General features: G+C 48.1%; 1 protein-coding gene across 2 annotated transcripts; it reads right to left on the bottom strand.

Annotated features, from left to right (window-relative positions):
- Positions 1–73743: 73743 nt before the first annotated feature.
- LOC147093044 (NACHT, LRR and PYD domains-containing protein 3-like) lies at positions 73744–138126 on the bottom strand. Of its 2 annotated transcripts, XM_085976370.1 has the most exons (9): positions 138042–138126; positions 133734–133900; positions 127296–127467; positions 127126–127191; positions 94137–94409; positions 92606–94073; positions 74313–74399; positions 74004–74171; positions 73744–73831 (listed from the first exon to the last, which is right to left on the bottom strand). In XM_085976370.1, exons 1-9 carry the CDS (start codon positions 138103–138105, stop codon positions 73744–73746), a joined length of 2553 nt encoding a protein of 850 aa, XP_085832496.1. In that variant the 5' UTR covers positions 138106–138126. The 2 variants fall into 2 exon arrangements, with proteins under 2 accessions (XP_085832496.1, XP_085832495.1); XM_085976369.1 differs by having other exon boundaries at positions 92606–94409; positions 138042–138120.
- Positions 138127–144179: the final 6053 nt, after the last annotated feature.

The raw sequence follows: 144179 nt of genomic DNA, 5'->3' as shown, positions 1-144179 counted from the left end.
ATGCACTGCAGCAACTTGCCAAGGCTTCTCCGGCAGCACCTCCCAAACCCGTGACCTCTACCACTGAGAAGGACAAGGGCAGCAAGTGCATGGGAACACCGTCCCCTCCAAGTCATACCCCATCCTAACATTACAAAGGAGCGAGGAGCCAACCATACAACAGTCAGTATCAATGTCACCATCGCCTGCAAGTTCCGCCTTCTTGAACCCTTGCATTCCATTTCATGAAGGTACTCCCACATTCCTGTTAGGTAGGGCTTTCTAGGACTTTGACCCAGCGGCGATGGAGGAAATGTACAATATTTCCAAAAAACGATATGCCTGTGGTGGAGGGAGTGAATGTTTCCACATGTATGCTGATGACACACCGTTCTACCTCACCATCACCTCTCGTGACCCCTCCACTGCCTCTGTGATGCCAAACCGCTTGTCTGACCTGCAGTCATGGATGAACCTTCAATTAAACATTGGCCAGACTGAATCCATTTACGTTGGTCCCAGCCAATAATTTCATTTTCTCACCACCGATTCAATTTACCTCCAAGGCCAATGTCTCAGGCTGAACCAGTGTGTTAGCAAACTCGGCTCCCCAGCTCAGCTTCTGACCCCGTATTGTCTCCATCTCAAAGACTGATTAACATCTGCCAGCTCGGCCCCTTTGATCGCCAGAACGCTCCATGCTTTTGCCACCTCCAGAGTTGACTATCCAATATTATCATGTCCGGCCTCCCATCTCCCACCCTCCATAAACTTAATTTTACACAAAACTCTGCTGCCCAGAACCTGACTCGCACCAAGTCACCCTTTGCTCGTTCAACTACATTGGCTCTCGCTCCATCAACGTCGCCATTTATAAACTTACATCTTCATGTTCAAATTGCTCCATTGCCTCGCACCTCCCCTTTCTCTGTTGTGTCGTACCGATCACAGAACGGACACAATCCGCTTTCCGGTCCGTAGACTATAAATCAGGTACCATGCCTTTAAGAAGGATCACACCTTAAAGAAACTCGATCTGCAACATAGTTAAGCCCAGAGCGGCGGAGGAGCAGTCGAAGCTGTGCACTGATGAAAGAGAGTTGTACTTTGTGTAGTCTCTTACTCCATTTTGTGCTCAGCATGCAGCCTCAACAATTAAACCTTTTCTGTTGAACCTCTCCGAGTTCAGTATTTTTTGCTAGGAGTACGTAGACTACTACATTGGTGACCCTGACGCTCAGGACGACTCCTGAGCTTAACCATGGCTGACACAAACGCAGTTTCTGTGAAGCTGCCGGAGTTCTGGGAGAACCTGGCCACCGCCTGGTTCCTTGAAGCCGAATGGCAATTGCGACTCTGCGGCATCACCGTCAACGCAACGATGTACGACTACCTCCTCGCCTCCCTGGGCAGCTCCACAATCACGAAAGTTTGGACAACACTACAAAACCCTCCGGAGGAAGGAAAGTATGCACATCTCAATGCCGTGCTCATTAAAAAATTCACAGCCTCCCAATTTGTGCGCAACTGCCACCTCCTCGACCTCCCGGGCCTCGGTGACTCCAAACCATCAGACTTGCTCTCACACATGCTTGCTCTGACTGATGAGAAACCACCCGGCTCCCTCTTCCGCATGCACTTTATCCACCAACTACCTCAAAGCATCCGCCCGGCGATCCTGGCATCCAGCCTCACGGACCTCGAGGCCCTGGCCGACAAAGTCAATAAGCTCCTGTCCGCCAGCTCCAACCATGCCGTCACCCCCGACCTGGCCTCCGCAGCGTCGACGAGCACTCCACCCTCTATCGCGCGGCCACACAGCTCGGCCACGAGGCCCCCCAGGCACACAAGCCCTCCGACCCAGGGCTACTGCTACTTCCATACCCGGTTCGGCGCACGGGCATGCTGCTGCAGCCATCCCTGCATGTTTCCAACCACCCCCACACCAGCCTACACGATGCCCATGGGGCAAGCAGGCGCGCTGCTGTACGTTACGGACAGCGCCTCCGGACGCCGTTTCCTATGTGACACGGGCGCGCAGCACAGCATCATCCCCACGTCCGCCCTCAAGAATCAGCGAGGTGGACGCGGCCCTGCGCTGGCTGCTGCCAATGGCACTGACATCCGGACGTACATCACCCGCACCGTCACCATCGACCTCGCAGGCCGCCGCTACCACTGCGAGTTTTCACCACCAATCTGCTCTCCCCACTCCACGGTGCGGATTTCCTGTGCGCCCACGGCCTGTTGGTCGACATACCTCGGCGATGCCTCGTGGACATGTACACCATGTCACCTGTCCCGGGCGCCATGACCCTCCCCAACCCGCCGAAATGGCGTGGCAGTGCCGCGCCCGCTCAACGGATGACTACTCAGCACTCCTGGCTGAGTTCCCAGCCCTCACCAACCCGACCTTCTCCGCGAAGGTTGCTAAGCATGGGGTTGAACACTTCATCCCCACCACAGGCCCACCGGTGTATGCCCACGCCCGCAGGCTGGACCCGGCCAAGCTGGAGATCGCGCGGGCCGAGTTCGCCACAATGGAACAGCTCGGCATCATCCGCCGCTCCAACAGCCCCTGGGCCTCCCCACTCCACATCGTCACCAAACCCGATGGAGGATGGTGCTCCTGCAGGGACTACCGTCACCTAAACAACGCCATCACGCCGGATCGGTACACCATACCGCACATTCAAGACTTCTCGGCTAGACTGACCGGCCGCTCAGTCTTCTCCAAAGTCGACCTGGTGCGCGGTTACCATCAGGTGCCAATCCACCCCACAGACGTTCCAAAGACGGCTATAATCACCCCTTTTGGGCTATTCGAGTTCCTCCGAATGCCCTTCGGCCTCAGAAACGTGGCCCAGGCCTTCCAGCGGCTCATGGACTCGTTCCTCCGGGACATGAACTTCCTCTTTGTCTACCTGGATGACATCCTGGTAGCTAGTTCCTCCAAGCAGGAAAATATCGAGCACCTCCGCACCCTGTTCCAGTGGCTCAGTGAGCACAGGCTCATCATCAGCTCAGCCAAGTGCCAATTCGGCTTCAGCAGGATCGAATTCCTCGGCCACCACATCACACAGGACGGAGTCATTCCCCTGCCCGCCAAGGTGCAAGGCGTCCAGCAGTTCCCCCAGCCTACCACCATCAAAGGCCTCCAGCAGTTCTTGGGGATGATCAACTTTTACATCCGCTTCATTCCCAGAGCGGCCTCCCTCATGCGGCCCCTATACGAAGCCCTCCGGGGTAAGAAAGACAGAATGGCGATCGAGTGATCGGCGGCCATGTTGACTGCTTTCGACTCGACCAAAAAGGCGCTCGCCGACACCACCATGCTCGCTCACCCACAGCCCAACGCCAGGGTGGCCCTCACCATGGATGCCACCGACCACGCGGTCGGCGCCGTGTAAGAACACTGGGGCGACGATGCCTGGCAACTGCTGGCCTTCTTCAGCCGCCAACTGCGCCCCCTGGAGGCCAAATACTGCGCCTTTGACCGCGAGCTCCTCGCACTGTACCTGGCAGTCCGCCATTTTAGGTTTCTTCTGGAGGGCCACCCCTTCAACGCGTTTGTCGACCACAAACCCCTGTCTTTTGCGATGGTGAAATCTGCGAGCCCGTGTTCAGCCAGGCAACAACGCCAGCTCGCCGCGGTGTCCGAATTCACCGCGGACATCTGGCAAGTCTCCGGTCGAGACAACATGGTGGCCAACTGCCTATCCCGCCCCGCCATCCACGGCGCCCACCTGGCAGTGGACTATGCTCAACTGGCAGCGGAGCAATGCACTGACCCCGATCTGCTCTCCATGCCCACAACCCTCCCAGGGCTGCGACTGACCGACGTCGCCTGTGGCCCATCCGCCATCACAGTCAAATGTGACACCTCCTTGGCGCAACCCCGCCCCATAGTCCCGGCGCCCTGGTTAAAACGGGTGTTCGACATCGTCCACGGCCTCTCACACCCCGGCACCCGTGCGTCCATTAGACTGGTGGCCAACCAATTTGTCTGGCGTGGTCTGCGCAAAGATGTGCGCGTCTGGTACAGATCCTGCATAGCTTGCCAGCGTGCCAAAATCAACCAACACGTCAAAGCCCCACTCGAGGAGGTCACCGTGCCAGAAAGAAGGTTCGACCACGTCCACATCGACCTCGTCGGCCCCCTGCCGCCATCACAAGGTCACACGCACCTGCTGACAATCGTGGACCATACCACCCGCTGGCCCGAAGCCATTCCACTGACGTCCAACACCACGGCCGACATCGCGAGGGCGTTCATCGGTGCCTGGGTCGCTCGGTTCGGCATCCCCTCCGACATGACGTCGGATAGAGGCCAGCAGTTCACCTCTGATCTGTGGGCCGCCATCGCCCGAAACCTCGGGGTGGCCGTTCACCACACCACAGCTTACCACCCGCAAGCCAACGGACTGTGTGAGTGATTCCACAGGTCCATGAAGGCGTCCCTCCGCGCCAGCCTCGAGGACAAGGCTTGGATCGATCGCCTCCCGTGGGTGCTACTCGGCCTACGCTGCACGGTCAAGGAAGACCTGCAAGCCTCGGCGGCGGAACTCGTGTACGGCCAGCCGCTGCGTGTACCCGGATGGTTCCTGCCCACCGCCACGACCCCCTGGTTGGCTGACCAGCAACGCCGTGCTTTCGCCAACCGAGCACAACAGTTCGCTCTGGTACCCACCGGCCAGCACGGCGAACCAGCAACCTGCGTACCACCTAGCCTGCAAATGGCCAAATTTGTTTTTGTGCACCATGACGCCCACCGAGGACCTCTACGGCCCCCATACGACGGACCCTACAAGTTACTCCAGACGGGGAACAAGCTCTTCCTCCTCGAAGTGGGCGGCAGAACTGACAAGGTGTCGGTTGACCGGCTCAAGCTGGCGCACCTAGAGCCCGATGAACCCGTTCAAGTGGGCCAACCCCCACCGCGGGGCAGACCGCCTAAGAGCCCGTCGCGTCCGACCGCCCCGCTCCCGACACCAACCCCCAAGAGCCGTTCCGGCCGTGCGATCAAGCCACCATGCCGATTCGTACACTCCCTACTAGCAGATTCTGGGGGGAGCTGTGTGGTGTACCGATCACAGAATGGACACAATCCGCTTTCCGGTCCGTAGACTATAAATCAGGCATCATGCCTTTAAGAAGGTTCACACCTTTAAGAAACTCGATCTGCAACATAGTTAAGCCAAGAGCCGGGGAGGAGCAGTCGAAGCTGTGCACTGATGAAAGAGAGTTGTACTTTGTGTAGTCTCTTACTCCATTTTGTGTTCAGCATGCAGTCTCAACAATTAAACCTTTTCTGTTGAACCTCTCCGAGTTCAGTATTTTTTGCTAGGAGTACGTAGACTCCTACACTGTAACATTATCCAGCCTTTCAGTCCTCTGAGATGTCTGCATTGCTCCAAATCTAGCCGCTTGTGCAGCCCCCACTTTCTTCTCCCCACTATTGGCGGCTGTGCCTTCAGCTGTTTAGGCCCTAAACTCTGGAAATCCCTCCCTTAACCTTTCCACATATCTCTTCTTCTTTAAAGAGCTCCATAAAACCTAAGCCTTTGACCAAACGTTTGGTTAGCCGTCCTAATATCTCCTTCTTTGGCTCGGTATCCTGTTTTGTCTGATTCCGCTAACGTGAAGCGCCTTGGGCAATTTTACTAAGTTAAATGCATGATATAAATGAAGGTTATTGTTGTTGTAATGAGCAGTCCGTCCTGGCCACTCCTCTTTTCCACATGTAGCTACATGGCGCAATTACAATCATCAGTGGGATTGGGCTGCAGTGATCAATCTATTGTAATGATCAGTCCATCCTGGTCAGTCCCATCACCAACATGCTTACATCTAAACTGCTTATAATGCCGCCTATCTTTGTGTCATCGTCAAACTTGGATGTGTGTCTCTCAAACCCATCATCTAAGTCGTTAAGTAAAACAGTGATTAGTTGAGGCCCCAAAATAGATCCCTCAGGAACATCACTAGTCATATCCTGCCAATTAAAGTGCCTGCCCATTATTCAAACACATTCTCCTGTCGCTCAACCAATTTCCTAACCCGGACAATAATTTGCCTTCTGTTCCACGAGTTTCAACTTCAGCTAACAGTCCCTTATAAGGGACTTTCTCAAATGTATTTTGTTCCATGTCTACTAGCTTATAATGATTTCTTAACTGGGACTCCCAAAGTTCTTTGCTCCACAACAGTTAATGGCTTCCCATTATATAGAAAGTACTCCGAACTGGATGGTGTCACAGTTGCGCACAGTGAAGTCGATTTTGATGTAATTTTGCCAGCTTACTTTATCGGTCTCTTTCCATTTGGTAACATCCTGTTTTAATTTGCACTACTACAGTGCCTTCGAACTTAGTGCGATCTTCAAACTAGGATCTACAGCGCTCTATTGCTCCATCCAAGTCAATAGTAAACATGGTGAAACATTGAGGATCCAATACTGATATCTGGGGAACAGCACTTCTCACATCTGACGCCGCTGCTAAAGAATGTGTCATTTGTGGGAGGGAGAATATTCCTCAAGTGAAGCCTGTGGGAGGCAGTCAGCCTGGGTGCGTTAGAGAAATGCGCTGTAGGGATTACTGGACACGAAAATTGATTTTGTAGGGGGTGTAATGATGCACGGCAGCCAATGCATGTCCTGTTGTGAACTTTCGTTGATAAGAGCCCGGGTAGCTCAGTCAGTAGAGCATCTGGCTTTTAATCTGCGGGTCCCGGATTCAAGTCCCTGTTCGGGTGCTGCTTTTAAATCGCGATTCTCCTTCCACATTCGTGCTCTGATCCTTTAACATTGAGTATATTAACAGCAGTCGGCCATTTAATCCCTCGAGCCTTTCTGCCATTCAATGAAATCAGTTACCGAACTCCGTTTGCATCCCTTTGCTCCAGATCCCCAATACCTCTGGCTAAAAAAAATCTCTCAATCTCAGGTTTAACCTTAAAAACTGTGACCCAGCATTAACTGCAATTTGCGGAAATGAGTTGCGAATTTCGACCACCCATTGCATATAAAGAAGTCTTTTCTAACTTCACTCTTGAACGGCTTGGATTTAATATATAGTCTGTGTCCCCTAGACACGCCATTCATCGGAAATAGCTTCTCTCTATCTACCCTATAGGTTCCCCTTAATATCGTGATTACTTCAATCAAATCATCCCTGCAACTTCTAAATTACAGGGAACACAACTGTAGATAATATAATCTCCCCTCGTAATTTATTGCTGGGACTCTATTTATCATTCTGGACTCTATACGCTTCACTCTTTTAGCCTAATATTAACTTCATAAGCTGTGATGCACAGGGTGTTGCGGTCTATCCAGTGTTTTGTGTAGCTGTAGCAAAACCTCTTCCCCTTATATTGTAGTCCTATAGATATAAATATCACCATTCAATTAGCCTTTTTGATTCATTTATGCACCTGTCCATGACAATTTAATAATACCTTAGATCTCTTTGGACATACACTTGTTCCAGCTTTTCACCATTTAAAATGTTTTCTGATCTCTTCTTTTTAGATGCGAAGTGGATGACCTCACACTTGATTATATTTAAATCAGTTTGCCACAGTTTTGCCCATTCACTTAATCTACTAATATCTGTTCTAATTTCATGCTTCCATCTACGCTACCTACAATGCCGCCTATCTTTGTGTCATCGTCAAACTTGGATGTGTGTCTCTCAATCCCATCAACTAAGTCATAAATAAAAACGGTGAATAGTTGAGGCCGCAAAATAGATCCCGCAGGGACACCACTAGTCATATCCTGCCAATTGCCAATTAACGCACCGGCCCATTATCCGTACACTGTATCTCCTTTCACTCAACCAATTTCCTAACCAGGACAATAACTTACCTTCACTTCCACCAGCTTCAGCTTTAGCTAACAGCCCCTTATGAGGGATTTCATCAAATGTCTTTTTGCTCCATGTCTACTAGCCGATAATGATTTGTGAACTGGGACTCACAAACCTCTTTGCTCCTCAACAGGTAATAGCGTCCCATTATTTAAATAATACTCCGAACGATCTCACTTCGTTCCAAAGTGGATTGTGTCACAGTTGCGCACAATGAACCTCATTTAACTTAGTCTGTCTCTGTCCCTTTGGTTACGTCCCGTTGCCATTCGCACTACTACAGTGCCTCCTAAGTTAGTGCGACCTTCAAACCTGGATCTACAGCGCTCTATTGCTCCATCAAAGTCAATAATAAATATGGTGAAAAGTTTAGGATACAATGCAGATATCTGGGGGACCGCACTTCTCACATTTGATGCCACCACTAAAAGAGCGTGTCATTTGTGGGGGGGAGAATATATCTGAAATGAAGCCAGTTTGAGGCAGTCAGCCTGGGTTTGTGGGAGTAATGCGCTGTACAGGCTGGATTACTGGACAAGGAAATTGAACTTGTAGAGGGTGCAATGAAGCATGGCAGCCAAAGAAAGTCCTTTTGTGAGCCCGGATTGTTCAGTCGGTAATACTTCAGACTTTTAATCTGAGTGTCCAGAGTTCAAGTTCCTGTTCCGGCGCTGCTTTTAAATCGCGATTCTCATCTCCACATTCGTGTTCTGAACCTTTAACATTGAGAATATTAGCAGGAGTCGGCCATTCAACCCCACGAACCTTTCTGCGATTCAATGAGATCTGTGACCGAACTCTGTTTGCTCCAGATTCCTTAATAGTTTTGGTTCACAAAAATCTATCATAGATGCATACCAGAATGAGGTCATTCGGCCGATCGGATTCGTGCCGGCTCTCTGTAGAGCAATCCAGTTAATCCCATTCCCCCGCTCTATCCCCGTAGCCCTGCAAGTTTATTTCCCTCAACTGCCTATCCAATCTCCCCTTGAAAACATTGCGGCCTGTATTTTCCGATGTACACATGCGTAGGGACATCGCAAGTGCCGGTTTCAGGCATGTGACGCACATGCACTGAAAACCGGCATTTCCGATCTGTCAAGAATCCGCTTGATAGATCCTTCGCCTGCCCTGGAGATGAGCCTCTGCCGGTGGAGAATTCAGCTTTCTGCAGAACCTCCGCCCGCTGAAACCCCCTAAAAATCTTACGCCGGCTTTCACCAGCATAAGAGTTTTAAAAAACTAAAATAAGATGCATTTTTCACTCAATTATAATTTTAAAATACTTTTAAAAAAAGTAAGTTTATTTTTAGCCCCTAAAAAACTTTAATTTTTGTTAAAATATTTAATTAAATGTAATTTTAACTAATTTTACAAATGTGATCTTTAAAAATTTATTTTTGTTTTGTTGTGTTTTTGGAATGATTTCCATTCATACTTTTGACAGGTCTAAGCTGTCAAATGTATGAAGGGAGATTCCCTTCTCCCTTTGTTTCCCCATGGCCCACGTGATCCGAGGGATGCTTGAGAACCACATACGCCCCTGGGATATGTGGGCCCTGCACATTTCGTCGTGGAGAGGCCCAGGAGCAGAAATGGCCGTACCTCTGGAGCCCTCAGTAAAGTCGTAGATATTTTCCAGATCATAGACCTCCGTACGCACGAATCCTCCGATCGAAAAATACGGGCCTGAGTGTCTGTGCTTCCACCATTTCCGTCGGTAGCAAATTCCAGGTCATCACCACTCGCTCCATAAAAATGTTTTTCCTGTATCTTTTGGCCAAATCCTTGAATCTGTTTCACCTAGTCCTTCTACCATCAACTAGTGAGAACAGCCTTTCCCCGTTGAGCCGATCCAAGCCCGTCATAACCTTGTACACCCCTATCAAATCACCCCTCAAACTCCTTTGCTCTAATGAAAACAAATCCAGCTTCTTCAACCTGTCCTTGTAGCTAAGATTATAAAGGTTCAGCATAACTCAATACCTCTATTTATGAAGCCCAAGATCCCATATGCTTTGTTAACCACTCTCCCAATATGTCCTGCCACCTTCAGGGACCTATGCACATTAACTCCAAGGTCCCTCTCTCCCTGCTCACTCTTTAAAACTGTGCCATTAAGTGTATATTGCCTCTCCCTCTTCCTTCTGACAAAATGCATTACCTCACACTTCTCTTTATTAAATTCAATCTGCCACTTGTCTGCCCATTCTTCAAGCCTTTCTATGTCCTGTTACAGTCGATTTATATCACCATCACTGCTTGCCACACCCCCAAGTTTAGTGTCATTGTCAAATTTAGAAATTGTATGCTGTATTCCAATATCCAGTACATTTATGCATGTCAAAAAAGCAGTGGCCCCAGCACTGACCCTTGGGAAACACCAGAGTCTACCATCCTCCAGTCTGAAAACCAGCTATTTACCACAACTCGCTGTTTTCTGTCCTTAAGCCAATTCCTTATCTAAGATGCCACTGACCCAACTTTTCCTTGAGCCTCAATTTTGTTAACCAGCCTTCTATGTGATACTTTGTCAAACGCCTTCCGAAAATCCATGTAAACAACACCCACTGCATTCCCTTCATCAATCTTCTCTGTTACTTCATCAAAAAAATCAATTAGTTTAGTCAAACACGATATGCCTGACACAAATCCGTGTTGGCTCTCCTTAATTAGCTTAAACCTCTCCAAATGACCGTTAATTTTTTCCTTGTTTATTGTTTCTAAAACATTACCCGCCACTGATATTAAACTGAACGGCCTTTAGTTACTAGGATTGTCCTTACATCCTTTCTTGAACAAAGGTGTAACTTTTGCCACTTTCCAATCCTCAGGCAGCTCCCCTGCATCGAGGGAAGATTGAAAAATTATGGCAAGCCCTTCCCTATCTCATCCCCCAGATCCCTTAGCAACCTAATGCAAGCCATCTGGATCAGGTGACTTGTCCACTCTAAGCGTACCCAGACTTTCTAGTACATCCTGTCTTTCCATTTTCACTCCTTCCATTGCTTCAAACTTTTCCACTTCTACCGATATTTTGTCAGCATCCACCTCCTTAGTAAACACCGATGCGAAGTACTCATTTAGTATTCTAGCCTTGCCCTGCGCCTCTAAGCATATAACATCTTCTTTGTCTCTAATAAGCTCCACCCTGCCTCTTACTACCCGCTTACGCTTTACATACCGGTAGAAGATTTTAGGGCTCCCTTTTATGTTAACCTCCATTCTACTCTCATATTCTCTCTTTGCCAATCTTATTTTCTTCTTCACATCCCCTCTCAATTTATAGGAACAGGCATAGGCCTTTTAACGCCTCGAGCCTATCTATTCAATGAGATCTGTCTCCTAACTCCGTTTGCATCGCTTTTCTCCAGATCCCGTAATACCTTTGCTTAACAAAAATCTATCAGTCTCAGGTTTAACATTAACAATTGACCCAGCCTCAACTGCTGTTTGCAGATGTAAGTTACAAACTTCTACAACCCATTGCACGTAGAAGTGTTTCCTAACTTCACTCCTGAAAGGCTTTAATCTAACATTTAGGCTAGGTCACCTAGTCCTTGACTTGTGAATCATTGGAAATACCTTCTCTCTATCTACCCTGTCAGTTCCCCTAAATATCGTGACTACTTCAATCAAATCACCCCTTAAGCTTCTAAATTCTAGAAAATACAATCCTTGTTTGTTTAATGTCTCCTCATAATTTAACCCTTGCCCTCTATGTATCATTCTGGCAAATCTACGCTTCACTTTTTAAGGCTAACACTTCCTTCTTAAGGTTTGATGCGCAGAAATGAACACAGTGCTCCAGATGTGGTCTAACCAGTGTGCTGTGTAGCTGTAGCATAACTTCTCTCCATTACATTGTAGTCCTATATATATAAATCCCACCATTCAATTAGCCTTTTTGGTCTTTTCTGTACCTGTCCATAACAATTTAATAATATAAGCACATAGACCCTTAAGTCTATTTGAGCCTCCACTGGTTCCAGCTAGTCACCATTTAGAAGGTATTCTGAGCTCTCCATTTCAGGTCCACTTCACACTTGCTAATATTTAAGTCAACTTGACACAGTTTTGCCCATTCACTTAATCTATTAATATCTGTTCTAATGTCATGCTTCCTTCTAAATTTCGCCTATTGTGTCATCGTCCAACTTGGATATGTGGCTCTCAATCCTATAAACTAAACTATAAAAAAAACGGTGAATAATTGAGGCCCCAAAATAGGTCTGCCCTGGTAAACTTGACTGGATCTCCATTTGACTGAATCTAAAAGTGACCAAATGTACCGATATGCTTTGAGGGCAAGAGACTGCTTGGCTAAAAACATTTGCTAAACTTATAATGTGCTGGTACTTTTCCTTCAGAAGATAAGATCTTGAAAATTCTGTGAGAATCTCAACAACCCTGCAGATGTGAAAAACAATGACTGTCTCCAGCCCTTGGAATCTGGCCTTGGTGAACTGAGCATCAAAATAGACAGAGAGAGAGAGAGTGAGAGAGAGAGAGCGAGGAAAACAACATTCCCCACAGTTTGGGACATGAATGCTGGGGGCCAGTTGATAAGTTTTGGGTTATAAATAATATTGGACATTGACATCTGGGGCTATAGTCGATGGTGACCCGGTCAGTTGCCAGTTACAGTTAGTCACATATCTGTCATCGTTGAATTGACCTCTCATCTGGTGAATAGTATGGATGTGGTTTTACTTATAATCACCTGAGTTTAAAGTAAATGATTTTAGATGCTTGCTTGTGATAAGTGCATGAATTGAGTACAGTTTGTATTCTGGGAATTACTTGTAACGTCTTGTTGATTTTTAAGGAATGAAGTTTCACTGATTCATTGGGCTTTATGTTCTCCGTTCCCCGAGTCTGAACTCTATAAACTGTCAGACAATCAGAAAGTCTTACTGATATATTGGCGCCCGAACTTGAACTCGTTCGGAACAAACAATGACAAAAAAACAATGGATGAGTTAGTCAGGAAATATGTGAAAGCGAAGTTACCCATCAGGGAGGGGTGGGTATGGGTCATTATTGATGATGCTGACTCAATGGCTGAGGCTGAACAGTGGACCCAAGGGTCCACCTGCCGGCCAGGGATGGCAAAGACTACCTGGTTAATGGCATACCAGAGGCAGTTTAAGAATGATGTGTGTAAAATGGCTCAGATGCATAAGGAGATGGAAGAGATGGCAAAGGATGTAAGGAAGCAGTTGTAAACCGGCTTCGAACGGAATTAGAGGATGAAAGAGAAAGTAAGAAAAGTCTTCGGGGACAGCTGAAAAGGTAAAGGAGAGTTGGTGTAATAAAGGGCAGTACCTTGAGAGCCAGTGTACAAATAATCAAAATCAGTGTGATGTTTGGTCAGAGGAGGCGGCCAACCAGAGATATCGGGCAGAACAGGCAGAGAACGCTAATGAGGATCTGATGGCTGCGTTCAGGGTTACTCAGAGACAGGCTCTGGAGGACCGGAGTGCTGCCGGGGATCACACTGAATGTAAGGAATTGATTAGGGAGCTGGGGGAAAAGTTGAAGGTCCAGAGGGGTATTGTGTGTGCCATGACTCCTGTGATTGGAGGAGATCCGCAGGATAGCAAAGGGGTTTATAAACATCACCCGGATGGGGGCCCAGAAGCTGGAAGTAGCCCACGGGAGGGAGTCAGACCCCCACATACGGCCCCGATATGTCAAAAACGATCCCAGGCACTGGCCGTGGGGACGGGTGAAGGAGCGTTGGGGGCACTAGAGAGGGAATTTTGTGGTCCCGTATAATACTGAGGAGTGAAGGAAAATGTCCCGTGATATGATCAAGCTGGCAATGGGAGGGGACCCCCAAGGGCATTATCTGGAGGTAGAACAGAGGGCCGCTTTAAGTGACCTGGTTGAGGATGAAAAGAAGCGCTTGCTGCTATTTACCCTGAGCTCCAGTGTCTTTGATGGACTTCCAACAGAGAATAAGAGGGGAGAGGGTACTTACGGTGTGCTAATGTTGAGGGTTGCCCAGGTGTTGGGACAGGGTAAAGGGGATCCTTTTAAGGCCGTGACGGACCTGGATCAAGGCCCTTACGAAGACCCGACAGCATTTGCTGAGAGGCTATGGCTGAACTATAATGCCGCCATGGGAGGGGCGGTAAGGAGAGCAGACCTCGACGGAGAAGCGTGGAACCATTGGTTGTGGACACTGATCTCCCACAGTCTGCACTATTTACAAGGCGAAATGGCTGACTTTGACCCAGAAAATATCACCAATACTGAGGTCAGGGTGCTGCGGGAAATGACCCTGCATTTCGAAGCATGACAGGTAGATAAAAAGAACTCCGGGGTAATGAGCAAATCAAAAGGCAAGGTCAGTGAAATGAAGGTGGGCACCTCGGAAGTGGCAACAAGAGGGGAGTAAGGCATAGAAATGCCCTGCCTGAGGGGTCATGGGACATTATGGACGGAACTGTAAAAGATCATCTAAGAAAGAATTGGTTCAGGCTGCCCCACGAGAGGCAGAATCTCAGCCCAGCGCCCCCAGTTATGAGGATTTCATTAGATGTGTAACTAAGCAGATGAACGAGCTTGAACCATCTTAAGGAAAGGCCCAGGTGGCCCATGGGGAGGATCGTGGGGAGACCGGAGCATGACGGGGCCACGCCCAGCCCGAGTACCTGTGTCCACTCAGGTACGTTGATGGGGGAAGACTGTGTGTAGACATCCTGATTGAGGGCGAGAGGGGACTGTTGGGTAAATAATGGAGCTTCAGGCAGGGTAGATCCACTCTCCCTCCCCGATGTCGTCTCCATGGTCAAGAGGAGCCGTTTATGTGTTAGGAGGTTTCACGGGTAACTCAGCAGCTGGGGCGGTCTCCAAACCTTTAATCTTCACAGTCGGACCCCTACAAACAAAGTGGACATGATTACTAATGCAATAGGATCAGACAGGAATGGGAGTACTGGACTCTGTCTGGATGTTGGCTCACAATGTGACAGTGGATATGGATAATAACTGTTTGTGGGGCGGAGTGGACTGTGGTGAAGAAGTAATCGTCATACCCCCGAGAAATGGAGAAGCTCGGGTGGTTATACCTGCGGGAACCGACGACTTAGAAAAACTAACGGCCAGAGTGCCCGAGAGGTATCAAACCCCAGTGCACAATGTCAAGCGAGCTTGTGCTGCCCACAAACATGATTGTGGAAGGGTGACAGGAGAAGTGGTGCACGTGGGGGGTGAGCCAATGTCCCGGCCCCAGAAACAGTGTACATTCCCCAAGGAAGCAGAGAGAGACCTAGGAAAACTGTTGCGTCCTTAGTAGAACACGTGGTCCTGAGACCGATTGTGACGCATGTTAACTCTTCTTTTTGGCCAGTAAAGAAGCCAGACAGTTCCTGGCGGATGACTGTAGATCACAAGTCTTGAATGGAACATCCCTGCTTGTGATCCCACAGGAGCAGCTGTGATGGAATTCATCGGCAACAACCCCAGCTCTGCCCCTGTGTCCCCAGTACTGGACATATCAAATCAATTCTGGTCAATTCCCTCACAACTGGAGGACCAGTATAAGATTGCCTTTACCTTTAAAGGTCAGCAATATGCGTGGACTTGTTTTCCACAGGGATTCCACAATAGCCCGTCTATTTTCCAACAGTGTATGGCTAACAACCAATCAGAATTCAGTCAGCCAGGCCAGCTTGTGCAGGATGTAGATGATGTACTGCTGGTCTCAGATAGCGAAGAGGAACATGAGGAACTACTGCAGGAATTGTTAGAATTGCTTGCAGCCATAGAAGGCAGAGATAGGGCAAGGAGAGGTTCAGTTTCTTGTACTGACTATTCTGCCAGGGGAGCGTGTGATAGATAAAGCTCAGTGCCAAACTGCCCAGGAACTGTACGGCCCGGGTTCAGTAGCTGCCCTCAGATCATTCCTGAGTCTCACGGGGGACTGTAGAGAATGTATTGAGAATTAGGCAGCAACAGCAGCTCCTTTGCTGAGAGTAATCAGAAAATGAGTGGAATGAGATGGGATGAACACTGTGAGGAAGCTTATGTAAAGTTGAAAATGGTCCTACAAACAGCCCCAGCATTGGGGGCCGGAGACACTAAGAATGACTTCTTTTTGGAAGTAGCGGCAACAGAAGCCAGTTTGAGTGCTGTTTTAATACAGGTAGTGAATGGGAGTCTGAGACCGGTCCGAGTGCTGTTTTAATACAGGAAGTGAATGGGAGTCTGAGACCAGTCTGAGTGCTGTTTTAATACAGGTAGTGAATGGGAGTCTGAGACCAGTCTGAGTGCTGTTTTAATACAGGTGGTGAATGGGGGTCTGAGACCTGTCTGAGTGCTGTTATAATACAGGTGGTGAATGGGAGTCTGAGACCAGTCTGAGTGGGGTTTTAATACAGAAAGTGAATGGGAGTCTGAGACCAGTCTGAGTGCTGTTTTAATACAGGTAGTGAATGGGAGTCTGAGGCCAGTCTGCGTGCTGTTTTAATACAGGTAGTGAATGGGAGTCTGAGACGAGTCTGAGTGCTGTTTAATACAGGGAGTAAATGGGAGTCTGAGACCAGTCTGAGTGTTGTTTTAATACAGGTAGTGAATGGGGGTCTGAGTCCGGTCTGTGTGCTGTTTTAATACACGTAGTGAATGGGAGTCTGAGACCAATCTGAGTGCTGTGTTAATACAGGTAGTGAATGGGAGTCTGAGACCGGTCTCAGTGCTGTTTTAATACAGGAAGTGAATGGGAGTCTGAGACCAGTCTGAGAGCTGTATTAATACAGGAAGTGAATGGGAGTCTGAGACCAGTCTGAGTGCTGTTTTAATACAGGCAGTGAATGGGAGTCTGAGACCGGTCTGAGTGCTGTTTCAATACAGGAAGTGAATGGGAGTCTGAGACCAGTCTGAGCGCTGTTTTAATACAGGAAGTGAATGGGAGCCTGAGACCAGTCTGAGTGCTGTTTTAATACTGCTAGTGAATGGGAGTCTGTGAACGGTCTGAGCGCTGTTTTAATACAGGAAGTGAATGGGAGTCTGAGACCAGTCTGAATGCTGTTTTAATACAGGCAGTGAATGGGAGTCTGAGACCGGTCTGAGTGCTGTTTTTATACAGGCAGTGAATGGGAGTCTGAGACCAGTCTGAGTGCTGTTTTAATACAGGAAGTGAATGTGAGTCTGAGACCAGTCTGAGTGCTGTTTTAATACAGATAGTGAATGGGAGTCTGAGACCAGTCTGAGTGCTGTTTTAATACAGGCAGTGAATGGGAGTCTGAGACCGGTCTGAGTGCTGTTTGAATACAGGAAGTGAATGGGAGTCTGAGACCAGTCTGAGTGCTGTTTTAATACAGGGCGTGAATGGTAGTCTGAGACCAGTCTGAGTGTTGTTTTAATACAGGTAGTGAATGGGGGTCTGAGACCGGTCTGAGTATTGTTTTAATACAGGAAGTGAATGGGAGTCTGAGTCCGGTCTGAGTGCTGTTTTAATACAGGTAGTGAATGGGAGTCTGAGACCTGTCTGAGAGCTGTTTTAATACACATAGTGAACGGGAGTCTGAGACCTGTCTGAGTTCTGTTTTAATACAGGAAGTGAATGGGAGTCTGAGACCAGTCAGAGTGCTGTTTTGATACAGGCAGTGAATGGGAGTCTGAGACCAGTCTGAGTGCTGTTTTAATACAGGAAGTGGATGGGAGTCTGAGACCAGTCTGAGTGCTGTTTTAATACAGGTAGTGAATGGGAGTCTGAGACCAGTCTGAGTGCTGTCTTCATACAGGTAGTGAACGGGAGTCTGAAGCCAGTCTGAGTGCTGTTTTAATACAGGAAGTGGATGGGAGTCTGAGACCAGTCTGAGTGCTGTTTTAATACAGGCAGTGAATGGGAGTCTGAGACCAGTCTGAGTACTGTTTTAATACAGGAAGTGAATGGGAGTCTGAGACCGGTCTGAGTGTTGTTTTAATCCAGGAAGTGAATGGGAGTCTGAGACCAGTCTGAGTGCTGTTTTAACATAGGCAGTGAATGGGAATCTGAGACCGGACTGAGTGCTGTTTTAATACAGGAAGTGAATGGGAGTCTGAGACCAGTCTGAGTGCTGTTTTAATATAGGCGGTGAATGGGAGTCTGAGACCAGTCTGAGTGCTCTTTTAATGCAGGAAGTGAATGGGAGTGTGAGACCAGTCTGAGTGCTGTTTTAAAACAAGTCGTGAATATGAGTCTGAGGCCAGTCTGAGTGCTGTTTTAATACAGATAGTGAATGGGAGTCTGAGACCAGTCTGAGTGCTGTTTTAATACAGGCAGTGAATGGGCGTCTGAGACCAGTCTGAGTGCATCTTTAAGACAGAATGTGAATGTGAGACTGAGACCAGTCTGAGTGCTGTTTTAATACAGATAGTGGATGGAAGTCTGAGACCAGTCTGAGTGCTGTTTTAATACAGGCAGTGAATGGGAGTCTGAGACCGGTCTGAGTGCTGTTTTAATACAGGAAGTGAATGGGAGTCTGAGACCAGTCTGAGTGCTGTTTTAATACAGGGCGTGAATGGTAGTCTGAGACCAGTCTGAGTGTTGTTTTAATACAGGTAGTGAATGGGGGTCTGAGACCAGTCTGAGTGTTGTTTTAATACAGGAAGTGAATGGGAGTCTGAGTCCGGTCTGAGTGCTGTTTTAATACAGGAAGTGAAAGGGAGTCTGAGACCTGTCTGAGAGCTGTTTTAATACACATAGTGAATGGGAGTCTGAGACTGGTCTGAGTGCTGTTTTAATGCAGGTAGTGAATGGGAGTCTGAGACCAGTCTGAGTGCTGTTTTAATACACGTAGTGAATGGGAGTCTGAGACCTGTCTGAGTGCTGTTTTAATACAGGAAGTGAATGGGAGTCTGAGACCAGTCTGAGTGCTGTTTTGATACAGGCAGTGAATGTGAGTCTGAGACCAGTCTGAGTGCTGTTTTAATACAGGAATTGAATGGGAGTCAGAAGCCAGTCTGAGTGCTGTTTTAATACAGGAAGTGGATGGGAGTCTGAGACCAGTCTGAGTGCTGTTTTAATACAGGTTGTGAATGGGAGTCTGAGACCAGTCTGAGTGCTGTCTTCATACAGGTAGTGAATGGGAGTCTAAAGCCAGTCTGAGTGCTGTTTTAATACAGGAAGTGGATGGGAGTCTGAGACCAGTCTGAGTGCTGTTTTAATACAGGCAGTGAATGGGAGTCTGAGACCAGTCTGAGTGCTGTTTTAATACAGGCAGTGAATGGGAGTCTGAGACCGGTCTGAGTGCTGTTTTAATACAGGAAGTGAATGGGAGTCTGAGACCGGTCTGAGTGTTGTTTTAATCCAGGAAGTGAATGGGAGTCTGAGACCAGTCTGAGTGCTGTTTTAATATAGGCAGTGAATGGGAATCTGAGACCGGACTGAGTGCTGTTTTAATACAGGAAGTGAATGGGAGTGTGAGACCAGTCTGAGTGCTGTTTTAAAACAAGTCGTGAATATGAGTCTGAGGCCAGTCTGAGTGCTGTTTTAATACAGGTAGTGAATGGGAGTCTGAGACCAGTCTGAGTGCTGTTTTAATACAGGTAATGAATGGGAGTCTGAGACCAGTCTGAGTGCTGTTTTAATACAGGAAGTGAATGGGAGTCTGAGACCAGTCTGAGTGCTGTTTTAATACAGGTAATGAATGGGAATCTGAGACCAGTCTGAGTGCTGTTTTAATACAGGAAGTGAATGGGAGTCTGAGTTCAGTCTGAGTTCTGTTTTAATACAGGTAATGAATGGGAGACTGAGACCAGTCTGAGTGTTGTTTTAATACAGGACGTGAATGGGAGTCTGAGACCAGTCTGAGTGCTGTTTTAATACAGGAATTGAATGGGAGTCTGAGACCTGTGTGAGTGCTGCTTTAATACAGAAAGTGAATGGGACTCTGAGACCAATCTGAGTGCTGTTTTAATACAGAAAGTGAATGGGACTCTGAGACCAATCTGAGTGCTGTTTTAACACAGGAAGTGAATGGGAGCCTGAGACCGGTCTGAGTGCTGTTTTAATACAAGCAGTGAATGGGAGTCTGAGACCAGTCTGAGTGCTGTTTTAATACAGGCAGTGAATGGGAGTCTGAGACCGGTCTGAGTGCTGTTTTCATACAGGAAGTGAATGGGAGTCTGAGACCGGTCTGAGTGCTGTTATAAAACAGGTAGTGAATGGGAGTCTGAGTCCAGTCTGAGTGCTGTTTTAATACAGGAAGTGAAAGGGAGTCTGAGACCAGTCTGAGTGCTGTTTTAATACAGGAATTGAATGGGAGTCTGAGACCGGTCTGAGTGCTGTTATAAAACAGGTAGTGAATGGGAGTCTGAGACCAGTCTGAGTGCTGTTTTAATACAGGAAGTGAATGGGAGTCTGAGACCAGTATGAGTGCTGTTTTAATACAGGTAATGAATGGGAATCTGAGACCAGTCTGTGTGCTGTTTTAATACAGGAAGTGAATGGGAGTCTGAGACCAGTCTGAGTGCTGTTTTAATACAGGTAATGAATGGGAGTCTGAGACCAGTCTGAGTGCTTCTTTAAGACAGATAGTGAATGGGAGTCTGAGACCAGTCTGAGTCCTGTTTTAATACTGGTAGTGAATGGGAGTCTGTGAACGGTCTGAGCGCTGTTTTAATACAGGAAGTGAATGGGAGTCTGAGACCAGTCTGAGTGCTGTTTTAACACAGGAAGTGAATGGGAGTCTGAGACCAGTCTGAGTGCTGTTTTAATACAGGTAGTGAATGGGAGTCTGAGAGCAGTCTGAGTGCTGTTTTAATACAGGAAGTGAATGGGAATCTGAGTGCTGTATTAATACAGGAAGTGAATGGGAGTCTGAGACCGGTCTGAGTGCTGTTTTAATACAGGAAGTGAATGGGAGTCTGAGACCAGTCTGAGTGCTGTTTTAATACAGGTAATGAATGGGAGTTTGAGACCAGTCTGAGTGCTTCTTTAAGACAGATAGTGAAAGGGAGTCTGAGACCAGTCTGAGTCCTGTTTTAATACTGGTAGTGAATGGGAGTCTGTGAACGGTCTGAGTGCTGTTTTAATACAGGAAGTGAATGGGAGTCTGAGACCAGTCTGAGTGCTGTTTTAACACAGGAAGTGAATGGGAGTCTGAGACCTGTCTGAGAGCTGTTTTAATACACATAGTGAATGGGAGTCTGAGACTGGTCTGAGTGCTGTTTTAATGCAGGTAGTGAATGGGAGTGTGAGACCAGTCTGAGTGCTGTTTTAATACACGTAGTGAATGGGAGTCTGAGACCTGTCTGAGTGCTGTTTTAATACAGGAAGTGAATGGGAGTCTGAGACCAGTCTGAGTGCTGTTTTGATACAGGCAGTGAATGGGAGTCTGAGACCAGTCTGAGTGCTGTTTTAATACAGTAAGTGAATGGGAGTCTGAGACCAGTCTGAGTGCTTCTTTAAGACAGATGGTGAATGGGAGTCTGAGACCAGTCTGAGTCCTGTTTTAATACTGGTAGTGAATGGGAGTCTGTGAACGGTCTGAGCGCTGTTTTAATACAGGAAGTGAATGGGAGTCTGAGACCAGTCTGAGTGCTGTTTTAACACAGGAAGTGAATGGGACTCTGAGACCAGTCTGAGTGCTGTTTTAATACAGGTAGTGAATGGGAGTCTGAGACCAGTCTAAGTGCTGTTTTAATACAGGAAGTGAATGGGAGTCTGAGTGCTGTATTAATACAGGAAGTGAATGGGAGTCTGAGACCGGTCTGAGTGCTGTTTTAATACAGGTAATGAATGGGAGTCTGAGACCAGTCTGAGTGCTGTTTTAATACAGGAAGTGAATGGGAGTCTGAGACCAGTCTGAGTGCTGTTTTAATACAGGTAGTGAATGGGAGTCTGAGACCGGTCTGAGTGCTGTTTTAATACAGGAAGTGAATGGGAGTCTGAGACCGGTCTGAGTGCTGTTTTAATACAGGAAGTGAATGGGACTCTGAGACCAATCTGAGTGCTGTTTTAATACAGAAAGTGAATGGGAGTCTGAGTCCGGTCTGAGTGCTGTTTTAATACAGGAAGTGAAAGGGAGTCTGAGACCTGTCTGAGAGCTGTTTTAATACACATAGTGAATGGGAGTCTGAGACTGGTCTGAGTGCTGTTTTAATGCAGGTAGTGAATGGGAGTCTGAGACCAGTCTGAGTGCTGTTTTAATACACGTAGTGAATGGGAGTCTGAGACCTGTCTGAGTGCTGTTTTAATACAGGAAGTGAATGGGAGTCTGAGACCAGTCTGAGTGCTGTTTTGATACAGGCAGTGAATGTGAGTCTGAGACCAGTCTGAGTGCTGTTTTAATACAGGAATTGAATGGGAGTCAGAAGCCAGTCTGAGTGCTGTTTTAATACAGGAAGTGGATGGGAGTCTGAGACCAGTCTGAGTGCTGTTTTAATACAGGTTGTGAATGGGAGTCTGAGACCAGTCTGAGTGCTGTCTTCATACAGGTAGTGAATGGGAGTCTAAAGCCAGTCTGAGTGCTGTTTTAATACAGGAAGTGGATGGGAGTCTGAGACCAGTCTGAGTGCTGTTTTAATACAGGCAGTGAATGGGAGTCTGAGACCAGTCTGAGTGCTGTTTTAATACAGGCAGTGAATGGGAGTCTGAGACCGGTCTGAGTGCTGTTTTAATACAGGAAGTGAATGGGAGTCTGAGACCGGTCTGAGTGTTGTTTTAATCCAGGAAGTGAATGGGAGTCTGAGACCAGTCTGAGTGCTGTTTTAATATAGGCAGTGAATGGGAATCTGAGACCGGACTGAGTGCTGTTTTAATACAGGAAGTGAATGGGAGTGTGAGACCAGTCTGAGTGCTGTTTTAAAACAAGTCGTGAATATGAGTCTGAGGCCAGTCTGAGTGCTGTTTTAATACAGGTAGTGAATGGGAGTCTGAGACCAGTCTGAGTGCTGTTTTAATACAGGTAATGAATGGGAGTCTGAGACCAGTCTGAGTGCTGTTTTAATACAGGAAGTGAATGGGAGTCTGAGACCAGTCTGAGTGCTGTTTTAATACAGGTAATGAATGGGAATCTGAGACCAGTCTGAGTGCTGTTTTAATACAGGAAGTGAATGGGAGTCTGAGTTCAGTCTGAGTTCTGTTTTAATACAGGTAATGAATGGGAGACTGAGACCAGTCTGAGTGTTGTTTTAATACAGGAAGTGAATGGGAGTCTGAGACCAGTCTGAGTGCTGTTTTAATACAGGAATTGAATGGGAGTCTGAGACCTGTGTGAGTGCTGCTTTAATACAGAAAGTGAATGGGACTCTGAGACCAATCTGAGTGCTGTTTTAATACAGAAAGTGAATGGGACTCTGAGACCAATCTGAGTGCTGTTTTAACACAGGAAGTGAATGGGAGCCTGAGACCGGTCTGAGTGCTGTTTTAATACAAGCAGTGAATGGGAGTCTGAGACCAGTCTGAGTGCTGTTTTAATACAGGCAGTGAATGGGAGTCTGAGACCGGTCTGAGTGCTGTTTTCATACAGGAAGTGAATGGGAGTCTGAGACCGGTCTGAGTGCTGTTATAAAACAGGTAGTGAATGGGAGTCTGAGTCCAGTCTGAGTGCTGTTTTAATACAGGAAGTGAAAGGGAGTCTGAGACCAGTCTGAGTGCTGTTTTAATACAGGAATTGAATGGGAGTCTGAGACCGGTCTGAGTGCTGTTATAAAACAGGTAGTGAATGGGAGTCTGAGACCAGTCTGAGTGCTGTTTTAATACAGGAAGTGAATGGGAGTCTGAGACCAGTATGAGTGCTGTTTTAATACAGGTAATGAATGGGAATCTGAGACCAGTCTGTGTGCTGTTTTAATACAGGAAGTGAATGGGAGTCTGAGACCAGTCTGAGTGCTGTTTTAATACAGGTAATGAATGGGAGTCTGAGACCAGTCTGAGTGCTTCTTTAAGACAGATAGTGAATGGGAGTCTGAGACCAGTCTGAGTCCTGTTTTAATACTGGTAGTGAATGGGAGTCTGTGAACGGTCTGAGCGCTGTTTTAATACAGGAAGTGAATGGGAGTCTGAGACCAGTCTGAGTGCTGTTTTAACACAGGAAGTGAATGGGAGTCTGAGACCAGTCTGAGTGCTGTTTTAATACAGGTAGTGAATGGGAGTCTGAGAGCAGTCTGAGTGCTGTTTTAATACAGGAAGTGAATGGGAATCTGAGTGCTGTATTAATACAGGAAGTGAATGGGAGTCTGAGACCGGTCTGAGTGCTGTTTTAATACAGGAAGTGAATGGGAGTCTGAGACCAGTCTGAGTGCTGTTTTAATACAGGTAATGAATGGGAGTTTGAGACCAGTCTGAGTGCTTCTTTAAGACAGATAGTGAAAGGGAGTCTGAGACCAGTCTGAGTCCTGTTTTAATACTGGTAGTGAATGGGAGTCTGTGAACGGTCTGAGTGCTGTTTTAATACAGGAAGTGAATGGGAGTCTGAGACCAGTCTGAGTGCTGTTTTAACACAGGAAGTGAATGGGAGTCTGAGACCTGTCTGAGAGCTGTTTTAATACACATAGTGAATGGGAGTCTGAGACTGGTCTGAGTGCTGTTTTAATGCAGGTAGTGAATGGGAGTGTGAGACCAGTCTGAGTGCTGTTTTAATACACGTAGTGAATGGGAGTCTGAGACCTGTCTGAGTGCTGTTTTAATACAGGAAGTGAATGGGAGTCTGAGACCAGTCTGAGTGCTGTTTTGATACAGGCAGTGAATGGGAGTCTGAGACCAGTCTGAGTGCTGTTTTAATACAGTAAGTGAATGGGAGTCTGAGACCAGTCTGAGTGCTTCTTTAAGACAGATGGTGAATGGGAGTCTGAGACCAGTCTGAGTCCTGTTTTAATACTGGTAGTGAATGGGAGTCTGTGAACGGTCTGAGCGCTGTTTTAATACAGGAAGTGAATGGGAGTCTGAGACCAGTCTGAGTGCTGTTTTAACACAGGAAGTGAATGGGACTCTGAGACCAGTCTGAGTGCTGTTTTAATACAGGTAGTGAATGGGAGTCTGAGACCAGTCTAAGTGCTGTTTTAATACAGGAAGTGAATGGGAGTCTGAGTGCTGTATTAATACAGGAAGTGAATGGGAGTCTGAGACCGGTCTGAGTGCTGTTTTAATACAGGTAATGAATGGGAGTCTGAGACCAGTCTGAGTGCTGTTTTAATACAGGAAGTGAATGGGAGTCTGAGACCAGTCTGAGTGCTGTTTTAATACAGGTAGTGAATGGGAGTCTGAGACCGGTCTGAGTGCTGTTTTAATACAGGAAGTGAATGGGAGTCTGAGACCGGTCTGAGTGCTGTTTTAATACAGGAAGTGAATGGGACTCTGAGACCAATCTGAGTGCTGTTTTAATACAGAAAGTGAATGGGACTCTGAGACCAATCTGAGTGCTGTTTTAACACAGGAAGTGAATGGGAGCCTGAGACCGGTCTGAGTGCTGTTTTAATACAAGCAGTGAATGGGAGTCTGAGACCAGTCTGAGTGCTGGTTTAATACAGGTAGTGAATGGGAGTCTGAGACCGGTCTGAGTGCTGTTTTAATACAGGAAGTTAATTGAAGTCTGAGACCGGTATGAGTGCTGTTATAAAACAGGTAGTGAATGGGAGTCTGTATCCAGTCTGAGTGCTGTTTTAATATAGGAAGTGAAAGGGAGTCTGAGACCAGTCTGAGTGCTGTTTTAATACAGGAATTGAATGGGAGTCTGAGACCGGTCTGAGTGCTGTTATAAAACAGGTAGTGAATGGGAGTCTGAGACCAGTCTGAGTGCTGTTTTAATACAGGAAGTGAATGGGAGTCTGAGACCAGTCTGAGTGCTGTTTTAATACAGGTAATGAATGGGAATCTGAGACCGGTCTGTGTGCTGTTTTAATACAGGAAGTGAATGGGAGTCTGAGACCAGTCTGAGTGCTGTTTTAATACAGGTAATGAATGGGAGTCTGTGAACGGTCTGAGCGCTGTTTTAATACAGGAAGTGAATGGGAGTCTGAGTGCTGTATTAATACAGGAAGTGAATGGGAGTCTGAGACCGGTCTGAGTGCTGTTTTAATACAGGAAGTGAATGGGAGTCTGAGACCAGTCTGAGTGCTGTTTTAATACAGGTAATGAATGGGAGTCTGAGACCAGTCTGAGTGCTTCTTTAAGCCAGATAGTGAATGGGAGTCTGAGACCAGTCTGAGTCCTGTTTTAATACTGGTAGTGAATGGGAGTCTGTGAACGGTATGAGTGCTGTTTTAATACAGGAAGTGAATGGGAGTCTGAGACCAGTCTGAGTGCTGTTTAACACAGGAAGTGAATGGGAGTCTGAGACCTGTCTGAGAGCTGTTTTAATACACATAGTGAATGGGAGTCCGAGACTGGTCTGAGTGCTGTTTTAATGCAGGTGGTGAATGGGAGTCTGAGACCAGTCTGAGTGCTGTATTAATACACGTAGTGAATGGGAGTCTGAGACCTGTCTGAGTGCTGTTTTAATACAGGAAGTGAATGGGAGTCTGAGACCAGTCTGAGTGCTGTTTTGATATATTCAGTGAATGGGAGTCTGAGACCAGTCTGAGTGCTGTTTTAATACAGGAATTGAATGGGAGTCAGAAGCCAGTCTGAGTGCTGTTTTAATACAGGAAGTGGATGGGAGTGTGAGACCAGTCTGAGTGCTGTTTTAATACAGGCAGTGAATGGGAGTCTGAGACCAGTCTGAGTGCTGTTTTAATACAGGCAGTGAATGGGAGTCTGAGACCGGTCTGAGTGCTGTTTTAATACAGGAAGTGAATGGGAGTCTGAGACCGGTCTGAGTGTTGTTTTAATCCAGGAAGTGAATGGGAGTCTGAGACCAGTCTGAGTGCTCTTTTAATATAGGCAGTGAATGGGAATCTGAGACCGTACTGAGTGCTGTTTTAATACAGGAAGTGAATGGGAGTGTGAGACCAGTCTGAGTGCTGTTTTAAAACAAGTCGTGAATATGAGTCTGAGGCCAGTCTGAGTGCTGTTTTAATACAGGTAGTGAATGGGAGTCTGAGACCAGTCTGAGTGCTGTTTTAATACAGGTAATGAATGGGAGTCTGAGACCAGTCTGAGTGCTGTTTTAATACAGGAAGTGAATGGGAGTCTGAGACCAGTCTGAGTGCTGTTTTAATACAGGTAATGAATGGGAATCTGAGACCAGTCTGAGTGCTGTTTTAATACAGGAAGTGAATGGGAGTCTGAGACCAGTCTGAGTGCTGTTTTAATACAGGTAATGAATGGGAGACTGAGACCAGTCTGAGTGTTGTTTTAATACAGGAAGTGAATGGGAGTCTGAGACCAGTCTGAGTGCTGTTTTAATACAGGAAGTGAATGGGAGTCTGAGACCAGTCTGAGTGCTGTTTTAATACAGGAAGTGAAAGGGAGTCTGAGACCAGTCTGAGTGCTGTTTTAATACAGGAATTGAATGGGAGTCTGAGACCGGTCTGAGTGCTGTTATAAAACAGGTAGTGAATGGGAGTCTGAGACCAGTCTGAGTGCTGTTTTAATACAGGAAGTGAATGGGAGTCTGAGACCAGTATGAGTGCTGTTTTAATACAGGTAATGAATGGGAATCTGAGACCAGTCTGAGTGCTGTTTTAATACAGGAAGTGAATGGGAGTCTGAGACCAGTCTGAGTGCTGTTTTAATACAGGTAATGAATGGGAGACTGAGACCAGTCTGAGTGTTGTTTTAATACAGGAAGTGAATGGGAGTCTGAGACCAGTCTGAGTGCTGTTTTAATACAGGAATTGAATGGGAGTCTGAGACCGGTGTGAGTGCTGCTTTAATACAGAAAGTGAATGGGACTCTGAGACCAATCTGAGTGCTGTTTTAATACAGAAAGTGAATGGGACTCTGAGACCAATCTGAGTGCTGTTTTAACACAGGAAGTGAATGGGAGCCTGAGACCGGTCTGAGTGCTGTTTTAATACAAGCAGTGAATGGGAGTCTGAGACCAGTCTGAGTACTGTTTTAATACAGGTAGTGAATGGGAGTCTGAGAGCGGTCTGAGTGCTGTTTTAATACAGGAATTGAATGGGAGTCTGAGACCGGTTTGAGTGCTGTTTTAATACCGAAATTGAATGGGACTCTGAGACCAATCTGAGTGCTGTTTTAATACAGAAAGTGAATGGGACTCTGAGACCAATCTGAGTGCTGTTTTAACACAGGGAGTGAATGGGAGTCTGAGACCAGTCTGAGTGTTGTTTTAATACAGGAAGTGAATGGGAGTCTGAGACCAGTCTGAGTGCTGTTTTAATAGAGGAATTGAATGGGAGTCTGAGACCAGTCTGAGTGTTGTTTTAATACAGGCAGTGAATGGGAGTCTGAGACCACTCTGAGTGCGGTTTAATACAGGAAGTGAATGGGAGTCTGAGACCAGTCTGAGTGCTGTTTTAATACAGGAAGTGAAAGGGAGTCTGAGACCAGTCTGAGTGCTGTTTTAATACAGGAATTGAATGGGAGTCTGAGACCGGTCTGAGTGCTGTTATAAAACAGCTAGTGAATGGGAGTCTGAGACCAGTCTGAGTGCTGTTTTAATACAGGAAGTGAATGGGAGTCTGAGACCAGTATGAGTGCTGTTTTAATACAGGTAATGAATGGGAATCTGAGACCAGTCTGTGTGCTGTTTTAATACAGGAAGTGAATGGGAGTCTGAGACCAGTCTGAGTGCTGTTTTAATACAGGTAATGAATGGGAGTCTGAGACCAGTCTGAGTGCTTCTTTAAGACAGATAGTGAATGGGAGTCTGAGACCAGTCTGAGTCCTGTTTTAATACTGGTAGTGAATGGGAGTCTGTGAACGGTCTGAGCGCTGTTTTAATACAGGAAGTGAATGGGAGTCTGAGACCAGTCTGAGTGCTGTTTTAACACAGGAAGTGAATGGGAGTCTGAGACCAGTCTGAGTGCTGTTTTAATACAGGTAGTGAATGGGAGTCTGAGAGCAGTCTGAGTGCTGTTTTAATACAGGAAGTGAATGGGAGTCTGAGTGCTGTATTAATACAGGAAGTGAATGGGAGTCTGAGACCGGTCTGAGTGCTGTTTTAATACAGGAAGTGAATGGGAGTCTGAGACCAGTCTGAGTGCTGTTATAATACAGGTAATGAATGGGAGTTTGAGACCAGTCTGAGTGCTTCTTTAAGACAGATAGTGAATGGGAGTCTGAGACCAGTCTGAGTCCTGTTTTAATACTGGTAGTGAATGGGAGTCTGTGAACGGTCTGAGTGCTGTTTTAATACAGGAAGTGAATGGGAGTCTGAGACCAGTCTGAGTGCTGTTTTAACACAGGAAGTGAATGGGAGTCTGAGACCTGTCTGAGAGCTGTTTTAATACACATAGTGAATGGGAGTCTGAGACTGGTCTGAGTGCTGTTTTAATGCAGGTAGTGAATGGGAGTGTGAGACCAGTCTGAGTGCTGTTTTAATACACGTAGTGAATGGGAGTCTGAGACCTGTCTGAGTGCTGTTTTAATACAGGAAGTGAATGGGAGTCTGAGACCAGTCTGAGTGCTGTTTTGATACAGGCAGTGAATGGGAGTCTGAGACCAGTCTGAGTGCTGTTTTAATACAGGAAGTGAATGGGAGTCTGAGACCAGTCTGAGTGCTTCTTTAAGACAGATGGTGAATGGGAGTCTGAGACCAGTCTGAGTCCTGTTTTAATACTGGTAGTGAATGGGAGTCTGTGAACGGTCTGAGCGCTGTTTTAATACAGGAAGTGAATGGGAGTCTGAGACCAGTCTGAGTGATGTTTTAACACAGGAAGTGAATGGGAGTCTGAGACCAGTCTGAGTGCTGTTTTAATACAGGTAGTGAATGGGAGTCTGAGACCAGTCTGAGTGCTGTTTTAATACAGGAAGTGAATGGGAGTCTGAGTGCTGTATTAATACAGGAAGTGAATGGGAGTCTGAGACCGGTCTGAGTGCTGTTTTAATACAGGTAATGAATGGGAGTCTGAGACCAGTCTGAGTGCTGTTTTAATACAGGAAGTGAATGGGAGTCTGAGACCAGTCTGAGTGCTGTTTTAATACAGGTAGTGAATGGGAGTCTGAGACCGGTCTGAGTGCTGTTTTAATACAGGAAGTGAATGGGACTCTGAGACCAATCTGAGTGCTGTTTTAATACAGAAAGTGAATGGGACTCTGAGACCAATCTGAGTGCTGTTTTAACACAGGAAGTGAATGGGAGCCTGAGACCGGTCTGAGTGCTGTTTTAATACAAGCAGTGAATGGGAGTCTGAGACCAGTCTGAGTGCTGTTTTAATACAGGTAGTGAATGGGAGTCTGAGACCGGTCTGAGTGCTGTTTTAATACAGGAAGTGAATGGGAGTCTGAGACCGGTCTGAGTGCTGTTATAAAACAGATAGTGAATGGGAGTCTGAGACCAGTCTGAGTGCTGTTTTAATACAGGAAGTGAATGGGAGTCTGAGACCAGTCTGAGTGCTGTTTTAATACAGGTAATGAATGGGAATCTGAGACCAGTCTGTGTGCTGTTTTAATACAGGAAGTGAATGGGAGTCTGAGACCAGTCTGAGTGCTGTTTTAATACAGGTAATGAATGGGAGACTGAGACCAGTCTGAGTGCTTCTTTAAGACAGATAGTGAATGGGAGTCTGAGACCAGTCTGAGTCCTGTTTTAATACTGGTAGTGAATGGGAGTCTGTGAACGGTCTGAGCGCTGTTTTAATACAGGAAGTGAATGGGAGTCTGAGTGCTGTATTAATACAGGAAGTGAATGGGAGTCTGAGACCGGTCTGAGTGCTGTTTTAATACAGGAAGTGAATGGGAGTCTGAGACCAGTCTGTGTGCTGTTTTAATACAGGAAGTGAATGGGAGTCTGAGACCAGTCTGAGTGCTGTTTAACACAGGAAGTGAATGGGAGTCTGAGACCTGTCTGAGAGCTGTTTTAATACACATAGTGAATGGGAGTCCGAGACTGGTCTGAGTGCTGTTTTAATGCAGGTGGTGAATGGGAGTCTGAGACCAGTCTGAGTGCTGTTTTAATACACGTAGTGAATGGGAGTCTGAGACCTGTCTGAGTGCTGTTTTAATACAGGAAGTGAATGGGAGTCTGAGACCAGTCTGAGTGCTGTTTTGATATATTCAGTGAATGGGAGTCTGAGACCAGTCTGAGTGCTGTTTTAATACAGGAATTGAATGGGAGTCAGAAGCCAGTCTGAGTGCTGTTTTAATACAGGAAGTGGATGGGAGTGTGAGACCAGTCTGAGTGCTGTTTTAATACAGGCAGTGAATGGGAGTCTGAGACCAGTCTGAGTGCTGTTTTAATACAGGCAGTGAATGGGAGTCTGAGACCGGTCTGAGTGCTGTTTTAATACAGGAAGTGAATGGGAGTCTGAGACCGGTCTGAGTGTTGTTTTAATCCAGGAAGTGAATGGGAGTCTGAGACCAGTCTGAGTGCTCTTTTAATATAGACAGTGAATGGGAATCTGAGACCGGACTGAATGCTGTTTTAATACAGGAAGTGAATGGGAGTGTGAGACCAGTCTGAGTGCTGTTTTAAAACAAGTCGTGAATATGAGTCTGAGGCCAGTCTGAGTGCTGTTTTAATACAGGTAGTGAATGGGAGTCTGAGACCAGTCTGAGTGCTGTTTTAATACAGGTAATGAATGGGAGTCTGAGACCAGTCTGAGTGCTGTTTTAATACAGGAAGTGAATGGGAGTCTGAGACCAGTCTGAGTGCTATTTTAATACAGGTAATGACTGGGAATCTGAGACCAGTCTGAGTGCTGTTTTAATACAGGAAGTGAATGGGAGTCTGAGACCAGTCTGAGTGCTGTTTTAATACAGGTAATGAATGGGAGACTGAGACCAGTCTGAGTGTTGTTTTAATACAGGAAGTGAATGGGAGTCTGAGACCAGTCTGAGTGCTGTTTTAATACAGGAATTGAATGGGAGTCTGAGACCGGTGTGAGTGCTGCTTTAATACAGAAAGTGAATGGGACTCTGAGACCAATCTGAGTGCTGTTTTAATACAGAAAGTGAATGGGACTCTGAGACCAATCTGAGTGCTGTTTTAACACAGGAAGTGAATGGGAGCCTGAGACCGGTCTGAGTGCTGTTTTAATACAAGCAGTGAATGGGAGTCTGAGACCAGTCTGAGTACTGTTTTAATACAGGTAGTGAATGGGAGTCTGAGAGCGGTCTGAGTGCTGTTTTAATACAGGAATTGAATGGGAGTCTGAGACCGGTCTGAGTGCTGTTTTAATACCGAAATTGAATGGGACTCTGAGACCAATCTGAGTGCTGTTTTAATACAGAAAGTGAATGGGACTCTGAGACCAATCTGAGTGCTGTTTTAACACAGGAAGTGAATGAGAGTCTGAGACCAGTCTGAGTGTTGTTTTAATACAGGTAATGAATGGGAATCTGAGACCAGTCTGAGTGCTGTTTTAATACAGGAAGTGAATGGGAGTCTGAGACCCTTCTGAGTGCTCTTTTAATACAGGTAATGAATGGGAGTCTGAGACCAGTCTGAGTGTTGTTTTAATACAGGAAGTGAATGGGAGTCTGAGACCACTCTGAGTGCTGTTTTAATACAGGAAGTGAATGGGAGTCTGAGACCAGTCTGAGTGCAGTTTTAATAGAGGAAGTGAATGGGAGTCTGAGACCAGTCTGAGTGCTGTATTAATACAGGAAGTGAATTGGTGTCTGAGACCAGTCTGAGCGCTGTTTTAATACAGGAAGTGAATGGGAGTCTGAGACCAGTCTGAGTGCTGCTTTAATACAGGTAGTTAATGGGAGTCTGAGACCGGTCTGAGTGCTGTTTTAATACAGGTAGTGAATGGGAGTCTGAGACCAGTCTGAGTGTTTTAATACAGGTAGTTGTGGTAAACCACTTTTATCGTTCACTATCGTTACACTATGGTTATCACTGTTTATATCGTTACACTATGGTTATCACTGTCTACACTGTTGTATCACTACACAAGGTCACCTCTTGCCACGCTGTTATACCTGGGCTGACCACAGCTGACTCCGCCCATGGCTCCGCCTGCTTGCCCAGCGATAAATGTGATCGACTGGCTGGTATTCCTCCTTGTTGGATCCGATCACCCACGAGGGTGGGCTCTGTTATTTAGCCAATAAAAACCTATAGTTACTAACTTAACTCGTTGCTTTTCATGAACTGAATTGACAGGTATATCAATTTTATTGGCTAAATTTTGCAATGTCTACAACGGAGCAGCCAAACGACCAGTCAGACGTGCAGCCTCAGCCAAACGGCCATCTACAACAGCCCCAGCAGCCGGCCTGGCTATGAGCCCTCTGGCCGCTGTACCTGGATCTAAACCCACAGGCTGCGAATTCAGCCCTCGACTTCGAACACTGGCTGAGCTGCTTCGAAGCCTACCTGGGAGAATCCGGCGTGCCTCCGGCATCCAAACTAAGAGTTCTGACTGCTCAGGTGAGCCCAAAAGTATTTGCACTCATCCGGGACATTGCCACATACGAGGACGTTCTCATCCTGCTAAAAGAACAGTATCGGAGCCCTGTAAACTCAATGTACGCCAGGCATCTCCTAAGATCCCGCTCGCAACAGCCAGGAGAGTTGGTTGATGATTTCTTACGGGCGCTGCAAATACTCAGCAGGGACTGTGACTTTAAAGCCGTAACAGCTGCAGAACATACAGATGGAAACATCCGAGATGCCTTCGTAAAGGCCTTCGGTCAGACTACTCACGGCAAAGATTGCTGGAATCAAAGGATATCGACTTGAAAACAGCTGCTATCCTCGCTCGCTCCTTGGTAGTGGCCCATCGGGACCTCGAGGCGTACTCCAGGTACTGTGCTGCGCAACCCTGGGACTCGGGCCCAACCCCGGCTGCAATACCCCTCGCACCGCCGCCTCTGGGACCTACCACAGCGTTGGTGTCCGGAACCGATCGGGACTGCCACCCCCGGTACCGGCTGTGACATTGGAGCCCCGCGATCGGGCCGCCGGCTGCTTCTTCTGTGGCCAGGCGAAACACCTGAGGGCGCGCTGCCCTGCAAGAAACGCGACCTGCTTCGACTGCCACAAGAAAGGTCACTTCGCGAAGGCCTGCAGGGGGAAAGCCACAGACGCCAGCAGTGCCTCATGCGAGTTGTGGGGGCGGCCATCTTTCATCAAGGCTACAGATGCCAGTATCCTCGTGTGAGTCGTGGGGGGGGCCATCTTTCATCAAGGCCACCGACGCCGGCAGTGCCTCATGTGAGTTGTGGGGGCGGCCATCTTCTCCGCCATTTTATTCAACGTCGTGGGCGCCGCCATTTTGTTCACCACACTCGACCGCCACCTTGTTTCCAGACCTGACCACCGCCTCATCCGCAGACTACAGCAGCTCGCTCAGCCATACACTAGCCTCCGTCACACTTGACCAATCTCGCCCGCATCACCTGTCCAAGTCCATGATGGACATCAAAGTAAACGGCCACGCCATGACCTGCCTGTTCGACAGCGGAAGCACGGAGAGTTTCATCCATCCAGACACGGTGAGCCACTACTCCCTCACTGTCCGGCCAATGCGCAACCGGATCTCGATGGCGTCGAGGTCCCATTCTAAAGACATCAGCGGCTACTGTGTTGTGACCCTGTCGGTTAGGGGCACGGAGTATAAAAATTTTAAACTTCTCGTCCTGCCCCAGCTCTGCGCTGCCGTCCTACTAGGGCTGGATTTCCAATCCCACCTTCAAAGTGTCACTTTGGCATACGGTGGACCCCTCCCCCCACTCACAGTCTACAACCAGCAGCTTTTAAACCATCCACCGCGTACCACCTGTGGCCTATCCACCCTCAAGGTCCCGCCACCCTCCCTGTTCGCTAACCTCACCCGCGACTGTAAACCCGTTGCTACCAAGAGCAGGCGGTACAGCGCCGGGGACAGAGCTTTTATTAGCTCCGAGGTGCAGCGACTCCTGAAGGAGGGCATTATCGAGAGAAGCAACAGCCCCTGGCGTGCCCAGGTCATAGTCGTTAAGACCGGCGATAAACACCGCCTGGTCATCGACTACAGCCAAACCATAAACCAATACACCCAGCTGGACGCATACCCCCTTCCCCGTATATCAGATATGGTCAATCAGATTGCACAGTACCGGGTATTCTCTACCATCGACCTTAAGTCGGCCTATCACCAGCACCCTATCCGCCCTGAGGACCGCCAGTATACCGCCTTCGAGGCGAATGGCCGCCTCTACCACTTCCTTAGGGTTCCCTTCGGCGTCACCAACAGGGTTTCGGTCTTCCAAAGGGAGATGGACCGGATGGTTGACCAGAACGGGCTGCATGCCACGTTCCCTTATCTAGATAACGTCACCATCTGCGGCCGCGACCGGCAGGACCATGATGTTAATCTGGAGAGATTCCTCCGTACGGCCCAACGGCTGAACCTCACCTACAATAAGGAGAAATGTGTGTTTAAGACCTCGCGCCTTGCCATCCTCGGCTGCGTAGTAGAGAATGGAGTCATTGGCCCCGACCCCGAAAGAATGCGCCCCCTCATGGAGCTTCCCCTCCCCCACTGTCCAAAGGCGCTGAAGAGAATCCTGGGGCTCTTCGCCTACTATGCCCAATGGGTGCCCAATTATGCGGACAAAGCCAGACCCCTCATGAAGTCCACCTCCTTCCCCCTGACGGCAGAAGCATGCGCAGCTTTATCCCTCATAAAGGGAGACATTGCTAAGGCCACAATGCACGCGGTGGATGAGTCTATCCCTTTCCAAGTGGAGAGCGATGCATCCGACTTCGCCCTAGCTGCAACCCTTAACCAGGCGGGGAGACCTGTGGCCTTCTTCTCAAGGACCCTCCAGGGCCCTGAGATCCGACACTCTTCGGTCGAGAAGGAGGCCCAGGCGATCGTGGAGGCAGTACGACGCTGGAGGCATTACCTGGCAGGCAAACGATTTACCCTCCTCACCGACCAGCGCTCGGTCGCTTTTATGTTTAATAACAAGCTGAGGGGCAAAATCAAGAATGACAAGATCTTGAGGTGGAGAATCGAGCTCTCCACCTACGATTATGATACCTTGTACCGGCCTGGTAAACTGAACGAACCCCCAGATGCTCTATCACGAAGTACATGCGCCAACGCGCAAATTGATCGACTGCAGACCCTCCACAACGACCTCTGCCACCCCGGGGTCACCAGACTTTACCACTTCATTAAGGCCCGCAACCTGCCCTACTCCATCAAGGAGGTCAGGACCATGACCAGGAACTGCCAAACCTGTGCCAAATGCAAACCGCATTTCTTTAGGCCGGCCAGAGCAAGCCTGATCCAGGCCACCCGCTCCTTCGAACGCTTGAGCATCGATTTAAAGGGGCCCCTCCCGTCCTCTGACCGTAATGTGTACTTCCTCAACATTATTGATGAGTACTCCCGTTTCCCCTTTGCCTTCCCCTGCCCAGACATGACCAGTACCATGGTCATCAAATGCCTGAACGACCTCTTCACCTTGCTCGGGTTCCCGAACTATATACATAGCAACCGGGGCTCATCCTTCAGGAGCGAGGAACTTCGCCAGTTCCTACTAGCGAGAGGTATTGCTGCAAGCTGGACCACCAGCTACAACCACCGAGGGAACGGCCAGGTGGAAAGAGAGAACACGACTGTCTGGAAGGCCGTTCTCTTAGCCTTAAAGTCTAAGGGCCTCCCAACCTCTCGCTGGCAGGAAGTCCTCCCGCCAGCGCTGCATTCCATCCGGTCACTGCTTTGCACTGCCATTAACGCCACCCCCCATGAACGAATGTTTGTTTTCCCCAGGAAGTCGACTACGGGAACCTCGCTACCAACATGGCTGACTTCTCCGGGGCCCATCTTGCTACAAAAGCACGTGAGGGCCCATAAAACGGACCCCCTGGTCGAGAGGGTGGACCTCCTGCACGCCAACCCCCAGTACGCCTATGTGGCATATCCAGACGGGAGGGAGGACAAAGTCTCCTTACGAGACCTCGCACCCTCGGGCACCCCTGAGACACCACCTTTACCCCCCCACCACCCCCTCAAATCCAGCCCAGGTAGACGGCATGCCGGAACCCCACGAGCCTTCGCCGACCACGCAGACACCAGCATTAACATCGGATACTGCACCACCGCCGCCGCTGCTGCGCCGATCAGAAAGGCTTACGAGGCCTCCGGACAGACTGACATACCCGAACTGGTAGTACACTTCACCCCGCCGGACTCAAATTTAAACAAGGGGTGAATGTGGTAAACCACTTTTATCGTTCACTATCGTTACACTATGGTTATCACTGTTTATATCGTTACACTATGGTTATCACTGTTTACACTGTTGTATCACTACACAAGGTCACGTCTTGCCACGCTCTTATACCTGGGCTGACCACAGCTGACTCCGCCCATGGCTCCGCCTGCCTGCCCAGGTATAAAGGCGGTCGACTAGCTGGTATTCCTCCTTGTTGGATCCGATCACCCACGAGGGTGGGCTCTGTTATTTAGCCAATATAAACCTATAGTTACTAACTTAACTCGTCGCTTTTCATGAACGGAATTGATAGGTATATCAGTAGTGAATTGGAGTCTGTGACCAGTCTGAGTGCTGTTTTAATACCGGAAGTGAATGGGAGTCTGAGACCAGTCTGAGTGCTGTTTTAATACAGGCAGTGAATGGGAGCCTGAGACCAGTCTGTGTGCTGTTTTAAAGCAGGAAGTAAATGGGAGTCTGAGACCGGTCTGAGTGCTGTTTTAATAGAGGAAGTGAATGGGAGTCTGAGACCAGTCTGAGTGCTGTATTAATACAGGAAGTGAATGGGAGTCTGAGACCAGTCTGAGTGCTGTTTTAATAAGGAAGTGAATGGGAGTCTGAGACCAGTCTGAGTGCTGTTTTAAAACAGGAAGTGAACGGGGTTCTGAGACCAGTCTGAGCGCTGTTTTAATACAGTTAATGAATGGGAGTCTGAGACCGGTCTGAGTGCTGTTTTAAAAGGGGAATTGAATGGGGTTCTGAGACCAGTCTGAGTGCTGTTTTAATACAGGCAGTGAATGGGAGTCTGAGACCGGTCTGAGTGCAGTTTTAATACAGGAAGTGAATGGGAGTCTGAGACCAGTCTGAGTGCTGGTTTAATACAGGAAGTGAATGGGAGTCGGAGACCAGTCTGAATGCTGTTTTAATACAGGAAGTGAATGGGAGCCTGTGATCAGTCTGAGTGCTGTTTTAATACAGGAAGTGAATGGGAGTCTGAGACCAGTCTTGTAGTGTATGTACCTTTTAAGAGGAGAACTACTTTTTACAGCGCCTGTATACTTTAGTACCGGCAGTGGCCACACCTGTATATAAACCCTGAGTAGGGATCTGTACTGTTAGTTTTTAGAATACCCTCATCCATTGAACACCTGTTGATTGTTCATCTGCAGTCTCTGTCTATTTTTTGAAGAACACCATACCATAAGATTCACGGATTTAACAGTGGCGATGAGGCCGATTCGAACCTACCTGCAACTCTGCATTTCCTCCCACGGATTCGTTGCTGGAGGACAGTGGAAGAAAGTCGAAGCCAGAAGCACCGGCGTCGACCACGAGCAACCGCCCAGTGATCCAGCAGAGAGTGAGCATCGCAGGGGAGGCTGTTGAGAGCTGGGCTTGGTTCTCCACTCACGACGATCCAGCGCAACAGGGTGGCAACAGGTACGGCGCAGACCCTTCCCGGACAGTGGCGGCTGGAGCCGACCGACAGCACAGAAAAGGCCGAGCAGTGCCAACGGGGTAAGAGAGAGGGTAAAGCGCACAGGGTACAGCCGGGGGTTGAATACCGAGCGGCGTCGAAGGAAAACATAAAATAGAGAGAGGGTAAAGCACAGCCTGGGTTCAGGACCGAGCGGCAGCAACGAGAGAGGTGTGCATGAAAATGCGCAGAGCGCAGCCAGTGCTCAAGGGCTGAGCAGCGTCCACGGGGCAAGAAAGGAAGCGTGGGAGACGCCATTTTTGAAGCCGCAGCGGAGAAGAAGGGCGAGCGTGGGAAGAAAGGGGAGCGTGGGAAGAAAGTGAAGCGTGGGAGACGCCATTTTGAGCCAGCGGAGAAGAAGGGAGAGCGCGGAAGACACCATTTTAGCCAGTTTAACCACACCCAGGGATGCCGAAGAATGGCAGTGTCACAGCGTTCGACAATGAAGTCGAAGATTGGGCAACATATGTGGAACGCATTGAAGTGTACTGCAAGGCGAATGAAGTGCCAGATGCCAGGAAAGCACTGGTATTGTTGAATTCCATGGGTGCAAAAATGTATGGCTTACTGCAAAACCTAGTAACCCCAGAGAAGCCAGTGGATAACGATTTTGAAAGCATAGTGGCAATCCTACAAGACCACTTAAACCCCACACCGCTGCTGATAGCAGAAAGATTTATGTTTCACAAAAGGAACCAGCATAAAGACGAAAGTAATGTTGAGTATTTAACGGAACTGCGCAAGCTATCGAAACACTGCCAGTTTGGATTGGGACTAGCAGATACGTTAAGGGACAAGTTTGTGTGTGGGCTTCAAAGTGAAGGAACCCAGAAACGGCTTCTATCAGAAAAGGATCTTAGGCTGGACAAGACTTTCAGCATGGCAGTATCACACGAAGCAGCCGCACGGGGCGCTGCAGAGATACAATGGAGACCGCAAGATATATGGCACCAATGAAATGTCATATGGAGCAGTGAAGTGTTATCGCTGCGGCAGAACAACACACGACCAGAAGGATTGTTGGTTCAAGGACCAAGTGTGCAGAAAGTGTGGAAAAGCAGGACACATAGCCAGAGTCTGCAGGTCGGGAAAGAGAACCAGCAGCAAGAAATCTCCACAGGAGAAGTACAAAAAGGTACATAAGGTGACGGAGAGTAGTTCAGACGAACAGAAAAGTGATAGACTCCGGAAGCAAGGAGCTGGGTTGTCTGAAACTACATAATGTAATCAAATTGGAGGATCACCAAACTATCTGGGTCACACTCAAGATAGACGGAGTCCAAGTGAAAATGGAATTGGACACAGGATCAGCCCTAACAGTCATAAACTGAAGGGACTACAAGCGGCTATTCTCACAGATACCCTTGAGAGATACAGAGATTGTCTTGAAGACGGACACGGGGCAAAAAGTCTACTCCAAAGGAAAAATAAGGGTGAACGTGATATACAATGGCAAGGAAACACCAAAAATTGACCTATTTGTATTGCCAGATGGAGGACCACCACTACGAGGACGTGAATGGATCTGGAAGATAGTTAGATTGGCATTCCATACAGGCACTGATGGTTGAGGCCAAAAAGGATGACGACGTCACACCTGGACGACTGTCAAAAATGCTAACTGCCGCACAAGAAGTATTCCAGGAGGGACTCGGAACACTAAAAGGCATATCAGCGACGTTCAAAATAGAGGAAAATGCAAGCCCAAAGTTTTTTAAGGCCAGCCGTCGAAGCAGGGCTGGAAGGTTTGGAATGTTCAGGAGTACTGTCCAAAGTGGACTGGAGCGAGTGGGCTACATCCATCGTTCCTGTAATGAAGAGGTCGTTGAGTAATACGCCTGGGGAACCAAAGAAGGTTTGCATCTGTGAGGACTTTAAGGTAACAGTGAACCCAGTCCTTCACACAGTACAATATCCGCTTCCGCAGATTGAAGATATTTTCGCCTCGCTATCTGGAGGAAAATGCTTCACTAAGATTGATGTGGCCCAGGCGTACCTGCAAATGGAGGTAGAAGAAGCCTCGAAACAATACCTCACGATCAACACTCACAAAGGTCTCTACCTATACAACCGGCTGGTGTTCGGGGTAGCATCAGCTCCGGCTATTTGGCAAAGGGCAATGGATCAAGTTCTGCAAGGGATTCCAGGGACCCAGTGTTATTTGGACGACATCCTGGTCACGGGCGAAAATGAAAGTGATCACCTTGCCAACCTGGAGCAGGTGCTCACTAGATTGAAGAAATATGGACGACGAGCTAATCGCCGCAAATGCGAGTTTTTCCAGAAGCAGATCTCGTATTTTGGACATGTTACTGTTGAAGAGGGGTTACATAAGTCCCCTGAAAAGATTGAGGCAGTAGTCAAGGCTCCAGCACCGGAAAATGTGTCACAACTGAGGTCATTCCTCGGGCTGGTGAGCTACTACCATAAGTTCTTACCAACTTTGTTTACAATATTACACCCACTGAACACCCTATTGCAAACGGGGGTACCATGGAAGTGGAATGACGAATGTGAACGAGCTTTCCAGAAGAGCAAAGAATTGATCACATCAAAAGAGGTGTTGGCTCATTTCAACCCAGCACTATCAATTCGGTTGGCGTGTGATGCATCACCCTATGGCATTGGAGCGGTGCTGTCGCGCAAATTCCCAGACAGGTTGGAGAGGCCAGTAGCCTTTGCGTCTCGGTCACTAACCTCAGCCGAGCGCAACTACGCCCAGATTGACAGGGAGGCCCTCAGCCTAGTATGGGGAATGAAAAAGTTCAACCACTTTCTGCACGGGCAGAAGTTCACCTTGCTGACTGACCACCAACCACTTGTCTCCATCTTTAATCCAAAGAAGGGCGTTCCGGTGATGACTGCACAACGGCTACAAAGGTGGTCCCTTTTTCTAGGGGCGAACCAATATGAAATAGAGTATAAAGGCAAGAAACAGCATGGAAACGCTGATGGGCTATCACAACTGCCACTGCCTACTGTGGAGGAAGTACCAGCAGTGGACCCTGTCGAAATATTTTATTCAACTATAATTGAACGCTTGCCAGTAACTAACGTGGATATAGAGAAGGAGACCCGAAATGATCCAACACTGTCTCGGGTATATGACCTGACAGTGAAGGGATGGCCAACACATGGCGACTCACTGTCAGCATTCTCATCCAGAAGAGAACAGCTGTCAGTATGCCAGGGGACATTGATGTGTGGATCCCGAGTGGTAATTCCACCCAAGTTAAGGGAGAGAGTGCACAATGAGCTTCACGAAGGCCATCTGGGAGGGGTGAAAATGAAAAACCTTGCTAGGGCTTATGTGTGGTGGCCGGGGATGGATCAACAAATCGAGGACCTAACAAAGAGCTGCTCAGGATGGCAGAAGGTCCAAAATGCTCCACCACACGCCCCTCTCCACCCATGGGAGTGGCCCTCCTCTCCATGGCAACGGGTGCATATTGATTTTGCTGGTCCATTCATGGACTCAATGTTGTTAATAGCAGTGGATGCGCACTCTAAATGGCCTGAGTTGATCAAAATGTCCTCCACCACTACGGAGAAAACGATTGCAGTCCTACGGACCATATTTGCCAGGAACGTCTTGCCAGAGCAGATTTGCTCTGATGACGGACCACAGTTTGTGTCCGAAGAGTTTCGGATGTTTATGAGAAGGAATGGGGTAAGGCATTACACATCCGCGCCGTATCATCCAGCCACAAATGGATTGGCTGAGAGGTTCGTACAAACCCTTAAAAAGGCAGTAAGGGCCATGTGCGATGACGACATTCCACTGCAGCATCAGGTGGACAATTTCCTGTTAGCCTACAGAAATGCGACACATGCAGTTACCAACCAGACCCCGGCCATGATGTTCTTTAACGGAAGGTTGAGATCTCATCTGGATTTGCTCAGACCAAATGTACAAAGAAATGTTGAGAATAAGCAATTCCAGCACATCAATGAGAAGCCGACAAGGAGCTTCAATGTAGGACAACCAGTCCTGGCCCGCGAGTACCGAACAGAGAAATGGCAACCAGGAACGATATGCACACGGCAGGGGCCACTAATGTACACAGTGGATGTTGGGGAGAACATTGAGAGACGCCATGTCGACCAGATCCTGGCGTCACAGGAACGAGTCAACCCCATGTCTCGCGTACCTGGTGATGAACCCGACATACCGGAAGCATCTACCCCAGAAACAGTAGCATTGGCAGCTGATGAACCAACCGACGACAGGGGGTCAGAATCGCCTCCGCACCAAGAGCAAGACACTCGGGAAAGGCGCTATCCAGAAAGGATCAGGAAGCCGCCCCAAAGACTGAATCTATAAATGGACTATTTCAGTTAATATGTATGTAAAAAGTGTTAACTGTTAATTGAATATTATGGTACTGTTAATCTAAAAGGGGAGGAATTGTAGTGTATGTACCTTTTTAAGAGAACTACTTTTACAGCTCCTGTATACTGTATATATAGGCAGTGAACACACCTGTATATAAACCCTGAGAAGGGATTGTACTGTTAGATTTTAGAATACCCTCATCCAGTAAACACCTTGTGGTGGTACCACTGGTTGTCCCTTACATTGAGACACATAATTCCCTTTAACTTACCTTACTGTATGTTTAACTTACCTTTTGGGGCCGTTGCGCTTTTAAGACGTGCCCTAGCGTGCTTATGTCACGTCACGTACGACGTGACGTGCATGCGGTGGCCACCGGCCCAACTCGGCCTTCCAGGACGGCTGTCGGCACAGCCCAGCCTAGCCTCTTCGGCCGCATCGGCCAGCCGGCGGGAGCGAAGTGATCCTCCGCTCCCGCGGCAAGCGTCAGCACAGCCCAGCCTCGACCTCGGTCTCAATGGCCAGCCTCCATACCGGGAAGAGGCACCGACGCAACGGCGCAGGTCACATGACTGCCTAAGCGCACGCGAGCGCTCTCCACAGGACTGCGAACTGAGGCCTCGTGGAGTCCCCGCTGGGACAAGACCTACACCACGGTGCTCCTAGAGTCAGCCATCTTACCTGATGTAATTAGTCTGTTCCTGTAAGTAAATAACTTATTTATAGTTCGTCGAAGTCAAACTCTCTTATTTAGTGGCTATCTACACGAACCGCTACAACCTGTTGATTGTTCATCTGCAGCCTCCTATTTATTGAAGAACACCATACCTTAAGATTCATGGATTTAACAAGTCTGAGTGCTGTTTTAATACAGGTAGTGAATGGGAGTCTGAGACCAGTCTGAGTGCTGTTATAATACAGGGAGTGAATGGGAGTCTGAGACCAGTCTGAGTGCTGTTATAATACAGGCAGTGAATGGGAGTCTGAGACCAGTATGACTGCTGTTTTAATACAGGCAGTGAATGGGAGTCTGAGACCAGTCTGAGCGCTGTTTTAATACAGTTAATGAATGGGAGTCTGAGACCGGTCTGAGTGCTGTTTTAAAAGGGGAATTGAATGGGGTTCTGAGACCAGTCTGAGTGCTGTTTTAATACAGGCAGTGAATGGGAGTCTGAGACCGGTCTGAGTGCAGTTTTAATACAGGAAGTGAATGGGAGTCTGAGACCAGTCTGAGTGCTGGTTTAATACAGGAAGTGAATGGGAGTCGGAGACCAGTCTGAATGCTGTTTTAATACAGGAAGTGAATGGGAGCCTGTGATCAGTCTGAGTGCTGTTTTAATACAGGAAGTGAATGGGAGTCTGAGACCAGTCTTGTAGTGTATGTACCTTTTAAGAGGAGAACTACTTTTTACAGCGCCTGTATACTTTAGTACCGGCAGTGGCCACACCTGTATATAAACCCTGAGTAGGGATCTGTACTGTTAGTTTTTAGAATACCCTCATCCATTGAACACCAGTTGATTGTTCATCTGCAGTCTCTGTCTATTTTTTGAAGAACACCATACCATAAGATTCACGGATTTAACAGTGGCGATGAGGCCGATTCGAACCTACCTGCAACTCTGCATTTCCTCCCACGGATTCGTTGCTGGAGGACAGTGGAAGAAAGTCGAAGCCAGAAGCACCGGCGTCGACCACGAGCAACCGCCCAGTGATCCAGCAGAGAGTGAGCATCGCAGGGGAGGCTGTTGAGAGCTGGGCTTGGTTCTCCACTCACGACGATCCAGCGCAACAGGGTGGCAACAGGTACGGCGCAGACCCTTCCCGGACAGTGGCGGCTGGAGCCGACCGACAGCACAGAAAAGGCCGAGCAGTGCCAACGGGGTAAGAGAGAGGGTAAAGCACACAGGGTACAGCCGGGGGTTGAATACCGAGCGGCGTCGACGGAAAACAAAAAAGAGAGAGAGGGTAAAGCACAGCCTGGGTTCAGGACCGAGCGGCAGCAACGAGAGAGGTGTGCATGAAAATGCGCAGAGCGCAGCCAGTGCTCAAGGGCTGAGCAGCGTCCGCGGGGCAAGAAAGGAAGCGTGGGAGACGCCATTTTTGAAGCCGCAGCGGAGAAGAAGGGCGAGCGTGGGAAGAAAGGGGAGCGTGGGAAGAAAGTGAAGCGTGGGAGACGCCATTTTGAGCCAGCGGAGAAGAAGGGAGAGCGCGGAAGACACCATTTTAGCCAGTTTAACCACACCCAGGGATGCCGAAGAATGGCAGTGTCACAGCGTTCGACAATGAAGTCGAAGATTGGGCAACATATGTGGAACGCATTGAAGTGTACTGCAAGGCGAATGAAGTGCCAGATGCCAGGAAAGCACTGGTATTGTTGAATTCCATGGGTGCAAAAATGTATGGCTTACTGCAAAACCTAGTAACCCCAGAGAAGCCAGTGGATAACGATTTTGAAAGCATAGTGGCAATCCTACAAGACCACTTAAACCCCACACCGCTGCTGATAGCAGAAAGATTTAAGTTTCACAAAAGGAACCAGCATAAAGACGAAAGTAATGTTGAGTATTTAACGGAACTGCGCAAGCTATCGAAACACTGCCAGTTTGGATTGGGACTAGCAGATACGTTAAGGGACAAGTTTGTGTGTGGGCTTCAAAGTGAAGGAACCCAGAAACGGCTTCTATCAGAAAAGGATCTTAGGCTGGACAAGACTTTCAGCATGGCAGTATCACACGAAGCAGCCGCACGGGGCGCTGCAGAGATACAATGGAGACCGCAAGATATATGGCACCAATGAAATGTCATATGGAGCAGTGAAGTGTTATCGCTGCGGCAGAACAACACACGACCAGAAGGATTGTTGGTTCAAGGACCAAGTGTGCAGAAAGTGTGGAAAAGCAGGACACATAGCCAGAGTCTGCAGGTCGGGAAAGAGAACCAGCAGCAAGAAATCTCCACAGGAGAAGTACAAAAAGGTACATAAGGTGACGGAGAGTAGTTCAGACGAACAGAAAAGTGATAGACTCCGGAAGCAAGGAGCTGGGTTGTCTGAAACTACATAATGTAATCAAATTGGAGGATCACCAAACTATCTGGGTCACACTCAAGATAGACGGAGTCCAAGTGAAAATGGAATTGGACACAGGATCAGCCCTAACAGTCATAAACTGAAGGGACTACAAGCGGCTATTCTCACAGATACCCTTGAGAGATACAGAGATTGTCTTGAAGACGGACACGGGGCAAAAAGTCTACTCCAAAGGAAAAATAAGGGTGAACGTGATATACAATGGCAAGGAAACACCAAAAATTGACCTATTTGTATTGCCAGATGGAGGACCACCACTACGAGGACGTGAATGGATCTGGAAGATAGTTAGATTGGCATTCCATACAGGCACTGATGGTTGAGGCCAAAAAGGATGACGACGTCACACCTGGACGACTGTCAAAAATGCTAACTGCCGCACAAGAAGTATTCCAGGAGGGACTCGGAACACTAAAAGGCATATCAGCGACGTTCAAAATAGAGGAAAATGCAAGCCCAAAGTTTTTTAAGGCCAGCCGTCGAAGCAGGGCTGGAAGGTTTGGAATGTTCAGGAGTACTGTCCAAAGTGGACTGGAGCGAGTGGGCTACATCCATCGTTCCTGTAATGAAGAGGTCGTTGAGTAATACGCCTGGGGAACCAAAGAAGGTTTGCATCTGTGAGGACTTTAAGGTAACAGTGAACCCAGTCCTTCACACAGTACAATATCCGCTTCCGCAGATTGAAGATATTTTCGCCTCGCTATCTGGAGGAAAATGCTTCACTAAGATTGATGTGGCCCAGGCGTACCTGCAAATGGAGGTAGAAGAAGCCTCGAAACAATACCTCACGATCAACACTCACAAAGGTCTCTACCTATACAACCGGCTGGTGTTCGGGGTAGCATCAGCTCCGGCTATTTGGCAAAGGGCAATGGATCAAGTTCTGCAAGGGATTCCAGGGACCCAGTGTTATTTGGACGACATCCTGGTCACGGGCGAAAATGAAAGTGATCACCTTGCCAACCTGGAGCAGGTGCTCACTAGATTGAAGAAATATGGACGACGAGCTAATCGCCGCAAATGCGAGTTTTTCCAGAAGCAGATCTCGTATTTTGGACATGTTACTGTTGAAGAGGGGTTACATAAGTCCCCTGAAAAGATTGAGGCAGTAGTCAAGGCTCCAGCACCGGAAAATGTGTCACAACTGAGGTCATTCCTCGGGCTGGTGAGCTACTACCATAAGTTCTTACCAACTTTGTTTACAATATTACACCCACTGAACACCCTATTGCAAACGGGGGTACCATGGAAGTGGAATGACGAATGTGAACGAGCTTTCCAGAAGAGCAAAGAATTGATCACATCAAAAGAGGTGTTGGCTCATTTCAACCCAGCACTATCAATTCGGTTGGCGTGTGATGCATCACCCTATGGCATTGGAGCGGTGCTGTCGCGCAAATTCCCAGACAGGTTGGAGAGGCCAGTAGCCTTTGCGTCTCGGTCACTAACCTCAGCCGAGCGCAACTACGCCCAGATTGACAGGGAGGCCCTCAGCCTAGTATGGGGAATGAAAAAGTTCAACCACTTTCTGCACGGGCAGAAGTTCACCTTGCTGACTGACCACCAACCACTTGTCTCCATCTTTAATCCAAAGAAGGGCGTTCCGGTGATGACTGCACAACGGCTACAAAGGTGGTCCCTTTTTCTAGGGGCGAACCAATATGAAATAGAGTATAAAGGCAAGAAACAGCATGGAAACGCTGATGGGCTATCACAACTGCCACTGCCTACTGTGGAGGAAGTACCAGCAGTGGACCCTGTCGAAATATTTTATTCAACTATAATTGAACGCTTGCCAGTAACTAACGTGGATATAGAGAAGGAGACCCGAAATGATCCAACACTGTCTCGGGTATATGACCTGACAGTGAAGGGATGGCCAACACATGGCGACTCACTGTCAGCATTCTCATCCAGAAGAGAACAGCTGTCAGTATGCCAGGGGACATTGATGTGTGGATCCCGAGTGGTAATTCCACCCAAGTTAAGGGAGAGAGTGCACAATGAGCTTCACGAAGGCCATCTGGGAGGGGTGAAAATAAAAACCTTGCTAGGGCTTATGTGTGGTGGCCGGGGATGGATCAACAAATCGAGGACCTAACAAAGAGCTGCTCAGGATGGCAGAAGGTCCAAAATGCTCCACCACACGCCCCTCTCCACCCATGGGAGTGGCCCTCCTCTCCATGGCAACGGGTGCATATTGATTTTGCTGGTCCATTCATGGACTCAATGTTGTTAATAGCAGTGGATGCGCACTCTAAATGGCCTGAGTTGATCAAAATGTCCTCCACCACTACGGAGAAAACGATTGCAGTCCTACGGACCATATTTGCCAGGAACGTCTTGCCAGAGCAGATTTGCTCTGATGACGGACCACAGTTTGTGTCCGAAGAGTTTCGGATGTTTATGAGAAGGAATGGGGTAAGGCATTACACATCCGCGCCGTATCATCCAGCCACAAATGGATTGGCTGAGAGGTTCGTACAAACCCTTAAAAAGGCAGTAAGGGCCATGTGCGATGACGACATTCCACTGCAGCATCAGGTGGACAATTTCCTGTTAGCCTACAGAAATGCGACACATGCAGTTACCAACCAGACCCCGGCCATGATGTTCTTTAACGGAAGGTTGAGATCTCATCTGGATTTGCTCAGACCAAATGTACAAAGAAATGTTGAGAATAAGCAATTCCAGCACATCAATGAGAAGCCGACAAGGAGCTTCAATGTAGGACAACCAGTCCTGGCCCGCGACTACCGAACAGAGAAATGGCAACCAGGAACGATATGCACACGGCAGGGGCCACTAATGTACACAGTGGATGTTGGGGAGAACATTGAGAGACGCCATGTCGACCAGATCCTGGCGTCACAGGAACGAGTCAACCCCATGTCTCGCGTACCTGGTGATGAACCCGACATACCGGAAGCATCTACCCCAGAAACAGTAGCATCGGCAGCTGATGAACCAACCGACGACAGGGGGTCAGAATCGCCTCCGCACCAAGAGCAAGACACTCGGGAAAGGCGCTATCCAGAAAGGATCAGGAAGCCGCCCCAAAGACTGAATCTATAAATGGACTATTTCAGTTAATATGTATGTAAAAAGTGTTAACTGTTAATTGAATATTATGGTACTGTTAATCTAAAAGGGGAGGAATTGTAGTGTATGTACCTTTTTAAGAGAACTACTTTTACAGCTCCTGTATACTGTATATATAGGCAGTGAACACACCTGTATATAAACCCTGAGAAGGGATTGTACTGTTAGATTTTAGAATACCCTCATCCAGTAAACACCTTGTGGTGGTACCACTGGTTGTCCCTTACATTGAGACACATAATTCCCTTTAACTTACCTTACTGTATGTTTAACTTACCTTTTGGGGCCGTTGCGCTTTTAACTTACCTGCTGGGGCCATTGCCCCTTTAAGACGTGCCCTAGCGTGCTTATGTCACGTCACGTACGACGTGACGTGCATGCGGTGGCCACCGGCCCAACTCGGCCTTCCAGGACGGCTGTCGGCACAGCCCAGCCTAGCCTCTTCGGCCGCATCGGCCAGCCGGCGGGAGCGAAGTGATCCTCCGCTCCCGCGGCAAGCGCCAGCACAGCCCAGCCTCGACCTCGGTCTCAATGGCCAGCCTCCATACCGGGAAGAGGCACCGACGCAACGGCGCAGGTCACATGACTGCCTAAGCGCACGCGAGCGCTCTCCACAGGACTGCGAACTGAGGCCTCGTGGAGTCCCCGCTGGGACAAGACCTACACCACGGTGCTCCTAGAGTCAGCCATCTTACCTGATGTAATTAGTCTGTTCCTGTAAGTAAATAACTTATTTATAGTTCGTCGAAGTCAAACTCTCTTATTTAGTGGCTATCTACACGAACCGCTACAACCTGTTGATTGTTCATCTGCAGCCTCCTATTTATTGAAGAACACCATACCTTAAGATTCATGGATTTAACAAGTCTGAGTGCTGTTTTAATACAGGTAGTGAATGGGAGTCTGAGACCAGTCTGAGTGCTGTTATAATACAGGGAGTGAATGGGAGTCTGAGACCAGTCTGAGTGCTGTTATAATACAGGCAGTGAATGGGAGTCTGAGACCAGTATGACTGCTGTTTTAATACAGGCAGTGAATGGGAGTCTGAGACCAGTCTGAGTGCTGTTTTAATACAGGAAGTGAATGGGAGTCTCAGACCAGTCTGAGTGCTGTTTTAATATTTTAATACAGGTAGTGACTGGGAGTGAGAGACCAGTTGTTTATGTCTCCAAAGTGCTGCCTCAGTTGGAGACAGGATAATGTGCCTGTGAGCGGCACTTGCTGGCCACATTCTGGGCAGTGAAGCATTTTTTCCTATTCTCGGGGACCCAGCCCATCATTCACCTTACCCATCACACGCGAACCTTCCTCCTGTTAGATGGCCGAATTAAGAAGGAACAGTGTCAAGCACTCGGGTAGCTACAAAGACCCTGCAGTTCGAAGGGATGAACCTGAAAGTGAAACCGGTAAACAATCCGAAATTAGCACCCAGCCTTATATATATTGGGGAAACTCACACTTGTACAGCCGAGAGGGTGTGGGAAACAGAAGACGGATTCAAACCTGGTAACCACGCTGAAGGGAGAGACATATATGTGGATGGGTCTAGTTTTGTGGAAAAGGGGGAACATAAAGCAGGATGTGGAATTTACGACCAACTGAAAGGAATGGAAGTGGCGATTAAGTTGCCCACCACTCTTAGTGCTCAGCAGGCAGAGTTAGCAGCCGTAACTTATGTGGTAACGCATCCCACCGATTTCTCCCCACCCTATACGACCTACTCTGACACTCTGATTACATGTAAGTCTTGCACAGAATATTTGGCGATTTGGGCTAGAAGAGGTTTTAAATCAGCAGTTGGCAAGCCACTGGTTACCGCAGCAATACTGGCAACCATAGTGGAAGTCATAAGAAAGGGAGGCGAGGAATACTATATCCATAAGGTCAAAGCCCACTCTAATGCAGAACCCAGATGGGAGGGAAATGTGAAAGCAGCCGAGCTTGCTAAGGTGGGAGTGGAGCGAGTTGTCCCATGGGACCCATATCAATCGGGAGTGGTGGCAGCCATCACTCCAGCTGCTACTATTCTGCTTCCCCCTGATATCAAAACAATTTAGCTGACAGATGTAATGCTAAAAGTTGTCCTCAAGGAAATAGAAGCATGTCAGATTGTAAAAGGGCCTTATGGGGCCAAAGATGTAAATATCTGGGAAGCTATGTTGTTCAAAGAAGGTAAGTGGACCTTGCCCGGGGGATAAAGGGAGGAACTCGTGCAGCTAGCTCACGTGGGACCGGGGGCTGTACACACCTTACCCGAAACAACCTGGAAGCCGGTCGAGGAGGTAGGGTGGTGGCCTCATCGGAGGAAAGACATAGAAGATTAGTGTAAAACCAGTTTAGTGTGTGCAGCTAACAAACCTGACCAACATGAATGAAAGGCTCCCCTCGGAGACCCCCGTCGACCAGAGGGACGGGGGCAGTCGGTCCAGATAGATTTTATCGGACCCCTGCCCACCATTAAGAAGGATAATAAACAATTTTACCAAGTGGGTCGAAGCTTGCCCATGCAAGTGGGCCACAGCATTGTGGACGGCCAAGACCCTAGTTAGGGAGGTATTTTCTCGATTGGTCGAGTCAGACCAAGGGAGTCAATTTACAGGTCAAGTGATGCAAGCCACCCTGAAATTGTTTGAAATTGAAGGGAATTGACACGTAACCCACAACCTGCAGTCATCAGGGATTGTGGAAAGAATGAACTACGCATTGAAGTTGGCCCTGTGAAAGGAATTAAATGAACAGCACACTAAGTGGGATGAGGTACTTCCCCTAATCCTTATGGAGAAAAGTAGTAACAAATCCAAAGGAGCAGGTCACTCCCCTCATTAATTGATAACAGGGGGACCCATGCGAACTCCTACACAACTGTTGACCCCCACTCTGACTGATAAACCAAAGAAATAATTCACTCGGGACAAATTCCTGAGTGACCTGTGGGGACAATTGAAAGAACTAAACTTGAGAGTCGCCCACAACATTGGGAATAGACACCAACGCAACAGATTACACCTGAGCTTGAATAAAGGAGACTATGAAGGTATGAGAGTGGAATTGAGTAGAGTGGATTGGGAAAATAGATTAAAGGGTAAGACGATACATGATCTGTGGTGTACATTTAAGGAGCTTTTTTACAACTTCCAAAAAATATATATTCCACTGAGAAGAAAAGGGTGTAAAAGAAAAGACAGCCATCCGTGGCTAAGTAAAGAAATTAAGGATATTATTCGACTAAAAACAAGGGCATATAAGGTAGCCAAATCTAGCGGGAGGATAGAGGATTGGGAAAACTTTAAAAGACAGCAAAAAATAACAAAAAGATTGATTAAGAAAGGGAAGATAGATTATGAAAGTAAATTAGCAAAAAATATAAAAACAGATAGTAAGAGTTTTTATAGTTGTATAAAAAGAAAAAGGGTGGCTAAAGTAAATGTTGATCCCTTAGAGGGTGAGACCGGGAAATTAATGGTGGGAAATATGGAGATGGCAAAAACACAATGAATATTTTGTATCAGTCTTTACAGTAGAGGAAACTAAGAATATCCCAACACTGGACAAACAGGGGGCTAGAGGGGGGGAGGTGCTAAACACGATCAAAATCACTAAGGAAGTGGTACTCGGTAAAATAATGGGACTCAAGGCGGATAAATCACCTGGACCTGATGGCTTACATCCTAAGGTCTTGAGGGAAGTGGTGGTAGTGATTGTGGATGCATTGGTAATAATTTTCCAAAACTCCTTGGACTCAGCAAAGGTCCTGGCAGACTGGAAAACTGCTAAAGCAACACCTTTATTTAAAAAGGGCAGTAGACAGAAGGCTGGAAACTATAGATCGGTTAGCTTAACATCTGTGGTAGGTAAAATTTTGGAGTCCATTATTAAGGAGACAGTAACAGGACATTTGGTAAATCATAATTTAATAGGACAAAGTCAGCATGGTTTTATGATGGGGAAGTCATGTTTGACAAATTTGCTGGAGTTCTTTGAGGAAGTAACATATAGGGTGCATAAAGGGGAACCAGTGGACGTAGTGTATTTAGACTTCCAAAAGGCATTTGACAAGGAGCCACACAAAAGATTATTGCTTAAGATAAAAAATCACGGGTTGGGGGTAATATTCTGGCATGGATAGAGGATTGGCTATCTAACAGAAGGCAGAGAGTTGGGATAAATGATTCATTTTCAGACCGGCAATCAGTAACTAGTGGTGTTCCGCAGGGGTCAGTGTTGGGTCCCCAACTCTTTACAATCTATATTAACGATTTGGAGGAGGGGACCGAGTATAAGATTTCAAAGTTTGCAGATGATACTAAGATGGGAGGGAAAGTAGTGAGTGAGGAGGACATAAAAAACCTGCAAGGGGACATAGACAGGCTAAGTAAGTGGGCAGAGATTTGGCAGATGAAATACAATACTGGAAAGTGTGAGGTTATGCACTTTGGCAGGAAAAATCGTAGAGCAAGTTATTATCTTAATGGCAAGAAACTGGAAGGTACTGAAGTACAAAGGGATCCGTGGGTCCTGGTGCACGAAACTCAAAAGGTTAGTATGCAGGTGCAGCAAGTGATTTAAAAAGCCAATGAAATGTTGGCTTTCATTGCTAGGGGGATAGAATATAAAAATAGGAAGGTATTGCTTCAGTTGTACAAGGTATTGATGAGACCGCACCTGGAATACTGCATACTGTTTTGGTGTCCATACTTAAGAAAAGACATACTTGCTCTCGAGTCAGTACAAAGAAGGTTCACTTGGTTAATCCCGGGGATGAGGGGATGGACATATGAGGAGAGGTTGAGTAGTTTGGGACTCTACTCATTGGAGTTCAGAAGAATGAGAGGCGATTTTATTGAAACATATAAGATTGTGAAGGGGTTGGATTGGGTGGATGCGGGGAGGATGTTCCCGATGATGGGTGATACTACAACTAGGGGGCATAGTCTTAGAATAAAGGGCTGCTCTTTCAAAACTGAAATGAGGAAAAACTACTTCACTCAGAGGGTGGTAGGTCTAAGGAATATGCTGCCCCAAAAAGATGTAGAAGCCACATCATTACATAAATTTAAAACAGAAATAGAGAATTTCCTAGAAGTAAAGGGAATTAAGGGTTACGGGGAGCGGGCAGGAATTTGGACATGAGTCTAGGTTCGGATCGGACATGGCCCTGTGGGTAGCGGAGCGGGCCCAGGGGCCGTGTAGCCTGATCCTGCTCCTTTTTCGTGTGTCTAATTCTGTTAGATTCAGGAGATGGTTCTGTGATAGTAGATTGGCGGTTAGGATCAGATCAACCAATAAAGTTATTGAATGCCAGAGCAGGCTCGAGGGACCGATTGGCCTACTCCTGCTACTATTTTTTATGTTCTTATGTTCTTAAAACCCAGGAGTGGGAAGTAGAGGGCCAGGTAATGGTACGAAACTATGCGAGGGTGGGCGTTCTCGAAACCTTCTACAAGGGACCGTATAACATTGTTGACAAAGTTTGTCCTCTGCTATACGTTGTTCATTACCGAAGAAAATCAAACGGTTTATCATTAAACAGATGAAGAGTTTTCAGCCCACAAGCAGGTGAAGACCGCAAGCCACGATTATGAGCATGGTGAGACTGACTCAGCCGCTCCAATGATGGAGAAGGCGTGCCTGATGTGGCAGCCCCACCTGAGGCACCTCCGCATGACAAGGTGGCTGCCCAGGTATGGTGATTGTGATCTGAGACAACGACCTCGGAAACGGTAAAGGTGGTCCAGTGAATAGTCAGTGCAGAGCCTAAAACGGCAATGTTGGGAAGAAGGGAGGCAGGACAGGGAGTAACTCTGTGCCTTGTTCGCCTCTTCCACAGGCCAGAACAAGGCAGGGAAATGTGGAGGATATTTTAGTTGCTGTGTGACATAGCGCTCCATCTCGAAAGGGCAGCAGGAACTCATGGGGAAGCATCCAGCGATTCAATTATGACAGTCAGAATACCATTGTCCATAACTCCGCCCCAAGGTATCGCTCGGGACGCTACCCTCCAATCTAACAAGGGTACATGCGACACAATTAGTTCAGGAATTTTATGGGTAACCACATTCATAGTTCAAGAAGGGAGGGGGATATGCATAAAGTGTAAGAGTGTGACTGTGAATCAGCCGTGTGTAGGGTTAATTTAGGCACAGGTGGGTGACAATACTAGTTACCACCAGATAGGAGATCCTTGGGGATATATTGGGAGCGCAACTCAATCGGAAGACAATGGGGAAACCATGTTGTGTTGGCCACGGTGGTGGCAGGAGCATGAGGGTATGTATGGATGCGTAAATCATCGACCAGGCCCACTGAAGAATTGGGACAATTTTGGGTTCGAATTCCTGGTTTGCAGCCTTTCTCCTGCGTTTGTGTACAGTGCAGAAAATTACCCCCTTATCAATGGATGCTGGATGATAAGGAGGGAGGGATATCCCAAGAAATGTATGTTAATTATCATGTATCGGAATACGAAAACGGAACCATAGATGCCACAGAATTAAAAGTGAAAGTCTGTCCTAAACTCCCCCTCCCACCACCCGCAAATAAAACACAATCACGGGAAGAAGAAGAAAAAACCCGGATTGTCTCTCCCAACCACACTTCGGGGCCGACAAATGGTCCTCCCAACTCGGATATTGTACCATGATGTGCATCACGAGGTGGCACCTGTGATATTAAATCTGACCGAGGTGCGAATACTGGACCGGTGCAAACCAGAACAGCACGGTTATATAGGAGAATGTTGCGGGAATTAATAAATGGATTTTGGAAAAGAGTCAGCTCAACTTTGGCGGTATCGGACTTAGGCCCATTATATCGCAAGGGATCAGGAGATTGTAATGGATTTAACAATAACATTGGCGAAAATACTGAGATCACTGAACGAAACAACGTCGGTTTCGGTATTAAAGGGGACCATATCAGAACACGACGGGGTCTGATAAATGATGCAGCCACTGTTTTTAATACCGGAACCTCCCTTGTTAATAGTCTTGATTTGGTTAGTTTTGATCAATATGTAAAGGCAGTTAGGAATCGTCTAAAGGAAATTCTGAATAAACTGAATGGTCTGGAACAAGAGGAATTATGATATAGTCATCTGAAGGACATGGTTAATTATTTAGAATCCCATGCTAAAAAGATAAAACAAATTTTAAAGGAGAATCTGAATGCCTCTAGTGAGGCCGCACCGAATGATGTTTATGTAATGTATGGATCCTGGTTAGTGGAACAAGCCCTTGATAACCTGCAGAGCATTGCTGAGGGGAACTCCCATTGTGGGCAACTGATCGACACCTGAGGGCAATGTCCACTTATCAATGTACCATGAATATGTGCAAAGTCCGGTGTTGGTTCAGGTGTATCCGGTGAAATATGAATGTCATTTGCAAGAACAGAGCGACATCAGCTCATTAGAGATGGTATTGTATTATCCCACCCTGCACGAAAAGGCGACCCAAAATCCCCTATTCCACGTGGAGAATGAGGATTACGCCAGGGAGACCGCTCAGTAAGGGATGCCGAACCCCCGCAGCATTTGACCCGGGTGGATGGGACCACATGGGTGGCCCCAGATTTGACCGAGTGCGCTCAAGCTCGGGATGCATTTGCCTGCACTTATGACGTGGTAGAGCACGCAGCACCTGTGTGCAGATTCGATTGGGATGGGATGGAGTGGAACTGCACCGTGAAAGTAGTTGCAGGAAAGCATTTCCCCGTAAAATCTGGGTACCGAGGGAAAGGTGAGTATTGTGTCACCACCATACACCGGAATACCAGGATGATAACTATTGTGTAAGAGAGAACTGGTTTTATACTGTAGTACCGGCAGTGACCACACCTGTATATAAAGCCATAGCAGACTTCTGTACTTTCAGTTTAAGCTTACCATCTGTTCAGTAAATACCTGTTATTATTGTTCTCATGCAGTCCGTGTATTACTGATACGCGGACACTACTCTGGCGACGAGCAGGTTCATACTCGCCTGCAGTATTGCATCACCTCACGGGGATCTTTCCCTGCAAAGAAGCTTCTTGGAGGTCGAAGTCAGAGCAACGGGCGTCGACCGCGGGCAACCGCCCAGGGATCCATCAGAGTTCGGAGAATTGCAGGGGAGGCTCTGGAGAGCTGGGCTTGGCTCCCCAGTCAAGGTGTTCCAGCAAATTGTGCTGGTAGCAGGTAGTGCGCTGACCCTTGCGGACTGCGGCGGGCTCGAGCTCGATCAAGCGGCTCTGCAAAGGGGCCGTGCAGCATCGTCGGGAGGAAAAGAGAGAGAGAGGGTGGAGCGCACAGGGCACGGTCCGTGTTCAAGAACCAGGCAGCGTAGAGAAAATAAAACGAGGGGAAGGAAAAGTGAGACGCGCTGAAGCCGCGGGTCGCTGCCATTACCCTGTAGAACGCTAGGAGCAGCGTGGCAGCAAGAGGAAGAAGGAAAAGCGTGGGAGGCGCCATTTTTTTCCATTGGGGAAGAAGGAAAAGCGCGGGAGGCGCCACTTTAAACCACCCAAGATGCCAAAGAGTGGCAGTATCACTGCTTTCGACAACGAGGTAGAAGACTGGACCACGTATGTGAAAAGAATTGAAGTGTACTGCAAGGCAAATGAGGTGGCCGATGGAAAGAAGGCATCGGTATTATTAAATTTGATGGGCCCGAGAACATACGGCCTATTGCAGAATTTAATTACCCCAGCTAAACCAATGGAGAAAAGTTTTGAAGAGATAGTTAATATCTTACAGGAACACCTAAACCCTACACCGCTGCTGATAGCAGAAAGATTCAAGCTCCATAAAAGAAACCAGCACAAAGATGAGAGCAATGCTGACTATCTTACGGAACTACGCAAGTTATCGAAGAACTGCCAGTTCGGAGCAAGACTGGCAGACACCTTAAGGGATAAGTTTGTCTGCGGGCTCCAGAGTGAAGGAACGCAGAAACGACTACTTTCGGAAAAGGACCTGATGCTAGAACAGGCTTTCAGCGTGGTAGTATCCTACGAAGCAGCAGCACGGGGAGCTGTGGAAATACAACAGAAACCACAAGAATACAGCGCTAACGAAATGGCATATGGAGCAGAAAAGAACGATCGCTGCGGCAGAACAACCCATGATCAGAAGGACTGCTGGTTTAAGGACAAAGTATGCAGGCAATGTGGGAAAATGGAACACATAGCAAGAGTCTGCAGGTCGGGAAAGAAAACCAACACTAAAAGAACAACTAAGGAAAAGTACAAGAAAGTAAAAAAAAATGACAGACAGTAGTTCAGGAGAGTGATAATGACTCCGGGAGCAGGAGACTAAGTTGTCTAAAGTTACACAACGTGATGGCAAAGGAGGATCACCGAACCATTTGGGTCACCCTCATGATAGCAGGGTCCCAAGTAAAGATGGAATTGGACACAGGAGCAGCCCTAACTGTCATGAATCGACGAGACTATGAGCGGCTATTCTCACACATAACCTTGAAGGACACGTCCATTGTATTGAAGACATACACGGGGCTAAAAGTCTACCACAGAGGAAAAATAAGGGTGCCAGTTAAATACAACGGCAAGGAAACACAGAAATTGTATATATATACTACAAGATGGAGGACCACCATTATTGGGACGTGAATGGATCCGAAAAATACAATTGGATTGGCATTCCATTCAGGCGCTAACTGTGACTGACAAAAAGGATGACAACGTCACACCTGGACGACTGTCAAAAATTCTAACTGACGCGAATGAGATGTTCCAACAAGGACTTGGGACTCTAAAAGGAGTAACAGCAACGATAAAAATCGAAGATAACGCAAAGCCAAAAATTTTTAAGGCCAGACCGGTACCGTACGCAATCCGCCCAGCCGTTGAAGCAGAGCTGGAGAGTCTGGAGCGTTCAGGTGTGCTGTCCAAGGTGGACTGGAGTGAGTGGGCCACACCCATCGTTCCTGTAATGAAGAAATCATTGAGCAGCACGCCTGGGGAGCCGAAGAAGGTTTGCATCTGTGGGGTCTTCAAGGTAACTGTGATCCCAGTCCTGCACACAGTACAATATCCATGCCACGGATAGAAGATATTTTCGTCTCGCTATCTGGTGGGAAACGCTTTACAAAGATTGATCTGGCCCAAGAGTATCTACAAATGGAGGTGGAAGAAGCATCTAGGAAATACCTTACGATAAACACTCACAAAGGTCTTTACCAGTACAACCGATTGGTATTCGGGGTAGCATCGGCCCCGGCTATTTGGCAGAGGGCGATGGAACAAGTCCTGCAAGGGATCCCGGGGACCCAGTATTATTTGGACGACATCCTGGTTACGGGCGAAAATGACAGTGAACACCTTGCCAACGTGGAGCAGGTGCCCACTAGATTACAAGAATATGGGCTACGAGCCAACCGCCCCAAATGCCAGTTCTTCAGGAGACAAATCTCGTATTGTGGCCACATGATTGATGAGGAAGGGTTGCATAAGTCCCCAGACAAGATTGAGGCAGTAGTCAAGGCTCCAGCACCGGAAAATGTGTCGCAACTGAGGTCGTTCCTCGGGTTGGTGAACTACTATCATAAGTTCTTGCCGAATTTATCTACAATTCTGCACCCACTGAACGCCCTGCTGCAAACTGGAGTAACATGGAAATGGAGTGATGAGTGTAAGCGTGCCTTTCAGTAATGTAAATGCCTAATCACTTCAAAAGAAGTATTGGCCCACTACAATCCAACACTATCGATTCGGTTGGCATGTGATGCGTCTCCCTACGGCATTGGAGCGGTGCTGTCACACAAATTCCTTGACCGTTCAGAGAGGCCAAAAGCCTTTGTGTCATGCTCGTTAAATTCAGCCGAGCGTAACTACGCCCAGATTGACAGGGAGGCCCTCAGCCTGGTGTGGGGGCTGAAGAAGTTCAATCACTATCTGCACGGGTAGAAATTCACCCTACTGACTGATCATCAGGCTCTGGTCTCCATTTTTAACCCAAAGAAGGGCGTTCCGGTGATGACGGCGCAACAGCTGCAAAGATGGTCACTTTTTTTAGGGGCACATCAGTACGACATAGAGTACAAGGGTACGAAACAGCATGGAAACGCTGATGGGCTGTCGCACCTACCATTGCCTATGGTGGATGGAGCACCTGCAGTGGACCCTGTTGATAAATTCCATTCGACCACAGCCGAATGTCTACCTGTTACAAACTCAAGTATAGAGAAGGAAACCCAAAATGACCCGACACACTCTATGATTTGACGGTGAAGGGATGGCCAGCACATGGCGACTCACTGTTGCCAACATTCTCGCCAAGGAGAGAACAGCTGTCAGTGTGCCGGGGGACCTTGATGTGTGGATCCCGAGTGGTAATTCCACCCAAGTTGAGAGATAGTGTGCTCAATGAGCTTCACGAGGGTCATCTGGGAGGGGTAAAAATGAAGAGCCTAGCCAGGGCGTTTGTGTGGTGGCCGGGAATCGATAAAGAAATCGAGGATATGACCAAGAGATGCACAGGATGCCTGAAGGCCCAAAACGCTCCACCACAGGCCCCGCTACACCCATGGGAGTGGCCCTCATCTCCATGGCAACGGGTACACATTGATTTTGCTGGTCCATTTATGGACTCAATGTTTTTAATCGCCATGGATGCCCATTCGAAATGGCCAGAGGTCATCAAAATGTCCTCCACTACCACGGAGAAAACTATTGCAGTCCTACGGACCATCTTCACCAGGAATGGCTTGCCAGAACAGATTTGCTCCGACAATGGACCACAGTTTGTATCCGAGGATTTCCGGAGGTTTCTGAGGAATAATGGGGTGAAACATTACACATCTGCCCCATATCATCCAGCCACAAATGGATTGGGTGAGAGGTTTGTTCAGACCTTTAAAAAGGCAATAAAGGCGATGTATGACAACAACATACCACAACAACACAAGGTGGATAACTTCCTGTTTACTTACCGGAATGCGACACATGCCGTCACCAACCAAGCTCCAGCCATAATGTTCCTCAACCGAAGGCTAAGATGTCGCCTGGATTTGCTCAAACCAAACATAAGACGGGATGTTGAGGATAAGCAATTCCAGCACATCAATGAGAAGCCAATCAGGAGCTTCAAGATAGGGCAACCAGTCTTGGCCCACGACTACGGAACAGAAAAATGGCAGCCAGGAACGATATGCACACAGAAGGGACCACTAATGTACACAGTGGACGTTGGAGAGAGCATCGTGAGACGCCATGCTGACCAGATTCTAGAGTCACAGGAACAAGCCAAACCCATACCACGAGCATGTGCACCTGGTAATGAACCCGAAGTACAGTTTGCGTCTACCTCAGAATCGGTGGTATTGGAAGCTGCCGAACCAACCAATGACAATGAGCCAGAATCGACTCCGCCGCAAGAACAGGATACTCGAGAAAGGCGCTATCCAGTCAGGATCAGGGAGCCTCCTCAAAGACTGAACTTATAAATGATTATTTCAGTTGATGTATATAGTACAGAGAAAATTGTAATTGTAATTAGTTATTATTTAATTGTTAAATGAATGTTATGTACTGTTTATCTAAAAGGGGAGGAATTGTTGTGTATGTACCTTTAAGAGAGAACGGATTTTATACTGTAGTACCAGCAGTGACCACACCTGTATATAAAGCCATAGCAGACTTCTGTACTTTCAGTTTAAGCTTACCCTCTGTTCAGTAAATACCTGTAATTATTGTCCTCCTGCAGTCCGTGTATTATTGATACGCGGACACTACAACAACAACCTGACTTGTCCCATTGCTGCGGGAACTTTTTGCTTTACCCCAGTCCAACCTGTAAGACTTGGGGCGCGGGGTTTATTAAGCATTTATTCGCATAGGCAAGTAGATATCGCTGTAGAAGATAAATTAACAGTTCATTTACACCAGTACGTGAATCGAAACGGCCGTGATATTTCACCTCTAACAGAACACCTGGTAGAGTTAATGCAACGAGTTAGTCAGTCACAAAGGTACTTGTAAACCCTGACCCAGAAAAAACGGAACCTATGCAAATAAGTATCTAAGTTTGGGGACGGTTCTTCCTGGTGGGATATCTGAATGAGTATTGAGGATCATCCCTGGATAATAATTATCTCCCATGTTCTGGTCGTTGTTCAGTTCATGATTGTGTTATATTTACTAACGATAACTTGTCGAGTCAACAGAAGGTGCAAGCAGCAAGCACTGGTCAAGCTATTACAGAACATGCCGAAGGAAGAACACAGCATCTACACATTGTAAGTGCCTGTGACCTTTGACTCAGAGGCACAGTTACTTGAGAGTGGACACTGTACAACACATTATTTGAGGGTGGACACTGTACAACATACTATTTGAGGGTGGACACTGTACAACACACTATTTGAGAATGGACACTGCAACACACTATTTGAGGGTGGACACTGGACAACACACTATATGAGTGTGGACACTGTACACCACACTATGTGAGGGTGGACACTGTGTAATACACTATTTGTGGGTGGACACTGTACAACACACTATTTGTGGGTGGACACTGTACAACACACTATTTGAGGGTGGACACTGTGGAACACACTATTTGAGGGTGGACACTGTGGAACACACTATTTGAGGGTGGACACTGTGGAACACACGATTTGAGGGTGGACACTGGAACACACTATTTGAGGGTGGACACTGTAGAACACACTATTTGAGGGTGGACACTGGAATACACTATTTGAGGGTGGACACTGTACACCACACTATTTGAGGGTGGACAATGTGGAACACACTATGAGGGTGGACACTGTACAACACACTATTTGAGGGTGGACACTGTGGAACACACTATTTGAGGGTGGACACTGGAACACACTATTTGAGGGTGGACACTGGAACACACTATTTGAGGGTGGACACTAGAACACACTATTTGAGGGTGGACACTGTGGAATACACTATTTGAGGGTGGACACTGTACACCACACCATTTGAGGGTGGATACTGTGGAACACACTATTTGAGGGTGGACACTGTACAACACACTATTTGACGATGGACACTGTAGAACACACTATTTGAGGGTGGTCACTGTGGAACACAATATTTGCTGTAACAATTGATCACATTTTTCCATCATGCTTCACGAGGACAAGACTGGTTGCTGTGAGAACATTGCAAAATAATCTGTTTGACTTGCAAACGGCAAAAGCTGCCAATTGCCTTTCAAAAGATATGGAAAACAAACTAATTGAGGTTCTGTGGTAACACGCTATTGACTGTGAGATCAGTGCAATAACGAAGCTTCTTCAGATGATGGAATGTACCTAGCAGTGAGACCCACAGTTGCTCAACTAACTAGTGATACGAGTGTCTGAGATACAATTAATGGCCATTATGCCATATAGTTAGAAACATGAATGATGTGGGCGAGTTGCCAAGTTTTGGGGTATAACTGTTCGACACTGACATTCGTGGCTATAGTTGAAATTACCTGGCCAGTTGCCAGTTACAGTTAGTCATAAATCTCGTCATCAATGAATTGATCTCTCATCTGCTGAATAGTATGTATGTGGTTTTGTTATAATCATCTGACCTTAAAGTCGATGAATTTAGGTGCTTGCTTATGATATGTACATGAATTGAGTGCAGTTTGTATTCTGGGAATTATTTGTAACCTCTTGATTATTAAGTAAAAGAAGTTTCACAGATTCATTGTGTTTTGTGTTGTCTGTTCCACGGGGCAGAACTCTATAAATTGTCAGATAATCAGGTCGTCGAACAGGACTGGCCTCGGCCTTCACTAGAGGAGACTGACCGACATCTTTTCCAGAGGGGACAGACGAAGATATTCTCCAGAGATGACTGACCTAGAGCTTCACCAGAGGGGATTGAATGAAGCCTCCTCCAGATGGGACTGACCGAGACATCCTCCAGAGGTTGTGTCCAATGGGGCGCACCTGAGTTCTCTCTGCTTATTACCTGGGGTTGAATTTCCTCTCTGGGCCCTGTTTTGTTGCCTCGTGTTAACAAGTTCCTGTTCGATTCTGGCCCTTGCCTTTTAAAGAGATTAAAGCCTGTGATTAAAATAGCCCGGCCTGCAATCTAACAGAAATATGTTAACTCGGTGCGTGATGAACAGGGGCTGAGAAGGAAGTTAAAGGCCGAAACGCAAACATTGTGGATGGAGATTGCAAAAAAATTCTGGTGTTTTGGAGCGATGCGACAAATTTGAGGGGGCATGGAGGCTATTTGAGGCGTTTTGATGTTGCATTATTTGATGATAGAATGCTCGGTGGGACCGTAAGCTGTGAGGAGAATACAAAGAGTCTGCAAAGGGATATAAATAGACTAAGTGAGTGGGCAATAAGGTGGCAGATGGAGTATTATATAGGGTAATGTGAGGTTATTTAATTTGGTAGGAAAAATAGAAGAATAGAATATTTTTAAATGGGGAGTAACTTTCAAATGTTGGTATTCAGACAGGTTTGGGTGTCCTCGTGCAAGAAACACCGAAAGCTACCACGCAGGTACAGCAATCAATAAGGAAGTCAAGTGGCATGTTGGCCTTTATTGCAAGGAGGTTGGATGTTAAGTGTATTGAAGTCTTGTTGCAATTGTACAGGGCCTTGGTGAGACCACACCTGGAGTACTGTGCACAGTTATAATCACCTTATCTAAGGAAGGATATACTTGCCTTGGATACGGTGCAACGAAAGTTCATTAGATTGATTCCTGGGATGAGAGGGCTGTCCTGTGATGATGATTTTGTAGAATGGGCATTTACTAGCTGAAGCTTAGACGAATTAGCAGTGATCTCATTGAAATATACACAATTCTGAAGGGCATTGACAGGGTAGACGCTGAGAGGTTGTTTCCCTTGGTGGGAGTGTCTGGAAGTAGGGGGCATAGTGTCAGTGTTAGGGGCAGGCCATTTAAGACTGAGATGAGGAGGAATTTCTTCACTCAGCGTTGTGAATCTTTGAAATTTTCTGCCCCAGAGGGCTTTGAATGCTGAGTCTTTGAGTATATTCAAGGCCGATTTAGATAGATTTTGAACTCTAAGGGAAACTAATGATATGGAGATAGGGCAGGAAAGTAAAGTGGAGGTCGATGATCAGCAATACTTTTATTGAAAGGCCGAGCAGGTTCGAGGGGACATGTGGCCTTCTCCTGCTCTCCTTTCTTATGTTTTGATAGAGTAAATAGGGAGAAATTATGTCCAGTGGCAGGTCGTTAGGAAAGCAAAGTGCACAGGTTTAAACTTATTGGCAAAGATCCAGAGCCGAGATTAGGAGGATTTTTTTTTATGCAGCGATTTCTTCTGATATGGGATGCGCACGGCCTGAAAGGGTGGTAGAGACGGATTGTACTTGTATACTTGTAAAGACACAGTTTGCAGGGCTACGGGGAGAGAGGGACTAATTGTTTCGTTCCTCCAATGCGCAGGATGGACCCAATGGGCTGTATGATTCTCTGATATGTTGCAGATTGATGGGGGTACTTTTGCTGCAGGGTGATGTTGGCCATTTTCCAACAAGTTCATGGCGGCCATTTCCCAATGCCTGTGCGGTGGCAATTTTAGTGTCCCAGCTGCGCTCTTTTGCTGACTCAGTCTCGCCATCTTCTGTAGATTGTATATCCAGCCCCCGAGTAAGACCACCCACTTCAATAGACCGACAGGTCATGTCTACAGTGTCGTTTGGAGAAGGTGGGATGTACTATTGAGGAAACTTTATTTAATATATTCAAACAATGAAGCCAGTTTTTGTGAAAATAACGAGGAGACCAGGCGCGAGTTGAAGTAAGCGGTGGAGTTCTATTAACACAACACAGGGACAACAACAATAACTTACATTTATATAGTGACTTTAATGCAGTGAAACCTCACGGGGCAAATCTCAGTCAAAATTTGACACTGAGCAACAAATAGAAATTTTAGGAATAATGAACAGAAGCTTTGTTAAAGAGGTAGGTTTTTAAATGAATATTTTGCATCTGTGTTCACTAGGGAGCAGGACGCTGCAGGCATAGAAATCAGGCAGGGGTATTGTGATATACTTGAACAAATTAGCAGTGAGAGGGATGAGGTACTAGCGGTTTTAGCGGGCTTAAAAGTGGATAAATCACCAGGCCCAGACGAAATGTATCCCAGGCTGCTATGTGTGGCAAGAGAGGAGATTTCGGGGGCTCTGACACAAATTATTAGAACCTCTATGGCCACAGAGGAGATGGCAGAGGACTAGACAACAGCTAACGTAGTACCATTATTCAAGAAGGGAAGTAAGGTTAAACCAAGGAATTAGAGTACAGTGAGCCTTACATCAGCGGTAGGGAAATTATTGGAAAACTTTCTGAGGGGCAGATTTACATAGATACATACATAGATACATAGAAGCTAGGAGCAGGAGTAGGCCATTCGGCCCTTCGTGCCTGCTCCGCCATTCGATGAGATCATGGCTGATCCTTTAATTCAGTATCCCGTCCCCGCCTTCTCTCCGTAACCCTTAACCCCTTTTGCCCGTAGAAATATATCTAATTCCCTCTTAAATATATTTAATGAGCTGGCGTACACTGCCCTCTGTGGCAATGAGTTCCACAGGTTCACCACTCTCTGAGTGAAGAAATTCCCCCTCATCTCTGTCCTAAATGGTTTAGCCCTTATCCTTAAATTATGTCCTCTAGTTCTGTTCTCACCCGCCAAGGGAAACATTCCTTCTGCATCCAGTCTGTCTAGACCTGTCAGAATTTTATACACTTCTATGAGGTCCCCTCTCAATCTTCTAAACTCCAGTGTGTACATCCCTAAACTACATAGTCTCTCCTCATAGGTCATTCCCGCCATTCCTGGTATCAGCCTGGTGAATCGCCGCTGCACCCCCTCCATGGCAAGAACATCCTTCCTCAGATGAGGCGACCAAAACTGTACACAGTACTCGAGGTGTGGTCTCACCAGTGCCCTGTACAGCTGCAGCAAGGTATCCCTGCTCCTGTATTCTAACCCTTTTGCTATGAAGGCCAGCATACCGTTTGCCTTCTTGACCGCCTGTTGCACCTGCATGCTCGCCTTCAGTGACTGGTGTACAAGAACACCCAGGTCTCTCTGTACTTCCCCCTCTCCCAATCTATTGCCATTTAAATAATAATTTGCCCTCCCGTTCCTGCACCCAAGGTGGATAACTTCGCACTTGTCCACATTATAGTGCATCTGCCATTTATCCGCCCAATCGCCCAGTCTGTCCAAATCGCTCTGGAGCTTCCTGGTCTCTTCCTCTGAGCCCACCCCCGCTCCTAGTTTAGTGTCGTCTGCAAATTTGGAAATGCTGCATCCGACTCCCTGATCCAGGTCATTAATGTAAATTGTGAACAGCTGGGGGCCCAGGACAGATCCCTGTGGTACCCCACTTGTTACTGCCTGCCATTCAGAAAATGAGCCGTTTATTCCAACTCTCTGTTTTCTATCTGACAGCCAGTTCCCTATCCACGCCAAAACTTTCCCCTTTATCCCATGAGCCTCAATTTTCCATGCTAATCTTTTATGTGGGACCTTATCGAAGGCCTTTTGGAAGTCCAGGTACACCACATCTACTGGCTCTCCCCCATCTATTCTACCAGTTACTCCCTCAAAAAATTCCAATAGATTAGTCAAGCACGATTTACCCTTTGTAAATCCATGTTGACTCTGTCCTATCCTGTCCCCATTTGCTAAGTGCTCCGCTATTTCATCCTTAATGATGGACTCCAGCATTTTGCCCACAACTGATGTAAGGCTTACAGGTCTGTAATTACCTGCTTTTTCCCTACCCCCCTTTTTGAATAGTGGGGTAACGTTAGCTACCCTCCAATCCATCGGTACTGTTCCCGAGTCTAATGAATTCTGAAAAATCATCCTTAGTGCATCCGCTATCTCTAGGGCCACCTCCTTCAATACCCTAGGATGCATGTTATCAGGCCCTGGGGATTTGTCCACCTTCAATCCCTTTAGCTTCCTTAACACCATATCCTTAGAGATATTGATTTGCGTCAGTTCCTCCTTTGCCAATGTCCCTATTTTTCCCGATATCCCAGGGAGGTTTTTTGTGTCTTCCTTCGTAAAGACTGACCCAAAGTATGCATTTAGTTGATCTGCCATTTCCTTATTTCCCATTATATATTCCCCCGTATCTGACTGCAATGGACCAACTTTGGTTTTCACCAGTCTTTTCCTTTTGATATACTTATAAAAGCTTTTGGAGTTAGTTTTTATATTTTCCGCCAGCTTGTTTTCGTAAGCTATTTTGCCCCTCTTGATTATGCCCTTTGCCCTCCTTTGCTCTATCTTAAACTGTTCCCAATCTTCCGCTCTGGCGCTTTTTTTGGCTATTTTATACGCCCTATCTTTGGATTTTATGCTGTCTCTAATTTCCCCTGTTATCCACGGTTGAGTCACCTTTTTAGATTTCCTTTTATGCCAGATTGGTATAAACAATTTTTGCAATTTTGTCATTCTATCTTTAAATGTTTGCCATTGTTTATCTACCTCCAGTCCTCCCAGGAACGTTGTCCACTCAGACCTACTCAGTTCCCGTCTCATGGCATCATAATTCCCCTTGTTTAAATTCAGGACCTTAGTCTCTGAGTCAATTTCTTCGCTCTCCATTTCGAGTGAGAAATCGATCATGTTATGATCGCTCTGACCCAAGGGTCCCCGTACAACAAGATTACTGATTAGTCCCTTCTCATTGCACAGTACCCAGTCCAATATAGCCTGTTCCCGAGTTGGTTCCTCGACATATTGATCCAGATAACCATCCCTCAAACACTCAAGGAATTCCTCCTCCTCATTATTTTTACTGATTAGGCTAGTCCAATCTATATGTAAGTTAAAGTCACCTATGATGACAGCTGTGCTCTTATTGCACGCTTCTCTAATTTCCCTCGTGATGCCCTCCCTAACCTCTATTTTACTATTTGGAGGCCTATATACCACTCCTATTAATGTTTTTCGCCCCTCGCTATTTCTTAGCTCCACCCATATAGATTCTGTATTAACTGAGTTAATATCCTTCCTTTCAATTGCATTTATCCCCTCTTTTACTAGCAATGCTACCCCTCCTCCCTTTCTTTTTTGTCGATCCTTCCTAAATACTGAATACCCCTGTATGTTAAGCTCCCAGCCCTGCTCACCCTGCAACCATGTTTCCGTAATCCCAATTAGATCATAATTATTAACCTCTATTTCCACAGCTAATTCATCTACCTTGTTCCTGATGCTTCTCGCATTAAGGTATAAAACCCTCAGGCTTTTTTTATGCTCACATTTTTTATGAATTAGTTTGGCCCTTTGTTTTTTGTTCCTCACCCTTTTATCATTTATTTCTGTCTGCCTTTCACTTTCCTCTATTTCACTACATAGGTTTCTAGCCCCCTGCCATACTAGTTTAAATGCTCCCGAACTGCTTTATCAAAAATTACCCCGAGAACATCAGTTCCATCTCTGCACAGGTGTAGACCGTCCCTTTTGTATAGGTCACACCTACCACAAAACTGGTTCCAATGCCTCAAAAATTTAAAACCCTCCCTCTTACACCACTTGGAGAGGCAAGGATTACTCAAGGATGGTCAGCATCGCTTTGTCAGGGGGAGATCATGTCTAACCAATTTGATTGAATTTTTCGAGGGGGGGGAAGATGTGTGATTGAGGGTAGTGCAGTTTTTGTAGTCTACATGGACTTCAGTAAGGCTTTTGACAAAGTCCCACATGGGAGACTGGTCAAGAAGGTAAGAGCCCATGGGATTTAGGGCAAATTGACATATTGGATCCAAAATTGGCTTAGTAGCAGGAGGCAGAGAGTGATGGTCGAAGGTTGTTTTTCTGACTGGAAGCCTATGTCCAGTGGTGTACCGCAGCGATCGGTGCTGGGTCCTTTGCTGCTTGTAGTGTACATTAATGATTTTGATATGAAAGTAGCAGGTATGATCAGTAAGTTCGGAGATGACACGAAAATTGGTGGAGTGGTAAATAGCGAGGGGGGAAGCCTCAGGCTACAGGACGATATAGACAGGTTGGTCAGATGGGCAGAACAGTGGCAAATGGAATTTAAACCTTAAAAGTGTGAGGTGATAGATTTTGGGTGGACTAACAAGGCAAGGGAATGCACAATGAATGGTAGGACCCTAGGAAGGACTCAGAGGGAACTTGCTGTGCATGTACATTGTTCCCTGAAGCCAGCAGGACAGGTAGATATGCTGGTTAAAAAGGCATATGGGATACTTGCCTTCATTAGCTGAGGCATAGAATATAAGAGCAGGGAGATTATGATGGAGCTGTACAAAACGCTAGTTGGGCCACAGCTGGAATACTGTGTCTATTTCTGCTCGCCACACTATAGGAAGGACGTGATTGCATTAGAGAGGGTGCAGTGGAGATTCACCAGGATGTTACCTGAGCTGAAGCATTTCCGCTATGAAGAGAGACTGGACAGGCTGGGGTTGTTTTCCTTAGAGCAGAGAAGGCTGAGGGGGGACCTGATTGAAGTGTACAAAATGTTGATGGGCATAGATAGGTTAGATAGAATGGAACTTTTCCCTTTAGTAGAGGGGTCAATAACCAGGGGACATAATTTCAAGGTAAGGGGCAGGAGGTTTAGAAGGGATTTGAGAAAAAAAATTTCACCCAGGGTGTGGTTGGAATCTGGAACTCACTGCCGGAAAGGGTGGTTGAGGCAGGAACCCTCACAACATTCAAGAAGCATTTAGATGAGCACTTGAAACGCCATAGCATACAATGCTACGGTTCGAGTGCTGGAAAATGGGATTAGAATAGACGGGGCTTGATGGCGGGCACGGACACGATGGGCCGAAGGGCGTCATTCTGTGCTGCCTAACTCTATCGGCTGAAAATTCAGTAGCCTTAGTGCCTCATTTGAGGCGCTAGAAGGCCTTGCGCCGGAGTTATGGCCAGTAGTGAAATTCCCTGGGGCCCTAAATCGGCGTTGCTCCGGTAGCGCTGCGCCGGCACCGATGACGTCATCGGTGTGCGCAGCGTCCCGGTTGCCGTGGTAACCCACCCGAACTCCGAAATTGAGTTGCGGCCGCCTCGCCCGTGGCAGCCGCAACCAGCGTTTTGTCAGAGGTGCCTTACTGCAGTTAGCGCCGGCGCATTAAAGGCTCCGCGGCGGCCGGCCGCTTTCCCGCCGGCCGCCTGCCCGCAGCTCCCTCCCCGGACTTCTCTCCCCCCGCCCCCCCCGGAGCAGATGCAAGCCCGGCACTTGTCCGAGGTGCCGGGCTCATTTTTAAGAAGATTTGCGCGGGCCGCGGCCGGGTGCAGGCAGCTCCTCCTTAATGGAAGGAGGAGGCCTGTACTTCCCCAGCCTGCCGCACCGCATCGGGTGCCACAGCGCCGGAATTGCTGCGCGAAACGGCAGTTAGCGCCCTTTTCCAGGTGCTAAGACCCTTCAGTAGCGCCGGCAGCCGTTTGGGCGCGGCGCCACTGAATTTTTGGCGCGCGCAGGGGACTTAGCGCCGGCACTAATTTCCGGCGCTAAAGCCCTGGCTAAGCCAAAACCCAATTTCTAGGCCTATGACTCTGGCCTAGAAATTCACTAGCCTTAGCGCCGCTTTTGAGGCGCTAGAGGGACTATCGCCAGAGTTATGGCCAGTTGAAAAATTCCCTGGGGCCCTAAAGCGGCGTTGCACCGGTAGCGCTGCACCGGCACCGATGACATCATCGGTGTGCGCAGCGTCCCGGTTGCCATGCCGACGGGCCCCAGCGCCGAAATTCAGTTGCGGCAGCCTCGCCCGTGGCAGCCGCAACTAAGACTCTGGCAACCGAGTCTTACACAAGTTAGCGCCGGCGCATTAAGGTCGCGCGGCGGCCGGACGCTTTCCCGCCGGCCGCCTGACCGCACCTCCTTCCCCGGACTCCTCCACCCCCCCCCGCGGAACAGATGCATCTGGCCTGCAAGCCCGGCACTTGTCCGAGGTGCCGGGCTCATTTTTGAAAAAATCAAACGGCCAGCGATCGGGTGATGGCAGCGCCTCCTTAACGGGAGGAGGAGGCCTGCACTTACCCAGCCTGCCGCACCGCATCGGGTGCCGCAGCGCCGGATTAGCGCCGCAATTCGGCACTCAGCGCCCATTGGGAGGAACTCACGCCCACCAGTAGCGCCGGCAGCCGTCTGGGCGTGGCGCTACTGAATTTTTGGCGCGCGCAAGGGAATTAGCGCCGGCGCTAAATTTCCGGCGCTAAAGCCCTGGCGCGGCGTCAACTCAATTTCTAGGCCTCTATGTTTTAAGAAGCGTTTAAAGGAGGAGGAGGAGAGAGAGGTAGAGCTGCAAAGCGATTTAGGAAGGGAATTCCACAGGTTAGTGCCTTAGCAGCTGAAGTCATGGGCGGCAATGTGGAGCAATGAAAATGTAGGATGCGCAAGGGTTCTTATGACGGGAGGGATCTTGAGGGTTGTAAGGCCATTTGTTACAGAGTCTGACTCTTCACTGGGAGAGACACACACTGTACACAGGGACACTTGTTACAGAGTCCAACACCTCACTGGGAGAGACACACACTGTACACAGGGACACTTGTTACAGAGTCAGACTCCTCACGGGGAGAGTCATACACAGTACACAGGGACACTTGTTACAGAGTCTGACTCCTCACTGGGAGAGACACAGACTGTACACAGGGACACTTGTTACAGAGTCTGACTCCTCACTGGGAGAGACACACACTGTACACAGGGACACTTGTTACAGCGTCCGACTCCTCACTGGGAGAGACACACTCTGTACACAGGGACACTTGTTACAGAGACTGACTCCTCACTGGGAGAGACCCACACTGTACACAGGGATACTTGTTACAGAGTCTGACTCCTCACTGGGAGAGACACACACTGTACACAGGGACACTTGTTACAGAGTCTGACTCCTCACTGGGAGAGACACACACTGTACACGGGGACACTTGTTACAGAGTCCGACTCCTCACTGGGAGAGACACACACACAGTACACAGGGACACTTGTTACAGAGTCAGACTCCTCACTGGGAGAGACACACACTGTACCTAGGGACACTTGTTACAGAGTCCGTCTCCTCACTGGGAGAGACACACACACAGTACACAGGGACACTTGTTACAGAGTCCGACTCCTCACTGGGAGAGACACACACACAGTACACAGGGACACTTGTTACAGAGTCAGACTCCTCACTGGGAGAGACGTACACTGTACCTGGGGACACTTGTTACAGAGTCCGTCTCCTCACTGGGAGAGACACACACACAGTACACAGGGACTCTTGTTACAGAGTCAGACTCCTCACTGGGAGAGACATACACTGTACACAGGGACACTTGTTACAGAGTCCGACTCCTCACTGGGAGAGAAACACACTGTACACAGGGACACTTTTTTACGGAAACTGACTCTGGGACAGACACGCAGGAATATTGAGTGCATTTGTCAGTGTTTCACTGCAGCCCAGATGTAGCCCCACCCTGGGCCCTTCCTGTCTGTGCATTTCCACAGTGGCCCATTGGGGGACATTCAGCCCTGGATATCCTGAGGCAGCGCTGTGTGGCCGGGCGGCTGAGTATCGGGACCCGGTGGCTGACCCTCTGATGTCAAAATGCGAGATGACACTCGCTCAGCTCGAACTGGAAACCCTAAAAGTGGCCGATGGATTTAAACCCTGAGCGCACCCGATTAAAGGGGAGGGGCAGGAAATCGGCCAAAAATTGTAAATGAGAGCAGCGATGGTCTTCAATTGAAATGTTCACACAACCACACTCAGTCCGCATCTTGTTCCCTGCAGCGACTCCAGGTGTCTCTTTCCGGTTAAACTGAAGTGATTCCAGCCCAGCCTGAAACAGATTAAATATTAAACAGAAAATAAACAGATTGAACAACAGTGTAAATAACAGAGAGACGTGGGTTAATATTTCAATAATAATAAAAGACAAATATTACCCATAAAAGTGACTGAACCCCATTTATATTTTATTTATTACATTAAACATTAAAACAAACACTCACTCGATCAGCTGTAGACTCCTGCAGGTCAGTATGAGGCGGCAAAGAACGGGGACAGATCGATCTGTGAAGGAGTTTGATCCCAGGTCCAGATCCGTCACTGACTGGTTTGAACTGAGAGCGGAGGCGAGATCCTCGGTACAAGAAACTGTGAGACCGCCGCCATCCAACCTGGTGAGCAGAGAGAGAAATAACAGGAATCAGAGTAAATCCCCAGTGTATATTAATAACAGTATTATTGATACTCATAATAATGTTCAGTGTCAGACATCCAGTTATTATAAACACAATCTCACACAGTCTGGTACTTACCGCAGTTCCTGTATTTTACAGTCCGGGTTCCTCAGAGCCGCAGACAGTAGTTTCACTCCTGAATCTCCCAGGTTATTGCCCCTTAGTCTAAACAGAAACAGACAGAGAGTGAGAAACAAACTGAATGAAACCCCGCATTGGAAATATTTTTCTCTTGCAGATATTACAGTAATCACTGAAAGTACTTAAGGAAATTGATAACCCGCTTTCCCCCCGCGATTTCCCTACCTCGGCAGGTCGGGTGCAGCAGGGTCGCTGGCGGGTCTCTGCCCTATCTTTTAAACAACTTTCTCCTGATTGGATTGCTTAGCCCCGGCCAGCACGTTTCCCGACCAAATAGAAGAAGCGGGACTGGTGACGTCACCGATGCGAGTCAGCAACCGATTTCCTTAAAGGGATCATGCGCAAATTTAGTTTGACAGTTGTGCTGTCAGTATTTTACAGCATTGAAGCGCTGCAAGCACTGAGAAACATTGCACATAGGTGCGCGGATGCACCCAGGCTCTCCCATGACTCGCTCCATATGCATATGGAGGGAATCACAACCCGCAGAGAGATTCTGTTCCCTTCTATTGAGCGGAAGAGCCTTCCCCCTTAGACTAACGCAGCCTGGTTGCACATTGTACAGGAGCACACAAGCAGGGATGTTGTCAGGAGGACCAGGCTTTAGTGGGGCAAACCTTTCACTAATGCCAGTAGATCACGAAGAGTTACTGCAACGTCACACTCAACCTCATCCTGCTGTTCCACTCATCACATTCCCATCATTCTGCCTTCTCTACCCTAATCCTGCACATGCTTACTCACACCGCTTTACTTGCACCTCCACCCATCTCGTTCTATCTACATTATCACTTCCCCATCTCACTAGCCCACACTCACCCATTCGAACATACAAATTAGGTGCAGGATTATGGTACTCTGCCCTTCGAGCCTGCTACGCCATTCAATAAGATCATGGCTGATCTGATTACTCAAAATTCCCGCCTACACCCGATGACTTTTCACCCCCTTGCTTACCGAAAATTTATCTACCTCTGCCTTAAAAATATTCAAAGACTCTGCTTCCACCACCCTCTGAGGAAGAGAGTTCCAAAGAGTCACGACCCTCTGTGAGAAAAAAAATCCTCATCTCTGTCTTAAATGGCCGATCGCTTATTTTATATACAGTGACCACTAGTTGGAGATTCTGCCACAAGAGGAAACATCCTCTCCACATCCACCCTGTCCCGACCCCTCAGTATCTTCTATGTTTCAATCAAGTCACCTCTTACTCTTCTAAACTCCAGCATGTACAAGCCTAGCCTGTCCAGGCTTACCTCATAAGATAACCCGCCCATTCCAGGTATTAGTCCAGTAAACCTTCTCTGTACTTCTTTCAGCGCATTTACATCCTTCCTTAAATACGGAGACCAATGCTGTACACAGTACTCCAGATGTGGTCTCACCAATGCCCTATATAATTGAAGCATAACATCCCTACTTTTGTATTCAATTCCCCTCGCATTAAACAATAACATTCTATTAGCTTTCCTAATGAATTCCTGTACCTGCAAAGTAACCTTTTTGTGATTCATGTACTAGGGCACCCAGATCCTACTGCATCTCAGAGCTCTGCAATCTCTCACCATTTAGGTAATGAGATGAAATATTTCCATTCATCACTGCCTGTGACTGAGGTCGGTTTCAGTGTCATTTCCCTTCCCCCAGACCTCATTGTATTGTGTACTGGAATGTGCTGTATTGTATACTGGAATGTGCTGGAATGTGCTGTGTGTAGGGCTCCGCCCATACCTGGCCCCGTTTGTAAGCTAGCTTCAGTGTAGCCCCAATCTCCAGAAGGACGACATCTCTCTCGCTTACGTGTTTCGTTCTAAGTTAATAAAAGCCTTGTTTTGTTCTGCTACATTCGAGTCTCGGAATTATTGAGGCACATCAATTTTATTAACTTATTTTTTCAACACTATGGATCAACTCCTGAAACTCGAACGTTTGGATTTGGATCAACATGCTCCGGACGCATCAGCACGCTTCGGACACTGGTTTGAGTGTATGGAATTCTTCCTGGAAAATTCCGCAGCCGTCAAAGACGCTACGGACGCTGCAAGGATGAGACTCGGAATTCTGCGGAATTGGGTAAGCCACCGGGTTTACCCCCTCATCCAAGACGCCGAGGCGTACCTGGCCGCCTGCGACACCTTAAAGGTGCATTACCAGCAGCCTATGAATGAGGTGTATGCTAGGCACCTGCTCGCCACCCGCGCACAGCGACCTGGGGAATCGGTGGAGGAGTTCCTAAGCACCCTGAAAATGCTTGGCAAAGACTGCAAGTGCCGAGATGTAAAAGCCGCGGTTTACACTGACGAGCTTGTTCGCGATGCCTTCATCACAGGCCTCAGCTCCCCTTACATCCGGCAAAGACTGCTGGAAAAAACGGGGTTGGGCCTGAAACAGGCTGCGGACACCGCGCGATCCCTGGATGTGGCCCAGAGAAACTCGGACGCCTACTCTTCAGCCCGCGCCATCCACGCCGCCACGTGTGCACCGAAGGCGCCGCCATCTTGGAAGGCATCTTCCCCGCCCGACAGCCCGACACCGGCTGGGCCCCGCTCTCCCCCCAGAAGCCCTACGACAGCCGCGACGCATCAGGGACCCAACTGCTACTTCTGCGGGCAGCCAAAGCACACCAGAAACCTGTGCCCGGTGAAAGGCACCACCTGCTTTAAGTGCAGTAAGAAGGGGCATTTCGGGAAGGTGTGCAGAGGGAACCCCGACGGAAAACCCGCCACCGCCGCGTGTGTGCCGTGGGAGCGGCCATCTTGGACGCCATCTTGCCCGACCTCGTGGGGTCCGCCATCTTGTGAGCAGACAGCGTGGACGGCATCTTGTATCGATCAGGGCCCTACAGTGGCATCGGTCACAGTGGACCAGACCAGGCCGCACCCGCTGTCCAGATCAATGGTGGACATCGAGGTAAACGGGTGCCGGGTTAAATGCTTAATTGACAGTGGAAGCACGGAGAGCTTTATCCACCCAGAACTGGCACAACAACTCTCCCTAAAGGTGGTCCCTACTCAGGGTACCATCTCTATGGCTGACAAAACCCAGACATCGACCATTCTGGGTTACTGCACGGTACAATTGTGCGTTAACGGAACTGTATATGATAATTTTAAAGTATTAATCATGAAGAATCTATGTGCGAGCGTGATCTTGGGCCTGGATTTCCAGTGCAACCACCAAAGCATCATGCTCAAGTACGGTGGGTCCCAGCCGCCCCTCACAGTGTGCGGCCTGGCTACCCTAAAGGTAAAGCCTCCTTCGCTATTCACGAACCTTACCCCTAACTGCCGGCCAATAGCGACCAAAAGCAGGAGGTGCAGCTGGGAGGACAGGCAGTTTATCGCGACCGAGGTAGACAGGCTCCTGAAAGAGCGCATTATTGAACGCAGCAACAGCCCGTGGCGCGCCCAAGTGGTAGTGGTAAGGGGTAGCGAGAAGAAACGGATGGTGATCGACTATAGTCAAACAATCAACAGGTACACCCTACTAGACGCCTGCCCGCTACCACGCATATCAGAAACGGTGAACCAAATCGCCCAACACCGGGTGTTCTCCACCATCGACCTCAAGTCGCCATACCACCAGCTCCCTATCAGACCAGAGGACCGCCTGTACACCGCCTTTGAGTCGAACGGACGCCTCTACCAATTCCTCAGAGTCCCCTTTGGGGTGACGAATGGGGTCTCGGTCTTCCAGAGGGAGATGGACCGCATGGTCGATGACCACCACTTGCAGGCAGCCTTCCCCTACCTCGACAACATCACCATCTGCGGTCACAACCAGCAGGATCACGACTCGAACCTCGAGAGGTTCCTGAAAACCGCACAAAAACTCAACCTCACCTGCAACGAGGACAAGTGCATTTACAACACCACACGCCTCTGCATACTAGGCAGCGTGGTGGAGAATGGGGAAATCGGACCAGACCCCGACCGATTGCGCCCCCTACGGGAGCTGCCCCTGCCCAACACTCCCAAAGCCCTGAAAAGATGCCTGGGGTTATTTTCTTATTATTCCCAATGGGTCCCCAACTACTCCGACAAAGCCCGCCCCCTCTTGAAAGCATCCTCTTTCCCGCTCTCTGCTGAGGCCCACGCTGCCTTCAAAAGCATTAAGCAGGATATTGAGCGGGCCACGCTACAGGCAGTGGACGAGAACACTCCATTTCAAGTGGAAAGTGATGCGTCTGACTTCGCCTTGGCGGCCACCCTCAACCAGGTGGGGCGGCCCGTAGCTTTCTTCTTGAGGACCCTCCAAGGGCCCGAGATCAGACACTCCTCCGTGGAAAAGGAGGCCCAAGCCATCGTGGAGGCAGTGCACCACTGGCGCCACTACCTAGCTGGCAAATGCTTCACCCTACTTACCGACCAGCGGTCGGTAGCGTTTATGTTCAATAATAAACAGAGGGGGAAGATTAAAAATGATAAGATTCTTAGGTGGCGGATCGAGCTCTCCACCTTCGAGTACGACATCATTTACCGGCCAGGGGCCCTTAACGAATCCCCTGACGCCCTCTCACGAGGGATGTGTGCCAGCGCCACCGGGGATCGGCTACAGACCCTCCACAACGACCTCTGCCACCCAGGGGTCACGCGGCTGTTCCACTTCATAAAGTCCCGTAACTTACCCTACTCGATTGAGGAAGTTCGGTCCGTGACCAGGAACTGCCGCACTTGCGCTGAGTGAAAGCCTCGGTTCTACCGCCGAGTTAGAGCCCACTTAATCAAAGCTACACGGCCCTTTGAGCGGCTCAGCTTAGATTTCAAGGGCCCACTCCCGTCCGTCGACCGCAATTTTTCTTCCTGAACATTGTGGACGAATACTCCCGGTTCCCATTCGCCTTCCCCTGCCCAGACATGACCAGCGCCACGGTCATTAAATGCCTCAACAGCCTGTTCTGCCTGTTCGGTATGCCGAGCTACATCCATACGGATAGGGGAGCGTCCTTCATGAGTGAAGAGCTACGCCAGTACATGCTGTCCAGGGGGATCGCCACGATCTGTACCACCAGCTACAACCGCCGGGGTAACGGCCAAGTGGAGCGAGAGAACGGGACAGTATGGAAAGCAGTCACTCTAGCTCTAAGGACCAAAGGGCCTCCCTATCTCCTGCTGGCAGGAAGTCCTCTCGGATGTGCTCCATTCGATATGGTCGCTATTGTGTACGGCCACTAATACTACGCCTCATGAACGAATGTTTGTCTTTCCCCGGAAATCCACCTCAGGCGTATCCATGCCGTCATGGCTCACCACCCCAGGTCTGGTACTCGTGCGAAGGCATGTGAGGGGCCACAAGATGGACCCTCTCATGGAGCCAGTACACCTACTCCACGCCAACGCCCAATACGCATATATCCAGCACGCCGACGGAAGGGAGGACACCGTGTCCATAAAAGACGTTGCCCCAGCCGGCATCGACAAAAACCACGGCAATAGCGGCAACGACGATCACAGCAACTCTTACCCACCCACTACTCTTTCATCACCCCCGGAAGAACACCGACCAATGGCACCCCCACCAACTACCCCTTCAACAACCCTGGTGGCACCCCCGGCAGAGACCCAGGAGGCTACCGGGGACACCCAGCCGACACCCGCGGCACCGCAACAGCCACATCGGTCGCAGACGACTATCAAACCCCCGAACAGACTTAGGGCTAGATTTTCAGTAGCTTGCGCCAGCAGTTAGCGCCTTAAGAGAAGTGATTTCCAGGCGCTATGCGTGTAGCGCCCGGGCGCAGCGCAGTTTGCGCCCCGCCCCAAATTAAGTTGCCCGTTAGCGCCGGCGCAAAGTTTAGCGCCCGCCCGGATGCGCACGCAGAAAATGACGTCACATCCTCGTGCAACGCCCTTTGGCCGCCCCGATTGCAAACTTCAGTCGGACCGCCCCATTGTGCGGCGGGCGGCCGGAGCGTTTGGAAAAAGGAACTCAACACAACCAGCGCGGGCCCCGGGGGGCGCTAATTAAAGGGAACGTCCTCTCCAGTATAAAGGCCATCCTTTTTTCAGAAAACAGTCTTGTGCAACGCATTTCTGGAGACACAACAAGGAGGATAGCTAACTGGTTTCAAGCAGCAAGAGCCAGGTATTTTTGGACTCAGGCAACAGCGCTGCAAGTGGCCATTTGGAAATTAGAGTGTTTGCCAGGATTTGATGGGGGTTGCATGGGGTGCCAACGCGGAGCTGCAGCTCCATGTCCGTAGGGCTCGCAGATGCATTGTGAGAGGGGCAGCCCTGGCTAGAGGCAGAGGGGGCTACAGGCGTCGGCCACGTAGGCCTTACCCAGTCAGGCTATACCGCCAGCAGCGCTCCTACCTAAACATGAGTGTTAAAAGGCTCCGATTCCGAAAGGGGGTGATTGCAGAGATCTGCCACCTGCTTCGCCGAGATCTGCGGCCAAAGCTCAGGTGCAGGACGTCTCTGTCGGTGGAAGTGAAGGTGACGGTGGCATTGAACTTCTATGCCACCGGCTCCTTCCAATACGCTGCTGGGGACATAGCAAACATCTCCCAGTACGGCACGCATCGCTGCATCCGCCAGGTGACAGAAGCACTGTTCAGAAGGAGAAGCCAATTCATCTCCTTCCCCATGGCCCTGGAGAGCCAGCATCAGCGCGCATTGGGATTTTCCAGACTCGGGGAATTCCCCTTGGTGCAGGGCGCCATTGACTGTACGCATGTGGCTTTGCGGGCCCCTCTGGAGCATGGCGAGCAGTATCGCAACAGGAAGGGCTACCATTCTCTGAATGTGCAGCTGGTCTGTGACCACAAGCAGCGCATCATGGCTGTCAATGCCAGCTTCCCAGGCAGCAGCCACGATGCCTTTATCCTGCGGCAGAGTACTGTGCATGACATGTTCCAGGCACAGCCTCCCCCAAGAGGATGGCTACTCGGGGACAAAGGCTATCCTTTGTGCACCTGGCTCATGACCCCGCTCCGCGCGCCCAGGACCGCTGCTGAAGAGGCCTACAACGAGAGCCATCAAACCACCCGCAACATCATCGAGCTAACTATTGGGGTCCTCAAGCAGCGGTTCCGCTGCCTTGATCGCTCCGGAGGAGCTCTCCAGTATTCGCCGGACCGGGTCTCCCAATTTGTGGTGGTTTGCTGCATGCTACACAACCTGGCTATCCGCAGTACTCAGGCACTGCCACCTGACGTTGGACCAGCACCTCAGGAGGAGGAGCAGGAGGAGCATGAGGAGGAGGAGGAGGAGGAGGAGGAGGAGCAGGAGTACGTTCCCAGGAGGGAGCGACCAGGGCCAAGGGCCGCACGACGCCACCTTATTACACGGTACTTCTAAGCCCCCTGTCAGGGAATGGCCAGGGGCCATGAGGGAAGATGAATGCAGCCGCTCCGCAAGCCCTCAGCCGGCGAAGCCAACAAACACTAAGAAGAACAACCATGGAGACTGCATGAATAAAGATAATTTTTTATTACACAAAAATGAAAAGCCCTTCCCACATGAATCCCCAAAAACAATAAACGGGCCCCACAAAAAGCCCAACAAACGACTCACTCCCACAAACTGGGGAGGAGCCACTCCACCTTTATTGAAACCGGGCCTCAACGTCGGCCTAACGCAAAAAAAAAGCCCTCCAAAAGCACAACCATGGGCAAAATAAAGATGGCCACCGCCATATTAAAGGAAAGCTGGCCACACCCTCTACTGAGTGGCCCGCGAGGGCGAGACCTTGGCCAGCATTTTGCCTCCCCTGCCCTGCCTGCTGCTCCTTCGCAAGCTCTGCCCAGTGGCTGCTGCGAGGCTGGGGGAAGGCGCCTGAGGCTCAGATGCCCTTCCGCCAGATGCCGCTGGGGGGCGGCCTACACGGCGTTTGGGCCTCGAGGGGCCGTCTCCTGAGTGGCGCACCTGAGCCTGGCCACCATCAGCTGCAGCCGCTTGCCCTTGACGCCCCAGAGGGGGAATGGCGGCGACGGATGGCGCAATGTGGGCCAGCTGGCGTCTGGGATGCGCTGGCTGGTGCTGTGGCGCGGTGGCACTCGGCCGGGCCCGCACTGCAGGATCCGCAGCAATCAGCCGACGGCCGGCTTGCTGGGATGGTCCAGCGCGGCGCCTGACCTGGCGATGCCTGCCTGAGACAGCGCATGTGGCAGCAGTGAGTGGCCCTGTGGTCCTGGTGTGCGCGCGCATCACATCCGCCAGGGTCTTGACGGCATCAGTTAGCATGCGGCCAGTCGCGGCAGTTGCTGCCTCGAACTCGCGCACACTGGTCGCCAGCGACTCGATGGCCTCAGGCATGCGCCCCACCACGCTCATGAGCTCCGTGTGGCGCCGGTCCGAGTCGTCGGCCATCTGATCGAGCTTCCGCACCTCCTCCGAAGTGAAGGTGTCCGGACTGGAGTCGCGACTCTCCCGCTGGGGAGGAGGGGGCCGAACTAGGGGACCCTTGCCGCGTTGGTGACGGCGAGTGTGCCGAGCAGCAGCACTCCCCTCTGATCCTTCCCCCCTTTGGGGGGAAGGCCGCGGGCCACGCGCACGGCTGCTGGGTGGCTGGACGCCACTGGTCCCAGAAGCTGCATTGCCCTGCGACAGTTCCTCCAGGCACTCGTCCAGTGAGGAGGTGTCGAGCATTTCCTCCTCTCCTGCGGGACGTGACTGTTCCCCCGAAGGTCCGGCTTGCTCCTCCTCCTCCTCCTGGTTGGAGGTGCTGTCACTGGCAGCCTCAGGGTCCTGGTCGTCACCAGCTGAAAGCAGGAATGCACAAGAGTAGCTTCAGAGTGAGGAGACGGCGTCAGCGAGGGAGTTAGGACTGGTGGGATTCAGCGCATTAGTGGGACAGTGGCAAAGGAGGTAGCTCGGATGGGCCAGTGCGACGCGAGAGGGCCAAAAGGCGAGGTCCTTACCATTGCCGGGCAGTGGAGGGTCGGATACACCGCACGCTGTGGGGACAATCACACGTGCTCCCATGAGCACACACACGCGCTCCTCCAGCCGAGTGAGCTTCTGCAGCTTGGCGCGGCCACCCCTGGCACGGGCCTGGCGATTAAACGCTACTTTAGCCTGCAAGAGAAAGGACGGGCTGTAAGTGCGCAGTGAAGCCCTGATGTAGTGTGCACTGCCTCCCATGGTGGAATAGCTTGGACAGAGTGAAGCCCTGATGTAGTGTGCACTGCCTCCCATGGTGGAATAGCTTGGACAGAGTGAAGCCCTGATGTAGTGTGCACTGCCTCCCATGGTGGAATAGCTTGGACAGAGTGAAGCCCTGATGTACTGTCCACTGCCTCCCATGGTGGAATAGCTTGGCCAAAGTGTAGAGTGCCGAATGGCCATTTGATGCTCATGACTGTCCCAATGCTGCTGGCTGAGGGCTGGCCAAAAGGACTTTCAGGTCCCTTTGCCCATCATGTCAGGTGTACATGCAAGAATGAGGAGGAGACTGGAAAGGCTACTCACCCTCACAATCCTGGTCAGATCGTTGTATTTCTTACGGCATTGTTTGTGGGTCCTGGGGGCCTCGCCGGTGAACGTCACCCTCTGGGCGATCTGCTTCCAGGCTTTGGTGTAGTCGTGGTGGGTTGGATTCCTCCCACTCTCTGGAAACAAGATCTTGCGCCTCACCTCCAGAGCTGTGACCATTATGTCCAGATCACCCTCTGAGAAGCGCAGGGCACGCTGACGGGCCTTCTCTGGCGTTGCCATGACTCCCTGGGGCTGAGCAGTAGTGTTGAGGCCTCTTTGCAAGGCTGCAGTGTGCAGGGCGTGGCAGCAGACCAATTCGTCCCTTCCCCCTTTAAGAGCTGGTCGGCACCACGGGGTCTGCTGTCAGTGCAAAAATGACCGCACCCGTGCTGCGCCCCGCCTGGGCGCTATCCCTCTGGACCGCCGGCTTAGCGCCTAAAGAGAGTAGTGGAACGCCTCTTTTAGCGCTCCACCAACCTCTTAGGGCGAAGCCACTGAATTCCCGGCAACGGGGCGCTACTTTGGGGCGGGCGCTAACTTCGGGCGGGCGCTAAGGTTAGCGCCCCAAAACTGCCTATACTGAAAATCTAGCCCTAAATCTATAGAAGGGGTGAACGTGATGAAATATTTCCATTCATCACTGCCTGTGACTGAGATCGGTTTCAGTGTCATTTCCCTTCCCCCAGACCTCATTGTATTGTGTAGTGGAATGTGCTGTATTGTATACTGGAATGTGCTGGAATGTGCTGTGTGTAGGGCTCCGCCCATACCTGGCCCCGTTTGTAAGCCAGCTTCAGTGTAGCCCCAATCTCCAGAAGGACGACATCTCTCTCGCTTACGTGTTTCGTTCTAAGTTAATAAAAGCCTTGTTTTGTTCTGCTCCCTTCGAGTCTCGGAATTATTGAGGCACATCAGGTAATATGCTTCTTTTTTATTCTTCCTGCCAAATTGGACAACTTCACATTTTCCCACATTATACTCCATTTGCCAGATGTTTGCCCACTCACGTAACCTATCTATATCCCTTTTTAGCCTCCTTATGTCCTCCTCACAATTTACTCTCCTACCTATCTTTGTGTCCTCAGCAAATTTAGCAACCATACCTTCAGTCCTTCATCAAAGTCATTTATGTAAATTGTAAAATGTTGAGGCCCCAGCACTGATGCCTGTGGCGCACCACCCGTTACATCTGGCCAAACCGATAACGACCAATTCAGGCCTACTCTCTGTTTCATGTTAGCTAGCCAATCTTCTATCCACGCCAATATGTTACCCCCTACATAGCTTTCATTTCCACAATAACCTGTGATGTGGCAGCTTATCAAATGCGTTCTGGAATTCTAAGTACAGTGCATCCACCGGTTCCCCTTTCTCCACAGCACGTTACTTCCTCAAAAAACACCAATAAATTGGTTAAACATGATGGCCTAGAAATTCAGTTGGCGCCGCGCCAGTGCTTTAGCGCCGGAAAGTTAGCGCCGGCGCTAAGTCCCCCTGCGCGCACCAAAAATTCAGTTGCGCCGCGCCCAAATGGCTGCCGGCGCTACTGAAAGGTGTTTGCGCCTGAAAATGGGCGCTACCTGCCGCATTGCGGCGCTATTCCGGCGCTGCGGCGCCCAATGCGGTGCGGCAGGCTCGGGAAGTGCAGGCCTCCTCCTTCAGTTAAGGAGGAGCTGCCTGCACCCGCCCGCTGGCCGGTGAAATCTTCACAAAAATGAGCACAGCCTGAACCTCGCCTTCACAGAAGATGACCGACGTGCACAGCTGAATTCGTCCAACAGCTACATTGGTGACTCCGCCTCCATGAACGTGTTTCATGGCAGAAGCGCACAGCCTGAACCTCGCCTTCACAGAAGATGACCGACGTGCACAGCCGAATTCGTGTGAACGCTTTCACAAAAGAAGAGCCCGACGAACAACATCCGACAAGCAACAACCGATGAACACCTATTCCTACATTGGCGAATGTATTCACAAAGGAAGCGCAACCTGGAGGTGATCCCTTTTTTCACGAACGAAACTCAACCAGACCCCGATTTTTGTGAACGATTTTCACAAAAGAAGCACGCCATGGAAGCATCAGCCGTTTCGCTGTCGCTACCACAATTCAGGGAGCAGCAACTGCCCTCGTGATTTATTCAGGTAGAAGCCCCGTTCGCCAAGAACCTCAATGCAGTGCAGACCAACGAGGTCTCCTTATTCATCAGCTCTACCGCCTTACGAATCGTCCGCCTCCACGACATCTCGCAACGCTACAGCAAGTATGAATCCCTCCAAGCGCGGGTTCCGCAGGTTTGCGGGCCCACAAGATTGGAGCGTGCCCTCGCGGAGATGCCACGAGAACTCGCTCCTCAAGACCCACGTGGACCCATCCCTCGCGAACCACGAGGACCCATCCCTCATGAACCACAAGGACGCACTACTCGTGAACCACGAGGACCCATTCCTCGCCAACCACGAGGAACCATCCCTCGTGAACCACGAGGACCCATCCCTTATGAACCATGAGGACCCATCCCTCGCAAACCACGAGGATCCATCCCTCGTGAAACAAGAAGACTCATTCCCCGCCGACGACGCACCAGCCCGTCAGCCTGCTGGTTGTGTTTTCTACCAAGCTTTTTGGTGCAAAAGCGAAGCGTTGCCGGCCTCCCGGCAGGTTTCCCCCTAAATCAACAACAACTCGAAGCGTTGCCACCCTCTCTACAGTGTTCCCCTCAACAAACGCAAACATCTACTGTCGCTGCAAACACCGACGACAGGTCCAACGGGCATCCGGCGGCCGCGCTCGGTTACGCGAAAGTTGCTGTCATCACCGATCACTGATCAACGCAGCAATGGTTCACGCTCTTTTGTGTTACCATCTTAGCACTACGGCACACACAGTTCCATGCGTTCCAGACTGCCGAAGAGTTCGCTCACCTGTTGGCGAGTTCACGAAACTCGCCCGCCAAGTCCTCCTGAATCACCCGTTCGGCGTTCCTGCAGATTTTGTCAGCCTGGGGACCTTTTCCAACATCATCAGAACCATGGTCCGCGTCTGCCCAACCTGCCCGTCACTATGATGCAGCCTGCACTTTCGCCCCGGTGCCCGCTTCGACCCACGGGCCGCATCTCCACGGTCCTTTGCATGGCGAAATACATTTATTTGCCATGACGCCACAGTCCTTCGCATGGCTGGATGCATTTTATTCACCACGATGCACGCAAGGATCCTCTCATGTCCAGCACCTTTTGACCTCGCCCGCCAAGTGCAGACAGCACGACTGCCGTGATCACCGACCACCCATCTTCCTTACAGCACATCTGTTACGATCGTCCGCCTGATGACCAACCACCCAACAGTCTCTGTCTCGACACCACAGGAGGCGTTCGGACAGGCTCGTCAGACTACCTGACCTTTTGTCGTTCATTAAAGCGAATTCTGGGGAAGTGCATGTAGTGGTACCACTGAGTGTCCCTTACTTATTATACACTAGCTGGGGGTGCCTGGCGTTGCCAGGGCAATTATGGGCCACGTGGTCTCCCTGCCCCTGTCTGTCCCCTCTCTCTGTCTCCTCCTCTCCCCCTCTCCTCTCCCTCCCTGCCCTCCATCCCTCCCCTCTCCCTGCCTAGCGCCTGAGGCCCGGTGCCGTTGTGATACCGGCCGTGTGGGGCCTAGCGCTTCAGGCACGACCGGGTTCTCTGGCCGAGACGGACCCCAGCTGAGCTACCCCGCAGATGGCATGGTCGACGGCCAGCCGCTGCCACTCCCCCACCCGCTGTGTGTAAACTCACCTGCCGCTCCCGGAGCCGCAATGTGGGGGTTTGTTGTGCTGGTGCTGTCGCTGTGGGGATGAAAAAAATGGCGGCAAAGTTTCGGGAGACTGGAGGATTAGGCCCCGCCCATGACACTCCGATTGGTCAACCATCAGTTCACTGAACTGTAGGATTGGTCAACCAGCACGTCACTCAATGCTAATGAGTGGTAGGATTGGTCAACTGCTAATGAGCGGAGTTTTGAGGATTTTTGAAAGTTTTTTGTGTACTGTCTGAACAATTTTTGTCTGACCAAAAAGTAAATACACCTACGAGACTGCCCTAATGATAAGCTTTCTTTTGATATAACATGCGTGTAGGTACGCTCTATAACTTTTGATTGTATAGCCGGACAGTCAGACAGACAGACAGACAAACAGACAAACTCTTTTTTATATATATATATATATATACATATATATATAGATAGATAGATAATAATTCACTTTAACTTACCTATGTATATATGTAGTTTACCTGTTCGGGCCGTTGCCCCTTTAAGAACGCGACCTAACACAATGACGTCACGTCGCGCATCACATGGTTCACCTAAACGCGAGCCGGCCCAGCTCAGCCTCCCGCTCCCGCGGCAATTGCCGGACTGGCTCGGCCTCCCGCTCCCACGGCAATCGCCGGCCCAGCTCGGCCTCCTGCTCCCGCGACTTCGGCCGCACCGGCCAGCTCCAGTGCCGGGTAAACGCGATGACGTCACATCGCAAGTCACGTGATGCCCTAAGCGCGGGAAACGCGAGCAAAGCGATGACGTCATGATGCAAACGCGATGACGTCATCGCGCAAACCTCCGGACTGCCTAGTCAGTCCTCGTGATGTCCCCGTTCAGGTAAGACCTGTTCCAAGGCTCCCCTGCATTGATCTTGGTTGTTTTCTGTACTTCGTCAAATCTTTCATTAAAAACCTGTTGGATTGTTTCTCCCGAGTCGACTTCACTGATTTGGTTAGGAATACACTTATGCCTACAATACTATCTTTAACTTTTTTAGTTAACCATGGATGGTGGGTCCTCCCCTAGGAAATTTTCTTTCTTGTTGGAATGTATATATTCTGTGTATTTTGAAATAACCCCTTAAATGTCTGCCACTGCAACTCTATTGACCTATCCCTTAACCTAATTTGCCAGTTCACTTTAGCTAGCTCTGATTTCATGCCCTCACAATTGTACTTATTTAGGTTTAAAATATTAGTTTTGGACCCAATTCTAACTCTCAGACTGAATGTAAAGTTCAATCATTTATGATCGCTGCGACCTAGGGGCGCCTTCACTAGGAGGTCATTAATTCATCCTATCTCGTTGCACAATGCCAGATCTAGTATAGCCTGCTCTCTTTTTGGCTCCAGAACGAGCTGGTTTAAGAAACTATCCCGAAAACATTCCATGAGCTCCTCATCTAGGCTACCTTTGCCCATCTGATTTTCCCAGTCTATATGCATATTAAAATCCCCCATGATTATTGCTGTACCCTTCTGACAAGCTCCCATTATTTCTTCCTTTATACTCCATCCTACCATGTGGTTACTGTTAGGGGGCCTGTACACCACTCCTACAAGTGACTTCTTGCCTTTATTATTTCTCAATTGTACCAAAACCGCTTCTACATCCTGGATTCCTGAACTTAGGTCATCCCTCTCTATTGTGCTAATACCATGATTAATTAACAGAGCCACGCCGCCACCTTTTCCCACCTTCCTGCCCTTCCTAAATGTCATGTACCCTTCAATATTCCGGTCCCAATCTATATCATCCTGCAACCAGGATTCTGTAATGGCTATCAGAACAAATTTAATTATTTCTATTTGCGCTATCAGTTCATCTTTTTTGTTTTGAATGCTATGCATTCAGACGCGCAAGCCTTTAGTTTTGTCCATTTATTATTTTTGTAACCTCTAGCCTTATCTGTTGATTTACTCTTAGATTTATCCTCTCTATTCCTTCCTGTTATGGTCAGTTTATCATTTCCCACGTTAATACCTTCCTGTAATGCTTCATCCTAGTCCAATCATACCAAGTAACAACATACAAATATGTGTTTTAGCCAATATTCATGAGAAGTTTCTGTTAATGTTTTATCCAAAATGTAAATATTTATTTTCAATACATTCCATTCTTAGACTGATTTTACTGCATTTTGGAAGCGGCTTAATCAGATGCAGTGAATGGTGTGACATAACGGTACACCCGCAATACTGCTAAGTGTGAAAGGAATGGTTTGGGCATTGTAGGGATACTTTATTTTATTGGTGTGGGGTGGTGCCAACCTGGTACATCATGTGGCAGTCAGGTTGTGCAGCGTCAAGTGAAGTAAATCTAGCCATGGTGACCATTCCTGGTCTCCCGGGAAGTAATATTGTCAGGTGCTGATGTCCTCTGTCCTGTACGGCATCAGGTGATTGTGGAGAAGCTTGGTGTTGATGTTTGTGCTGCTGCTGTGCCTGGAGTTGCAGGTGTTGGTGCTGATCCTGGTCAGATTCTGAGGCCCAAGGTGAGAAAGTATAAACTGTACCCATTCTGACATAATAAATGGCAGGTGAATTTGAGATGACAGAAGAAATCTGTTAATGGTGAGAGAGGTTGAGAGAGGTTGTTCCAATGAGGGGACACTGGTTAGAGTGTGTTATCCAAACACTTGCAACCTGCATAAAGATCAATCTGTCTTCCAAATGCAGTAAGTACTAACTTGTGAGCTTGGAAAGTGACAAGCTGTGAGATGGGAGCATTTATAGCACATTTTAAGCTGTCAAGTAATGAGATGATTCCATGGCCATTCAACTCCTACAATGCTTCACCTACGTGATCGCGGAGTATTGTGCAACACGTAGGAGACCTGGTAAACTCTGGAGGCGTGCTGAAAATAGTTGTTAATCCTTTGTTAACATGGTCATAAGGAAGTGAATTGCCTCCCCCGCTGCTGCATATCGTGTATGCTCAGCACTGACAGACCGGATATTTGGGTAATGCTCGTGGTAGAGGGTTGACAGCGGGGTCCAGACCCGCCAGGGAAAAGTCCATGTTCCCAACCCACCCGCCACTGATCGTGTGCGCTGAACTCTCTCAAAATGTCCTCCTCACTGTGAATGTATCTCACTCTGTCCAGCTCCCCATATATTCAGGGGCGGTCAGTAAATGTGTTTATTAAATAAAGTGCGGTCTGTGTGAAGCCTTTAAATGTCCCTCAGTCCGGTCACATTCCCTGATGATGAAAATTACCCTCATGGAGCTCAGTGACCGGCCCCGTCATGTTTGGGGAAACATGTCTCATTTCAGCTGCTCCTTAAGTTCAGTATTTTTTGGGAACGGGACGAATTACCACTAATCAAATGATAAAGCATTGATTCCCTGTACTTTGTGCATTATATGAATCTGTATAATATCTTGGGGTGAGTTATATTGTGAAACGGCGCCAACTGCTGCTGTAAAATCCGCCCCCCGGATTTTATATATCAAGGAGATTTGATTCTGTCCCATTACAATTTTAAATGTCCCTGTACTCCTAGTTTATAGGGCAGGGGAGTCTCTCACTTGTTCCCCATTAAACAGGCCCTTCATTTATTTCAGGTGTAACTGTCCCGACAGTTTTTGGGGAATTTTCGGAGTTCCCTTCCCGAGCAGGGCCTCACACACAAGGGTGGGAATATGGGAAATTCCCCTGGTTCACTGCCCCCGGTTTATCCAGGAACTGCCCACTGTGTGCATAGCCCCACCACTGGCCGGGTCTAATACCCCACAACACGTTAGATTGGAACGTTTTTACGGGCAGATTTAAGGTCTTGAAATAATTCTCAATACCCCAAAACTCCCAATCCTGGAAACTTCTCACTCGAGAAGACACAGCCTCCATGGTATTGGGTTAAAAATCGAACTGTTAGTGATTTATACTCGGGTTTCTCTCCTGTTTCTAGTTGAAATGGTGGATGTGGAAAACATTTTAAATTAATTTTATATTTACTGCTGGATTGTATTTTGTTTACTTTCTGCTTTCCAGGCGTATTAAATATGATTTGATGGCGAAGATATTCCGATCCCTACAGGTGGGTACATGCTGTGTACCCACCCGTAGTGTCCTCGGAAATGCCGGTTTCAGGCATGCACAGCACATGCGCTGAATACCAGCATTTCTGATCTGTCAAGAATTCTCCTGACAGATCCTTTGCCTGCCCTGGAGAAGTGCCTCTGTGGGCACATAGATCCGTTTTTTGGAGACCCTCCGCCCGCAGAAAATCATTACAATTCTTACGCCTGGTAAAAGCGTAAGGCCTGCTTTTACCAGGATAATAGTGGAAAAAGTTTTTTTTTTAATGTTTTCACTGATTTATCATTTAAAAATACTTTTTAAAAAAAGGTAAGTTTATTTTTAGCCCCGTTAAAATCTTTAATTAATTTTTTGTTTAAAATATTTAACTTATTGTAATTTCAAGTCATTTTAAAAATGTGATTTTTTTTTAAAAGTGTATAAATTTTACTATGTTTTGAGGTGATCTCCATTCATATATTTGACAGTTCTTCCTTTCAAGTGTATGAAAGGAGATTCCCTTCTTTGATTGGCTCCCCATGGCCCACGTGATCCCAGGGATGCTGCGAAATGCCTGCGTCTCTGGGATACATGAGCCCTGCGCACTTGGAGTTTGGATAGGCCCAGGATCGGAAGTGTGTGCGTCCCGAGAACCCTCAGGTAAGAGTGCAGATTTTTCCAGATCGCAGGCCTCCGCATGCGGGAGGCCTGCGATCAGAAAATCCGGGCCATTGTAATTCAATTATTAGACCATTTCAGTGACTTGTATTTGCTCATCTGAAATGACTTTAAAATCCCTAGCTTTCCATGAGGATCAGTTCTATATTTTCCCGCCCTCAGGGAATTACCAACCGATCCTCTTATTATTGGTCATATTTTGTTGAATCTGGTTTATCTGAACTGTTTGTTACCCTTAATTACGGAGAAACAACACCATCCGTGACTATTCTACAATTCACCCAACAGTTCAAGACAAATAAACAGTTACCTCAACTCTCGGCATTTGTGCAGTACGTGTCCGAGCCGCTGGAGGCCTTCACACTGAATGTAGCAGTTCACTAGATTGAGGTGTTTTATTGTATCACAGAGTCCAATGACATGAGACAGGACCGCACAGTCAATTGGGGTCAGTCGCAAGCCATTAAATGTAAGTCTTTCCACAGTTCCCACTGTGGCCCGATTTAGCGCTGTATTCTGAGACTCAAACAGATAGTGCAACGTTTTCAGGAAGTCCCTTTTACCAGTTGCTCTCGCTGTATTTCCAATCTTTCCTTCAAATTTCTCCTTTACCCAGTCAATCACTCGGCAGGTGGTTTGATGAAGAAATGGACCCAGAAACTCCTCCAGTGGCCGATCTGACTTTAAGGAGGAGAGACCAGCAACAAAACGGAGAAATATCTCAAATCGCCCATTTTCTTTGCTGTGGGCTTCGCTGAGGATTTTCTGGAAGTCCCCAGGATCTGGAGTCAGGAATTGTGCGAGTGCGGCTACAAACTCTTGGATGGTGAGGTGCGGGAGTGTGTACACCACGCTCTGGACAGAATCATCTCTCTCCAAAAGTTCCATCATAAACCCAGACAGGAACTGGGAAGGTTGCAGATTGTACTTGATCAAATCATCATTTCTAAACACAACCTTCTTCTCGGAGACTCCTGTGAAGGCCATCTCACCAAGCTTCAGTAACACATCACGGGGGCTTTCAATTTCTCGGCCGTGGTTTTTCAGAATTTTGTAAATATAGTAGGAATATAGTTGGGTGATGGTCTTGGGAACTCGCTGCTTTTTCCTGTCTCTTTGTGTAAAGAAGGGGCCCAGTGACAGGCCAAGGATCCAGCAGTAGGAAGGGTTGTAGCACATGGTGTACAGGATCTCGTTCTCCTCCACGTGTTTGAAAACAGCTGCTGCCACCGTCTGATCTTCAAAAAACTTGTTGAAATAATCCTTCCGTTCTTCACCAACAAATCCCATGATTTCAGCCCAGACACTGAGCTCAACATTTTCCAATAAATGTAATGCAGTGGGGCGGCTGGTCACTAGCACTGAACATCCCGGGAGCAGCTTGTGCTGTATTAAACTGTACACAATGTCAGACACTTCACACCAGTCTTCGGGATCTGTGCACATGTGCTGAGGTTCTGTATTCCTCCGATTGTCAGCAAAATCGATCCCGTCCTTGAATTCATCCAAACCATCGAATATAAACAGCAATCCCTCTGGGTTCTTCCAGAGCTCCCTAAGAATATTCCCAAAGTAAGGATACAGATCCAGTATCAGATTCCTCAGGTTTATTCTACAGTTAACAGCATTCAAATCCCGGAATTTGAAACTGAAAACAAATTGAAAGTGCGGGTATATTTTCCCAGTGGCCCAGTCATGAACAATCTTTTGTACCATTGTTGCTTTTCCAATCCCTGGGACTCCGCTCACTGCTGCTGAACTCCCCTGCACTTCACTCACTGCTGCTGAGCTCCAAGATTTGGATCGCCGGAAGAATTGATTCATTTTCTGGAGCAATCGGCATCTCCGGGAGAAACTGCTCTTGAACAATTGGTCAGTTCGGATTTTTTCAAGCTCTCTCCGTAGGTGTTTCTCTCTCCACTCTTCATGATCTTGGCCTCTTGCCAGCAGTTCATGTTCTACAAGTTTTCTATCTCGAATAGTAGAAATGACCATTAGCTCAGTGTATCGATCAGCCAGCTGGAAACTCTTAACCTTCTCCTTTATTAGGATAATGTTCACTCTCAGAGTTTCAATTTGTACCCGGAGTATTTCCTTATGTTTCTGTTGAACATCTTTAATTAGAACAGACAGAAATTTCTTCTCAATATCAACACAAATTGGAAATAGCACTTTGCAATTCAGTAAGCTTACAAACGATTTATTTCACAGCTTCATTGGAGGCGTGGAGAGAATATGAAATCAAGTGAGTGAGAAATGTGGTTGAAAGACAATGTTGGCTCAGAAATGTTTCAGATGCTCACTTGATTTTACTATTTATGCAATTTGGACATTTCCCTGAAGGTGCTAGTTTCCCTATGATGGTTAATATTATCAGCCCTACCAGCGCTATGAACATCTCATTAAAAATCAATCATGATTCTGGTTAGAAAACAGTGGTGGTTCTAATGCTAAATGTATGAATAGTGCATAGAATAGTGGAACGCTGGCATCTCGAACAGTGGATGCTGATTCGCTGAATTCCTTCAACCTAGATCTGGACAGCTCTCTCGCTGAGCTGGACATCACCTCTTACAAAAGATAGATACTGCGGGGAATGTAATGCCACAGTGATCTGCTGGAACATGTCCAAACGCCTAGGAGAAGAAATTCCCAGATATCCCCCACCCCCAATTAGTTTAGGTTTTTACCTGGTTTTCTGCTTCTCCCTGGAGATCACTGTGTCTAATAGGTGGAGAGTGTATATAATTTACACAAAGTATCACAATTCTGTGGCTCAGGCGTGGTGGACCAAAGGGTCTTTACCTGTCCGCCATTGTTCATATGTTCCTTGGAACTGTTTTCATCGAGTACATAAGTGAAACTGTTTCCAGTGGCAGACGGGTCGGTAACTAGAGGACACACATTTAAGGTGATTGGCAAAAGAACCAAAGGCGAGGTGACTAATTTGCTGACGCAGCGATTTTTGGTGATCTGGAATTAATTTCCTGAAACAGTGGTGGAAGCAGATTTAATAATTACTTTTAAAAGTGAATTGGATAAATACTTGAAGGGAAAATAATTGCAGGTCTATGGGGAAAGGGCAGGGAAGTGGGCCTAATTGAATAGCTTTACCAGAGAGTCGGCACAGGCAAGATGGAGCAAATGGTCCTCTTATTTGTTGTATCATTCTATGAGTTGGTGTATTCTGTTCAATGGGAGAGGAGCAGATTGCAAATATATCAGAGATCCACTGTAATTTTATCAGATCTTACACAGATTATCTGTGGTACTTTGTTCAGTGAAAGAGGAGCAGACTGTGAATGGACAGAAGTTCCACTCTGTGTCCTTTTTGACCCTAATCTGAGCTTCCCAGCCCATATCCCCTCCACCACGAAGATCACCTTCATAATATCGCCTCTGTATGCCCCAGCTCATCTGCTGCTCAAACCTTAAACAAAGCATTGTTACCTCCAGTCTGGTCTATTCCAAGGCTCTATTGTAATCCTACAGCGTTTGTTACCTCCTGTCTGGTCTATTCCAAGGCTCTATTTTAGTCCTACAATGTTGCAAACTCTATAAACTTGAGCTCATCTAAAATCCTGCTGCTCGTATCCACACTCGCACCAACCTCGTTCACCCATTACCCCCGTGCTCACTGAACGACGTTGCCTCACAGTTCAGAAACTTTTCGATTTAAATATTCTCATTCTTGTTTTCAAATCACTCAATGGTATTGTCAGCACCATATCTCTGTAACCTTCTCCAGCATTACAACCAACAGAGATCTCTGTGCACCTCCTGTTCTGGGCTCTTGTGCACCCCAAATTGCCATCCATCCAACATTGGCGGCCGTGCCGTCAGATTCCTCGGCCCTGAGTTCCCCATTACCTCCTTAACTGTTCCTTCTCTTAATATAAGCTCCAGTGTTATTGTATCAGGACTCGGGCAGATGCTCTGCTTTATTGTGTGCAGAGAGAAGGGCAGATTGTTTGTGTTTCAGGGATCATGCAGGTTAACTGGGGTATTACCTGCACTGCTATCGTTACCCGATCACAGGCAAAGTTTACTACTATTATGAATGAGGGGAATCAGATAGTTGATTTACGTTAACAAGAGTTTAGGATGAGGGTGTTAAGATGTATTGTGTTTGGACATGAGACTCAGGTATTTAAATGGAATTCACAACATTAGTGCAGGAAACAGTTTCACAATTACCAAACAATTAATAATGGAGAAAATTGAATGTCAGAAGTAAGAAGTGAAATCAGGGATATGTGTTCGCCCAAAGACTAAATATAGTGAGGGACTAGTTACTGGGGAAGGACACTAAAGGTGCAATATAAGCGGGGTTTACATACAATTAAAGATGTGTCTGTGTCTGCGTATACACTAAGAGGAAGGGTAGGTGGGATCATCTCTGCTAAAGAGAGAGAATCATTTGGCCAAAGGTAATTTTCCTGACCCTACTCATCCACAGCTGCTGGACCTGGGGGAGAGCAGTGACCGAGGTAGAGCATAACAGCGGCGGCAGCAGCGAGGCCCGACCACAGCGGCTGGACCTGGGAGAGAGCAGTGACCGAGGCGCAGCATAACAGCGGCAGCAGCAGCGAGGCCCGACCACAGCGGCTGGACCTGGGGAGAGCAGCGACTGAGGCAGAGCATAAAAGCGGCAGCAGCAGCGAGGCCTGTCCACAGTGGCTGGACCTGGGGGAGAGCAGTGACCGAGGCGGAGCATAAAAGCGGTGGCAGCAGCAAGGCCCGACCACAGCGGCTGGACCTGGGGGAGAGCAGCAACCGAGGCGGAGCATAAAAGCTGTGGCAGAAGCGAGGCCCGACCACAGCGGCTGGACCTGGGGGAGAGCAGCGACCGAGCCGGAGCATAAAAGTGGCGGCAGCAGCGTGGCCGGACCACAGTGGCTGGACCTGGGGGACAGCAGTGACCGAGGCAGAGCATAAAAGCGGCGGCAGCAGCGAGGCCCGACCAGAGCGGCTGGACCTGGGGGAGAGCAGTGACCGAGGTGGAGCATAAAAGCAGCAGCAGCAGCGAGGCCCGACCAAAGCGGCTGGATCTGGGGGAGAGCAGTGACCGAGGCGGAGCAGAAAAGCGGCGGCAGCAGCGAGGCATACCAACCCAGCAGCGGGGAGAGAGGTAAAAAGTAATCAGAGTGTGACGTCACCAGGGAGAAGGTAATTTATTGGTTGGTGAGTATTTCTCTATTTTTTAAACTTTAACTCTGGTTTATAGTTGCTAAGATCTTTCTGGTGTAGCGGAGACTGTTGGTAAACCATACAAGCGCCCTAGTGTATATCTTTAATTGGTGGTATTGAATTAATTTAAATTAATTAAAGGGTAAGTCATGTCAGGACAGCCCAGCCCCGTGTTATGCTCCTCTTGCTCTATGTGGGAATTCAGGGACGCTGCCTGTGTCCCTGACGACCATGTGTGCCAGAAATGTATCCAGCTGCAGCTACTAGTAGACCGCATTGCGGCGCTGGAGCTGCGGATGGATGAGCTTTGGAGCATTCACGATGCTGAGAGGGTCGTGAGTAGCACATTTAGTGAGTTGGTCACACCGCAGGTAAGGGCTGCACAGGCAGAAGGGAAATGGGTGACCATCAAGCGGAGCAGTAGAAGCAGGCAGGTAGTACAGGGGTCCCCTGTGGACATCCCGCTCTCAAACAGGTATACCGATTTGGATACTGTTGAGGGGGATGACTTACCAGAGGAAGGCAGCAGCAGCCAACTTCCTGGCACCAGGGGTGCTTCTGCTGCTCAGGAAGGGAGGAAAAAGACTGGGAGAGCAATAGTGGTCGGGGATTCTATCGTAAGGGGAACAAATAGGCGTTTCTGTGGCCGTAGACGTGACTCCAGGATGGTTTGTTGCCTCCCTGGTGCCAGGGTCAAGGGTGTCATTAAACCGCTGCAGGGCATTCTGAAGGGGGAGGGTGAACAGTCAGAGGTCGTGGTTCACACTGGGGCCAATGACATGGGTAGGAAGAGGGATGAGGTCCTGCAGCAAGAATTTAGGGAGCTGGGCAGCAGACTAAAGAGCAGGACCTCAAAGGTTGTAATCTCTGGATTACTCCCAGTGCCACGAGCTAGTGAGTATAGGAATAGGAGGATAGAGCAGATGAATGCGTGGCTAAAGATTTGGTGCAGGAGGGAGGGCTTTAGTTTCCTGGATCACTGGGCCTGCTTCTGGGGAAGGTGGGACTTGTACAAGTCGAACGGGTTGCAGCTGAACCAGAGCGGGCAAATATCCTTGCGGATGGGTTTGCTAGCACAGTTCGGGGGGGTTTAAACTAACTTGGCAGGGGGATGGGATACAGAGTGGAGCTATAATAGGGGGTGATGTACAGCAAAGTATAGAGGAAAAAATAAGTCAGACTGGAAGGCAGAGCAAATATGTAACGGCACAAGGGAGTAGGGCAAGGCTAAATGTCATGTTTTTTAATGCAAGGAGTCTTACGAATAAGGTGGATGAACTGAAGGTGTTGATGAACACATGGGAGTATGATATTGTTGCTATCGCGGATACATGTTTGAGGGAGGGGCAAGACTAGCAGCTCAATATTCCGAGGTATAGAATCTTCAGGCGAGATGGGGGGGGTGTGGGGAAAGAGGAGGGGGTGTCGCAATATTAATTAAGGAAACAATTACTGCTGTAAGGAGGGATGATATATTAGCAGATTCCTCTAATGAGGCCATATGGGTTGAACTTAAAAACAAAAAGGTGGCTAGCACTTTGCTGGGAGTGTACTGCAGGCCTCAAACAGCCAGGGGGAGATAGAAGAACAGATATGCAGGCAAATCTCAGAGAAGTGTGCAAATAATAGGGTAATTATAGTGGGGGATTTCAACTTCCCCAATATTAACTGGGATAGTCAGAGTGTGAAAGGCTTAGAGGGTGCAGAATTCTTAAAGTGCATCCAGGAGAGTTTTTTGAGCCAGCATGTAGAAAGTCCTACAAGAGAGGGGGCGGTACTGGACCTAATTCTAGGGAATGTGGCCGGGCAAGTGGTAGAAGTGTTAGTAGGTGAGCACATTGGTGACAGTGACCATAATTCGGTGAGATTTAAGGTAGTCATGGAAAAGGACAAGGATGGACCAGAAATAAATGTTCTAAATTGGGGGAAGGCCGATTTTAATATGATAAGGCAGGCTCTGACAATGTGGACTGGGATCAGCTACTTGAAGGAAAATCCACATCGTAGCAATGGGAGTCTTTCAGAAAGGAAATTGAGAGAGTACAATGGCAACATGTAAAGGTCAAGGGTGGGACCAACAAGCCCAGGGAACCTTGGATGTCAAGGGATATACGAGAATGGATTAGGAAAAAAAGGGGAGCTTTTGGTAGATACAAAGGACTAAAGACAGAGGAAGACCTAGAAGAGTATAAAAAGTGCAGGGGGATACTAACAAAAGAAATTAGGCGAGCTAGGAGGGGCCATGAAATAACACTGGCGAGCAAAATAAAGGAAAATCCTAAGGTATTTTATAAGTATATTAAGGGCAAGAGGATAACTAGGGAAAAATTAGGGCCCGTTAGGGACAAAAGTGGCAAACTGTGTGTAGAGCCAGAGGATTTAGGTGGGGTTTTAAATGAATTTTTTGCATCTGTGTTCACTATGGAGAAGGACGATGTGGACATAGAAATCGGGCAGGGGGACTGTGATATACTTGAACATATTAGCATCGAGAGGGAGGAGGTACTAGCGGTTTTAGCAGGCTTAAAAGTGGATAAATCCCCAGGCCCGGACGAGATGTATCCCAGGCTACTATGTGAGGCAAAGGAGGAGATTGCAGGGGCTCTGACACAAATTTTCAGAACCTCTCTGGCCACAGGGGATGTGCCAGAGGACTGGAGAACAGCTAACGTAGTACCATTATTCAAGAAGGGTAGTAGGGATAAACCAGGGAATTACAGGCCAGTGTGCCTAACATCAGTGGTAGGGAAATTATTGCAAAAACTTCTGAGGGACAGAATTGGTCTCCACTTGGAGAGGCAGGGATTAATTAGGGATAGCCAGCATGGCTTTGTCAAGGGAAGATCATGTTTGACCAATTTGATTGAATTTTTGGAGGGGGTGACTGGATGTGTGGATGAGGGTAGTGCAGTGGATGTGGATTACATAGATTTCAGTAAGGATTTTGATAAAGTCCCACATAGGAGACTGGTCAGGAAGGTAAGAGCCCATGGGATCCAGAGTGCCTTGGCAGATTGGATCCAAAACTGGCTTAGTGGCAGAAGGCAGAGGGTGATGGTGGAAGGTTGTTTTTGTGACTGGAAGCCTGTGTCCAGTGGGGTACCGCAGGGATCGGGGCTGGGTCCCTTGCTGTTTGTTGTCTACATTAATGATTTGGATGTGAATGTAAAAGGTATGATCAGTAAGTTTGCCGATGACACAAAAATTGTTGGGGTGGTAATTAGCGAGGCGGGAAGCCTCAGGCTACAGGACGATATAGATGGGTTGGTCAGAAGGGCGAAACAGTGGCAAATGGAATTTAACCCTGAAAAGTGTGAGGTGATACATTTTGGACGGACTAACAAGGCAATGGAATACACAATGAATGGTAAGACCCTAGGAAAGTCAGAGGATCAGAGGGACCTTGGTGTGCATGTACATAGATCCCTGAAGGTAGCAGAACAGGTGGATAAGGTGGTTAAAAAGGGTTATGGGATGCTTGCCTTCATTAGCCGAAGCATAGAATATAAGAGCAGGGAGGTTATGATGGAGCTGTACAAAACGCTGGTAAGGCCACAGCTGGAGTACTGTGTGCAGTTCTGGTCGCCACACTATAGGAAGGATGTGATTGCTTTGGAGAGGGTGCAGAGGAGATTTACCAGGATGTTACCTGGGCTGGAGCGCTTCAGCTATGAAGAAAGACTGGACAGGCTGGGTTGTTTTCCTTGGAGCAGAGAAGGCTGAGGGGGGAACTGATTGAGGTATATAAAATTATGAGGGGCATAGATAGGGTGGATAGAAAGGAACTTTTCCCCTTAGTAGAGGGGTCAATAACAAGGAGGCATAGATTCAAGGTAAGGGGCAGGAGGTTTAGAGGGGATTTGAGGAAAAACTTTTTCACCCAGAGGGTGGTTGGAATCTGGAACCCACTGCCTGAAAGGGTGGTAGAGGCAGGAACCCTCACAACATTCAAGAATTTTTGGATGAGCACTTGAAATGCCATAGCATACAGGGCTACGGACCAAATGCTGGAAAATGGGATTAGATTAGATAGGGCTTGATGGCGGGCGCGGACGCGATGGGCCGAAGGGCCTCTTTCTGTGCTGTATAACTCTACGACTCTATGACTCTATATTACATCTGCTTCATAAATTATGAAATATTTTGCAGCAGATTTATGCATACATTCATTACAATTGTTTTTATAACAATCCTGTCATATCTCTGATTGGAATTAGAAATAGAACTGTCACCCACTTCACTCAGTGTAACACAGAAGCAAAATACTGCGGATGCTGGAAATCTGAATTAAAAACAGAAAATGCTGGAAATACTCAAAAGGTTGGGCAGCATCTGTAGAAAGAGAAACAGAGTTAAAGTTTTTTGATTTTTTTATTCATTTCTGGGATGTTGTCGCCGCTGGTAAGGCCAGCATCTATTGCCCATCCCTAATTGCCCTCGAGAAGATGGTGGTGAGCCACCTGCTTGAACCGTTGCAGTCCGTGTGGTGAAAGTACTCGCACATTGATGACAGGTAGGGAGTTCCAGGGTTTTGACCCAGCGACGATGAAGAATTGGCGATTTTTTCTAAGCCAGGATGGTGTGTGACTTGGAGGTGAACATGCAGTGTTCCCATGCACCTGATGCTCTTGTCCTTCTATGTGGAAGAGGTCGCAGATTTGGGAGGTGCTGTCGAAAAATCCTTGGCGAGTTGCGGCAGTGCATCTTTTAGATGGTACACACTGCAGCCACGGTACACTGGTGGTGGAGGGGGTGACGGTTCAAGGTGGTGGATGGGATGCCAATCAAGCGGGCTGCTTTGTCCTGGATGGTATCGAGCTTCCTGAGTGCTGTTGGAGCTGTACTCATCCAGGCTAGTGGAGAGTATTCCATCAAACTCCTTACTTGTGCCTTGTGGATGGTTAAAAGGCGGGAGGTGAGACAATCACCGCAGAATACCCAAGCCCTGACCTGCTCTTGTTGGCACAGTATTTATGTGGCTGGTCCCGTTAAGTTTCTAGTCAATGGTGACCCCCAGGATGTTGATTGTGGGGGACTCAGTGATGGTAATGCTGTTGAATGTCAAGAGAAGGTGGTGAGACTCTCACTTGTTGGAGAAAGTGATTGCCTGGTAATTGTTTGGCACAAATGTTACCTGCCACTTATCAGCCCAAGCATGAACGTTATCCAGGTCTTGTTGCATGCGGGCATTTTTTTATTTTTTTAATTTTTTTTATTCATTGATGGGATTTGGCCTTCGCTGGCTAGGCCTGCATTTAGTGCCCATCCCTAACTGCCCTTGAGAAGATGGTGGTGAGCCGCCTTCTTGAACCGCTGCAGTCTATATTGTGTAGGTACACCCACAATGCTGTTAGGAAGGGAGTTCCAGGATTTTGGCCCAGCGACACTGAAGGAACGGCGATACAGGTCCAAGTCAGGATGGTGTGCGGCTTGGAGGTGAACTTGTAGGTGTTGTTTTCCCATGCATCAGCTGCCCTTGTCCTTCCAAGTGGTAGAGGTCGCGGGTTTGGAAGGTGCTGTTGAAGGAGCTTTGGCGAGTTGCTGCAGTGCATCTTGTAGATGGTACACACTGCAGCCACAGTGCGCCGGTGGTGGAGGGAGTGAATGTTGAAGGTGGTGGATGGAGTGCCAATCAAGCGGGCTGCTTTATCCTGAATGGTGTCGAGCTTCTTGAGTGTTGTTGGAGCTGCACTCATCCCGGCAACTGGAGAGTATTCCATCACACTCCTGACTTGTGCCTTGTAGATGGTGGAAAGGCTTTGGGGAGTCGGGAGGTGAGACACTCACCGCAGAAGTCCCAGCCTCTGGCCTGCTCTTGTAGCCACAGTATTTATATGGCTGGTCCAGTTCAGTTTCTGATCAATGGTAACCCCCAGGATGTTGATAGTGGGGGGTTCAGCGATGGTAATGCCATTGAATGTCAAGGGGAGATGGTTTGAGTCTCGCTTGTTGGAGATGGTCATTGCCTGGCACTTGTGTGGTGCGAATGTTACTTGCCACTTGTCAGCCCAAGTCTGAATGTTGTCCAGGTCTTGCTGCATATGGACACGGACTGCGTCAGTATCTGACGAGTCTCGAATGGTGCTGAACAGTGTGCAATCATCAGCGAACATCCCACTTCTGACCTTATGATGGAGGGAAGGTCATTGATGAAACAGCTGAAGATGGTTGGGCCTAGGACACTGCCCTGAGGAACTCCTGCAGTGATGTCATGTGATTGAGATGAATGACCTCCAACAACCACAGACAACTTCCTTTGTGCTAGGTATGATTTCAACCAATGGAGAGTTTTCCCCTTGGTTTCCATTGACTTCAGTTTTGCTAGGGCTCCTTGATGCCACACTCGATCAAATGCTGCCTTGATGTCAAGGGCAGTCACTCTCGCCTCACCTCTTGAGTTCAGCTCTTTTGTCCATGTTTGGACCAAGGTTGTAATGAGGTCAGGAGCTGAGTGGCCCTGGTGGAACCCAAACTGGGCGTCAGTTAGCAGGTTATTGCTGAGCAAGTGCCGCTTGATAGCACTGTCGACGACACCTTCCATCACTTTGCTGATGATTGAGAGTAGACTGATGGGACGATAATTGGCTGGGTCGGATTTGTCCTGCTTTTTGTAGGCAGGACATACTTGGGCAATTTGCCACATTGCCGGCTAGATGCCAGTTTTGTAGCTGTACTGGAACAGCTTGGCTAGGGGCGCAGCTAGTTCTGGAGCACAAGTCTTCAGTACTATTTCCGGAATGTTTTCAGGGCCCAAAGCCTTTGCAGTGTCCAGTGTCTTCAGCCATTTCTTGACATCACGTGGAGTGAATTGAATGGGCTGAAGACTGGCATCTGTGATGCGGGGCATGGACTGTTTCAATGTCTGAGGAGTTATGAATGCCAATGAACACTTTGCACTCATCAGCGAACATCCCCATTTCTGACCTCTTGTTGGAGGGAAGGTCATTGGTGAAGCAGCTGAAGATGGTTGGGCATAGGACACTGCCACGAGGAACTCTTGCAGCGATGTCCTGGGGCTGTGATGATTGAGCGTCAACCAGCACAACCATTTTCCTTTGTGCTGGGTATGACGCCAGCCAGTGGGGATTTATCCCCGATTCATACTGACTTCAGTTTTCCCAGGCTCCTTGTGCCACACTCGATGAAATGCTGCCTTGATGTCAAGCGCAGTCACTCTCACCTCACCTCTGGAATTTAGCTCTTTTGTCCAAGCACTTTCGACGACACCTTCCATCACTTTGCTGATGATTGAGAGTAGACTGATGGGACGATAATTGGCTGGGTCGTATTTGTCCTGCTTTTAGTAGGCAGGACATACTTGGGCAATTTGCCACATTGCCGGCTAGATGCCAGTTTTGTAGCTGTACTGGAACAGCTTGGCTAGGGGCGCAGCTAGTTCTGGAGCACAAGTCTTCAATATTATTGCCGGAATGTTTTCAGGGCCCAAAGCCTTTGCAGTGTCCAGTGTCTTCAGCCATTTCTTGACATCACGTGGAGTGAATTGAATGGGCTGAAGACTGGCATCTGTGATGCGGGGCATGGACTGTTTCAATATCTGAGGAGTTATGAATGCCAATGAACACTTTGCACTCATCAGCGAACATCCCCATTTCTGACCTCTTGTTGGAGGGAAGGTCATTGGTGAAGCAGCTGAAGATGGTTGGGCATAGGACACTGCCACGAGGAACTCTTGCAGCGATGTCCTGGGGCTGTGATGATTGAACATCAACCAGCACAACCATTTTCCTTTGTGCTGGGTATGACGCCAGCCAGTGGGGATTTATCCCCGATTCATACTGACTTCAGTTTTCCCAGGCTCCTTGTGCCACACTCGATGAAATGCTGCCTTGATGTCAAGCGCAGTCACTCTCACCTCACCTCTGGAATTTAGCTCTTTTGTCCAAGTTTAGACGAAGGCTGTAATGTGGTCGGGAGCTGAGACACCTTGGGGGAAACCAAGCTGGGCATCAGTGAGGTGGTTATTGGTGAGTAAGAGCCATGTAATAGCACTGTCAATGACACGTTCCAGCACTTTGCTGATGATTGACAGTAGACTGATGGGGCGGTAATTGACCGGATTGGATTTGTCCTGCATTTTGTGGAAAGGACATATATGAGCAGCATTTCACATTGTTGCAGAGATGCCAGTATTGTAGCTGTACTGGAACAGCTTGGCTAGAGGGACGGCTAGTTCTCTAGCACATGTCTTCAGCATGATAGCCGGGATGTTGTTGGGGTCCATAGCCTTTGCTGTTTCCAGTGCGCTCAGTCGTTTGTTGATATCACGTGCAGTGAGTCGATTTGGCTGAAGACTGGCTTCTGTGATGGTGGGGACCTCAGTAGGAGCCCGATATGGATCATCCACTTCGCAATTCCGGCTGAAGATGGTTGCAAACGCTTGAGCCTTGTCTGTTGCTCCACCAACATTGAAGATGGGGATATTCAGGGAGCCTCCTCCTCCAGTTGTTTATTGGTCCACCACCATTCACAACTGGATGTGGCAGGACTGCAGAGCTTGGAGCTGTTCCGCTGAATCTGGCATCGCTCAGCCCTGTCTAAAGCATGCTGCTTCCACTTTTTTGCTTGCATGTAAACCTGTGTTGTAGCTTCCCCAGGTTGGCACCTCATTTTTAGCTACGCCTGGTGCTGTTCCTGGCATGCTCTTCCATACTTCTTATCTGACGAAGGGTCATCATCCTGAAACGTTAACTCTGTTTCTCACTCTGCAGATGCTGCTTGACTTGCTGAGTTTTTCCAGCATTTTCTTGTTTTATTTAAATGTAATGTTAGAGCAGAATTCGTTCAGATCTACCAAAAGTATAGGTTTAATTTTGGACTTAGTTTTCTATAATGCAGAATTGGGAAATTAAATATTTGCTGCTGTTAGATATTCCATTGGGTCTAGAATGATATCTGAAATGAAGGAAAATGCTGACAATAGGAATATTAATATTATCCCTTTCACTGCCATTAGGAAGCTCGCCAATAACGTCCTACACACCATAAGTATTGTCTTGGGGTTTCATAGTAAATCACGATCTTGCCAGGTCTGTAGAATCATAGAATGGTTACAGCACAAAAGAAGGCCATTCGGCCCGGCGAATCCGTGCCGGCTCTCGGCATTCAGCCAGTCTTCACTGTCCTATTCTTTCCCCATAGCCCTGCAATTTTTTTCCTGCAAGTACTTATCCAACTCCCATTTGAAAGCCAGGATTGAGTCTGCCACCAGCACCCTTTCAGGAAGTGCATTCCAGATCAGAACTACTCGCTGAGTAAAAAATATTTTCCTCATTTTGCCTTTGGTTCTTCTGCCAATCACCTTAAATCTTTGTCCTCTAGTTCTCGACAAGGGCAAGGATAGACCAGGAATAACATTTCTAAATTGGGGAAAAGCAAATTTTGCTAAGCTCAGAGGGGACTTAGCCATATTGGACTGGAAACAGCTACTTGAATGTAAATCACTGTCAGAGCAGTGGGAAGCATTCAAGGAGGAGGTCCAAATGGTTCAGACCAAATAAGTGCCCTGAAAGAAAAAAGGTGGGATTACAGGATAGGATAAAGAAAAAAGGGAGGTGTTTGACCGATTACGAGGGCTTTTTACTCCAGGATCTTTAGAGGAGAACAGAAAGTGTAGGGTGCAATTAAAAAGGATATTAGGAAAGCATAGAGAGAGCAGGAACAATTCTTGGCAAGTAAAATCAAGGAAAACCCAAAGATATTTTATAAATATATTAAGATTAAGACAGAAATTAAAGAATGGGTAGGGCCTATTAGAGATCAAGAGGGTAATCTGTGTGTGGAGGCGGGAGACATCGGCAGCGTTCTTAATGAATACTTTACATCGGCTTTCACAAAGGAGAGGGGCGAGGCAGATATTGCTATCAGGGGGGAAGCGGTGTGAAATATTAGATGAAATTAACATAGTGAGAGAGGAAGTAAAAAGTGGTTTAGCAGCTTTAAAAGTGGATAAATCCACAGGCCCGAATGTAATGTAGCCCAGGCTGTTAACTGAAGCAAAAGAGGAAATAGCAAAGGTTCTGACCATCATTTTCCAATTCTCTCTGGCTTCCGGTGTGGTGCCGGAAGACTGGAGGACTGCTAATGTAGTACCCTTGTTTAAAAAGGGAGAAAAGGATAAACCGATTAATTACAGGCCAGTCAGCCTAACCTCGGTGGTGGGAAAATTATTGGAAAGAATTCTGAACAACAGGATAAATCTTAACTTAGAAAGACACGGATTAATCAAGGATAGTCAGTATGGATTTGTTAAAGGAAGGTCGTGTCTGATAAACTTGATTGAATTTTTTTGGAGATAATCAGGAGGGTAGATGCACGTAGTGCATTTGATGTAGTGTATATGGACTTTAGCAAGGCTTTTGATAAGGTTCCACATGGCAGACTGGTCACGAAGTTAAAAGCCCATGTGATCCAGGACAAAGTGTCAAGTTGGATTCAAAACTGGCTTGGAGGCAGGAAGCAGAGGATAATGGTTGATAGGTGTTTTTGACTGGAAGTCTGTTTCCAGTGGGGTTCCACGGGGCTCAGTATTAGGTCCCTTGCTTTTTGTGGTATATATCAATGATCCAGACTTGAATATAAGGGGTATGATTAAGAAGTTTGCAGATGATACTAAAATCGGCTGTGTGGTTGATACTGAAGAAGGAAGCTGTAGACTGCAGGACGATATCATTAAATTGGACAGGTGGTCAGAACAGTGGCAAATGGATTTCAATCCGGAGAAGGGAGAGGTAATGTATTTGGGGAGGGCCAACAAGGAAAGGGAATACACGTTAAATGGTACGACACTGAGTAGTGTAGAAGAACAAAGGAACCTTGCAGTGCATGTCCACAGACCACTGAAGGTAGCAGGCCGGATAGATAAGTTGGTTAAGAAGGCATACGGAATGCTTGCCCTTATTAGCCGTGGCATAGAATACAAGAGGAGGGGATTAAGCTTCAACTGTATAAAACACTAGTTTGGCCTCAGCTAGATTACTGCATGCAGTTCTGGTAAGCACATTACAGGAAAGATGTGATTACACTAGAGTTGGTACAGAGGAGATTTATAAGGATGTTGCCGGGTGTAGAAAATCTTAGATATGAGGAAAGACTGGATAGGCTGGGTTTGTTTTCCTTGGAAGTGAGGAGGCTGAGGGGAGACCCTATTGAGGTGTATAAAGTTATGAGCTGCCTAGATAAAATGAATAGAAAGGACCTATTTCCCTTAGCAGATGGGTCAAAAATGAAGGGGCACAGATTTCAAGTAATTGGTGGAAGGTTTAGAGGAGATTTGAGGGGAAATTTCTTCACCCAGAGGGCTGTGGGTGTCTGGAACTCGCTGCCTGAAAGGCTGGTAGAGGCAGGAACACTAACCACAAATTAAAATTTCCTGGATGTTCACTTGAGATGCTGTAACCTGCAGGGCTACGGCTCAAGAGATGGGAAGTGTAATTAGGCTGCATAGCTGCTTGTTGGCCGGCGCAGATACGATGGTCCGAAATAGCCTCCTTCTGTGCTGTAAATTTCTATGATTCTATGATTCAATGATAATCTCCACACTTTTGAACTCTATACTTCTACTCAGGAAGCCCAGGGTCCCGTAAGCTGTTTAAATTGCTTTGTCAACCTGCCCTGCCTCCTTCAATGATTTGTGCACATATCCCCCTAGGTCTCTCTGTTAATGCACACCCTTTAGGATTGCACCCTTTAGTTTATATTTCCTCTCTTCCTTCTGTGTAGCAAAATGTAACACTTCGCACATTTCTGTGTTAAAATTCATCTGCCATGTCTCTGTCTATTCCACCAGCATGTCTATGTCTTTTTGAAGTCTATCACTATTCATCTCACTGTTCACTATACTTCCAAGTATTGTGTCATTTGCAAATTTTGAAATTGTGCCCTGTACACCCACATCCATAAGAACTTAAGAACATAAGAAATAGGAGCAGGAGTAGGCCAATCGGCACCTCGAGCCTGCTCCGCCATTCAATAAGATCATGGCTGATCTGATCCTAACCGCCAATCCACTATCACAGAACCATCTCCTGAATCTAACAGAATTAGACACATGAAATAGGAGCAGGATCAGGCTACACGGCCCCTGGGCCCGCTCTGCTGCCCACAGGGCCATGTCCGATCCAAACCTAGACTCATGTCCAAATTCCTGCCCACTCCCCGTAACCCTTAATTCCCTTTACTTCTAGGAAACTGTCTATTTCTGTTTTAAATTTATGTAATGATGTAGCTTCTACAGCTTTTTGGGGCAGCATATTCCATGGACCTACCACCCTCTGGGTGAAGTAGTTCCTCCTCATCTCAGTTTTGAAAGAGCAGCCCCTTATTCTAAGACTATGCCCCCTAGTTCTAGTTTCACCCATCATCGGGAACATCCACCCAATCCAAACCCTTCACAATCATATATGTTTCAATAAGATCGCCCCTCATTCTTCTGAACTCCAATGACTAGAGTCCCAACCTACTCAACCTCTCCTCATATGTCCATCCCCTCATCCCCGGGATTAACCGAGTGAACCTTCTTTGTACTGACTCGAGAGCAAGTATGTCTTTTCTTAAGTATGGACACCAAAACTGTATGCAGTATTCCAGGTGCGGTCTCACCAATACCTTGTACAACTGAAGCAATACCTCCCTATTTTTATATTCTATCCCCCTAGCAATGAAAGCCAACATTCCATTGGCCTTCTTAATCACTTGCTGCACCTGCATACTAACCTTTTGAGTTTCGTGCATCAGGGAACCCAGATCCCTTTGTACTTCAGTGCTTTAAAGTTTCTTGCCATTAAGATAATAACTTGCTCTACGATTTTTCCTGCCAAAGAGCATAACCTCACACTTTCCAGTATTGTATTCCATCTGCCAAATCTCTGCCCACTTACTTAGCCTGTCTATGTCCCCTTGCAGGTTTTTTATGTCCTCCTCACTCACTACTTTCCCTCCCATCTTAGTATCATCGGCAAACTTTGATATGTTACACTCGGTCCCCTCCTCCAAATCATTAATATAGATTGTAAATAGTTGGGGACCCAGCACTGACCCCTGCGGAACACCAGTAGTTACTGATTGCCAGTCGGAGAATGAACCATTTATCCCAACTCTCTGCCTTCTGTTAGATAGCCAATCCTCTATCCATGCCAGAATATTACCCCCAATCCCGTGATTTTTTATCTTAAGCAATAATCTTTTGTGTGGCACCTTGTCAAATGCCTTTTGGAAGTCTAAATACACTACGTCCACTGGTTCCCCTTTATCAACCCTATATGTTACTTCCTCAAAGAACTCCAGCAAATTTGTCAAACATGACTTCCCCTTCATAAAACCATGCTGACTTTGTCCTATTAAATTATGATTATCCAAATGTCCTGTTACTGTCTCCTTAATAATGGACTCCAAAATTTTACCTAACACGGATGTTAGGCTAACCAGTCTATAGTTTCCAGCCTTCAGTCTACTGCCCTTTTTAAATAAGGATGTTACATTAGCAGTTTTCCAGTCTGCCGGGACCTTTGCTGAGTCCAGGGAGTTTTGGAAAATTATTACCAATGCATTCAAAATCCCTTCCGCAACTTCCCTCAAGACCCTAGGATGTAAGCCATCAGGTCCAGCTGATTTATCCGCCTTGAGTCCCATTATTTTACCGAGTACCACTTCCTTAGTGATTTTGATCATGTTTAGCTCCTCCCCCACTATAGCCCCCTGTTTGTCCAGTGTTGGGATATTCTTAGTGTCCTCTACTGTAAAGACTAAAACAAAAAATTTATTCAGTTTTTTTGCCATCTCCATATTTCCCACCATTAATTTCCCGGTCTCATCCTCTAAGGGACCAACATTTACTTTAGCCACCCTTTTTCTTTTCATATAACTGTAAAACTCTTAGGCATAGAAATTGAGTTGACGCAGCGCCAGGGCTTTAGCGCTGGAAATTTAGCGCTGGTGCTAATTCCCTTGCGCGCGCCAAAAATTAAGTAGCGCCGCGCCCAGACGGCTGCCGGCACTACTGGCGGGCGTGAGTGTCTCCCAATGGGCGCTGAGTGCCGCATTGCGGCGCTAATCCGGCGCTGTGGCACCCGATGTGGTGCGGCAGGCTGGGGAAGTTCAGGCCTCCTCCTCCCGTTAAGGAGGCGCTGCCTTCACCCGATCGCTGGCCGTTTGATTTTTTCAAAAATGAGCCCGGAATCCTCGGACAAGTGCCGGGCTTGCAGGGCAGATGCATCTGTTCCGTGGGGGGGTGGTGGAGGACTCCGTGGAGGGAGGTGCGGGCAGGCGGCCGGCGGGAAAGCGGCCGGCCACCGCCCGACCTTAATGCGCCGGCGCTAACTTGTGTAAGACTCGGTTGCCAGAGTCTTAGTTGCGGCTGCCACGGGCGAGGCGGCCGCAACTGAATTTCGGCGTTCGGGCGCGTTGCCACGGCAACCGGGACGCTGCACACACCGATGATGTCATCGGTCCCGGCGCAGCGCAACCGGCGAACACCGATGGCAGCGCCGAAGTGAATTTCAGAAACGGCTATCATTGCGGTGCTAGGCCCTCTAGCGCCGGAAAATGGGCGCTAACCCTACTGAATTTTCAGCCCTTACTATCTGTTTTTATATTTTTTGCTAATTTACTTTCATAATCTATCTTCCCTTTCTTAATCAATCTTTTTGTTATTTTTTGCTTTCTTTTAAAGTTTTCCCAATCCTCTATCCTCCCACTAGATTTGGCTACCATATATGCCCTTGTTTTTTGTCGAATACTATCCTTAATTTCTTTACTTAGCCACGGATGGCTGTCTTTTCTTTTACACCCTTTTCTTCTCAGTGGAATATATATTTTTTGGAAGTTGTAAAATAACTCCTTTAATGTACACCACTGAACATGTATCGTCTTACCCTTTAATCTATTTTCCCAATCCACTCTACTCAATTCCGCTCTCATACCTTCATAGTCTCCTTTATTCAAGCTTAGCACGCTTGTTTGAGATCCAATCTTCTCACCCTCTAATTGAATATGGAATTCAACCATGTTATGGTCACTCGTTCCAAGGGGATCCTTTACTAGGACATTTTTAATTAATCCTGTCTCGTTACACAGGACCAGATATAAGGTTGCTTGCCCCCTGGTCGGTTCAGTTACATACTGCTCAAGAAACCCATCCCTAACACACTCAATGAACTCATCCTCAAGGCAGCCCTGCCCAATTTGATTTGTCCAATTAATATGATAGTTAAAATCCCCCATAATTATAGATGTTCCCTTATTACAAGCCTCAACTATTTCCTGATTGATATTCCGTCCAATAGAGTTGCAACTGTTCGGAGGCCTATAGACTACGCCCACTAGTGTTTTTTTCCCCTTATTATTCCTTACCTCCACCCAAACTGTTTCATTATCCTGATCTTTTGACCCAATATCATTTCTCTGTATTACAGTGATTCCTTCCTTTATTAACATAGCCACCTCCCCTTCCTTCCTGTCATTCCTGATCGTTAAATAACCTGGTATGTTTAATTCCCAGGCATTGTCACTCTGCAGCCATGTTTCTGTAATGGCCACAAGATCATACCCATATGTAGTTATTTGTTTCTTAGAACTGACCGCTGTTGGAGACCACCACCAGAAGGAGCGGACCTGGTGGGTGCACAGTGAGAGCGGAGCAGTTGAAAGGAGCAATCCCGAGCACAGGAGGCTAATACAAGAAGGAGCGGTCCTGGTGAGAGCACAGCAAGAGTGGAGCAGTTAAATGGAGCAGTCCCGAGTGGAAGGAGCCTGAGACCGGAAGGAGCAGACCTGGAGGGAGCACAGCGAGAGCGGAGCAGTTAAAAGGAGCTGTCCTGAGTGGCAGGAGCCTGAGACCGGAAGGAGCAAACCTGGAGGGAGCACCGCGATGGCGGAGCAGTTAACAGGAGCTGTCCTGAGTGGCAGGAGCCTGAGACCGGAAGGAGCGGACCTGGAGGGAGCACTGCGAGAGCGGAGCAGTTAAAAGGAGCTGTCCTGAGTGGCAGGAGCCTGAGACCGGAAGGAGCGGACCTGGAGGGAGTACTGCGAGAGCGGAGCAGTTAAAAGGAGCTGTCCTGAGTGGCAGGAGCCTGAGACCAGAAGGAGCAGACCTGGAGGGAGTACTGCGAGAGCGGAGCAGTTAAAAGGAGCAGCCCTGAGTGGCAGGAGCCTGAGACTGGAAGGAGCAGACCTGGAGGGAGCACGGCGAGAGCGGAGCAGTTAAAAGGAGCTGTCCTGAGTGGCAGGAGCCTGAGACCAGAAGGAGCAGACCTGGAGGGAGTACTGCGAGAGCGGAGCAGTTAAAAGGAGCAGCCCTGAGTGGCAGGAGCCTAAGACCGGAAGGAGCGGACCTGGAGGGAGCACTGCGAGAGCAGAGCAGTTAAAAGGGGCTGCCCTGAGTGGCAGGAGCCTGAGACCAGAAGGAGCGGACCTGGAGGGAGTACTGCGAGAGCGGAGCAGTTAAAAGGAGCTGTCCTGAGTGGCAGGAGCCTGAGACCGGAAGGAGCGGACCTGGAGGGAGCACTGCGAGAGCGGAGCAGTTAACAGGAGCTGTCCCGAGCAGAGGAGACTGATACAAGAAGGAGCGGTCCTGGTGGGAGCACCACGAGAGTGGGAGCACCGTGAGAGTGGAGCAGTTAAAAGGAGCAGCCCTGAGTGGAAGGAGCCCGATACCGGAAGAAGCAGACATGGAGGGAGCACTGCGAGAGTGGAGCAGTTAAAAGGAGCGGCAGCAAATCAACGGAGGTAGTATTTGAAAAAGTGACATCACACAAGGGAAGGAGCTGAATGGCGAGTAGCTGGTAAGTGTATTTTTTTAAGTTTATAAGTTTATTTCTGCTAAGTTTGTTAATGGCCTATTAAATAGAGGGAAAGTGATGATGGTAAGTAGCTGGGGAGTGTGTTTTATGTTATAAGCTTATTTCTGCTGGGTTAGTTCTAAGTCTATTAAATAGAGGCAGGACAGCTCAGTCCAGTGGAGTGCACATCTTGTGCCATGTGGGAAGTCCTGGACACTTCAAGTAGTCTGGACGACCAAATGTGCGTGAGTTGTTGCTAGCTACTCTTACTCGAGCTCCAGGTTTCAGAGCTTTAGTGGCGGCTGGAGTCACAGCAGTGCATCCCTAAGGCTCAGTGTCACGTGGATAGCACGTTTCTAGAGGTGGTCACCCCGCAGCTTAAGAGTATGCAGGCTGAGAGTGAATGGGTAATCACCTGACAGAAGAGGAGGACCCGGAGTGCATCGCTGTCTCCAACCAGTATTCTGTTCTGAATACAAGTGAGGGCGATGGTTCCTCTGTGGAGTGTAGCCAGGGTCAAGTACAGGGCACCACGGGAGGCTCAGCTGCAGAGTGGGTGAGGAAAACAACTGGAAGAGCAATAGTGTTAGGGTATTCGATAGTTTGCGGAGCAGACAGGCGTTTCTGCGGCCGCAGATGTGACTCCAGGATGTTATGTTGCCTCCCTCGTGCCAGGGTTAAGGATGTCATTGAACGGCTGCAGGACACTCTGAGCGGGGAGGGTGACCAGCCAGAGGTCATTGTCCATATTGGTACAAACAACATTAGCAGAAAGAGGGATGAGGTCCTGCAGGCAGAATTTAGGGAGCTAGGAGAGAGATTAAAAAGCAGGATCTCAAAGTTAGTAATGTCCGGATTACTCCTGGTGCAACCTGCTAGTGAGTAGAGGAATAGGAGGATAGAGCAGATCAATGCATAGCTGGAGACATGGCGCAGGAGGGAGAGCTTTAGATTCCTGTGGCATTGGGACCATTACTGGGGAAGGTGTGAACTGCACAAGCTGGACGGGTTACACCTCAACAGAGCCGGGACCAATATTCCCGCAGGGAGGTTGTTAGTGCTGTTGCGGATGGTTTAAGCTAGCTTGGCAGGGGAATGGGCAGCAGCATATAGGAGTAGAAAAGAGGAATAAGTTGCATTAACAATTGAGTGTGTTGGATAGTGCTAGAGAAAGTAGTACTATAGGCGGTTGCAGAACCATATTAGATCGGAGCAAACAGAAAGACGATGGAAAATTAAAAAATTGGTTTATGAATGCATGTACTTAAACGCATGAAGTGTGGTGAGTAAGGTTGGTGAGCTACAAGCACAATTTGATGTTATGGCAATAACAGAAACGTGGCTTAAAAACGGAGAGGTCTGGGCACTTAATATACAAGGGTACAAGGTGTTCAGACAAGAGAGGTAAGGAAGAAGGGAAGTGAGGTGGCAGTGCTGATTAAGGAAGAAATTGTGGTGCTGGAAAGAGAGAGTGTTCTTGAGGGTACAAGGACAGAATCCGTCTGGTTAGAGTTGAGGAGCAAAACGCATATGAGCACGCTATAGGGGTTATTCTATAGGCCTCCAAATAGTGAGAGGTAGGTAGAGCAGCAAATCTGCAGATAAATCGCAAAGGTAAGCAAAATATATAGAGTGCTGATATTGGGGGATTTAATTATCCAAATGTCGATTGGGATAATGCTAGGGTAAAGGGAAAGGAAGGAGAGGAATTTTAGAAATGTGTTCAGGAGAATTTCCTTTACCAGTATGTTCTTGGCCTAACTAGGAAGGAGGCATTGCTCGATCTGGTGCTGGGGAATGAGGTGGACCAGGACGACCAAGTGTCTGTGGGAGAACACTTGGCTACGAGGGATCACTGTATTAAGATTTAGATTAGCAATGGAGAGGAGCAATGAACAATCTAGAGTGGAACTTCTAAACTTGAATAGGGCTAACTTCAATGGGATACAAAAGGATCTAGAAGGGTAAAATGGAACCAAAGGCAGACAGGAAGAACTGTAATGGAACAATGGGTGATCATTAGGGAGGAGATGATCCACGTACAGGCGAGGTATATTCCAACACGACGGAATAGTAAGGGAACTGAAGCAAGGGATCTTTGGATGACGAGGGAGATAGAGAAGACGATGAAACAAGAAAACTGGGTATATGATGCATGTAATGTGAATTCTTCAAGGGAGAACCAGACCAAATACAATAAGTTGCGAGGGGCTGTGAAGCTGAAAATATTATTGGCAAAGAGAGAACATGAGAGTAGAATTGCGGTTAACATAAAAGGGATCACAAACATTTTCTGCCAGCATGTAAACAGTAAGCGTGTAGTAAGAAATAACAACAGGAAATGCTGGAAATACGCAGCAGGCCAGGCAGCATCCGTGGAGAGAGAAACAGGGTTAACGTTTCAGGTCTGGGACCCTTCATCAGAACTGGAAAAAGCTGGAAATGTAACAGATATTAAGCAGGTGCAGAGACAGAGGGGGGAGGGCTTTAGGAGGGGAGGAAGGAATTGAAAGAACATGCTGTGAAAATGTTGCAAATGGGAATGGCAAAATCATACTGCATGAAAAATGGGGGCAGGGATTATAAGCTGAAATTGTTGAACTCACACTTGGTCTCACATTGAACAACTTCTCCTTTGACTCCACTCACTTCCTGCAAATTAAAAGAGTTGCTATGGGAACCCGCATGGGCCCTAGCTATGCCTGCCTGTTCATGGGATATGTGGAACATTCTTTGTTCCAGTCCTACTCAAGTCCCCTCCCTCACCTCTTTTTCCGGTACATCGATGACTGTTTTGGTGCCGTTTCCTGCTCTCGCCCTGAACTAGATAAGTTCATTCACTTTACTTCCAATTTCCACCCTTCCCTCACCTTCACATGGTCCATCTTCGACTCTTCCCTTCCCTTGCTTGACTTCTCCATCTCCATTTCTGGCGATCGGCTTTCGACAAACATCCACTACAAGCCCACCGACTCCCACAGCTGCCTGGACTACACTTCCTCCCACCCAGCTTCCTGTAAGGACTCTATTCCATTCTCCCAGTTTCTCCATCTCTGCCGCATCTGTTCTGACGATGCCACCTTCCATACCAGTGCTTCCGACATGTCTTCCTCTTTCCTCAACCGAAGATTCCCCTCTACTGCGGTTGACATGGCCCTTGACTGTGTCTGTTCTATTTCCTGCTCTTCTGCTCTCACCCCTTCCGCTCCCTCCCAGAACCATGATAGGGTTCCCCTTGTCCTGACCTTTCACCCCACCAGACTCCACATTCAATGGATCATCCTCCGCCATTTCCGCCACCTCCAACGTGATCCCACCAACAAACACATCTTACACTCACCTCCCCTTTCAGCATTCCGAAGGGACCGCTCCCTCCGTGACTCCCTGGTCACTCCTCAATCACAGCCAACAGCCCTTCTCCTTCACCTGGCACTTTCCCGTGAAAATGCAGGAGATGCAACACATGCCCTTTTACCTCCTCCTTCCCACTGTCCTGGGCCCCAAACACCCCTTCCAGGTGAAACAGCGATTTACTTGCACATCTTGCAATTTAATATACTCTATTCGCTGCTCACGATGCGATCTCCTCTACATTGGGGAGTCCAAACGTAGATTGGGCGATCACTTTGCAGAACACCTCCGTTCAGTCCATACGGGTGACCCTGAGCTTCCGGTTGTCTGTCACTTTAATTCTCCACTTCACTCCCACTCTGATCTCTCTGTCCTCGGCCTCTTACATTCTAATGAAGCTCAACGTAAGCTCGAGCAGCAGCACCTCATCTTTCGTTTAGGCACTTTGCAGCCTGCCGGACTCAACGTAGAGTTCAACAATTTCAGATTATAATCCCCGCCCCCAATTTTCATGCAGTATGATTCTGCCATTCCCATTTGCAACATTTTCACAGCATGTTCTTTCAATTCCTTCCTCCCCTCCGAAGCCCCTCACCCCGCCCCCCTGTCTCTGCACCTGCTTAATATCTGTTACATTTCCAGCTTTTTCCAGTTCTGATGAAGGGTCCCAGACCTGAAACGTTAACCCTGTTTCTCTCTCCACGGATGCTTCCTGGCCTGCTGAGTATTTCCAGCATTTTCTGTTGTTATTTCAGATTTCCAGTGTCTGCAGTATTTTGCTATTATATAGCGTGTAATAAGAGTTGTGGTGGGGCCTATTAGAAACAAAGGAGAGATACATGCTTAGAGGTGCAGGGCAAGGCTAGAATACTCAACGTGCACTTTTTATCAGTGTTTGCTAAGGAAGTGGATGCTGACAAAATATCAGTAGAAGTGGAAAAGGTAGAAGCAATCGAGTGGTGAAGATTGATAGACAGTATATACTAGAAAGGCTGGGTATGCTTCGAGTGGAGAAGTCGCCTGGTCCAGACGGCTTGCATCCCAGGTTAGTGAGGGAATTGTGGGAGGAGATAGCGGGTGGGCTTGCAATTTTTCCAATCTTCCCTTGATGCGGGTGGGGTGCCGGAGGATTGGAAAGTGGAAAATGTGACACCATTATTCAAGTAAGGGTGCAAGAACAATCCGAGTAACTACCGGCCGGTCAGTTTAACATCAGTGGTGGGTAAAGTTTTAGAAACAATAATGAAGGAAAAAATTAACAGCCACTTGGAGAGTATTACCCTAATTAAGGAGAGCCAACACGGATTTGTAAAAGGCAGACCGTGTTTGACGAATCTAATTGAATTTTTTAATGAAGCAACAAAGAGGATTGATGAAGGGAATGCAATAGATGTTGTCCACATTGATTTTCCGAAGGCGTTTGACAAAGTACCACATAGAAGGCTGATTAACAAAATTGAGGCTCATGCAATAGATGGGGCAGTGGCAACGTGGGTAAGGATTTGGCTTAAGGCCATAAAACAGCGAGTTTTTTTAAATGGCCGTTTTTCAGACTGGAGGATGGTAGACATTGGTGTTCCCCAAGGGGCCAATACTAGGGCCATTGCTTTTTTATATATATATATATAATATATGTGACTCTGGATATTGGAATACAGTGTAGAATATCTAAATTTACCAGATGTTACTTAATACAGAGAAGTGTGAGGTGATGCATTTTTGCAGAAGGAACAGGGAGAGGAAATATACACTTAATGGCACAGTTTTAAAGTGTGTGTAGGGACAGAGGGACTTGGAGTTAATGTGCATACGTCCTTGAAGGTTGCAGGACATATTCAGAGAGTGGTTAACAAAGCATTTTGGCCTAGAATTTCAGTATAGCCAGTTTTGGGGCGCTAATGTTAGCGCCCGCCCGAAGTTAGCGCCCGCCCCAAAGTGGCACCACCTTGCCGGAAATTCAGTCGCTTCACCCAAATAGGTTGCTGGAGCGCTAAAAGAGGCGTCCCACTACCATCTTTAGGCGCTAAGTCGGCGGTGCAGAGGGATAGCGCCGAGGCGGGGCGCAGCGCGGGTGCGGTCATTTTTTGATTGACAGCCAAACCCGTGGCGCCAACCAACTCTTAAAGGGGGAAGGGACGATTTGGTCTGCTGCCACGCCCTGCACACTGCAGCTTTGCAAATAGGCCTCAACACTGCTGCTCAGCCCCAGGGAGTCATGGCAACGCCAGAGAAGGCCCGTGAGCGTGCCCTGCGTTTCTCAGAGCGTGATCTGGGAATAATGGTGACAGCTCTGGAGAAGAGGCGCAGGATCTTGTTCCCAGAGACTGGGAGGAATCCGACCCACCAAGAATACACCAGAGCCTGGAAGCAGATCGCCAACAGGGTGACGGTCACCGGCGATGCCCACAGGACCCACACCCAATGTCGGAAAAAATTCAACGACCTGACCAGGATTGTCAGGGTGAGTACCCTTTCCAGTCTCCTTCTCATTCTTGCATGTACACCTGACATGATGGGCAAAGGGAGCTGAAAGGCCTAATGGCCAGCCCTCAGCCATCAGCTTTGGGACTGTCATGAGCATCAATTGCCCATTCTGCACTCTACACTCTGGCCAAGCTATTCCACCATAGGAGGCAGTGCACAGTACATCAGGGCTACACTCTGGCCAAGCTATTCCACCATAGGAGGCAGTGCACACTACATCAGGGCTACACTCCTTACTTACAGCCCGTCCTTTCTCTTGCAGGCTAAACTTGCCAATAAGTGCCAGGCCCGTGCCAGGACCAGGGGAGGCCACGCCAAGCTGCAGAAGCTCACTCCCCTGGAGGATCGCGTGAGTGGGCTCATGGGAGCCCGGCTGATCGTGCCCACAGCGTGCGGAGTAGCCGACCCTCCACTGCCCGGCAATGGTAAGGACCTCGCCTTTTGGCCCTCTTGCGTCGCACTTGCGCATCCGAGCTACATCCTTTGCCACTGTCCCACCAATGCGCTGAATGCCACCAGTCCTGACTCCCTCGCTGATGCCGTCTCCTCACTCTAAAGCTACTCATGTGCATTCCTGCTTTCAGCTGGTGACACCAGGTCCATGAAGCTGCCAGTGACAGCCCCTCCGAGCAGGAGGAGGAGGAGGAGGAGGAGGAGGAGGAGCAAGAGCAAGCCGGACCATCAGGGGAACTCTCAGATCCCGCAGGAGAGGACAAAATGATTGACACGTCCTCACTGCACGAGTGCCTGGACCAACTGTCGCAGGGGATTGCAGCTGCTGGGACCAGTGGCGTCTAGCCACCCAGGAGCCCTGCGCATGGGCCGCGCCTTCCCCCAAAGGGGGGAAGGATCAGAGGGGAGTGCAGTTGATCGGGACACTCGTTGCCACCAACGTGGTAAGGTTCCCCTAGTTCGGTCCCCTGCTCCCCAGCGAGAGAGTCCCAACTCCAGTCCGGACACCTTCACCTCGGAGGAGGCGCGGAAGCTGGACAAGATGGCAGAGGATTCGGACCGGCGCCACACGGAGCTCATGCGTGTGGTGGGGCGCATGCCTGAGGCCATCGAGTCGCTGGCGAACAGTGTGCGCGAGTTCGGGGCATCAACTGCCGCGAGTGGCCGCATGCTCACTGATGCCGTCAAGTCCCTGGCGGGTGTGATGCGGGCGCACACCAGGACAACAGGGGCACTCACTGCTACCACACGCGCTGTCTCAGGCAGGCATCGCCAGGGCACCCGCCGCACTGCAGCATCCCAGCGAGCCGCTCCTCGGCTGATTGGTGCGGATCCTGCAGTGCGGGCCCGGCCGAGTGCCAGCGCGCCACAGCACCAGCCAGCGCATCCCAGACGCCAGCTTACCCACATTGTGCCATCCGTCGCTGCCACTCCCCCACTGGGGCGTCAAGGGCAAGCGGCTGGAGCTGATGGTGGCCAGGCTCAGGTGCGCCACTCAGCAGCCGGCCCCTCGAGGCCCAAAGGCCGTGTATGCCGCCCCCCAAGGGCATCTGGCAGAAGGACATCTGAGCCTCAGGCACCTTCCCCCAGCCTCGCAGCAGCCACTGGGCAGAGTTTGCGAAGGAGCAGCAGGCCGGGCAGGGGAGGCAAAAGGCTGGACAAGGTCTCGCCCTTGTGGGCCACTCAGTAGAGGGTGTGGCCAGCTTTCATTTTATATGGCGGTGGCCATCTTATTTTTGCCCATGGTTGTTTGGTTCGTGGGCTTATTTTTTGCGTTAAGGCCGAGGTTGAGGCCAGGTTTGTACAAATGTGGAGTTACTCCTCCCCAGTTTGTGGGAGTGAGTCGTTCGTTGGGCTTTTGTGGGGCCCATTGATTGTTTTTGGGGATTCATGTGGGAAGGGGTTTTCATTTTTGTGTAATAAATAATTATCTTTATTCATAGAGTCTCCATGGTTATTCTTGTCAGTGTTTGTTGGCTTCGCTGGCTGAGGGCTTGCGGAGCGGCTGCATTCATCTTCCCTCATGGCCACAAGGCATTCCCTGACAGGGGGCTTAGAAGTAACGTGTAATAAAGTGGCGTCGCGTGGCCCTTGGCCCTGGTCGCTCCCTCCTGGGAATGTACTCCAGCTCCTCCTCCTCCTCCTCCTGCTCCTCCTGCTCCTCCTCCTGAGGTGGTGGTCCAACATCAGGTGGCAGTGCCTGAGTCCTGCAGATAGCCAGGTTGTGTAGCATGCAGCAAACTACCACAAATTTGGAGACCCGGTCCTTCGAATACTGCAGAGATCCTCCGGAGCGATCAAGGCAGTGGAACTGCTGCTTGAGGACCCCAATAGTTTGCTCGATGATGTTGCGGGTGGTTTGATGGCTGTCGTTGTATGCCTCTTCAGCAGCGGTCCTGGGCGCGCGGAGCGGGGTCATGAGCCAGGTACACAAAGGATAGCCTTTGTCCCCGAGTAGCCATCCTCTTGGGGGAGGCTGTGCCTCGAACATGTCATGCACAGTACTCTGCCGCAGGATAAACGCATCGTGGCTGCTGCCTGGAAAGCTGGCATTGACAGCCATGATGCGCTGCTTGTGGTCACACACCAGCTGCACATTCAGAGAATGGTAGCCCTTCCTGTTGCGATACTGCTCGCCATGCTCCAGAGGGGCCCGCAAAGCCACATACGTACAGTCAATGGCGCCCTGCACCAAGGGGAAGGCCACGAGTCTTGCAAATCCCAATGCGCGCTGATGCTGGCTCTCCAGGGCCATGGGGAAGGAGATGAATTGGCGTCTCCTTCTGAACAGTGCTTCGGTCACCTGGTGGATGCAGTGATGCACGCCGTACTGGGAGATGTTAGCTATGTCCCCAGCAGCGGATTGGAAGGAGCCGGTGGCATAGAAGTTCAATGCCACCATCACCTTCACTTTCACCGACAGAGACATCCTGCACCTGAGCTTTGGACGCAGATCTCTGCGAAGCAGGTGGCAGATCTCTGCAACCACCTCTTTTCGGAATCGGAGCCTTCTAACACATCACGCGCCAGTCATGTTGAGGTAGGAGCGCTGCTGGCGGTATAGCCTGACTGGGTAAAGCCTACGTGGCCAACGCCTGTTGCCCCCTCTGCCTCTAGCCAGGGATGCCCCTCTCACAATGCGTCTGCGAGCCCTACGGACATGGCGCTGCAGTTCCGCGTTGGCACCCCATGCAACCCCCATCAAATCCTGGCAAACAGTCAAATTTCCAAAAGGCCACTTGCAGCGCTCTGGCCTGAGTCCAAAAATACCTGAGCTGTTGCTGCTTGAAACCAGCTAGCTATCCTCCTTGTTGTGTGTCCAGAAATGCGTTGCACAAGAGTGTTTGCTACAAAATGGCTGGCCTTTATACTGGAGGGTACGTCCCCTTTAATTTGCGCCCCCTGGGGCCCGCGCTGGCTGTGTTGTGTTCCCTTTTTCAAATGCTCTGGCCGCCAGCCGCACAATGGGGCGGTCCGACTGAAGTTTGGAATCGGGGCGGCCAAAGGGCGTTGCACGAGGATGTGACGTCATTTTCTGCGTGCGCATCCGGGCGGGCGCAAAACTTTGCGCCGGCGCTAACGGCCAACTTAATTTGGGGCGAGGCGCAAACTGCGCTGCGCCCGGGCGCAACACGCATAGCGCCCGACATTCACTTTTCTTTAGGCGCTAACTGCTGGCGCAACCAACTGAATTTCTAGGCCATTGTATCTTGGGCTTCATAAATATAGGTATTGAGCACAAAATTGGAGACCTTATGCTGAACCTTTATAAAGCACTGGTTAGGCTACAACTGAACCAATGCTTCTAATTCTGGTCACCACACTTCAGGAAGGATGTGAAGGTCCTTGAGAGGGTGCAGAGGAGATTTACCAGAATGGTTCCGGGGATGAGGAATCTTAGCTACAAGGACAGGTTGGAGAAGCTGGATTTCCTTTCATTCGAGCAAAGGAGGTTGAGGGGTGATTTGATAGAGGTGTACAAGATTATGACGGGTTTGAATAGACTAGATGGAGAAAGGATGTTGACACTAGTTGATGGTAAAAGGACTAATGGCTGCAGATTTAAGGTTTTGGGCAAGAGATACAGGGGGGACGTGAGGAAACGCTTTTTTACACAGCGAGTGGTGACCTGGGCTTAACTGTGAACGAAAGTGGTGGAAGCAGAGACGCTCAATGTTTTCAAGGGGAGACTGGATAGGCACTTTATGGAAATAAACTTGCAGTGCTACTTGGATAGTGCGGGGGAATGGGACTGACTGGATTGCTCTACAGGGAGCTGGGGCGGACTCCATGGGCCAAATGGGCTCCTTCTGCGCCATTATGATTCTATGGCCTTTCTCCAGACCAAAAAACAACCGTTCACCACTACTGTCTGTTTGCTGTCACTTAGCTAATTTCTTATCACTGCTGCCATTGTCGCTTTTATTCCGGGGGCTTCAACTTTGTTGGCAAGCCTTTATGTGGCACTTTGTCGAACGCCTTTAGGAAATTCATGTACACCATGTCAACTTCATTGCCCTCATCAACACTCTCTGTTACCTCATCAAAAAAATCGATCAATTTGTTTAAACATGATTTGCCTTTAACAAATCCGTGCTGGCTTTCCTTAATTAATACACACTTGTCCAAGTGACTTTTAATTTTGTCCCTGATTATTGTTTCTAAAAGAATGCCCACTTCCGTGGTTGTAGTTGCTCGGTTTATCTGTATATCATTTTTTGAGCAAGGGTGTAACATTTTCAATTCTCCAGTCCTCTCACACCATTCTCGTTTCTAAGGAGGATTGCAAAATTATGTCCAGTCCCTCCGTGATTTATTTCTACACTTCCCTCAGTATCCTACGATGCATCCCATAAGGTCGTGGTGACTTAGCTACTTTAAGTTCAGCCAGCCTTTCTATTACCTCTTCTTTATCATTTTTACCCCATCCATTATCTCCTATACCTCCTGCTTCAATATGTCTATGGCAGCATCTGCTTCCTTGATGAAGTCAGATGCAAGTACTCATTTAGCACCTTAGCCATGCCCTCTGCCTCCATATGTAGGTCTCCTTTTTGGTCCCTACTCGGCCCCACCCCTCCTATTACTACCCGCTTACTATTTATATGCCAATAGAAGACTTTTAGAATGATTTTGTTAACTGCCATTCTATTTTCATACCTTCTCTTTTCCCCTCTTATTTTCTTTTGCAGCTCTTGCTTGAGCTTCTATATTTTGCCTGATTCTCAGATGTAATCTCGATCTGAAATCTGTCATAAGTGCTCTTTTTCTGCTTTTTCTTACACTCTATCTCTTTCGTCATCCACGGAGCTCTGACATTATTTGCCCTACCTTTCGCCCCAGTGGGAATGTACCTCGACAGTATCCAAACTATTTCCTCTTTAAATGCAGCCCATTGTTTGATTACAGGTTTGACTGCCACTCTTTTGATCGCATTTACACGGGCCAGGTCTGTTTTGATTACACGGAAAATTGCCTTCCACCAATTAAGTATTTTAACTCCACATTGCTCCCTGTCCTTTTCCATATCTAATCTAAACCTTATGATATTATGACCATTGATCCCTAAATATTCACTTTGCTCCTCTTGTCCTACCTCATTCCGCAGAACCAGAGCCAGCAATGCCTCCTCTCTCATTGGACTGGAAACATACTGATCAAGAAAGTTCTCCTGAACACTCTTCAGAAATTCTTCCCCATCTCTGCCCTATGGGGTTTCAGAGTGTATCAGGATTCTGCCAGGTGTGTCTGGCATTTCACAGTGAATCATGGTCCTGCCAGGTGTGTATGGGGAACATAGTGTATCAGGATCCTGCCATGTGTGTATGGGGTTTCACAGTGAATCAGGATCCTGCCAGGTGTGTATGGGGTTTCACAGTGTATCTGAATCCTGCCAGGTGTGTATGGGGAACATAGTGTATCAGGATCCTGCCATGTGTGTATGTGGTGTCACAGTGAATCAGGATCCTGCCAGGTGTGTATGGGGTTTCACAGTGTATCAGGATCCTGCCATGTGTGTATGGGGTTTCACAGTGAATCAGGATCCTGCCAGGTGTGTATGGGGTTTCATAGTGTATCTGAATCCTGCCAGGTGTGTATGGGGAACATAGTGTATCAGGATCCTGCCATGTGTGTATGGGGTTTCACAGTGAATCAGGATCATGCCATGTGTGTATGGGGTTTCACAGTGAATCAGGATCCTGCCAGGTGTGTATGGGGTTTCACAGTGTATCAGGATCCTGCCAGGTGTGTATGGGGAACATAGTGTATCAGGATCCTGCCATGTGTGTATGTGGTGTCACAGTGAATCAGGATCCTGCCAGGTGTGTATGGGGTTTCACAGTGTATCAGGATCCTGCCAGGTGTGTATGGGGTTTCATAGTGTATCTGAATCCTACCAGGTGTGTATGGGGAACATAGTGTATCAGGATCCTGCCATGTGTGTATGGGGTTTCACAGTGAATCAGGATCATGCCAGGTGTGTATGGGGTTTCACAGTGTATCAGGATCCTGCCAGGTGTTTATGGGGTTTCACAGTGTATCAGGATCCTGCCAGGTGTTAATGGGGTTTCACAGTGTATTTGGATCCTGCCAGGTGTGTATAGGGTTTCACATTGTATCAGGATCCTGCCAGGTGTGTATGGGGTTTCACAGTGTATCAGGATCCTGCCAGGTGTGTATGGGGTTTCACAATGTATCAGGATCCTGCCAGGTGCGTATGGGGTTTCACAGTGTATCAGGATCCTGCCATGTGTGTATGGGGTTTGACAGTGTATCAGGTACTTGTCAGTTGTACTTAACACTTCACAAGTGATAGCGATCAGCAGCTGAATTTAGAGCACGTTTACAGGAAACAATAAAAATCATATTAATTGTAACTTGAATTGACAGTGAGTAGTTCAGAATTGATGACAAATCCAAACCACGTTCAATCCTGTTTACCCAGACTTTGCGCCTCTGATTCCCATATTCTGACAATCTCTAAACATATGGCTACATTCAATCATTCCGATTTTCCGAAGGTAAATAAACGTTTTTTAATCTCCATTCCATCACTTACCTTTCAGTTGACTGGGTATTTCGGATAAATCTCGTGCGATGTTCATGTAATCAACTGGATCAAAACCTGTTTAAATCAATTAACTTCATGGAATCATATCTGTGTAACATTATAATAAAGTCTGCAGTGTTTGAATCTGAATTTGCTTTCAGTGTGTGATTTTACCGTACCATGTTCCTGTATTTCTATCAGTATTTTGTTCAGCTTTGGTAACCTGTGGCGCATTTTCACAAATGATTCCCACATCACCCTTAGGGCCTGAGAGCCTTTATCCATCACCAGGTTTAGAAGAAGTTTGGAACTGTCCTCCCGGTTTCCCTTCTCCGCGAGCTCAGTTATTTTCTCTTAAAACATTAATGAATATATTGAGGACCGCATTGAAAGACAAACAGTGAGAATGGGAAGGAAATGATCTGCTCAGTGATGGGATCTCCAATTTGTTTTGATCAAAGAAAACAATCACAAGGCCGGGTACTGATCCATTCTGACCAGGGGGACAATATTCTGTAAACATCTTGATCCACTCATTAACGGGACATACATGTAAAGAAACTAAAATAAAATCAGAAATATCATTTCTGGAAAGTCAGGAATCACTGAGAATCTGCAATAGTTTCAATGGGATTAATTTTCTCTGCCCTTTCGTCTCTAACATGACATCAGATTACTGATTGATAAGATGATGCACTCGGTCTAATGTTAAGTGAGGGAAGCAGCTAGAAAACTGGCTGAGAATTTACACCGACTGATCAAAACAACCATTGGTGGTTATCGGTGTGGAGAATCGACCAGTAATTCTAACAATGAAAATTCCCTTCACTCTAATCTCTTGTTCCCCCTCAGTAATTGAAATAATATTTGGCACACCCGCTGCCAGTATGAAACCTCGATAACCAGGAGCACATGTCCAGCAATGGGGCACTTTCATCGACAATAGCCTAAATTTATATGTCGTCTTTTTTAATTCCATTTTTTAATTCACAGGATGTGGGCGTCACTGATGGGGACAGCATTTATTGCCCATCTCTAGTTACCTTTGAGATTGTAGGGGTGAGATGCCTCCTTGAGGCGCTGCTGTCTATTTGGTGAAGGTACACCCACGGTGATGTTAGGGAGGGAGTTCCTGGACTTCAACCCAGCGATGATGAAGGAACAACAATATATGTCCCAGTCAGGATGGTGTATTCCTTGGAGGGGAACTTGCAGATGATGATGTTGCCCTGCTCCTTTTGCCTTTGTCCTTCTAGGTGATAGAGGTCAAGAGTTCATGAGGTGCTGCTGAAGAAGATTGGCAAGTTGCTGCAGTTCATCTTGTAGCTGATAAACACTTCAACCACCTTCCGCCAGTGGTACTGGTCAAGTGGATTGCTTTGTCCTGGATGGTGTCGAGATTTCTTGAGTATTATTGGAGTTGCACTCATCCAGGCAAGTGGAGAGTATTCCATCACACTCCTGACTTTTGCCTTGTAGGTGGTGGTAAAGTAAATACTCGAAAATCCATTTGGGCATTGATAGTTTAAACTGCAAAAATAGCAGTGTGTTGTCACTGAAATCACTTTAGCGGCTTTAAGAATATTCAATAACTGTTTAGTAGCAGGCGTCTCGTTTGCAAAAACTACTGATAAGGAAGTAAGGAGGCAATTGGGACAGGAATAATAAACTATAAAATGTACCAAATGATCAAAAACTGCTGAGGTGTTCAGCCTTTCCTCACTGCAAAAACAACGGCCCTATCAGCGTTCGCCATTATTACACCACTGAAAATGACCACAACATCAGGATTTAGCACATGGGCATCTAAATCTGGACATCCTGAAGTTGCGGTATGTCCTTCCTTGCTCTGACACTGGCTGCGCCGTGGACGAGGGCTTCCCATTCGAAGAACCTAAAGTGCCAGGTGGGAGCTGATCACTCTGCTGCCTTGACATGGATTCCTTGGTATAAAGGTTGTATGTATCGCTTGAGGCTTGTGTGAATTGCTACATCATTATTATGGATTATAAAATATAACTTTTGATAACAAAATATGTAGTGTATTGCCCAGATAAGTCCTGTTCACAAAAGGCAGATCAAACCCAATCCAGCCAATTAATGTCCTATCAAACAACTCTCAATCTTCAGCAAATTGAGGGATGCAGTCATCAAAATACAGTCAAGCAGCACTTACTCACCATTAATCAGCTCACCGGTGCTTAATTTAGTTTTTACCAGGACCAATTGGATCCAGACCTCATCAGAGCCTTGGTCCAAACATGAACAAAAGAGTTAAATTCCAGAGGTGAAGGTAGAGTGATTGTCCTTGACATCAATGCAGCATTTTACCGAGTAGGGTTGAGAGAAAGCAGAAAGTATGTGTTTATTTTTAAGGAGGAAATGAAGCTGGAAAGGTGGAGCGATCTAGTGAGTGAATTCCAGAGCGTAGATCCTAAGGCAAATGCATGCTGTACCACCACTGGTAAGCAGAAGGTCGAGGGGTGCACAAGAGGCCAGAGATCGTGGAACAGGCAATCCTAGGCCTGCAGAAGGTTTCTGCACTGGAGCTGGATACAGAGATAGGAGAGGGCGAGGTGGTGAAGGAATTTATATTGGAAGATGGACAGAAGGCATTCGAGGACCGGGAAAGAGCACATGAGTGTTGGTTAACGGGGTTTGCGGCAGGACAGGGTACAAGCAAAGATTTGGATGAGCTGACGTTCACGGAGGGCTCAGGAAGTTCGGTCGGCCAGGGGAGCATTATTATGATGAAGGATAAAGGTGACAAATGCACGGATGAGGTATCAGCAGGAGATGGGCTGAGGTAGGAGTGGAGGTGGACAATGTTATGAAGGTGAAGATGTGGTATTTGAGATGGAGAGGATGTGGGGTCGAAAGCTTATTTCTAGAGAATATAGGATGCCGAGGTTGTGAACATTTAGGTTTAGCACCAGAGAGTTGCCGGGGAGGGGAATGTAATCAAGCGGTGATAAGACAGAGTTTGTGGGATTGATATTAGATGATGATTCAGTCTTCCCAATATTTAACTGGAAATCAATCAAACTAAATAAACGGCATGATCTAAAGAAATATACAGATGCTAACCAGTGCAAGAATATAAAAAGACTTAGCTACCAATCTCTCAGTCACTATCTCCATAATCAAACTACCACCAAATTAAAGTTAACCGACAATAAATTACAGAATGAATGAGCTCAATTTACTGCTGTTCCCTAGGGTCACAAAGTTAAGTTGTATAAGGCTAGATTTAGGTTAGATGTCAGGAGGTAGTTCTTTCCCAGAGAACAGTGGATGTCTGGAACAGGCTGGACCTGTTCAAATCAAATCAAATCGACTTTTATTGTCATTGTTAGTGCACAAGTGCAGTACAACGAAATGTAGGCTTACGGCTCCCGAGAGTGTACATTTGGATTAAGACATTTAAACATTCAACATACATTTGGCTTGTAGTATATTAACATAAACATAATCATAATAAAGTGCATTGGCAGATGTGCAGGCTTTAGAGTTTATTTGTGGAGTTCAGTAGGATGACAGCCCTGGGAAAGAAGCTGTTCCTAAATCTGGTCGTACGGGTGCGAATGCATCTGTAGCGTCTCCCAGATGGCAGGAGGGCGAACAGACTGTGGCTGGGGTGGGTAGGGTCTTTGATGATGGACTGTGACCTCCGTAGACAGCGTTTCTGGTATATGTGCTCTATGGTCAGTAGCCGGGTGCCGGTAATGCGTTGGGCAATTTTGACTACCCGCTGCAGGGCCTTCCGATCATAGTAGCTACAGCTGCCATACCATACTGTGATACAGTTTGTCAGGATGCTCTCCATAGTGCAGCGATAAACGTTAGAGAGGATCAGGGGTGACAGGTTACATCCCTTCAGCCTCTTTAGGAAATATAGGCGCTGCTGGGCCTTCTTCACCAGAGAGGAGGTATTGAGGGACCAGGAGAGGTCTTCCGTGATGTGGACTCCGAGGAACTTAAAGCTGTCCACCCTTTCCACCACAGCCCCATTGATGTGGATGGGGGGGTGACTTCCGCCTTTGGACTTCCTGAAGTCCACAATGATTTCTTTGGTTTTCTTGATGTTAAGGGCCAGGTTGTTATCGGCGCACCACTTCACGAGATGCTGGACCTCCTCCCTGTAGGCTGACTCATCGTTGTTGGTGATCTGGCCTACTACCGTGATGTCATCTGCAAACTTGATGGTGTTGGAACCATTAACAGTCACACAGTCGTGGGTGCAGAGGGAGTAGAGGAGGGGGCTCAGCACACATCCTTGTGGGGCCCCCGTGTTCAGGGTTAGGGCGGGGAGGTGTGGTTACCTAATTTGACAGACTGGGGTCTGTTTGTTAGGAAGTCCAGGGTCCAGTTGCAGAGGGAAGTGTTCAGGCCAAGAGTTTGGAGTTTGCTGGCCAGCTTGTTGGGGACGATAGTATTGAATGCTGAGCTGTAGTCTATGAACAGCATTCTGATGTAGGTCTCCTTACCATCTAGGTGATTCAGTGCCGAGTGTAGAGCAGTTGTGATTGCATCCTCCGTTGATCTGTTTGCACGAGAGGCAGGAACACTGGCTTTGATGTGGGCTAAGACCAGTCTCTCGAAACACTTCATTATGATGGGTGTGAGTGCGACAGGTCGATAGTCGTTCAGGCACGTCACAGCCGTTTGTTTTGGCACAGGAATAATGGTAGCGGTCTTGAAGCATGTAGGGACTACTGCCTGGGCCAATGACAGATTGAAGATGGCTGTGAAGACATCAGCCAGCTGATCAGCACATTCCTTGAGTACCCGTCCAGGGATGCTATCCGGTCCAGCAGCCTTTCGTGTGTTCACTCCGCGTAGAACACCCCTTACGTCGGATGTCGACAGAGTGAGCACCTGGTCTTCTGGGGGAGGCAAGGCTGTGGTAGCCGGCTCCCTGTTGTCCCTGTCGAAGCGAGCGTAGACGTTGTTAAGCTCCTCCGGAAGGGAGGCATCGCTAGCCGGGGGGCTGGTGTTTTTGCCCTTATAGTCAGTGATGGACTGGATGCCTTGCCACATGCGCCGGGTGTCCGAGTTGTTGCGGAAGTGATCCTCTATCCACAGTGTCTGTTTCCTTTTGGCATCCTGATACCCTTTTTTATGTTTCTGATGGGGTGGAGATCACCTCCTACAGAAGGTAGGTACTGCAGGGAATTCTGGGTCAGAGTGATCTCCTGGACTTTTTTCGATCGCCCAGATGGGTCGGAAAGGAAGTTCCCAGATTTTTTCCCCCAAATTGACCTGGAATTTTACCTGTATTTTTGCCTCTCCCAGGAGATCACATGGTTTCGGTTGGGGTGGGGAGGAGTGAATGGCCTAGAAATTCGCTATCGCCGTGCCAGGTCTTTAGCGCCCGAAAGTTAGCGCACGCCCGGATTCCCGTAGCGCCCGCCTGAAATTCAGTTGCAGCGCCCCAAGACGGAGGCGGGCGCTATTGCAGTGTTTGGCCGCCTCCGCTTGGGGCGCCGAAAGTCAATTTCAGGCGTCCAGCTGCCGCAGCGCCACCCGATGCGGTGCGGCAGGCTGGGGTACTGCAGGCCTCCTCCTTCTCTTAAGGAGGAGCTGCCTGCAGCCGTGAGATCGCCGCTGGATTCCCCCGGCAAATGAGCCCGGCACCACGGAGAAGTGCCGGGCTCGCGGGGGTCAGAGACCAATGCCGCGGGGGGGGTTGGTGTGGGAGTCCGGGGAGGAAGGTGCGGCCAAGCGGCCGCCGGGAAAGCGGCCGGCCGCACCTCCACCTTTATGCCCCGGCCTCTCGGAGCTGCAAGGCCCCGTTTTACAAACGCTCTTTGCGCCCGCTACGGGAGAGGTGGCGGCAACTGAATTTGGGTGTCGGGCCGGCATCGCGTTGGAACTGGGGCATTGCGCACACCGATGACATCATCGCTGCCGGCGCAGCGCTACCGGCTAATGCCACCATTTGCGCTACACTGAATTCCAGGCTACCAACAGCGCCAGCGCAAAAGACCTCTTTAGGCGCTAAGTGGGTGCTAACACCACTGAATTTCTAGGCCTATATGTTGTGATACACAAGGTATCGCAATTGTGTGGGACAGACTCAATGAAGTGACATTGACCAACAAGAGCACAGGACCAGGAAATGGCAGACTGAATGAGCTCAATCTCATATTATTCCTGGGGAGTGACATTCCCCACCAAGAACACAGGACCAGGAAATGACAGACTGAATGAGCTCAATCTCATATCCATTCTGGGGACTTACATTCCCCACTAAGAGCACAGGACCAGGAAATGACAGACTGAATGAGCTCAGTCTCCTCTTTCTGCTGGGAAGTGCCAATTCCCACCAAGAGCACAGGACCAGGAAATGACACACGGAATGAGCTCAATCTCATATTCCCTTCTGGGGACTGACATTCCCCACCAAGAGCACAGGGCCAGAGGATTTCCTCTTTTGCACTCAGTTGTCAACTTTTCGTATCATGGTTTCAGATTCACAATATTTGCAGTTTTATCCTCTATTCTCCCATTTGCCGGTTTCAATTCCATAACATTCTATAATTCTAAAATTTGATATTTTGTTAGTTCTGTGATGATAGAATAAACTAAACTCAATCTGCGTCTCTCTCACTTACGTGATATTCTTGCGAATTGAAATGGTCCTCTCCTGTTAACCAGAGACCGAGTCCCTCCACACCTTCTTCGATCGCCTGTTCTAGACTGTCCCGGTAGAATTTCGTCAACTGGAACAGCTGGTAATCGTCACACTTCGTCAAGAACCAAGTGATTGTAGTGTTCGGATCTGTGAACACAAATGGAGAAAACTAAATACTTTAACACTTTCTATCCGGGTGGCTATATTCCCTCTAATATCAAACGATTGAAAGCTCCTGTGAGCCACATTATCAAACAGCTTCTGATAACGCACATACACCGCAGGTTATATTTTGGGACAGTTGCGACTGCCAGTATTAAAGTCCTGTTGTTCTTGTACGGGTCCCTGCAGTGTCTGTGAATCTTCCCCTCTATCTCATCTCTGCTGCACGGCCAGCAATGCCCACCGAGAATTGTGATATTTCCCTTCCTATTCCTCAACTACTTCCGTACATAAGGATTTTATCTTAACAAAACTCCCGACACACCCTTCTTTTCTGGTGCCATCAGGGAACCCTTTCTTAATAGTGGCATCCACGGTTGTTTCTTTCTCCTCTCAAAACATTATGACCGGAATATTTTTCTAGAATTCTGTGAAAATCCAGGCAAATGAATGCAAAAGACAAGGCTGAAGCATTTGCAACTATCTTCAGCCAGGAGTGCCGAGTGGATGATCCATCTCGGCCTCCTCCTGAGGTCCCCAGCTTCACAGATGCCAGTCTTCAGCCCATTCAATTCACTCCACGTGATGTCAAGAAATGGCTGAAGACACTGGATACTGCAAAGGCTATGGGCCCTGACAATATTCCGGCAATAGTACTGAAGACTTCTGCTCCAGAACTAGCTGCGCCCCTAGCCAAGCTGTTCCAGTACAGCTACAACACTGGCATCTACACAGCAATGTGGAAAATTGCCCAAGTATGTCCTGTCTACAAAAAGCAGGACAAATCCGACCCGGCCAATTACCGTCCCATCAGTCTACTCTCAATCATCAGCAAAGTGATGGGAGGTGTCGTCGACAGTGCTATCAAGCGGCACTTACTCAGTAATTACCTGCTAACTGACGCCCAGTTTGTGTTCCGCCAGGGCCACTCAGCTCCTGACCTCATTACAGCCTTGGTCCAAACATGGACAAAAGAGCTGAACTCAAGAGGTGAGGTGAGAGTGACTGCCTTTGACATCATGGCAGCATTTGATCGAGTGTTGCATCAAGGAGCCCTAGCAAAACTGAAGTCAATGGGAATCAAGGGGGAAACTCTCCATTGGTTGGAATCATACCTAGCACAAAGGAAGTTGGCTGTGGTTGTTGGAGGTCATTCATCTCAATCACATGGCATCACTGCAGGAGTTCCTCAGGGCAGTGTCCTAGGACCAACCACCTTCAGCTGTTTCATCAATGACCTTCCCTCCATCATAAGATCAGAAGTGGGGATGTTCGCTGATGATTGCACACTGTTCAGCACCATTCGAGACTCGTCAGATACTGACGCAGCCCGTGTCCATATGCAGAAAGACCTGGACAACATTCAGACTTGGGCTGACAAGTGGCAAGTAACATTCGCACCACACAAGTGCCAGGCAATGACCATCTCCAACAAGCGAGACTCAAACCATCTGCCCTCGACATTCAATGGCATTACCATCGCTGAATCCCCCGCTATCAACATCCTGGGTCTTACCATTGATCAGAAACTGAACTGGTCGAGCCATATAAATACTGTGGCTACAAGAGCAGGCCAGAGGCTGGGAATTCTGTGGCGAGTGCCTCACCTCCTGACGCCCAAAAGCCTTTCCACCATCTACAAGGCACAAGTCAGGAGTGTGATGGAATACTCTCCACTTGCATGGATGAGTGCAGCTCCAACAACACTCAAGAAGCTCGACACCATTCACGATAAAGCAGCCCACTTCATTGGCACTCCATCCACCACCTTCAACATTCACTCCCTCCACCACCGACGCACTGTGGCTGCAGTGTGTACCATCTACAAGATGCACTGCAGCAACTCGCCAAAGATCCTTCAACAGCACCTTCCAAACCCGCGACCTCTACCACTTAGAAGGACAAGGGCAGCAGACGCATGGGAACATCACCACCTACAAGTTCCCCTCCAAGCCACACACCATCCTGACTTGGACCTGTATCGCCGTTCCTTCACTGTCGCTGGGCCAAAATCCTGGAATTCCCTTCCTAACAGCATTGTGGGTGTACCTATACCATATGGACTGCAGCGGTTCAAGAAGACGGCTCACCACCATCTTCTCAAGGGCAAATAGGGATGGGCACTAAATGCAGGCCTAGCCAGCGAAGCCCAATCCCATCAATGAATTTAAAAAAAAACTGTCTTATAGATACCAAATCACAGCTCACATGCCTCTTAAGATCCATATGTGTTTGGAGTGATTTGCACATATTACCGGCAAAGCACTCAATCCAAATTCCATTTCCTTTGAATATTTACCCGTTTTCATTTTTCTTTTAATAGCAAGTGACTTTATCGCTCACTACTTGAAAATATTTTCCTTCTTTCCTGGTAATGGCTTTTCACTATTTCATAATCTTGTGTTCCATCTCTAACAGTTTTAATAATTCCTCTCTCTAGTCTCAGATCCTGAAATTTCCCAACTTCCATTCCTATCAGCTTCTCACTGCTCCATTCATTTTTATGCAAAACCATTGTTGGCTATCGGTTCAGATCATGGCCATCCATTCCATTCTACCTGAACTCACTCTAGTGTCCCAAGAACGTGAACACTTCCCTTCTGCTCCAGCCCTGCCGCCGCACATTGAACTGCCCCATGTTGCACTACTGAAGCGAAACAGTGTAAAACAATCTGTAGATCACCACCTTGAATTACACTGAATGTACAGCATAGAAACAGCTCATTTGGCTATTTTAGTCTGTGCTGGTGCTTACACACCACATGATTCCCCTTCAATTCTATCTACGTCACCTCAGCCTTTCAGCCCCTCTTTACAATCTTTTTTTTTCTATCACGTACTCATCTAGTTTCCTTTTGAAAGCATCTAAGCTATTTACTTCAATCACTTCATGCGATAGCAAATTCCGCACTTTAACCACTCTTTGAGGGAAGAAAGTTCTGCTTAGTTCCTTATTGGATTTATTATTAACTGTCTTGTACTTATGGACCCTAGTTTTGAATTTTCCCACAAATGGATACATTCATTCCACATCTACACTGTCCAAACAATTCAAAATATTGAAGAACTCTATCAGGTCGCATCTAAGATCTTTTTCTAAGGAAAAGTCCTGATCTGTTCAATATTTCCCGACAGCTGTAACCCCTCAGTTCTAGTACCATCCTTATAATTTTTTCTGCACTTTCTTCAGTGCTTGAATGTTATTTTGTATATTCTGGATACCAGCACTGTGCACTGTACTCGAAGTACTGCCTGACCAGGTTTCTTTACAAGTTTAAAATAACTTCATTAATATTGAACGCTAAACCCCCAGAAATAAACCCAGTGTTTGTTGGGGTATCTAAATGTTTTTCTGACCTCTGAAACTGTTTTAAGGAGTTGTTTACCTGTATTCCTAGTTATCTTTCCATTCTATCTCATTCACTTTGTATTTTCTAAGGTGTAGGTGATGTTTCTATTTTTCCTACCAAAGTGCATCACCACAGTTTTATCTATTTTAAATTTCATTTCCCACTTAACTGTCCCATCTGCAAGATTACGAATGTGTTCTTGTACTGAGAGCTTGTTTGTAGTCTAGTGCAGAAGTCTTAAAATTCCCTTCATAAACTTAAGTTATCGGTTCCTACCATGGATAAATTCTGCTCTCCTTTCCTTTCCAGAGATGGTCAAACCCGTTCCAGTAGGTTCTTCCCTCTGGCACCATGGAGGAAACTTACCATTCGCGACCTGGTCAGGGCTTCAGTAGAGTACGTGTATCCCCCTGACTGTAAAATCTCCCATCACTATCGCTCTGCTATACATGTTCGCAACCTGCCCCTCACCTCAGCCAAACTTGGGGTGGTTTCCTGCTCCCTGGTGTCAAACTGTTGCTCAGGAAAACACTCCTCTGAATCACTGTCTCTATCCACCTTATAAGCTCCAATACCAAGTACATATTGGACAGTTCCAGTACTCAGGGGCTCCCTACAATTGTGACTGTGATGCCCCAGTGGAAAATCAGTCACTGCCCTCTTTTTACTCAGCTCCTGTCCTATTCCCTCACCCGGTGTGAGTTGTTGGTTCTTGCTGGAGATCTGGACCTTTTGTCAGGACGAACATAAAACTCTAAGGAATTTTGTGAACCAACCTGTGTCCATTCTCATTCTTCTTGAAGTTATTCGATCTTCTCCCCTGGTTGGACCTTCAGCCATTGTGGTGACAGGCGTTCCCAGATTCTTATTCCCTGTAATAAATGTAATATTAGGAGGGATAGATGAAAATAATAAAATGAGATGGAGAATATTGCCTTGTTAAACATGATATCAATCCCTCCTCCCCCATCAGTACAACAGCTGTTAGCTCCGGGATCGAGCATTTCCCGAGTGTTATGATCAACTCTCCACATCAGGTGTGACACAGACAGCTGCCCAGTGAAATCCAGTGAGTTCCGCTGATCTCCACAACCCAGTTCCTGACGGGTTCGCATCGGCCAAGACTCCGCACTGGGAGCGCCTATTGGTGAGATTTACTCACACAGTGCAGGCGAAAACCAGCCTTATTCCTGAGGTAGAGAATATTCTGCAGGGAAATATGGAGTGGGGCGATCATTGATGAATTGAATAATCCACCAGTAGGTTTTCGCAGTCTGGTGGAATTGGATTATTTTTAAACACAGATTTGTGTTGAATGACAAGATTGAGTTTTGATATTAAATTCTGGTGCTTTATGAATATGACATCTATCCACATATACAATATATAGCTGGGTGTGATCGCTCTGGTCTCTATGGGCAGTGACATTGTCCGTGTTTTCATGCAGACGTGTCCTGGTTGGTGTTTATATTTGAATATATTCAGCATATCTCTCATGGTGTCAGCACCGACTATTGATCACTGTAGGGCATTTACCGCTGTTCCACTAATATTAACACCAATGTATAATGAAGTGCATCATGTAACTTTAAATGTTAAGATGCTGCTCAACATTGATTTGTGGATTATCTTTAGGGGTCTTGCAATCTCAAAATTGGCCATGTATATATAAGTGGTGAATTTGCCTGCTGTTTAACAAACACAATTCTGCAATTGTACGCGTGTCTCGCTGTATGTGTGTCCACGTACGTGCGTTCAATCAAATTCTCAATCAGTGACCTTTCCTTTCCCCACTGGGGAAATGTAAAAGTGATTCAGTCTCGGATCAGTAATACCTCCAAAATGTAATTGAAGTTATTCTCCCGCATTAACTTATAACCAAGTTTGAGATCTTGTAAGATTCAGTTATCTGCTGTGTCACTCACGCTGCCACTGGCACAATAAACACACAGCAACAACAACTTACATTTCCATCGAAACACATCACAAGGTGCTTCACAGAAGCCAAGCATGACAAAAGATGGGCTCAGACTAAAGGAGGTAGAAGGAGGCGTGGTCAGAATGTTGGTCACAGCAGTGAGTTTCGGGGGGTTCTAAAGGAGGAGGGAGCTGGAGAGGTCTATGTGGGGAATTGATGAGCATTGAGCTGGGATAACGGAAGGTACAGCCGCCATAGACATGGGGAGGAGTGGGCGAAATGTCACAAGAGGCCAGAGCCGCAGGAATAGAGCGATCTTGGTGGTGCTGGATTGTAGGGCTGGAGGAGAATACAGAGACAGGGAGGGAGAAGACCATAACGGAATTTAAACGATGTTGTCTGTTTTAATTTGCATGTGCTGGGGATCCACGAGCCATTGCAAGTTCGCAAGGACAGGGGGGATCTGTGAGCAGAGTTTTGATGCTTTTTTTCACACCGCAGTCGCAGCCACCCACACAACAGACCCAGCCAGGAACACCACTGAGCCAACTCCGCACCTCACTGACCGAGCCCCATACCCCACTGACCCAGCCCCATACCCCACTGACACAGCCCCACACCAAACTGACACAGACGCACACCCCACTGACCCAGCACCGAACCCCACAGACCCAGCCCTGAAACCCTACTGACCCAGCCCCGAAACCCCACTGACCCAGCCCCGAACCCCACTGACCCAGCCCCGATCCCCACTGAGCCAGCCCCGCACAACACTGATGCAGTCCCACACACCGCTGCCCAAGTCCCACACCCCAGTGACCCAGCCCCACATCCCACTGACCCATCCTGGCAACACACAGACCCAGCTCAACACCCCACTGACGCAGGCCCACACCCCAATGACACAGACCCACAACCCACTGACCCAGTCACACACCCTTCTGACACAGCCCCGCACCCCACTGACCCAGTCCTGCAGCCCGCAGACCCAGCATTGCACACCAATGATCCAGCCCCGCACCCCACTGACCCAGCCCCGCACCACACAGACACAGCCCAAAACCCCACTGACACAGCCGCACACCACACTGACCCAGAACCGCACCTCGCTGACCCAACCACGCACCCACCTGACCAAACCCCACACAAAATTGAACTAGCCCCGCACCACATTGACCTAGCCACACACCCCAGTGTCCCAGCCCCTCACCCAACTGACCCAGAAACACACCACAGTGAGCCAGCTGCGCCCAACCATTGACAGAGCCCCGCACCCCACTGACCAAGCCCCACACCACACTGTCGCAGCCCTGATCCCCACAGACCCAGCCCAGAACCCCACTGACCGAGCCTCGAAGCCCACTGACCCAGCCCCGCAACACACTGACACAGACCAAGCTCCACACATGACTGACCCAGCCCCACACCCCACTGACCCAGCCCCGCAACACACTGACCCAGCCCCACACACCACTGACCCAGCCCCACACCCCACTGACCCAGCCCCGCACCTCACTGACCCAGCCCCATACACCACTGACCCAGCCCCACACACCACTGACCAAGCCCCACACCCCACTGACACAGCCCCAAACCCCACTGACACAGCCCCACACCACACTGACCCAGCCCCGATCCCTACAGACCCAGCACTGAACACAATGACGCAGCCACGAACCCCACTGAACCAGCACCGCACAACATTGACCCAGCTCCGCACAACATTGACCCAGCTCCACACATCACTGCGCCATCTCCACACCACTCTAAACCAGCACCACACCCCACTGACCTAGTCGCAAATCCCACTATCCCAGCCCCACACTCAACTGACCCACCCCAACGCCCCACTGTCCCAGCCCCACATCCTACTGACCCAGCCGCACACCCCAGTGACCCAGCCCCACACCCCACTGACGCAGATCCACACCCCATTGATTCAGACCAACACAGACATGCCACTAATTCATCTCCACTCCCGACAGACTGTGGTGATTATTCTTTATGTTTAGTAAGAAGTATTGTGATTGGTTGTTTGTTTCCTGCCTTGGGATATATGCTGTAATCTCATTGGTAGTTGATGTCATGTGATTTGTGGTGGCCATCTTAAATTCAGTTCTTTCCAGCCTTTAGTTGGGACTGGGTGTTGAAGAAGTGCTACAGGATTTTTAAGTTAATAAAACCTAGATTAGAAAGGCAAATCTATTCTTTATTTCAATTTATTAACTTTATGTCAGAATGGAGCGATATCTACAACCAGAACGATTCAATGCTGACCCTAATTCTGCAGGAGTGGATGATAAATGGAAACACTGGTATTGTACATTTAAAAACTTTTTGGGCGTGTTGGATCAGGAGTCTCTAAATAAGCTGAATATGCTGATCAACTACATTGCTCCGGATGTGTATAAGTATATTTTGGACTGTAAAACTTACGAAGTGGCTATTTCTACATTGGAAAAGATTTTTGTTAAACCAAAGAATGAGGTATTTGCACGTCACCTTCTATCTGCCCGTAGGCAGCAGGTGGGAGAATCTTTGGATACTTATTTACAAGCACTTCGGTGCCTTAGTGTTAACTGTAATTATAAGGCCGTGACGGCTGAAGAATATAAGGAAGAATCGGTACGGGATGCTTTTATTAATGGATTACTGTCTAGATCAATTCCTCAGCGGTTGTTAGAAAATAAGACTTTGGATCTTAAGAGTGCTTTTGAGCAAGCTTCTACATTGGATGTGGCTCAGAGAAGTTCGGATTCTTATGCTCTTTTTAATCGGCCTGTGACTGAGGTTTCGGCAGTTCTGGATGAAAAGGAATTATGTGGGCTTAATAGGAGTGGTTTACTAGATTCTGAAATAGTTTCTACTTCAGCGGCTGTTGCCTCTAGGATTCAGAAGTGTTATTTTTGTGGGAACGTCCGGCACCCTCGTCTGAAGTGTCCTGCTCGGGAGGCTGTGTGTAGTAAATGCGGCAAGAGAGGTCATTAAGCACGTGTGTGTAAATCATCAGGTTCAATTACCTCCTCTGTGACTATTCAGCCTTTAGATAGGGCATTTATTGCATCAATTTCTGCTGCATTTGCTCATGGCCTAAACAAAGCTATATTTACAGCCCAAGTTAATGGGTTGGAAGTGAAGGCCCTTATAGATACGGGCAGTACCCAGAGTTTTATAAGTCTTCAGTTTGCAAAGGAGAAGCATTTGAAAATTTCGCCTGTTTCCTATCAGGTGTGTATGGCTCAGACGACTCTCACTTCACAAGTAGCTGGTTGTTGCCTTGTGAAATTGATTCTTCTAGGTAATACGTATACTGATATACGCCTATCTGTTTTGCCTAATCTCTGTGTGGATATTTTGATTGATCATGATGTGCTTCAGTTACACGAGTCTCTCAGTCTTTCATTTGGAGGGATTAAGCCACCTTTATCTATTTGTGGATTAACCTCTTTATCCATTTCTCCATTATCACTTTTTTCCAATTTGATGCCGGATTGTAAGCCAATTGCTACCAAGTCAAGAAGGTATAGCAGTCAGGATAGATAATTTATTAATTCTGAAGTTCAACGTCTCTTATTGGAAGGAATCATTGAACCTAGTTGTTCGCCTTGGTGGGCACAGGTAGTTGCCACGACTAATGAGAGACATAAGAAACGAATGGTGATAGACTATTCCCAAACTATTAACAGGTATACTCAATTAGATGCGTACCATTTGCTTAAGACTGATGAGCTTATCAATAAAGTATCTCAGTATAAGGTTTATAGCACTATTGAACTAAAGAGTGCTTATCATCAGATTCCTATTGTTAAGAAGGATCAACCATATACGGCCTTTGAGGCTGGTGGAAAGCTGTATCAGTTTTGCCGAATACCATTTGGTGTTACTAATGATGTTGCTTGTTTTCAACGGGCAATGGATGCTTTTATAAGTGATAACTCTCTCTCTGACACCTTTTCATACTTAGATGACATCACGGTGTGTGGCAAATCAAGGGTGGAGCATGATTCTAATTTAGAATGATTCCTTCAAGCTGCAGAAAAAGTTGGTTTAACTTTCAATAAAGAGAAGTGTACCTTTTCGACCACTGAGGTAAATCTACTGGGGTACATTATCTCGGGAAACAAGATTAAACCAGACCCAGAACGTCTGCGACCATTGATTGATTTACCTTGTCCTACTAATTCTAAGGCTTTGCAACGAGTTGTTGGACTGTTTTCTTACTATTCTAATTGGATTGCAAATTTTTCACAGAAGATCCGGCTTCTTATTTGGGTTACGACATATCCTCTATCATGGGAGGCCAGAACGTGTTTTGATAATTTTAAAAAGGATATCCTTGGAGCAGTTGTGCATTCTATTGATGAGCAGGTTCCTTTTGTGATTGAGACGGACGCTTCTGATTATGCAATTGGGGCTACTCTGAACCAAAATGGAAGACCTGTGGCCTTTTTCTCACGTACCTTGAACAATAGTGAAAAAAGGCATTCTTCAATAGAGAAAGAGGCATATGCAATAGTAGAAGCACTGCGTAAATGGAGACATTATTTATCGGGGCGACATTTTACGTTGGTAACTGATCAAAAGTCTGTGTCCTTTATGTTTGATGTCAAACATTTTGGAAAGATTAAGAATGATAAAATAATGAGGTGGAGGATTGAGTTGGCATGTTACCATTTTGATATAGTTTATCGTCCGTGAAGGATAATGTTGCTGCTGATGCGCTGTCGAGGGCTTATTGTTCTGTGATTCACGGAGATACGCTTATTAATCTTCACAATGCCTTATGCCATCCTGGGGTTACGAGGTAGATACACTTCGTACGCAGTAAGAATTTGCCCTTTTCAGTTGAAGACGTCAAGCGAATGACTTCATCATGTTCTATCTGTGCTCGGTGTAAACCGAATTTCTTTAAGCCTCAACGAGCTCATCTTATAAAGGCTACTTCTCCTTTTGAACGTTTGAGCGTCGATTTTAAGGGGCCTCTTCCTTCAACGAC

This window comes from Somniosus microcephalus, unplaced genomic scaffold (assembly GCF_052327205.1).
Source record: "Somniosus microcephalus isolate GS21.2 unplaced genomic scaffold, FLI_Smic_1.0 unresolved_chr2, whole genome shotgun sequence".
NCBI classification, from domain to species: Eukaryota; Metazoa; Chordata; class Chondrichthyes; order Squaliformes; family Somniosidae; genus Somniosus; species Somniosus microcephalus.
Note: the sequence above shows the minus strand (reverse complement) of the source record. Positions and strands in the feature narration are given on the sequence as shown.

Bases quoted from the DNA above. Each gene is read 5' to 3' on its own strand.
- LOC147093044 (XM_085976369.1), bottom strand. From the start codon at position 138,105: ATGGCTGAAGGTCCAACCAGGGGAGAAGATCGAATAACTTCAAGAAGA. The intron at 133,901-138,041 runs GTTGGTTCACAA...TTGTGTTCACAG, and splicing joins AAGAATGAGAATGGACACAG to ATCCGAACACTACAATCACT. The intron at 127,192-127,295 runs GTACGGTAAAAT...TGATTTAAACAG, and splicing joins GATAGAAATACAGGAACATG to GTTTTGATCCAGTTGATTAC.